General features: G+C 46.7%; 1 protein-coding gene across 1 annotated transcript; it reads right to left on the bottom strand.

The window, feature by feature from the left end:
- Positions 1–23506: 23506 nt before the first annotated feature.
- MUC6 (mucin 6, oligomeric mucus/gel-forming) lies at positions 23507–111940 on the bottom strand. Its single transcript, XM_060262402.1, has 31 exons — positions 111928–111940; positions 111560–111610; positions 109161–109401; positions 107207–107333; positions 104356–104443; positions 103418–103527; positions 95351–95558; positions 91544–91666; positions 91289–91409; positions 88455–88593; positions 86851–86955; positions 85594–85666; positions 80177–80314; positions 78830–78991; positions 72304–72398; positions 69475–69607; positions 65817–66066; positions 62244–62296; positions 61283–61392; positions 57940–58091; positions 54018–54159; positions 52185–52295; positions 46561–46746; positions 45759–45998; positions 40416–40572; positions 39293–39442; positions 38189–38251; positions 35908–35911; positions 34996–35040; positions 29730–29883; positions 23507–23659 (listed from the first exon to the last, which is right to left on the bottom strand). Exons 1-31 carry the CDS (start codon positions 111938–111940, stop codon positions 23507–23509), a joined length of 3897 nt encoding a protein of 1298 aa, XP_060118385.1.
- Between the last annotated feature and the right edge of the window lie 32239 nt (positions 111941–144179).

Below are 144179 nucleotides of genomic sequence, written 5' to 3'. Positions count from 1 at the left end.
CCGGGGTGGTGGGAGTCGTTCTTGGCGTGCTGGGTGGTGCGGACTCCGTTGACGCGGTGGTACTGGACGTCGTGGACGAAGATGTCGTTGGGCTGGTGTGCGTCGTGCTACTGGGAACTGTCCGTGGAGAAGTGCTGACTGGAAACGGCAAGAAAAGCAATTCGTTAAAGTGGAGCGGAAAGCGTATCAGCAACGATGCACAGGAAAGAGGGAGGCTCACCCGGGGAGGCTGGTGGGACGGTCTGCCGTCGGAGACCGACCCTTATGCTTAGCCGTGGGCAACGGAGTCCGGGTTCCCAACATGACCGCTCGACAAAGGGCAGGGAGAGGTCAGGTTGTTTCGCGACAGAGAGGCCAAGCAGCCGGAGCACAGTTCAGCTGCGAGGTAAGAATGCCCCCGTTCCTCCGCTGAGGACAAAGGTCCGAGCTCCCGTAAGGGCCACGGCGCAGACCAGGACCGCTTCGCTAGCACAACGCCGAGATGTAGTGGTTGCCCGGCGGCTGGCGAAGGAAAAGTGGAGTGGGGAAAGAAGCCCCAGTGGCTTCCGCCCTCCTGCTCCCGCTTACCAGTGCTGTGGACGACGGTGGTGGTGGGGCGGCTCGAAGTGGTGGGAGTCGTGGGTGTTTCCGTGGTGCTGGAGCTAGTCGAGACGGGAGTGGTGCTGGTGGGAGTGGTCACAGGAGAGCTGGTGGAAGTGGAGGTGGCAGTTGAGGGGGCGGTACTGGGTGGGACGGTGGTTCTTGTAGTGGGAAGCGGGGGTTTGTGGGAGGTGCTGGGTGGCAGCGTGACCGTGGGGGTGGGAGTGCTGACGGTGGTGGATGTGGTGGCAGGGGAAGATGCCGTGCTGGGGGTTGTTTGCGTTGTGGGCGGCGCGGTAGTGGAGGGCGTGGAGACAGGGCTCCTGGGCACCGGGGTGGTGGGAGTCGTTTTTGGCGTGCTGGGTGGTGCGGACTCCGTTGACACAGTGGTTCTGGACGTCGTGGCCGAAGATGTCGTTGGGCTGGTGTGCGTCGTGCTACTGGGTACTGTCCGTGGAGAAGTGCTGACTGGAAACGGAAAGAAAAGCCATTCGTCAAAGTGGAGAGGAAAGCGGATCAGGAACGATGCACAGGAGAGAGAGAGGCGCAGCCGGGGAGGGTGGTGGGACGGACTGCCGTCAGAGACAGGCCTTTATGCTTAGACGTGCGCAACGCCGTCCTTGTTCCCCACATGCCAACGCTACAAAGGGCAGGGAGAGCTCAGGCTGTTCTCTTCCAGAGAGGCCGTGGAGCTGGGCCAAAGTTCAGCTGCGGGGTGAAAAGGCTCCCGCTACTCCGCTGAGGAGAAAGTACCGAGCTCCCTTAACGGCCACCGCCCACACCGGGCCCGCATCGCTATCACAACGCCGGGACGTAGTGGTGGGGCGGCAAGACGCCTGCTGCCTCCGTTAGCCAAGTGGTGGCCCGGCGGCTGTTGGAAAAAAAGTGGGGTGGGGAAAGAAGCCCCAGTGGATTCCGCCCGCCCGCTCCCGCTTACCAGTGCTGTGTACGACGGTGGTGGGGCTCAAAGTGGTGGGAGTCGTGGGTGTTTCCGTGGTGCTGGAGCTTGTCGAGACGGGGGTGGTGCTGGTGGGAGTGGTCACGGGAGAGCTGGTGGAAGTGGAGGTGGCAGTTGAGGGGGCGGTACTGGTTGGGACGGTGGTTCTTGTAGTGGGAAGCGGGGGTTTGTGGGAGGTGCTGGGTGGCAGCGTGACCGTGGGGGTGGGAGTGCTGACGGTGGTGGATGTGGTGGCAGGGGAAGATGCTGTGGTGGGGGTTGTTTGCGTGGTGGGCGGAGCGGTGGTGGAGGGCGTGGAGATAGAGCTCCTGGGCACCGGGGTGGTGGGAGTCGTTCTTGGCGTGCTGGGTGGTGCGGACTCCGTTGACGCGGTGGTACTGGACGTCGTGGACGAAGATGTCGTTGGGCTGGTGTGCGTCGTGCTACTGGGAACTGTCCGTGGAGAAGTGTTGACTGGAAACGGCAATAAAAGCAATTCGTTAAAGTGGAGCGGAAAGCGTATCAGCAACGATGCACAGGAAAGAGGGAGGCTCACCCGGGGAGGCTGGTGGGACGGTCTGCCGTCGGAGACCGACCCTTATGCTTAGACGTGGGCAACGGAGTCCGGGTTCCCAACATGACCGCCCGACAAAGGGCAGGGAGAGGTCAGGTTGTTTCGCGACAGAGAGGCCAAGCAGCCGGAGCACAGTTCAGCTGCGAGGTAAGAAGGCCCCCGCTCCTCCGCTGAGGACAAAGGTCCGAGCTCCCGTAAGGGCCACGGCGCAGACCAGGACCGCTTCGCTAGCACAACGCCGAGATGTAGTGGTTGCCCGGCGGCTGGCGAAGGAAAAGTGGAGTGGGGAAAGAAGCCCCAGTGGCTTCCGCCCTCCTGCTCCCGCTTACCAGTGCTGTGGACGACGGTGGTGGTGGGGCGGCTCGAAGTGGTGGGAGTCGTGGGTGTTTCCGTGGTGCTGGAGCTAGTCGAGACGGGAGTGGTGCTGGTGGGAGTGGTCACAGGAGAGCTGGTGGAAGTGGAGGTGGCAGTTAAGGGGGCGGTACTGGGTGGGACGGTGGTTCTTGTAGTGGGAAGCGGGGGTTTGTGGGAGGTGCTGGGTGGCAGCGTGACCGTGGGGGTGGGAGTGCTGACGGTGGTGGATGTGGTGGCAGGGGAAGATGCCGTGCTGGGGGTTGTTTGCGTTGTGGGCGGCGTGGTAGTGGAGGGCGTGGAGACAGGGCTCCTGGGCACCGGGGTGGTGGGAGTCGTTTTTGGCGTGCTGGGTGGTGCGGACTCCGTTGACACAGTGGTTCTGGACGTCGTGGCCGAAGATGTCGTTGGGCTGGTGTGCGTCGTGCTACTGGGTACTGTCCGTGGAGAAGTGCTGACTGGAAACGGAAAGAAAAGCCATTCGTCAAAGTGGAGAGGAAAGCGGATCAGGAACGATGCACAGGAGAGAGAGAGGCGCAGCCGGGGAGGGTGGTGGGACGGACTGCCGTCAGAGACAGGCCTTTATGCTTAGACGTGCGCAACGCCGTCCTTGTTCCCCACATGCCAACGCTACAAAGGGCAGGGAGAGCTCAGGCTGTTCTCTTCCAGAGAGGCCGTGGAGCTGGGCCAAAGTTCAGCTGCGGGGTGAAAAGGCTCCCGCTACTCCGCTGAGGAGAAAGTACCGAGCTCCCTTAACGGCCACCGCCCACACCGGGCCCGCATCGCTATCACAACGCCGGGACGTAGTGGTGGGGCGGCAAGACGCCTGCTGCCTCCGTTAGCCAAGTGGTGGCCCGGCGGCTGTTGGAAAAAAAGTGGGGTGGGGAAAGAAGCCCCAGTGGATTCCGCCCGCCCGCTCCCGCTTACCAGTGCTGTGTACGACGGTGGTGGGGCTCAAAGTGGTGGGAGTCGTGGGTGTTTCCGTGGTGCTGGAGCTTGTCGAGACGGGGGTGGTGCTGGTGGGAGTGGTCACGGGAGAGCTGGTGGAAGTGGAGGTGGCAGTTGAGGGGGCGGTACTGGTTGGGACGGTGGTTCTTGTAGTGGGAAGCGGGGGTTTGTGGGAGGTGCTGGGTGGCAGCGTGACCGTGGGGGTGGGAGTGCTGACGGTGGTGGATGTGGTGGCAGGGGAAGATGCCGTGGTGGGGGTTGTTTGCGTGGTGGGCGGAGCGGTGGTGGAGGGCGTGGAGATAGAGCTCCTGGGCACCGGGGTGGTGGGAGTCGTTCTTGGCGTGCTGGGTGGTGCGGACTCCGTTGACGCGGTGGTACTGGACGTCGTGGACGAAGATGTCGTTGGGCTGGTGTGCGTCGTGCTACTGGGAACTGTCCGTGGAGAAGTGCTGACTGGAAACGGCAAGAAAAGCAATTCGTTAAAGTGGAGCGGAAAGCGTATCAGCAACGATGCACAGGAAAGAGGGAGGCTCACCCGGGGAGGCTGGTGGGACGGTCTGCCGTCGGAGACCGACCCTTATGCTTAGCCGTGGGCAACGGAGTCCGGGTTCCCAACATGACCGCTCGACAAAGGGCAGGGAGAGGTCAGGTTGTTTCGCGACAGAGAGGCCAAGCAGCCGGAGCACAGTTCAGCTGCGAGGTAAGAATGCCCCCGTTCCTCCGCTGAGGACAAAGGTCCGAGCTCCCGTAAGGGCCACGGCGCAGACCAGGACCGCTTCGCTAGCACAACGCCGAGATGTAGTGGTTGCCCGGCGGCTGGCGAAGGAAAAGTGGAGTGGGGAAAGAAGCCCCAGTGGCTTCCGCCCTCCTGCTCCCGCTTACCAGTGCTGTGGACGACGGTGGTGGTGGGGCGGCTCGAAGTGGTGGGAGTCGTGGGTGTTTCCGTGGTGCTGGAGCTAGTCGAGACGGGAGTGGTGCTGGTGGGAGTGGTCACAGGAGAGCTGGTGGAAGTGGAGGTGGCAGTTGAGGGGGCGGTACTGGGTGGGACGGTGGTTCTTGTAGTGGGAAGCGGGGGTTTGTGGGAGGTGCTGGGTGGCAGCGTGACCGTGGGGGTGGGAGTGCTGACGGTGGTGGATGTGGTGGCAGGGGAAGATGCCGTGCTGGGGGTTGTTTGCGTTGTGGGCGGCGCGGTAGTGGAGGGCGTGGAGACAGGGCTCCTGGGCACCGGGGTGGTGGGAGTCGTTTTTGGCGTGCTGGGTGGTGCGGACTCCGTTGACACAGTGGTTCTGGACGTCGTGGCCGAAGATGTCGTTGGGCTGGTGTGCGTCGTGCTACTGGGTACTGTCCGTGGAGAAGTGCTGACTGGAAACGGAAAGAAAAGCCATTCGTCAAAGTGGAGAGGAAAGCGGATCAGGAACGATGCACAGGAGAGAGAGAGGCGCAGCCGGGGAGGGTGGTGGGACGGACTGCCGTCAGAGACAGGCCTTTATGCTTAGACGTGCGCAACGCCGTCCTTGTTCCCCACATGCCAACGCTACAAAGGGCAGGGAGAGCTCAGGCTGTTCTCTTCCAGAGAGGCCGTGGAGCTGGGCCAAAGTTCAGCTGCGGGGTGAAAAGGCTCCCGCTACTCCGCTGAGGAGAAAGTACCGAGCTCCCTTAACGGCCACCGCCCACACCGGGCCCGCATCGCTATCACAACGCCGGGACGTAGTGGTGGGGCGGCAAGACGCCTGCTGCCTCCGTTAGCCAAGTGGTGGCCCGGCGGCTGTTGGAAAAAAAGTGGGGTGGGGAAAGAAGCCCCAGTGGATTCCGCCCGCCCGCTCCCGCTTACCAGTGCTGTGTACGACGGTGGTGGGGCTCAAAGTGGTGGGAGTCGTGGGTGTTTCCGTGGTGCTGGAGCTTGTCGAGACGGGGGTGGTGCTGGTGGGAGTGGTCACGGGAGAGCTGGTGGAAGTGGAGGTGGCAGTTGAGGGGGCGGTACTGGTTGGGACGGTGGTTCTTGTAGTGGGAAGCGGGGGTTTGTGGGAGGTGCTGGGTGGCAGCGTGACCGTGGGGGTGGGAGTGCTGACGGTGGTGGATGTGGTGGCAGGGGAAGATGCTGTGGTGGGGGTTGTTTGCGTGGTGGGCGGAGCGGTGGTGGAGGGCGTGGAGATAGAGCTCCTGGGCACCGGGGTGGTGGGAGTCGTTCTTGGCGTGCTGGGTGGTGCGGACTCCGTTGACGCGGTGGTACTGGACGTCGTGGACGAAGATGTCGTTGGGCTGGTGTGCGTCGTGCTACTGGGAACTGTCCGTGGAGAAGTGTTGACTGGAAACGGCAATAAAAGCAATTCGTTAAAGTGGAGCGGAAAGCGTATCAGCAACGATGCACAGGAAAGAGGGAGGCTCACCCGGGGAGGCTGGTGGGACGGTCTGCCGTCGGAGACCGACCCTTATGCTTAGACGTGGGCAACGGAGTCCGGGTTCCCAACATGACCGCCCGACAAAGGGCAGGGAGAGGTCAGGTTGTTTCGCGACAGAGAGGCCAAGCAGCCGGAGCACAGTTCAGCTGCGAGGTAAGAAGGCCCCCGCTCCTCCGCTGAGGACAAAGGTCCGAGCTCCCGTAAGGGCCACGGCGCAGACCAGGACCGCTTCGCTAGCACAACGCCGAGATGTAGTGGTTGCCCGGCGGCTGGCGAAGGAAAAGTGGAGTGGGGAAAGAAGCCCCAGTGGCTTCCGCCCTCCTGCTCCCGCTTACCAGTGCTGTGGACGACGGTGGTGGTGGGGCGGCTCGAAGTGGTGGGAGTCGTGGGTGTTTCCGTGGTGCTGGAGCTAGTCGAGACGGGAGTGGTGCTGGTGGGAGTGGTCACAGGAGAGCTGGTGGAAGTGGAGGTGGCAGTTAAGGGGGCGGTACTGGGTGGGACGGTGGTTCTTGTAGTGGGAAGCGGGGGTTTGTGGGAGGTGCTGGGTGGCAGCGTGACCGTGGGGGTGGGAGTGCTGACGGTGGTGGATGTGGTGGCAGGGGAAGATGCCGTGCTGGGGGTTGTTTGCGTTGTGGGCGGCGTGGTAGTGGAGGGCGTGGAGACAGGGCTCCTGGGCACCGGGGTGGTGGGAGTCGTTTTTGGCGTGCTGGGTGGTGCGGACTCCGTTGACACAGTGGTTCTGGACGTCGTGGCCGAAGATGTCGTTGGGCTGGTGTGCGTCGTGCTACTGGGTACTGTCCGTGGAGAAGTGCTGACTGGAAACAGAAAGAAAAGCCATTCGTCAAAGTGGAGAGGAAAGCGGATCAGGAACGATGCACAGGAGAGAGAGAGGCGCAGCCGGGGAGGGTGGTGGGACGGACTGCCGTCAGAGACAGGCCTTTATGCTTAGACGTGCGCAACGCCGTCCTTGTTCCCCACATGCCAACGCTACAAAGGGCAGGGAGAGCTCAGGCTGTTCTCTTCCAGAGAGGCCGTGGAGCTGGGCCAAAGTTCAGCTGCGGGGTGAAAAGGCTCCCGCTACTCCGCTGAGGAGAAAGTACCGAGCTCCCTTAACGGCCACCGCCCACACCGGGCCCGCATCGCTATCACAACGCCGGGACGTAGTGGTGGGGCGGCAAGACGCCTGCTGCCTCCGTTAGCCAAGTGGTGGCCCGGCGGCTGTTGGAAAAAAAGTGGGGTGGGGAAAGAAGCCCCAGTGGATTCCGCCCGCCCGCTCCCGCTTACCAGTGCTGTGTACGACGGTGGTGGGGCTCAAAGTGGTGGGAGTCGTGGGTGTTTCCGTGGTGCTGGAGCTTGTCGAGACGGGGGTGGTGCTGGTGGGAGTGGTCACGGGAGAGCTGGTGGAAGTGGAGGTGGCAGTTGAGGGGGCGGTACTGGTTGGGACGGTGGTTCTTGTAGTGGGAAGCGGGGGTTTGTGGGAGGTGCTGGGTGGCAGCGTGACCGTGGGGGTGGGAGTGCTGACGGTGGTGGATGTGGTGGCAGGGGAAGATGCCGTGGTGGGGGTTGTTTGCGTGGTGGGCGGAGCGGTGGTGGAGGGCGTGGAGATAGAGCTCCTGGGCACCGGGGAGGTGGGAGTCGTTCTTGGCGTGCTGGGTGGTGCGGACTCCGTTGACGCGGTGGTACTGGACGTCGTGGACGAAGATGTCGTTGGGCTGGTGTGCGTCGTGCTACTGGGAACTGTCCGTGGAGAAGTGCTGACTGGAAACGGCAAGAAAAGCAATTCGTTAAAGTGGAGCGGAAAGCGTATCAGCAACTTGCACAGGAAAGAGGGAGGCTCACCCGGGGAGGCTGGTGGGACGGTCTGCCGTCGGAGACCGACCCTTATGCTTAGACGTGGGCAACGGAGTCCGGGTTCCCAACATGACCGCCCGACAAAGGGCAGGGAGAGGTCAGGTTGTTTCGCGACAGAGAGGCCAAGCAGCCGGAGCACAGTTCAGCTGCGAGGTAAGAAGGCCCCCGCTCCTCCACTGAGGACAAAGGTCCGAGCTCCCGTAAGGGCCACGGCGCAGACCAGGACCGCTTCGCTAGCACAACGCCGAGATGTAGTGGTTGCCCGGCGGCTGGCGAAGGAAAAGTGGAGTGGGGAAAGAAGCCCCAGTGGCTTCCGCCCTCCTGCTCCCGCTTACCAGTGCTGTGGACGACGGTGGTGGTGGGGCGGCTCGAAGTGGTGGGAGTCGTGGGTGTTTCCGTGGTGCTGGAGCTAGTCGAGACGGGAGTGGTGCTGGTGGGAGTGGTCACAGGAGAGCTGGTGGAAGTGGAGGTGGCAGTTGAGGGGGCGGTACTGGGTGGGACGGTGGTTCTTGTAGTGGGAAGCGGGGGTTTGTGGGAGGTGCTGGGTGGCAGCGTGACCGTGGGAGTGCTGACGGTGGTGGATGTGGTGGCAGGGGAAGATGCCGTGCTGGGGGTTGTTTGCGTTGTGGGCGGCGCGGTAGTGGAGGGCGTGGAGACAGGGCTCCTGGGCACCGGGGTGGTGGGAGTCGTTTTTGGCGTGCTGGGTGGTGCGGACTCCGTTGACACAGTGGTTCTGGACGTCGTGGCCGAAGATGTCGTTGGGCTGGTGTGCGTCGTGCTACTGGGTACTGTCCGTGGAGAAGTGCTGACTGGAAACGGAAAGAAAAGCCATTCGTCAAAGTGGAGAGGAAAGCGGATCAGGAACGATGCACAGGAGAGAGAGAGGCGCAGCCGGGGAGGGTGGTGGGACGGACTGCCGTCAGAGACAGGCCTTTATGCTTAGACGTGCGCAACGCCGTCCTTGTTCCCCACATGCCAACGCTACAAAGGGCAGGGAGAGCTCAGGCTGTTCTCTTCCAGAGAGGCCGTGGAGCTGGGCCAAAGTTCAGCTGCGGGGTGAAAAGGCTCCCGCTACTCCGCTGAGGAGAAAGTACCGAGCTCCCTTAACGGCCACCGCCCACACCGGGCCCGCATCGCTATCACAACGCCGGGACGTAGTGGTGGGGCGGCAAGACGCCTGCTGCCTCCGTTAGCCAAGTGGTGGCCCGGCGGCTGTTGGAAAAAAAGTGGGGTGGGGAAAGAAGCCCCAGTGGATTCCGCCCGCCCGCTCCCGCTTACCAGTGCTGTGTACGACGGTGGTGGGGCTCAAAGTGGTGGGAGTCGTGGGTGTTTCCGTGGTGCTGGAGCTTGTCGAGACGGGGGTGGTGCTGGTGGGAGTGGTCACGGGAGAGCTGGTGGAAGTGGAGGTGGCAGTTGAGGGGGCGGTACTGGTTGGGACGGTGGTTCTTGTAGTGGGAAGCGGGGGTTTGTGGGAGGTGCTGGGTGGCAGCGTGACCGTGGGGGTGGGAGTGCTGACGGTGGTGGCAGGGGAAGATGCCGTGGTGGGGGTTGTTTGCGTGGTGGGCGGAGCGGTGGTGGAGGGCGTGGAGATAGAGCTCCTGGGCACCGGGGTGGTGGGAGTCGTTCTTGGCGTGCTGGGTGGTGCGGACTCCGTTGACGCGGTGGTACTGGACGTCGTGGACGAAGATGTCGTTGGGCTGGTGTGCGTCGTGCTACTGGGAACTGTCCGTGGAGAAGTGCTGACTGGAAACGGCAAGAAAAGCAATTCGTTAAAGTGGAGCGGAAAGCGTATCAGCAACGATGCACAGGAAAGAGGGAGGCTCACCCGGGGAGGCTGGTGGGACGGTCTGCCGTCGGAGACCGACCCTTATGCTTAGACGTGGGCAACGGAGTCCGGGTTCCCAACATGACCGCCCGACAAAGGGCAGGGAGAGGTCAGGTTGTTTCGCGACAGAGAGGCCAAGCAGCCGGAGCACAGTTCAGCTGCGAGGTAAGAAGGCCCCCGCTCCTCCGCTGAGGACAAAGGTCCGAGCTCCCGTAAGGGCCACGGCGCAGACCAGGACCGCTTCGCTAGCACAACGCCGAGATGTAGTGGTTGCCCGGCGGCTGGCGAAGGAAAAGTGGAGTGGGGAAAGAAGCCCCAGTGGCTTCCGCCCTCCTGCTCCCGCTTACCAGTGCTGTGGACGACGGTGGTGGTGGGGCGGCTCGAAGTGGTGGGAGTCGTGGGTGTTTCCGTGGTGCTGGAGCTAGTCGAGACGGGAGTGGTGCTGGTGGGAGTGGTCACAGGAGAGCTGGTGGAAGTGGAGGTGGCAGTTGAGGGGGCGGTACTGGGTGGGACGGTGGTTCTTGTAGTGGGAAGCGGGGGTTTGTGGGAGGTGCTGGGTGGCAGCGTGACCGTGGGGGTGGGAGTGCTGACGGTGGTGGATGTGGTGGCAGGGGAAGATGCCGTGCTGGGGGTTGTTTGCGTTGTGGGCGGCGCGGTAGTGGAGGGCGTGGAGACAGGGCTCCTGGGCACCGGGGTGGTGGGAGTCGTTTTTGGCGTGCTGGGTGGTGCGGACTCCGTTGACACAGTGGTTCTGGACGTCGTGGCCGAAGATGTCGTTGGGCTGGTGTGCGTCGTGCTACTGGGTACTGTCCGTGGAGAAGTGCTGACTGGAAACGGAAAGAAAAGCCATTCGTCAAAGTGGAGAGGAAAGCGGATCAGGAACGATGCACAGGAGAGAGAGAGGCGCAGCCGGGGAGGGTGGTGGGACGGACTGCCGTCAGAGACAGGCCTTTATGCTTAGACGTGCGCAACGCCGTCCTTGTTCCCCACATGCCAACGCTACAAAGGGCAGGGAGAGCTCAGGCTGTTCTCTTCCAGAGAGGCCGTGGAGCTGGGCCAAAGTTCAGCTGCGGGGTGAAAAGGCTCCCGCTACTCCGCTGAGGAGAAAGTACCGAGCTCCCTTAACGGCCACCGCCCACACCGGGCCCGCATCGCTATCACAACGCCGGGACGTAGTGGTGGGGCGGCAAGACGCCTGCTGCCTCCGTTAGCCAAGTGGTGGCCCGGCGGCTGTTGGAAAAAAAGTGGGGTGGGGAAAGAAGCCCCAGTGGATTCCGCCCGCCCCCTCCCACTTACCAGTGCTGTGTACGACGGTGGTGGGGCTCAAAGTGGTGGGAGTCGTGGGTGTTTCCGTGGTGCTGGAGCTTGTCGAGACGGGGGTGGTGCTGGTGGGAGTGGTCACGGGAGAGCTGGTGGAAGTGGAGGTGGCAGTTGAGGGGGCGGTACTGGTTGGGACGGTGGTTCTTGTAGTGGGAAGTGGGGGTTTGTGGGAGGTGCTGGGTGGCAGCGTGACCGTGGGGGTGGGAGTGCTGACGGTGGTGGCAGGGGAAGATGCCGTGGTGGGGGTTGTTTGCGTGGTGGGCGGAGCGGTGGTGGAGGGCGTGGAGATAGAGCTCCTGGGCACCGGGGTGGTGGGAGTCGTTCTTGGCGTGCTGGGTGGTGCGGACTCCGTTGACGCGGTGGTACTGGACGTCGTGGACGAAGATGTCGTTGGGCTGGTGTGCGTCGTGCTACTGGGAACTGTCCGTGGAGAAGTGCTGACTGGAAACGGCAAGAAAAGCAATTCGTTAAAGTGGAGCGGAAAGCGTATCAGCAACGATGCACAGGAAAGAGGGAGGCTCACCCGGGGAGGCTGGTGGGACGGTCTGCCGTCGGAGACCGACCCTTATGCTTAGCCGTGGGCAACGGAGTCCGGGTTCCCAACATGACCGCCCGACAAAGGGCAGGGAGAGGTCAGGTTGTTTCGCGACAGAGAGGCCAAGCAGCCGGAGCACAGTTCAGCTGCGAGGTAAGAAGGCCCCCGCTCCTCCGCTGAGGACAAAGGTCCGAGCTCCCGTAAGGGCCACGGCGCAGACCAGGACCGCTTCGCTAGCACAACGCCGAGATGTAGTGGTTGCCCGGCGGCTGGCGAAGGAAAAGTGGAGTGGGGAAAGAAGCCCCAGTGGCTTCCGCCCTCCTGCTCCCGCTTACCAGTGCTGTGGACGACGGTGGTGGTGGGGCGGCTCGAAGTGGTGGGAGTCGTGGGTGTTTCCGTGGTGCTGGAGCTAGTCGAGACGGGAGTGGTGCTGGTGGGAGTGGTCACAGGAGAGCTGGTGGAAGTGGAGGTGGCAGTTAAGGGGGCGGTACTGGGTGGGACGGTGGTTCTTGTAGTGGGAAGCGGGGGTTTGTGGGAGGTGCTGGGTGGCAGCGTGACCGTGGGGGTGGGAGTGCTGACGGTGGTGGATGTGGTGGCAGGGGAAGATGCCGTGCTGGGGGTTGTTTGCGTTGTGGGCGGCGCGGTAGTGGAGGGCGTGGAGACAGGGCTCCTGGGCACCGGGGTGGTGGGAGTCGTTTTTGGCGTGCTGGGTGGTGCGGACTCCGTTGACACAGTGGTTCTGGACGTCGTGGCCGAAGATGTCGTTGGGCTGGTGTGCGTCGTGCTACTGGGTACTGTCCGTGGAGAAGTGCTGACTGGAAACGGAAAGAAAAGCCATTCGTCAAAGTGGAGAGGAAAGCGGATCAGGAACGATGCACAAGAGAGAGAGAGGCGCAGCCGGGGAGGGTGGTGGGACGGACTGCCGTCAGAGACAGGCCTTTATGCTTAGACGTGCGCAACGCCGTCCTTGTTCCCCACATGCCAACGCTACAAAGGGCAGGGAGAGCTCAGGCTGTTCTCTTCCAGAGAGGCCGTGGAGCTGGGCCAAAGTTCAGCTGCGGGGTGAAAAGGCTCCCGCTACTCTGCTGAGGAGAAAGTACCGAGCTCCCTTAACGGCCACCGCCCACACCGGACCCGCATCGCTATCACAACACCGGGACGTAGTGGTGGGGCGGCAAGACGCCTGCTGCCTCCGTTAGCCAAGTGGTGGCCCGGCGGCTGTTGGAAAAAAAGTGGGGTGGGGAAAGAAGCCCCAGTGGATTCCGCCCGCCCGCTCCCGCTTACCAGTGCTGTGTACGACGGTGGTGGGGCTCAAAGTGGTGGGAGTCGTGGGTGTTTCCGTGGTGCTGGAGCTTGTCGAGACGGGGGTGGTGCTGGTGGGAGTGGTCACGGGAGAGCTGGTGGAAGTGGAGGTGGCAGTTGAGGGGGCGGTACTGGTTGGGACGGTGGTTCTTGTAGTGGGAAGCGGGGGTTTGTGGGAGGTGCTGGGTGGCAGCGTGACCGTGGGGGTGGGAGTGCTGACGGTGGTGGATGTGGTGGCAGGGGAAGATGCCGTGGTGGGGGTTGTTTGCGTGGTGGGCGGAGCGGTGGTGGAGGGCGTGGAGATAGAGCTCCTGGGCACCGGGGTGGTGGGAGTCGTTCTTGGCGTGCTGGGTGGTGCGGACTCCGTTGACGCGGTGGTACTGGACGTCGTGGACGAAGATGTCGTTGGGCTGGTGTGCGTCGTGCTACTGGGAACTGTCCGTGGAGAAGTGCTGACTGGAAACGGCAAGAAAAGCAATTCGTTAAAGTGGAGCGGAAAGCGTATCAGCAACGATGCACAGGAAAGAGGGAGGCTCACCCGGGGAGGCTGGTGGGACGGTCTGCCGTCGGAGACCGACCCTTATGCTTAGCCGTGGGCAACGGAGTCCGGGTTCCCAACATGACCGCCCGACAAAGGGCAGGGAGAGGTCAGGTTGTTTCGCGACAGAGAGGCCAAGCAGCCGGAGCACAGTTCAGCTGCGAGGTAAGAATGCCGCCGCTCCTCCGCTGAGGACAAAGGTCCGAGCTCCCGTAAGGGCCATGGCGCAGACCAGGACCGCTTCGCTAGCACAACGCCGAGATGTAGTGGTTGCCCGGCGGCTGGCGAAGGAAAAGTGGAGTGGGGAAAGAAGCCCCAGTGGCTTCCGCCCTCCTGCTCCCGCTTACCAGTGCTGTGGACGACGGTGGTGGTGGGGCGGCTCGAAGTGGTGAGAGTCGTGGGTGTTTCCGTGGTGCTGGAGCTAGTCGAGACGGGAGTGGTGCTGGTGGGAGTGGTCACAGGAGAGCTGGTGGAAGTGGAGGTGGCAGTTGAGGGGGCGGTACTGGTTGGGACGGTGGTTCTTGTAGAGGGAAGCGGGGGTTTGTGGGAGGTGCTGGGTGGCAGCGTGACCGTGGGGGTGGGAGTGCTGACGGTGGTGGATGTGGTGGCAGGGGAAGATGCTGTGGTGGGGGTTGTTTGCGTGGTGGGCGGAGCGGTGGTGGAGGGCGTGGAGATAGAGCTCCTGGGCACCGGGGTGGTGGGAGTCGTTCTTGGCGTGCTGGGTGGTGCGGACTCCGTTGACGCGGTGGTACTGGACGTCGTGGACGAAGATGTCGTTGGGCTGGTGTGCGTCGTGCTACTGGGAACTGTCCGTGGAGAAGTGCTGACTGGAAACGGCAAGAAAAGCAATTCGTTAAAGTGGAGCGGAAAGCGTATCAGCAACGATGCACAGGAAAGAGGGAGGCTCACCCGGGGAGGCTGGTGGGACGGTCTGCCGTCGGAGACCGACCCTTATGCTTAGACGTGGGCAACGGAGTCCGGGTTCCCAACATGACCGCCCGACAAAGGGCAGGGAGAGGTCAGGTTGTTTCGCGACAGAGAGGCCAAGCAGCCGGAGCACAGTTCAGCTGCGAGGTAAGAAGGCCCCCGCTCCTCCGCTGAGGACAAAGGTCCGAGCTCCCGTAAGGGCCACGGCGCAGACCAGGACCGCTTCGCTAGCACAACGCCGAGATGTAGTGGTTGCCCGGCGGCTGGCGAAGGAAAAGTGGAGTGGGGAAAGAAGCCCCAGTGGCTTCCGCCCTCCTGCTCCCGCTTACCAGTGCTGTGGACGACGGTGGTGGTGGGGCGGCTCGAAGTGGTGGGAGTCGTGGGTGTTTCCGTGGTGCTGGAGCTAGTCGAGACGGGAGTGGTGCTGGTGGGAGTGGTCACAGGAGAGCTGGTGGAAGTGGAGGTGGCAGTTGAGGGGGCGGTACTGGGTGGGACGGTGGTTCTTGTAGTGGGAAGCGGGGGTTTGTGGGAGGTGCTGGGTGGCAGCGTGACCGTGGGGGTGGGAGTGCTGACGGTGGTGGATGTGGTGGCAGGGGAAGATGCCGTGCTGGGGGTTGTTTGCGTTGTGGGCGGCGCGGTAGTGGAGGGCGTGGAGACAGGGCTCCTGGGCACCGGGGTGGTGGGAGTCGTTTTTGGCGTGCTGGGTGGTGCGGACTCCGTTGACACAGTGGTTCTGGACGTCGTGGCCGAAGATGTCGTTGGGCTGGTGTGCGTCGTGCTACTGGGTACTGTCCGTGGAGAAGTGCTGACTGGAAACGGAAAGAAAAGCCATTCGTCAAAGTGGAGAGGAAAGCGGATCAGGAACGATGCACAAGAGAGAGAGAGGCGCAGCCGGGGAGGGTGGTGGGACGGACTGCCGTCAGAGACAGGCCTTTATGCTTAGACGTGCGCAACGCCGTCCTTGTTCCCCACATGCCAACGCTACAAAGGGCAGGGAGAGCTCAGGCTGTTCTCTTCCAGAGAGGCCGTGGAGCTGGGCCAAAGTTCAGCTGCGGGGTGAAAAGGCTCCCGCTACTCTGCTGAGGAGAAAGTACCGAGCTCCCTTAACGGCCACCGCCCACACCGGACCCGCATCGCTATCACAACACCGGGACGTAGTGGTGGGGCGGCAAGACGCCTGCTGCCTCCGTTAGCCAAGTGGTGGCCCGGCGGCTGTTGGAAAAAAAGTGGGGTGGGGAAAGAAGCCCCAGTGGATTCCGCCCGCCCGCTCCCGCTTACCAGTGCTGTGTACGACGGTGGTGGGGCTCAAAGTGGTGGGAGTCGTGGGTGTTTCCGTGGTGCTGGAGCTTGTCGAGACGGGGGTGGTGCTGGTGGGAGTGGTCACGGGAGAGCTGGTGGAAGTGGAGGTGGCAGTTGAGGGGGCGGTACTGGTTGGGACGGTGGTTCTTGTAGTGGGAAGCGGGGGTTTGTGGGAGGTGCTGGGTGGCAGCGTGACCGTGGGGGTGGGAGTGCTGACGGTGGTGGATGTGGTGGCAGGGGAAGATGCCGTGGTGGGGGTTGTTTGCGTGGTGGGCGGAGCGGTGGTGGAGGGCGTGGAGATAGAGCTCCTGGGCACCGGGGTGGTGGGAGTCGTTCTTGGCGTGCTGGGTGGTGCGGACTCCGTTGACGCGGTGGTACTGGACGTCGTGGACGAAGATGTCGTTGGGCTGGTGTGCGTCGTGCTACTGGGAACTGTCCGTGGAGAAGTGCTGACTGGAAACGGCAAGAAAAGCAATTCGTTAAAGTGGAGCGGAAAGCGTATCAGCAACGATGCACAGGAAAGAGGGAGGCTCACCCAGGGAGGCTGGTGGGACGGTCTGCCGTCGGAGACCGACCCTTATGCTTAGCCGTGGGCAACGGAGTCCGGGTTCCCAACATGACCGCCCGACAAAGGGCAGGGAGAGGTCAGGTTGTTTCGCGACAGAGAGGCCAAGCAGCCGGAGCACAGTTCAGCTGCGAGGTAAGAATGCCGCCGCTCCTCCGCTGAGGACAAAGGTCCGAGCTCCCGTAAGGGCCATGGCGCAGACCAGGACCGCTTCGCTAGCACAACGCCGAGATGTAGTGGTTGCCCGGCGGCTGGCGAAGGAAAAGTGGAGTGGGGAAAGAAGCCCCAGTGGCTTCCGCCCTCCTGCTCCCGCTTACCAGTGCTGTGGACGACGGTGGTGGTGGGGCGGCTCGAAGTGGTGAGAGTCGTGGGTGTTTCCGTGGTGCTGGAGCTAGTCGAGACGGGAGTGGTGCTGGTGGGAGTGGTCACAGGAGAGCTGGTGGAAGTGGAGGTGGCAGTTGAGGGGGCGGTACTGGTTGGGACGGTGGTTCTTGTAGAGGGAAGCGGGGGTTTGTGGGAGGTGCTGGGTGGCAGCGTGACCGTGGGGGTGGGAGTGCTGACGGTGGTGGATGTGGTGGCAGGGGAAGATGCTGTGGTGGGGGTTGTTTGCGTGGTGGGCGGAGCGGTGGTGGAGGGCGTGGAGATAGAGCTCCTGGGCACCGGGGTGGTGGGAGTCGTTCTTGGCGTGCTGGGTGGTGCGGACTCCGTTGACGCGGTGGTACTGGACGTCGTGGACGAAGATGTCGTTGGGCTGGTGTGCGTCGTGCTACTGGGAACTGTCCGTGGAGAAGTGCTGACTGGAAACGGCAAGAAAAGCAATTCGTTAAAGTGGAGCGGAAAGCGTATCAGCAACGATGCACAGGAAAGAGGGAGGCTCACCCGGGGAGGCTGGTGGGACGGTCTGCCGTCGGAGACCGACCCTTATGCTTAGACGTGGGCAACGGAGTCCGGGTTCCCAACATGACCGCCCGACAAAGGGCAGGGAGAGGTCAGGTTGTTTCGCGACAGAGAGGCCAAGCAGCCGGAGCACAGTTCAGCTGCGAGGTAAGAAGGCCCCCGCTCCTCCGCTGAGGACAAAGGTCCGAGCTCCCGTAAGGGCCACGGCGCAGACCAGGACCGCTTCGCTAGCACAACGCCGAGATGTAGTGGTTGCCCGGCGGCTGGCGAAGGAAAAGTGGAGTGGGGAAAGAAGCCCCAGTGGCTTCCGCCCTCCTGCTCCCGCTTACCAGTGCTGTGGACGACGGTGGTGGTGGGGCGGCTCGAAGTGGTGGGAGTCGTGGGTGTTTCCGTGGTGCTGGAGCTAGTCGAGACGGGAGTGGTGCTGGTGGGAGTGGTCACAGGAGAGCTGGTGGAAGTGGAGGTGGCAGTTGAGGGGGCGGGTACTGGGTGGAACGGTGGTTCTTGTAGTGGGAAGCGGGGGTTTGTGGGAGGTGCTGGGTGGCTGCGTGACCGTGGGGGTGGGAGTGCTGACGGTGGTGGACGTGGTGGCAGGGGAAGATGCCGTGCTGGGGGTTGTTTGCGTTGTGGGCGGCGCGGTAGTGGAGGGCGTGGAGACAGGACTCCTGGGCACCGGGGTGGTGGGAGTCGTTTTTGGCATGCTGGGTGGTGCGGACTCCGTTGACACAGTGGTTCTGGACGTCGTGGCCGAAGATGTCGTTGGGCTGGTGTGCGTCGTGCTACTGGGTACTGTCCGTGGAGAAGTGCTGACTGGAAACGGAAAGAAAAGCCATTCGTCAAAGTGGAGAGGAAAGCGGATCAGGAACGATGCACAGGAGAGAGAGAGGCGCAGCCGGGGAGGGTGGTGGGACGGACTGCCGTCAGAGACAGGCCTTTATGCTTAGACGTGCGCAACGCCGTCCTTGTTCCCCACATGCCAACGCTACAAAGGGCAGGGAGAGCTCAGGCTGTTCTCTTCCAGAGAGGCCGTGGAGCTGGGCCAAAGTTCAGCTGCGGGGTGAAAAGGCTCCCGCTACTCCGCTGAGGAGAAAGTACCGAGCTCCCTTAACGGCCACGGCCCACACCGGGCCCGCATCGCTATCACAACGCCGGGATGTAGTGGTGGGGCGGCAAGACGCCTGCTGCCTCCGTTAGCCAAGTGGTGGCCCGGCGGCTGTTGGAAAAAAAGTGGGGTGGGGAAAGAAGCCCCAGTGGATTCCGCCCGCCCGCTCCCGCTTACCAGTGCTGTGTACGACGGTGGTGGGGCTCAAAGTGGTGGGAGTCGTGGGTGTTTCCGTGGTGCTGGAGCTTGTCGAGACGGGGGTGGTGCTGGTGGGAGTGGTCACGGGAGAGCTGGTGGAAGTGGAGGTGGCAGTTGAGGGGGCGGTACTGGTTGGGACGGTGGTTCTTGTAGTGGGAAGCGGGGGTTTGTGGGAGGTGCTGGGTGGCAGCGTGACCGTGGGGGTGGGAGTGCTGACGGTGGTGGATGTGGTGGCAGGGGAAGATGCCGTGGTGGGGGTTGTTTGCGTGGTGGGCGGAGCGGTGGTGGAGGGCGTGGAGATAGAGCTCCTGGGCACCGGGGTGGTGGGAGTCGTTCTTGGCGTGCTGGGTGGTGCGGACTCCGTTGACGCGGTGGTACTGGACGTCGTGGACGAAGATGTCGTTGGGCTGGTGTGCGTCGTGGTACTGGGAACTGTCCGTGGAGAAGTGCTGACTGGAAACCGCAAGAAAGGCAATTCGTTAAAGTGGAGCGGAAAGCGTATCAGCAACGATGCACAGGAAAGAGGGAGGCTCACCCGGGGAGGCTGGTGGGACGGTCTGCCGTCGGAGACCGACCCTTATGCTTAGACGTGGGCAACGGAGTCCGGGTTCCCAACATGACCGCCCGACAAAGGGCAGGGAGAGGTCAGGTTGTTTCGCGACAGAGAGGCCAAGCAGCCGGAGCACAGTTCAGCTGCGAGGTAAGAAGGCCCCCGCTCCTCCGCTGAGGACAAAGGTCCGAGCTCCCGTAAGGGCCACGGCGCAGACCAGGACCACTTCGCTAGCACAACGCCGAGATGTAGTGGTTGCCCGGCGGCTGGCGAAGGAAAAGTGGAGTGGGGAAGAAGCCCCAGTGGCTTCCGCCCTCCTGCTCCCGCTTACCAGTGCTGTGGACGACGGTGGTGGTGGGGCGGCTCGAAGTGGTGGGAGTCGTGGGTGTTTCCGTGGTGCTGGAGCTAGTCGAGACGGGAGTGGTGCTGGTGGGAGTGGTCACAGGAGAGCTGGTGGAAGTGGAGGTGGCAGTTGAGGGGGCGGTACTGGGTGGGACGGTGGTTCTTGTAGTGGGAAGCGGGGGTTTGTGGGAGGTGCTGGGTGGCAGCGTGACCGTGGGGGTGGGAGTGCTGACGGTGGTGGATGTGGTGGCAGGGGAAGATGCCGTGCTGGGGGTTGTTTGCGTTGTGGGCGGCGCGGTAGTGGAGGGCGTGGAGACAGGGCTCCTGGGCACCGGGGTGGTGGGAGTCGTTTTTGGCGTGCTGGGTGGTGCGGACTCCGTTGACACAGTGGTTCTGGACGTCGTGGCCGAAGATGTCGTTGGGCTGGTGTGCGTCGTGCTACTGGGTACTGTCCGTGGAGAAGTGCTGACTGGAAACGGAAAGAAAAGCCATTCGTCAAAGTGGAGAGGAAAGCGGATCAGGAACGATGCACAGGAGAGAGAGAGGCGCAGCCGGGGAGGGTGGTGGGACGGACTGCCGTCAGAGACAGGCCTTTATGCTTAGACGTGCGCAACGCCGTCCTTGTTCCCCACATGCCAACGCTACAAAGGGCAGGGAGAGCTCAGGCTGTTCTCTTCCAGAGAGGCCGTGGAGCTGGGCCAAAGATCAGCTGCGGGGTGAAAAGGCTCCCGCTACTCCGCTGAGGAGAAAGTACCGAGCTCCCTTAACGGCCACCGCCCACACCGGGCCCGCATCGCTATCACAATGCCGGGACGTAGTGGTGGGGCGGCAAGACGCCTGCTGCCTCCGTTAGCCAAGTGGTGGCCCGGCGGCTGTTGGAAAAAAAGTGGGGTGGGGAAAGAAGCCCCAGTGGATTCCGCCCGCCCGCTCCCGCTTACCAGTGCTGTGTACGACGGTGGTGGGGCTCAAGGTGGTGGGAGTCGTGGGTGTTTCCGTGGTGCTGGAGCTTGTCGAGACGGGGGTGGTGCTGGTGGGAGTGGTCACGGGAGAGCTTGTGGAAGTGGAGGTGGCAGTTGAGGGGGCGGTACTGGTTGGGACGGTGGTTCTTGTAGTGGGAAGCGGGGGTTTGTGGGAGGTGCTGGGTGGCAGCGTGACCGTGGGGGTGGGAGTGCTGACGGTGGTGGATGTGGTGGCAGGGGAAGATGCCGTGGTGGGGGTTGTTTGCGTGGTGGGCGGAGCGGTGGTGGAGGGCGTGGAGATAGAGCTCCTGGGCACCGGGGTGGTGGGAGTCGTTCTTGGCGTGCTGGGTGGTGCGGACTCCGTTGACGCGGTGGTACTGGACGTCGTGGACGAAGATGTCGTTGGGCTGGTGTGCGTCGTGCTACTGGGAACTGTCCGTGGAGAAGTGCTGACTGGAAACCGCAAGAAAAGCAATTCGTTAAAGTGGAGCGGAAAGCGTATCAGCAACGATGCACAGGAAAGAGGGAGGCTCACCCGGGGAGGCTGGTGGGACGGTCTGCCGTCGGAGACCGACCCTTATGCTTAGACGTGGGCAACGGAGTCCGGGTTCCCAACATGACCGCCCGACAAAGGGCAGGGAGAGGTCAGGTTGTTTCGCGAGAGAGGCCAAGCAGCCGGAGCACAGTTCAGCTGCGAGGTAAGAAGGCCCCCGCTCCTCCGCTGAGGACAAAGGTCCGAGCTCCCGTAAGGGCCACGGCGCAGACCAGGACCGCTTCGCTAGCACAACGCCGAGATGTAGTGGTTGCCCGGCGGCTGGCGAAGGAAAAGTGGAGTGGGGAAAGAAGCCCCAGTGGCTTCCGCCCTCCTGCTCCCGCTTACCAGTGCTGTGGACGACGGTGGTGGTGGGGCGGCTCGAAGTGGTGGGAGTCGTGGGTGTTTCCGTGGTGCTGGAGCTAGTTGAGACGGGAGTGGTGCTGGTGGGAGTGGTCACAGGAGAGCTGGTGGAAGTGGAGGTGGCAGTTGAGGGGGCGGTACTGGGTGGGACGGTGGTTCTTGTAGTGGGAAGCGGGGGTTTGTGGGAGGTGCTGGGTGGCAGCGTGACCGTGGGGGTGGGAGTGCTGACGGTGGTGGATGTGGTGGCAGGGGAAGATGCCGTGCTGGGGGTTGTTTGCGTTGTGGGCGGCGCGGTAGTGGAGGGCGTGGAGACAGGGCTCCTGGGCACCGGGGTGGTGGGAGTCGTTTTTGGCGTGCTGGGTGGTGCGGACTCCGTTGACACAGTGGTTCTGGACGTCGTGGCCGAAGATGTCGTTGGGCTGGTGTGCGTCGTGCTACTGGGTACTGTCCGTGGAGAAGTGCTGACTGGAAACGGAAAGAAAAGCCATTCGTCAAAGTGGAGAGGAAAGCGGATCAGGAACGATGCACAGGAGAGAGAGAGGCGCCGCCGGGGAGGGTGGTGGGACGGACTGCCGTCAGAGACAGGCCTTTATGCTTAGACGTGCGCAACGCCGTCCTTGTTCCCCACATGCCAACGCTACAAAGGGCAGGGAGAGCTCAGGCTGTTCTCTTCCAGAGAGGCCGTGGAGCTGGGCCAAAGTTCAGCTGCGGGGTGAAAAGGCTCCCGCTACTCCGCTGAGGAGAAAGTACCGAGCTCCCTTAACGGCCACGGCCCACACCGGGCCCGCATCGCTATCACAACGCCGGGACGTAGTGGTGGGGCGGCAAGACGCCTGCTGCCTCCGTTAGCCAAGTGGTGGCCCGGCGGCTGTTGGAAAAAAAGTGGGGTGGGGAAAGAAGCCCCAGTGGATTCCGCCCGCCCGCTCCCGCTTACCAGTGCTGTGTACGACGGTGGTGGGGCTCAAAGTGGTGGGAGTCGTGGGTGTTTCCGTGGTGCTGGAGCTTGTCAAGACGGGGGTGGTGCTGGTGGGAGTGGTCACGGGAGAGCTGGTGGAAGTGGAGGTGGCAGTTGAGGGGGCGGTACTGGTTGGGACGGTGGTTCTTGTAGTGGGAAGCGGGGGTTTGTGGGAGGTGCTGGGTGGCAGCGTGACCGTGGGGGTGGGAGTGCTGACGGTGGTGGATGTGGTGGCAGGGGAAGATGCCGTGGTGGGGGTTGTTTGCGTGGTGGGCGGAGCGGTGGTGGAGGGCGTGGAGATAGAGCTCCTGGGCACCGGCGTGGTGGGAGTCGTTCTTGGCGTGCTGGGTGGTGCGGACTCCGTTGACGCGGTGGTACTGGACGTCGTGGACGAAGATGTCGTTGGGCTGGTGTGCGTCGTGCTACTGGGTACTGTCCGTGGAGAAGTGCTGACTGGAAACGGCAAGAAAAGCAATTCGTTAAAGTGGAGCGGGGAGGGTGGTGGGACGGAATCCCGTTAGAGACAGGCCTTTATGCTTAGTTGTTTCCAACGCCATCCTTGTTTCCCACTTGCTAATGTTGCAATGGGCGAGGAGAGCTCAGGCTGTTCTCCGCAGAGACGCTATGGAGCTGGGCCAAAGTTGAGCTGCGGGATGAAAAGGCTCCTCTTCCTCCGCTGAGGAGAAAGTCCCAAGCTCCCTTAACGGCCACGGCCCAGACTGAGCCCGCTTCGGTATCACCACGCCGGGACGTAGTGGTGGGGAGGCAAGACTCAAGCTGTCGCTAGCCAGGTGGCAGCCTGGCGGTTGTCGAAGGAAAAATGGGTTTGGGAAAGAAGCCCCAGTGGTTTCCTGCTGCCTGCTCCCGCTTACCAATGCTGTGGGTGTTTCGGTGGTGCTTGTAGTGGGAAGCGTGGGTTTGTGGGAGGCTCTTATGCTTAGACGTGGGCAACACAATCTGGGTTCCCCACATGCCCGCCCTACAGATTGGTTTGGCTTTTAATAATTGTTGAATATTTCATATGGCATCTCATGTATTATTGTTTCTTTTCCTTTCATTTAACGATGGTGAAGTCACATCACATTTTATATTCTCTGGTATGTAGTTATGTTTATTTATGTTTCTGGACATCCAAGAAATTCATTATAGAGCTGGTGAATTATTTTTCTTATTCTGAGGTCACTATAGAAAGTCGCTCTATGGTGTCACTGTTTAAGATTTGTAATTTAAAACTTAAACGTAGAAATTAAAGCACCTACGTCTTCGTTTTGGAGAACTTGGGCTGCAAAATACCTGCATGGAACTTTATTTCCATTCTGATGCCTATTGTCAGATTTTGGTTAATTATTGTACTTGTATGACAATCCACATCATTATTTTATTGAATTGTACTCGATGCCATTTTGTTGTGTGTGCCGTCTTGGTCTCTTTTTATCTTTGGGCAGCTAGTATGTGGGGAGTTAGATGCTTATTACCCTTCACCCTGCAGTGGCGAGGTGGATGTCTATGTATCAATGATGTTGAAAAACCCCAAGGAGACTCATTCCACTGTGTTCTACTTACCTGTGCTGCTTACGATGAGTTTGGTGGTAGGAGTTAAAGTGGTGGAAGTCATGGGTGATTCTGTGGTGGTGTGGGTAGTTGTCATGGGTGTGTTGCTAGTTGGCTTGCTCAGTGTAGGACTGATGGCCTTGGAGGTGACAGTTGGGGATGCTGTACTTGGCAGAATAGTTGTTCTTGAGGTGGGAAGCCAGGGTATGTGGGATGTGTTCAGCTGTGTTGTGGTTGTCAGGGTCGCTGTGGTGATGTTGCTTGATGTGGTTGATAGAACAGTTGTTTGAATCAATGTTTTGGAAGTCGTGAGGTCTTTTGAAGCCGTTTTAGGTGCAGTATGTGTTTGTATGGCTGTTCTGATGGTGCCTTCGTATGTCGTTGTTTGTGGTGTTTTTGTAGATTTCATTGTTTTGGTAGAATGTGTTGATTCTGTGGTTTTCCAGCTTGTTGGTTGTAGGTGAGTTGTTTCTGTTGTGGATTTTGTTGGTTTTGATGATGAAATTCCTGTAGAGAAAATTCCAACCAATTAATTTTCCATGGTGCTGTGTTTTTTAGGGAAGGTTGTTTGTATTTTTCCATAGTGTGCTGAATATATCTTTTTTCATGGGTGGTTTTATTTGTCTTCTAATCCTTTTTTCTGATTTGATGACCCTGAGCATTGTACCATTTCTATATTGTCCAAGATGACATAATTATGTGTTTACTTTTATTTTATTTGCTTTTTAATGTTTTATCTAAAATTATTAATTTGTCTGTTTTATTTTATACTAAGAAATTCAAGGTATAATTCATAATTCTTCCTTCCCCATTTTATCATTAGAACATTGCTGTGAAATTGTTCCTCTGCGAAAGAATAACTGGGACCGATTCCACATTAGCCTTTGTCCCAGTCTTGTTCTTGGCTCTTGAGTTTGCATGGGGCATATAGGAAACAGGGAACACGCAGCCCTATTCCAGAGACACTAATGCATAATCTGGGAAAAAGAGCCTCCTTGAGGAGCCCTGCACAGAAGGGGGGCAAGACCTAAATGCGGAATCAGTCTGGTGGTTCTTTGTGGCCCACACAAAGTTGGAGTTGGAAATCCATGTTCAGGTATCTGAGTTCCAGTACCATAATTAATCACTGTGCCATGCTTTGTGAAATGCCTTCAGTTAACTGAATCTCATAAATGACAAAACAGCCTATTGTCCTGAGTGGTGTCATGGCTGTGTTTTTGTTCTACATTCTGGGATTTGGATGACTTTTCTGGGGGATCTCAGGGTAATCATTCTCTTTTGTTCTATGTTACTTCAAAGGATTGTTGTGAGGCTAAAACTGAGGAGTGGAGAAGTATTTAAGGTGCTTTGAGTCCTCAGTGGGAACACTAGCAAGAAATATTTAAGTGAATATATATTGTGTTCCAGTTGTGGTGTCAATTTCTTTTTTTTAAGAAAGAGAAGTAGTTTTAGGTTTGTTAGCAGAGCTACCATTCCAGTCTCCTTATGGTACCCCATATAGGATTGACTATTTGACAATTTCTGACAGGCAGTAATAGCTGATGTTAGTAAGGACAGGTTTCTTACCTGTAACTGGTGATCTTCGAGTGGTCATCTGTGCAATCACACATATGGGTAATCCGCAGGATTGGCCCCGACCTCGGAGAGTTCAAAGCAATCTTGATCGTAGATCTGGCGCGCCTCCCGCTTGTCCTGGGAGGAGTCAGCTACTGCGCATGCCTGGAGAAGGGGGAGGTGCTTAGCCACTCAGTTTCTTCCCGCCGCCGGGTAGGTGGAAATAACTGTGCTAACTAACTTCCAGCAGCGGGGAAGGCTGGGTGGGTCTGTGTGATTGCACAGATGACCACTCGAAGATCACCAGTTACAGGTAAGAAACCTGTCCATCTTCTTCGTGGTCTCTGTGCATTCACACATATGGGTGATTAGCGAGCCATTTCTTCGGAGGTGGGTGCTGGATCTGTAAGAAAAGGTAGGATTAGAGTGTAACATAATGATAGTGTTACTCACGGTGGTTAGTCGAAGATCGATCGTAGCACCGCTTGTCCGAAGGAGGCGTCTCGCCGGGCACGAACGTCGAGGGCGTAGTGCGAGGCGAAGGTAGATGTAGAGGACCAGACGGCTGCGGCGCAGATGTCCTCTATAGGTATGCCTTTCATGAAGGCGGACGAGGTGGCCACGGCTCTGGTTGAGTGGGCTCGTATATGTTGAGGGATTGGTTGTTTTGCCAGCTGGTAGCAGAGTTCGATGGCAGCAACAATCCATTTGGAGAGTCTCTGGGTGGATATTCTGCTGCCCTGATTATGGGTAGCGTAAGTGATAAAGAGTCTGGGGTCTTTACGGATTTGGCGGGTTCTATCTATGTAGAAGGCTAGGGCTCTCCGTGCATCCAAGTTGTGGAGTGCCCTTTGTCCCGCGTCCGCGGGGTGCTGGAAGAAGGCTGGTATAATGGACTGTCTTCCCAGATGGAAGGGAGAGACGACCTTGGGAAGAAAGGTCGGGTCAGGTCGGAGGACCACCGTACTGTTATGAAATGTCGTATACGGTGGGTCTGCTCTGAATGCGCAGATGTCACTGGCCCTCTTACCTGTGGTGAGGGCCGTAAGTAATGCCGTCTTCCATGACAGCAGGTGCAGTGGAATGGAAGCCATGGGTTCGAAGGGCGGTTTCATGAGTTGGCTCAGGACCAGAGATAGGCTCCAGGTGGGTAGAACTTGTTTGATTGGTGGGTGAAGGCGAATGATGCCCTTGAGGAAGGCTCTAGTCGCATGGTGAGAAAAAACCGTTGTGCCATCGATGCGGGGGTGGAAAGCAGAGATGGCTGCCAGATGTACCTTCAGGGAGGAATACGACAGACCCGCTCTAGAGAGCGTTAAGGTGTAAGTTAGTACCTGAGGTATGGTGGCATAGTTGGGGTCGAAGTTGTGTTGTGAGGCATAGTGTGAGAAGCGTTTCCACTTAAGTAGATAGGATTTCCTAGTAGATGGTTTTCTGGAATTCACTAGGACGTGACGGACCTCTGGGGGGAAATCTAGAAATTGATTCTCCAGGCTGTTAGCTTGAGTGACGCCGGGTTGTGGTGAAGGACCCTGCCGTCCTGTTGGGAGAGGAGATCCCGTGTTTGAGGGAGCTGGGCGAAGGTATTGTTGGACAGGAGCAGCACGGTTGTAAACCAGGGTTGGCGCGGCCACCATGGAGTTATGAGGATGCAGTTTGTGTGGTCTACCTGAATCTTCTGTAGAACTCTGGTGATAAGTGGGATGGGGGGAAAGAGGTAGTGCAGTGTTCCGTTCCAAGTTTGTAGGAAGGCATCCCCCCTGGAGAGGTGGGATGGGGGACCTCTCATGTAGAAGCGGGTGCATTGGGCATTTGATGGTGAAGCAAATACATCTATCTTCGGTTGTCCGAAGACGTTGAAGATCTGTCGGATGTATCGACTGTTGATGGACCACTCGTGGTTGTTGGTCGAGTGGCGACTCAGGGCGTCTGCCTGGGTGTTGTCGGTCCCTGGTAGGTGCACGGCCGTGAGGAAGATGCCCTGGCTTATGCTCCAATGCCACAGTGCGAGGGCTCTCCTGCAGAGTCTGACGGAGGCGGTGCCGCCCTGCCTGTTGATGTAAAAGACTGTGGCGATGTTGTCGGAGGTGACTTGGACGTGCCGGTTCTTTATCGACGGGAGGAAAGACCGCAGGGCCTTGTGCACTGCGATGAGCTCCAGGCAATTTATGTGGAGAGAGCGTTCGTAGTCTGTCCATTGGCCCTGCACCGTGAGGTCCTCTAAGTGGGCTCCCCATCCCCACTTGGATGCATCTGTGGTTACGATCACCGAGGGCGGTGTCTGTTTGAATGGCATGCCCTTGAAGAGGTGATGTTGCTTGGTCCACCATTTGAGGGATGGCACAATGTGTGGTGGGAGGGTGAGTAGTGTGGATTGATGTTGTGTGTGGGGGCGAAAAGTCCTTACGAACCACATTTGAAGGGGGCGCATGTGCAGCTTCGCAAACCGCAGAACTGCTGTGGTTGCTGCCATGAGGCCTAGCATTCTTTGGAAGGTGAGCGCTGTTTGGGAGCGCTGGGCGATGATAGTGTTGGCCATTGACAGTATGGCGAGTGCTCTGTCCTGAGGTAGGGAAGCCGTTTGCGAGAGCGTGGAGATGTCCGCCCCTATGAACTGAATCCTCTGGGTAGGGATTAGTTTGGATTTTGAGAGGTTGACTCGGAGGCCTAGGGTGGCCAGGGTGGAGAGGGTGGTCGAGACGTCCAGTTGTAGTTGCTCCCTGGAATGGGCGACGATCAGCCAGTCGTCTATGTACGGGAAGATTGATATCTGTTGCTGGCGTAATGTGGCTGCTACTACTGCCATGCACTTGGTGAAGACCCTTGGTGCTGTGGAGAGGCCGAAGGGGAGGGAGCAGAACTGGAAGTGCTGCCTCCCTACGGCGAACCTTAGGAATCTTCTGTGATGATGATTGATTGTTATGTGGAAGTAGGCATCCTGGAGGTCTATGGACGCCATCCATGCTCGTTCTGGGATGAGCGGAAGGATTGCCTGAAGCGTGACCATACGGAATTTCTTGTAGATTATGTGTAGGTTGAGTTTGCGGAGGTCGAGGATGGGTCGGAGTCCTCCGTCCCTTTTTGGTACCAGGAAGTACCGGGAGTAGAAGCCGGTGCGATGGTATTGGGGTGGGACTGGTTCTATCGCGCCCTTGTCCAGCAGAGACGCAATTTCTGTCTGCAGGGGTGCGGACGGGGGTGTGGTGAGGAATCGGTGGTGCCTTGGAGTGGATGTAAACTCTATCAGGTAGCCTCTTTGAATGATGGTGAGGACCCAGGCGTCTGATGTTATGGTCCTCCAGGCAGTGTAGAACGGTTGTAGTCGTGTTGATGGGTTTGGCTGATGAAGGGGGACTGGACGGCTCGGGGCAGGGAGGTCAGAGAGATGGTTTGGATGTGGTTGGAGGTTTCTTGGTTGTTTGGCGTCTGTGCTGAAAGGAAGGCTTGGACTGTGGTGGTTTGCGCTTCCATGAATCCTGTTGTCGTGGGGATCTGGCCCCTTTGTATTGGCTGGACCTCCAGTTCCTTTGTCGGTTGGATTGTGTCAGAGGTTGGGAAACTCCCAGACGTTTCGCCCTCTTCCTGCCATCGTCTACTGACGTGAGGATGTCATCTGTAGATGAGCTGAACAGGCCGAGGCCATCAAAGGGCAGGTCTTCCACCTTGTATTTGATGTCTGGTTGGAGGGAGGAGGATCTGAGCCACGCGTGTCTACGGAGTGCTATGGCTGAGGCCAAGGTTTTGGAAGAACACTGTGCAGCGTGCCGTGCAGTGTTGATTTGCTGTTTGCTCACTCTGGCGATCTCTTGCAGGGTAGTGGCGGCTGACTTCTGGGACGCCTCGGGTAGGGATGGTACCAGTGCGCCGAGGGAAGTGGTCAGGTTGTGGGTGTATGCGGAAAAGCATGCCATGTAGTTGAGGATTTTGGTTGTGGCTGTAGTGAGGGCGTAGATCTTTCTCCCGATCGTGTCGAGTTTCTTGCCCTCTCGTTCTGGTGGTACCGGGTGCCTAGTCTGCTTCGATTTCGAAGACGAATGCACGATGATCGAGTTCGGAGCCGGGTGAGTGAATAGGAACTTGGATTCAGGTGCATGTATCTTGTAGAGGGCTTCGACCTTCTTGGATGTCGGCGGTACTGATGCCGGTTTGTCCCATGCTTCTCTGAGTGTTTCTAGGAGGACGGGGAGCATGGGAAGAGATGAGCTGGATGGAAGATCCGCATGCACCAGATCGAATACGACGTCCGAGACTCTGGGGGCGTCCGTATTGAGCTTCAGGTTCAGCGAGCTTGCCATGTTTGCCACGAGGTCGAGGTAGGATTTCGGGCCCTCGGACGGCGATAGGTCTGCTGGCTTGGCTATGTCGGATTCTGGGGATTGTAGGTCCGAACCCGAAGAGTGGTCGGAGTCGGAGAGTTCCTCCTCGGATCCGTCGTCGGTTCCCTGGTGCAGGTCGGGCTGGGGCGTTGTCTTGGGAGCCGTGTGTAAGGACTCGAGTGGCGGCGGGAGTTTCGGTTCGGCGCCGAGATTCGTAAGGTCGTCATGGTGAAGCGGTTCGACCGATGCGGAATGGAGTCTGTGTGAGCGATCTCGGTCGCGAGGAGACTCTTGGTAGCTGTGGTAATGTCGATCGTAGGATGGTGATCGTCGGTGCCGTCTTCGGTTCCGTGGGGATGGAGACCTGGATCTCGATGGAGAGTAGTAGTAGTGTCTCCCCCTGCGGTGGCTGCGGGAGCGACGGCGGCTGCGGGACCTGGTGCGGCGGCGACTGCGGGACCTGGTGCGGCGGCGGCTGCGAGACCTGGTGTGACGGCGACTGCGCGACCTGGTGTGCCGGCGACTGCGGGATCTGGTGCGTCTGCGACTGCGAGACCGCGGTCTGGTCGGGAGGACTCTCGGGGTCGAGGGTTCTCTGGTGAGCGCGTGGGCGTCTACAGGGTGCGAGAGATCTATGAATTTAGATGGGTCGAGGATCCCAACGGATGCGGTAGAGTGCGTATCCAGCAGTTGGTCTGGTGGGGAATTCGGAATGGACGGTGACTTGGATGAAATGCGGATGATTTCCAATGGAGTGATTGATGGTGTTGCTGTCGACTTCGATGTCGGAGTCTTCGGCAGCGATCCGGAGGCAGTGGCGCTCGGGTTCGGGGTCTTCGGCTTGGTGGTCGGGTTCGAGACCGAGTCGAGAGGTCGGGTCTTGTGCTTCTTGGAGCTCACGCTACCCGTCGGGTCCGAGTGGGCGGAATCGGAACGGCGGCGCTTCTTGGGGTCGTCCGACTTCTTGGAGTGCTTGCCGGTCTTAGGCTTACTGGGACCCTGTGCCACGGAAGCTGCCGACTGCGTCTCTCCCACGAGGTGTGGGGAAGATGGCGCGGGTTGTTTTTGTCCGCCATGCGGCATGGCCGGTCGGAGTGTGGTTTCCATGAGGTGGCTCCTGAGTCTCGCGGCGCGGTTCTTGCGGGCCTGTTTGCCAAATTGGCTGCAGTGCACGCAGGAGTCTGGACGGTGGGCCTCTCCAAGGCAGAACAAGCACAGAGAGTGACCGTCGGATGAGGGGATTTTGGATGAGCAGCTGGTGCAGCGTTTAAAGATTATCTTGTCCCTTCCTTCCATCCGCCCGGGGAGGGGGGGGGGGGGGAGGGGAAAAGTCCCGAAGAGATAGTAAGAAAAGGCCCCTTTTTTTTTTTTTTTTTTTTTTTTTATACGATACCAGGTAGAAGTAGAAGATGAAGAGTTGAGGTTGAAGAGAAGGTAGTTGTAGAGATTGCAATGAAGAGGTTGGAGATCAACGAGGAAGGTGCGATCCGGTCGGCGGTAAGGAAGAAACTGAGTGGCTAAGCACCTCCCCCTTCTCCAGGCATGCGCAGTAGCTGACTCCTCCCAGGACAAGCGGGAGGCGCGCCAGATCTACGATCAAGATTGCTTTGAACTCTCCGAGGTCGGGGCCAATCCTGCGGATTACCCATATGTGTGAATGCACAGAGACCACGAAGAAGATCCAAGGGTTTTTCAAATATCCCAAAATAAACATTTCTCCATTACTATGTGTGTGCCAAGTGTGGTTTGGTAATGCCAGGCATGGCTAATTGCTTTAAAAGGATTTGGTCTGATAAAGGAAACCATATTTCATACAGACACTTGCTAACTGTTGACTGTTGTTAGCTCAGAACCTTTATAGCCTTCTAGTGTCTTAGAAGACACTAGAGTCAGCAGTCTGGTGTGGTACCTAAAAAGGCAAACATGAAGTATAGTATCCAGATCACAAAAAGTAATAGTATTGCTTTACTCAGCTCTAGTTAGACCTCTCCTGGAGTATTGTGTTCAGTTTTGGGCACCACAATTTAAGAAGGATATAGAGAAGGTGGAATGTGTACAGAGGAGGGCAATGAATATGGCGAGGGGTCTGGGGACCAACTCCTATGAGGAAAGTTGAAGGAGCTTGGTATGTCTAGCCTGAAGAGGACACAATTGAGAGATGATATGATAATCATCAGGGGTGGCCAAACTGTGATTCAGGAACCACATGTGGCTCTTTAACACATATTGTGCAGCTCCCGGAGGTAAAGGAGAAACTTAATTCAGGCTTAATCTCAAGTAAGCATGCTTAGCAACAGGACCTCAATCAGCCTCTGAGCACTGACGCATAGGTAGGTGGTTATTTCCACCATGTGTGAAGTGGGGAAGGAGATGTCAAGGTAAAGAGGGATGTATAATGATGCAAATGGTGGTCATTTATATAATACATGTGCATTTCCTTCTTCCACTGGTGAAAAACAATTCCCTAACCTTTCCCTATGCTAGTCTTATGTGGACTGTTATTCCCAGCTTTTGTTTTTAAAAAGTTTCCTCTTTGCATGGTCATGTTGTAAAGTGCATACATATGTATTTTATCTTTTTGTGCAAATAAAGTATTAACAGTTTTAATAAAGACATGTAATATTTGTTCATGTCTCGCGGCTCTCAAACACCTGATGTGGTTCTTACATTAAGCATGTTTGGCCACCCATGATAACCATCTTCAAATACTTGAAGGACTGTCATATAGAGGAGGGTGTGGAGTTGTTTTCTGTGGCCCCAAAAGGTTGGACCAGAACAAAGGGGTTGAAATTAAATCAAAAGAGTTTTTGGCTAAACATCAGGAAGAACTTCCTGACAGAGTGGTTCCTCAGTGGAGATCGTGGGCTTTCCTTCTTTGGAGATTTTTAAACAGAGGCTAAATAGCTGTCTGACAGCAATGCTGATTCTGTGAAATTAAGTAGATCATGAGAGGGATAGCAGGAAGGGTGAAACAGTGCTTAGTCCTTGTGGTCCTTTCTTACGTGCCCAGGGAAATGCTGATTGACACTGGGGTCAGGAAGCAATTTTTCTCCAGGTCAGTTTGGCCATGGATCCTGGAAGTTTTTTGCCATCTTCTGGGAATGGGTGTGTGGGGAGGGGAGGTATTTGTGAATTTCCTGCATTCTGCAGGGGGTTGGACTAGATGACCCTGGAGGCACCTTCCAACTCTATGATTCTAAGATCGGGAAAGGGCCATGTAAAGGGCCCTTCACTTTGAGATCCACATCAGAAGGCCATGGGGAGAAGCGGCCTTCTTCTCCCAGTGATCAAACTGTCTGACAAAGAGGAAAAAAGGTCAGAATGCAAAGAGACGATTTAATGTACACTTTGCAAGAATGGTTAATCCTAAAAACAAACATCCTGACCAGTTAAGATAATTTCAGATTGTGTCCACTTAAAGATTATCAAAGTTCATAACTTCAAAAGACAAATATTGCAGAACATTTAAAGAGATTTTTAATGCCTAATACAACAAAGGGAGCAAACTTGTCTTTTTCAATAACAGCAAAACCCATTTCCTAATTTCATTGGACTCCCAAAACTATCACAGGACTCATGAAAAACAGAAGAAATGTAGGTATACAAATGCTAGGATTGTAGCCATATAACAAAGTCTGAATCCAGACCTTTAAGACCAACACCTTCAAGACCAACAAAGCAGGGGTCATTTTGTATAAAAATAGATGGTGAGCCACTTTCCCTCCGTCAAAATTTCCGGAGATCTTACATTTCTGTTTTACAGGTCTTTTGCATCCCATCAGTTTTCCCTCACTCCCATCCTCTGTAATGTCCTTAAATATAGCCCCCTGGTTTCAGTCTCTGTTGTTTTCTAGCCCCATTAACTTCTATCTTCCTCCCTCTCATCTCTGCATGCCCTGTCTTTTGCTCCTTGCAAGGACATAGGCCACATTTATAGAACACTTGGCTGGGTCCTTTGAACAGAAAGCAGACAGTAGAGGAGAGTGAAACTGCTGTAAAATAATGGAACAATCACACTAAGTTTTGATGTTGCCATTATTGCATTTATGAACTGCCACTGATTAGCTCACAGCTTTTTCTTTGATCTATACACAAGCTTAACATAATCCATAAAACTATTGGAGTGTGTACTTGTGAAGGAATCTAGAAGTGTCAGGTTTTGGGTGACACTGAATATACAAAACTTATACCAAGATTTGTTTTTTTCAGTGTCAGTGACTGCTTGACAGGAACACAGAATTTGGTATCTGGGTCAGAATTTACTACCCACCCACCCTGAATTTCACCTTTCTTTCAAAAATTAGAAGATTACAACTGTATAATTTAAGAAGCACAAGAAGAAATGCAACTGTCATGTTGCCAATCACTGGACTATGTAAAACAGAATTGTTCAGGAGGGCACTTGTATAAAGGTAACAGGACTGTACTCAAATTGAATGATTCAGAAAGGGAAAGGGACTGTGGACTATACCACTATTTATAGCAGGGGTGTCAAACTCATTTGTTATAAGGGCTGTATCTGACATAAACAAGACCTTGTTGAGCCAGGTCATGTTGGGCCGGGTCACATGTGTACCTATTTAAGATTAAGTAGAAGAGATATAGACTGTATTAAGGACACAGACAAGCACAATTAAAGATTAAAACATGCTTAAAACATTAGAACTTGTTGGCCTTAAAAGGTGCTTTCTTTGTATCTCTCCCTTGTGATCCAGGGAACTGGGCAAAGTAAGCTCTGGCTGTTTCATTCCTTCCCTAGGGGACCAGGATGGGGGGGGGGGGGAGAGTCTCAAGCCAATAGAAGGAAGAAAGGCTTGGCTCAGTAGCTCTGCTGTGCAATTGAGATAGCCTGGCAAAGCAAGCTCTCCCTCCCCCCCTAAGGGAGGAGCCTCAGCCAAATAGAGGCTTTGCTCTGTAGCTCCTGTATGACTGAGCAAGCCTTGCAAAGCAAGCTATTACACAGAAGGAAGCAAGAGAGAGGGAGAAGGAAGCAGATGATAGCCAGTTGCTCAGGGCCCTGATAGGAACTGTCTGGGGGCCTGATTCGGCCCCTGGGCTGCATATTTGACACCCCTGGTTTATAGGATGTATTATGTTTGTTATATTATTTTCTTGCTTTTATTGAAGTAATACCATTTTTCTGCATTGTGACTGCATTCTGCATGTCTAATATTCTGTAATCCTTGTCCTAGTACACTGCTTATTAGATGCCTCATCTTGTTGACTACATTGTCTTGCACTGTGAAATTCACCTTGCATCTTAGCAAGAATATGGACTACAAATACAGTAAGTAGATAAATAAATGGAAAGTGTTAAACACAGGTGAAACCTTCACCTGCCACTTATTTTGCCCTTTTGATCCACCCCTTGATCTATCTCTGCACCCTGCCCCTGCTCCCCAGCCATGGCATGATACCAAAAATAAGACTGACTGTGAGAAAATAAGCAGGGGGCAAGAATAGCCAAGGAAAAGTGTGGGCAGGATGGACTGCAATGGAAGTGAGACGGGGGGAGACATTCACTCATCATGTTCGCTGATCTGCTGCTTAATCCAGCAACAGGATTAATTGGAGAAGCCAAATTCCCCCATGGCTCAAGCTAATTAGGTCAGGTGCCTGCATTTTATTTTCTGCCTTTTATTATTATTCAGTAATGGAGAATACATTTATTCTTTTCCTATACCATTCAGATTTAAACACAGTGCACGCATGTAAAATGTACTCACCTGTTGTTACTGGTAATGTAGCAGTTGTGGGAGCTGGTGTGGGAACTGGTGAAAAGACAAAAATCATGTATAATGTGTAAACATAACATGGGTCATGAAATGTTGTATACAGTCAAGGCTTTAGAGTTTTTGAAATCATGACTGCTTTCCCCATGTGTCGTTTGGTCCTGTGGCTGTACTAAAATTGAATGATTCAGAAAGGGAAAGGGACTGTAGACTATATCACTATTTATAGCAGGACTATATCACTATTTATATATGTCAAACTCATTTGTTATGAGGGCCGGATCGGACATAAACAAGACCTTGTTAGGCTGGGCCATATCATTTTGTGTTTTTAAGTAATCTGGCAGTGGACAAACTATTATCAGTACTTGATGAAATCTCAGAATCTACTGAAAAGGGTTTTTTTTGTTTTTAAACAAAAAGCCTAAGATTTACTTAGTGGCAGACAGTAACAAAGCACATCAGTTTATTTCATAAAGGACAAGGATTCAAGTGTGAACGCCCTGCATTGTGCTGGCGGTTGGACTAGATGACCCTGGAAGTCCTATCCAACTCTATGACAGAGATGGGGGGAGGCAAACTTGTCAACTACTTGGATTATGAAAATGGCAGAAAAGGAGAACACTTATCCTTTTCCCAAAATGTGGGAAGTATAATATATGCAAATTCATGCAGAAAGCTTTTCATTTAGGTATTGATTTGGCAAAAATGGGCATTTTCTTGGTGCATAGTCGTGCATAATTTTGGCCCCATACTTTGAAGATTTGTAGGTGATTTTGCCCCTTGGGATGTATGTATCATAGTACTATTCCTTCATCCAGTTCATAAGTCTAGTGGTGACTGAAGTTACAGGAAGTCAAAGGCTATTTTAATAGCACTGAAATGGATGGAATATGAGATATTTACCTGTCTGTGTAGATATACACAGTTGGCATAACTTTATGTAGAGTTATAATTGCCCAAGACATAAGATGTGGTAAATATGTTAGTTATAAAAGGTAACAGATGTAAATTTCAAAGGCAGCTAGCAGATCAGCCCAGAATAGAACTTCATGGTTGCCTGGCAAACATTTCCAGTTCTGGGCAGCTTTTAACTGGTAACTTCCTGCATATCCAGTGATACCTTGAAGACCACAGCAGCAATCAGAAACCTGAGTGGACAATTGCCCCCTAAAGTGTTCTCTGTTGCTAAGAGGAGGTATTCCTAAGTAACACTAGCTGTAGAAAAACAGTGGAAGAATTAGCCTAAAGTGGCACTTCCTGGATGCCAGGAAATAATTTCTTGTCTTAGGTAGCTCTGATCTGCTGACTCACTAAGTGATTGGTAAGTCCTTGGAGGTCCACTACCATTTATGGTTGATTTCATGAATTTTATGTGCTTCTTTTATCATATGAGCCATCTTGAGTACATTTTTCATGGAAAGTTGGTATAACAATGACTTAATTAAATACATAAAACCCGTGAGAGCCAACATACAATGTAAAGAAAACATAAGCAGCAATGATTCTTGTTATTTAAACTCACCTGTTGAGCTTGGTGATGGAGTGGGTTGTGGACCTGTACATGAACACAATATATAGTATAAGTAATGTTTTATATAATCAAAAAGCTTCAGAGTTTTGGGGACAAATGATTCAAAGAATTTGATTTCTTAATGAGCTAGATTTTATTCATTAGAAAAAAACCCCACAAGTTACATGGATAAGTACAACTGAAATAGTGACCATGTTTTGCATCAATTCTTGGAGTGATACTTTGTGTGTTAATATAACAGATAAGATTCCACAGAAAAATCTTCAGTGAATTCATACTAGTAATAACTCCCAGAATTGACAGCACTAATGCAGCAAAACACTAAAGGTGTAAGCCTGGTGGTTCCAAACTTTTATCAGCTATTGTATTATTTATTCCCTTTCCTTTTCTTATATTCACTTTCAAACATCATTCAAATTTAAATACTATAAACTGCTTACAAAACTGAAGTTTAAAAAGGCAATAGGATATTTCATGACTTTTGATGTCTTAAATAGTAGAATATAATATTCTCCTTAAAGGGGTTTCAATATTTGAAAGTTAGAAATTTTAGTGACCACAATAAAAGGGGGCATGGGTAAATGATACAGTGCATAATGTGCATTCTCAGTTTGAATTGTGCCTAATTGTGGCCCTGTATATGTTGACTCAATTATATTTGGTTTTCCTACATGTAAATGAAGTGTGTAACACTTGCAGCCCTCCTCCTGCTTTCTGAGGGTATTGTGATATTAACAACAAATCAATAAAGCTTAATGGTTGTATTAGCTCTGTACTTATTGGATCTTGCTGTACTTTAGGTGTCAGGGTAGAACATTTTTTTCATCTGGCTTTTAACTGAGATATTGTGTGTTTTAAAGATGCTTTTATGATATACATCTAGCCTGGAGACTGTTTTATGAATATCATTTTGTGCTGCTGAATGTTGTTTCATCCTGTTTTTATGCTCCTACTAGTTTTTATGGCTAATTATTGGTAATTTTTATGCTGTTGGTTTCGTGATTTTATTGTATTTTTTGTGATCTGCCTTAAGCTGCTCTCTAAAGAGGTGGCATATACATTTTATAATTTTTTTCTAATTAATAAGGCTTTGTTAAATCACATATATTCTTTATTTCTACAATGCAATTTAGCAATAGAATTTCAGGATTTAGATAATCTCAAAGTGCTGGTTTACGCAGTGTTAGCACAAATAACTTCTTATCACATGCTTAAGAACTGACTTCTATTTGACTGCTTTTGTGTCAAAAATTTTGAACAACAGTATGCCCATTTTAAAAAGCTACAATGCGTGTTGTGAAAAGTGCTGTCAAGGCACGGCTGACTTGTGGTAACCCTGTAGGGTTTTCAAGGCAAGAGAAGTTCAGAGGTGCCTTGGCATCATGTCCCTGGGATTACTTGGAAGTCTCCCATCCAAATACTGACCAAGGCCAATCCTGCTTAGCTTCCAAGATCTGATGAGACTGGGCTAACCTGCAGGCTATCCAGGTCTGGATTGCAATATGTATCTGGGTGCATAAAAGGTCACCTTTCAATTACTCTTTTAGGAGCTAAAAGAGTCCTCCAGATGTAACTTGAATATAAAGTAAAAAACCTCTCTTAATATAGACACTTTTACAATCAAGGGAAAGGAAAGTAGGTTTCTGGGCTTACCACAAGGCATGCAGGACTGTGTTTGATGATCATAGTATTCATCATGTGAACAGTTGTAACAACCTAGAAAAGGAAAGAGAAACATATTGTTCCTTGTATAACAAGAGTTCTAGATAATCACAGAAAAATAGAATTCTTGTCATTTGGTTCCAGGCCCGTAGCCACGGCGGGCCCAGGGGGGCATGGCCCCTCTATCACCCCCCCTTTGACCATGAGAATTCAATGACATTGTTTTATATAAAGATTTTTTCCCCTTTCTGACTTTTCTAATTTTCCTTAGCTTCTTGTCACTATTCATGTGGAACAGGCTCTTGATAATTTAACTCTTGTAAAAGGCTGCCAAAAGCAATTGTATAATTTGAGCACTTGTATTATTGTAAGAAATTGTATTGTTTAGCATAGGTTTTCACATATGCATGATCAATAAAGGTGACTGAGAGCCACACTTATAGGCTGGTACAAACCAGAACAAGAACAGAACAATAATAACACCAAAAAATATTAGTCTGTCATTTGTTATGTAACAATTTATATCCTGTACTCTACAGAAGGAAATATATAATATTGAATTGCTATTTATATTGCATATGTCCACTTTATACTCACTCTGAGAAAGCCTAGAAGGAGACCAAGTGCCCTTTCTTGAAGTAAAGTGAACATTTGTGTGGAGAAACAATCACAGTAGAGTCTCCCTCCCTGAAGCATCAGTAAAATATCTGAGAATACTGATCCATATGATTACCTTAGTTATTAGTGGCATACACTATCCCTGGGGAAACCAGTCCCTTTGCTTGCTTGGCTTTCCCAGGAAAATTGTAAAGCAAGACTAGACACTGTAGCATTTGAACAATTCACCTTGGCACTCAGTTTGGAAGTTTGATTTTTTTTGGGGGGGGGGAGGGAGAGGAGAAGATGCAGCCTATCCACAGTTGGAAGAAACTCTGAAGAATCATGGTTTTTTGAACTGTAGGTGAATGGTGCAGTGACTAAGAATGGTTACAGAGAATATCAACTGTTAGAAGAAGCAATAGCAGCTTTCAAGAAACTTGCCTTGCAGTCTTTTGTATTATATCATTTTTGTTTTAATGGAATAAAGATTGTTACCTTCAATGTTGACGTATTTGTAGCTTTGTAACTGGAATGGGCAGTTACAGGGACGGTAATGCCAGGTGCAATTCAGTTCATTAACATAATTATAATAGGTGCCTTGCATGCCAGTTTTCTTGTGGGAATTGAAATAATCACAGTAGACAGCTAAAATAGGTGAAAAGATTATTGTTACAAAGAGAAAATACAAATTTGTTCTTTTTTTCGTTATGAGAAAGAATATGCAAATAGTATTTGGCAATATATTTCACTTGTTCACACTCTGAACTGTGTAGTACTTCCTGATGCAGATGTTTATCTGTGTCCTACAAAGTTTAGGAAGACAAGGTGACCAGACTTATTTACATCATTTCTGTAAAGACTGAAGAAAGTTAAATCTTCTTCAGTGAACCAATACAGTTTACTTGCAATATGTAGAACTCTGTTTTTGACAATATTCCAATATTTTGAAAAATTGAAAATTGAAATATGTAAATTATGGTTTTACATGTTTTATTGGTTTAACTGTATTGACATGATGTTGTGAGCCGCCCTGAGTCCGCCTGCGGAAAAGGCGGGATATAAGTCGAACGTAATAAATAATAAATAAATAAATAAATAAATAAATAAATAAATATTTTCAGATTCCCTGCCCATGGAATCCCTTTTCGTATTATTGTACCAAGGAACATGGCAGAAGACCCTGGGACATGTTCCAGGGTGAAGGTTTGACAGGCCTCATTATCCTGCCCACTATCCCATGACTGGAATTGCCCACTGAATTGCATTTAATACTCTTCTGCGACTGCACATTGTAAGAGATCATTGGTATAGTGGATAAGCTGCCTTTGATGAAAACTACCTACTGTTACCGTTCTTCTCATTATGGAACCCTTGTTAAGTATATGAAAAATGCCAAAGTTCCTAGGACTACAATTTAAAAGCCAGTGCTCTAAGAATATAATTCTCCCTTTTATATATACTTGGCAATCACTACATTAGTATTGCTAATGTTGCAGAGCAAATGATGCATAATATTACATTAACATCGCTTTTAAAAATGTGATTGATTTTTTAATTTCTACTTATATATATCTAGTTAAGATCCATCACACTTTCAAAAAGCCGTACTAAAACTTACGGCAGAAATCTGGGGCTCTCCAATCAATGCAGACACCAACATCTAAGCAAGCTTTTGCATACACTGCAATGGCATCACACATGCAATCACAGTCTCCTCCAGTGTCACATCCACATGAATCCCGTACACAATTTTCATAATAAGGCATGCGGTATACCTGTAGAAGGAACAGAAGAATTAAGAATTTAATGGGAAGGCACATATAACTCTATATATTTTCTTTTAGTTTTACAATTTAATAAGAGATAACCACATATCATTTAAAACACAGTCAGACTGATTCCTCACCAGCAGTTGCTCCACCCCTGGACTTCTGCTTGAGCCGGTTCAAGCAATCGATTCCTCACCAGTTGCTGCATGAATGCCTTTTAATCCGCAGATACTTCCTTCCCATTTCCCTTGTTGTGACTGGATTTCTAAAAACCCAGATCCGGTCACCGCAAGGGGAATGAGAGGTAGCCATGGATCAAAAGGCCCAACAACTGGTGGGGAATCAGTCACTTGAGCAAAAGCCTGGGGGCAGAGCAACTGCTGGTGAGGAATCAGACTCAGGCTTTCACACATGAATTTCCATCTAGATCAGGATCAACATGCATAAAAGGGCACTATGTAGATTTGACCTGGGTAGTCCAGGTGAACCTGTTCTCAGGAGCTAAGCAGTAGTGGCCCTGGCTATGATTTGGATGGGAGACCTCCAAGGAATACCAGGGTAATGACAGAGAGGCAGGCAATGGCAAACCACCTCTGAACATCCTTTGCCTTGACAACCCTACAGGATCACACATCAGCTGTGACTTGATGGCACTTTCCACTGCATCTAGAGTGAACTTGTATATTTATATTTTCCCTGAGCCCTCATGATGTCTACAAAATCAAATATTTATTTAGTTTTATTTATATCCTGCCCTTCCCGCTGAAGAAGGCTCAGGGTGGCTTACATGCTCATGCGTATGCATGGGTATAAACATATAATAGGACATAAAAACCATAAAACAATTTAAAAACACAGGAAATTAACATTTTGATGCTATGATCTTACATTTAGATTTATGTTCTCTATAGGCGAGTCTTAGATGGTCCTTTCCGCTGCTGCTATAGAGCAGCTTGCAAGAGGTGGTCCAGAAGTTTCCTGAGAACTGTAGTGGCCAGCAATCTAGTTTGCAAATGCCTGGTGGAAGAGTGCCGTCTTACAAACCCTGCGGAACTGTATGAGCTCTCGCATGGCCCTAACTTCTTCCGGCAACTCATTCCACCAGCTTGGGGCCACTACAGAGCCCTGGTTCTAGTTGTCATGAGCCTGGCTTCCTTAGGACCGGGGATTGAGAGAAGATTTTGTGATCCAGACCGAAGTGCTCTCTGGGGAACATGTGGGGAAAGGCAGTCCCTAAGGTATGCAGGTCCCTGGCCATATAGGGCCTTAAAGGTAAGGACCAACACCCTGAAACGAATCTGGTATGCAATAGGCAACCAGTGCAGTGCCTTCAGCCCAGGTTGAATATGCTCCCATAAGGGAAGGCCTAGTAGCAACCTGGCTGCCACATTCTGCACTAGTTGAAGCTTCGGGTTTGAGACAAGGGCAGCCCCATGTAGAGGGCATTGCAGTAATCCAATCTTGAGGTGACCCTACCATGGATCACTGTCGCTAACTCGTTGCGTTTGAGGTAGGGGACCAACTGCCTTATCAGCTGAAGGTGATAAAAGGCTGATCTGGTGGTGGCTGCCACCTGGGCCTCCATATTAAGAGAGGGATCCAGGAGCACCCCTAGGTTTTTAACCTTGGGCGCTGGTGTAAATCGTGCCCCATCAAGGGTTGGTAATAAGACCTCATTTCCTAGACCGCCACAACTTAGGTACAGGACCTCCATCTTCGTCGGATTCAATTCAATGCAATAAATAATAATATTTATTTCATAGAACATTTATAGAACAACCTTTTGGTAATTTCCATGTGTACAAAATACCTTTAGATTAATGAAGATGTGGAAAAGGGTATATGTTAAAAACTGCACATCAGGACTTTTTTTGTAGCAGGAACTCCTTTGCATATTAGGCCGCACTCCACTGATGTAGTCAATCCTCCAAGAGCTTACAGGGCTCTTAGTACAGGGCCTACTGTAAGCTCCAGGAGAAATGGCTACATCATGTGTGTGTGGCCTAATATGCAGAGGAGTTCCTGCTACAAAAAAAAGCCCTGCGGCACATGAACATGTGAATAGTGAAACTGCTTTGTATTAGCCCTGTTCATATTACAGTGAATGCACATATTTCCTGCTTATACTCGTACATCTGTTTGTAAGAAAGAATAAACATGTGTTTACTTTTTAAATGAAACCAGGAAGGAGTATGCGTAGTTTCAACCACATGTCCAGCTGTGCATCAATTTAATGCAACATGAGAATTACCAATGCATGTATAAAGTGTATGCTGTACACAGATTATATGTGCATTCACTGTAAGTTGTAAACAGGGCCAGTAAGTCAGACCATTGGTTGATCAAGGTCCGTATGGTCTTGTCCAATGTTTTCCATTTGCAGGGTTGCAACCCGGGCCATGCAAGCCTCAATACTGGGTCACCAGGGGTGGCCCGACAGCCTCTGCCCCCTCCCCTCTCTATTTATCTTCGGTGCTGCATGCAGCGCCACACTCCAGCCCCTGCCCCCCATGCTACTGCCACCGATTGTAGCACTCTCTGAGTGTCCTCCAGGTGGAGAATGATCAGGGAGCGATAGTGAGACTGCATGCTGGCCAGAAGCCCTCCCCCTTCCCTCTCTGATGTTCTGAAACATCAGAGAGGGTGGGAAAAGCTTCTGGCCAGCGTCTCTGTATTACTCCCTGAGTGTCCTCAGGACGAAGGATGATCAGGGAGCGATACTGAGACTGTGTGCTGGCCAGAAGCCCTCCCCCGTCCCTCTCTGATGTTCAGAAACATCAGAGAGGGTGGGGAAAGCTCCTGGTCAGTTTCTGTAGTGCTCCCTGAGGATCCTCCACTTGGACCACAGGGAAAAAACTGGGCCACAGGGGGGGAAAGTTTGGGAAATCCTGGTCTAGTCTTACTGGTAGCCCTCTCAGGTAGAAGTTTTTCACATCACCTGATCCTTTAACTGGAGATACCAGAGACTGAACTTGAGACTTTCTCCAGCACTGTAGATGATGTAAGACTGAGTCATGGAATCTCCCCAGATTGGCCAATATAGTATTTCAAACATAACCGATATTGGTAGTCACTGAAAATCAGTGCTTGAATGCAATCCTTAAACTTCATTTATATGGAGAATATTAATAATATTGTGTAGGTTGGTGGAGTGAGAGGCTGACCCAATAGCACATTCATTTTCCCAAATCTATCAATGAAATTTTGCTCCTGATCTGACCCCCACACTTTTATACAGCCCTGTAGCCAGGATTTTTTCTGAGATGGGGTGCTGGGGGCACTAATTAAATTATTTTAATTAAACTTATTCGAATTTGATTATGTTTTTATAGCTTTTACAGCTCTGATTGTGAAGACTTTCCCCCTGTACCTTCTCAGCACTGGAGAATATATTTAGGCACAAAAGAGAGAACTGAATGCAACTCTGATTTCTAACATACTTTAGGAAAAACAGGTAATACTATCCTATGTAGCATTATACCATTCTAAACCATTGATTTCAGTAGGATTCTCTCTCTATATATAAAAAAGGCAAGCTGTGTTGCTGATGACTCACCTTGCCTTCCATTGGCTGAGCCACATGTTGCTCAATCTCAACAGAGAGGAAACTCAACCTCCACCCCCAGGACAGATAAAGATTGAGCCACTGGAGAAGCTGCCTTTGCTGACAACTCACTTTTTCCTCAGTAGATGTTGCCAGGCAGCCATAGTATTCCAAGCTTGGTTCTGTAGTAAAAAGTGGAGAGGGAGGCCCTTTCCAGGCCTATTTTGGCCTTTGAGGGAGAACTCATTCGGGCCAGTCCTGACTATTGTTGCAAGTTTCAGGTTGGGAAATTCCTGGAGATTTTGTGGTGAAAGCCAGAGTTTGGAGAGGGGAGAGGTCTCAGCTGAATATAATGCTATGTAATCCACCCTCCAAATCAGTTATTTTCTCCAGGGGGGGAGAGATATGTTGTCTGGAGTTTACTGTGATACCAGGAGATCTTCAGGCTCCACCTGGAGGTTGGCTACCCTAGGCCTGGCAGCACCCTCTGGGTAACTTGATGCCACCTGGCATGACTTAACTAGGCCTGTTTGCTTGCTACTGTTCAGCACCAGCCCCCCCTATGACAGCCAATGTAGTGTAGCAGAGCAGGGTCTGCCAGACCCATGTTCTTGCTCTGGAAGTTGACTGGGTAATTTTGGATCAGTCAGAGACTTTCATCCTAACCTACCTCACAGGATTGTTTTGCAGATCAAAGGGGGAGAGGAGAATGATGTAAGCTGCTTTGGTCCCCCCTGTGGAGAAAGACTGTCCTTTTCCTAGGTAAAGGCTGCAAGGAGGGGGGAGGAGATGGAAATCGGAAGTCAGATCAATTTCCCTGCAGAAAACAGCCACGGTGCATACTCTATGATAAACCATAATGCAACCATGCCAGTCCAAAACCCCCCAAATAACCCCACAAGCACACACTGATGCTAAACACCACAAGGTCAAACACAACGGGCAAAGGCAGCAACAATGAACTGCAGATGAAAGGTATGCTGAGCTTCAGCATCTGCATGATCATCGTCCGGCTATGACATCACAGCAAACTGATATTGAGTGCCCAAGGCCGGGGCACTCGCCCAGAGCTTCTTTCTAGAGCCTATTGCATTTATTTTCACAACAGGCCTTATTCCTAGTTACTGGAATAACTCAGTGAAGTACATTCCCATTTCAGAATCTACTCCCATCTTCAAAATATACAGTGGAATCCTAAGAACTGAAGAGACCTGAGTAGAACTGTCTAGGATGTTCTCATAGCCTTCTGTATTTGAGAAAACATTTGGCCACTTTTATCATTTCAGAATTGAGACCTTTTAGTCAGAGTTTGCCACTGAAATATGCAAGTGGGAACTAAGGGAATATACTTTTGTTTGTAAGCTGTTTATGCAAACATTTTGATATAGATAATACAATGATAATCGTATCAGTATTGCATAGTACTAAAAATAAAGAGGAAATTAGCTAACAGAATACATTTTATTGACTATATTTAAAAAGCTTGCTTTTTTAAAGTCCATGTTTAAATAGTTTGTTAAAATTCAGTAGAATCAATAAGGAAAATGTAAAGTTGAAAGCATATATTGAAAAATATTAATATCTTGCACTAATTCACACCATTGGTACATAAAGGATATAATAAAATGGCTCTTTTTCATGTTTTTACCTTGCTATGGCAAGCAGCAAATACTTTACTGTTGATGATAGAGCACTTCTTCTCTGCCCATGCTTTGCGATAGGGATTTTTGCTACATGGATCAACCACAAAGAACACATCCCCGCAGACAGGATTCTCTTTCCAGGAATTCACAAACTCCAGTTCATTTGAGGCCACATATTTACTTCGGGTTTCAAAGTCATCTCTTATATTCCCATTGTAATTGCCACATAAACCACAGAGGAGATCCTTGATTTTAATAAAGAAAGAAACATTGTTCTTAAAATCATATCACTGCATTATTTTTAAACGCTGACGTTTATATTCCTGGTGTCAATTTTTTAAAAATCTCACACTATGTTATCATGCTGAACTAAATTTTCTTTTCCAAGAAAAAGAGCTATTGCCTAGGAAAAATAACTCACTGGGCTCTTCAAAAAGCCACCAACCTTCGTGAGAGCTAACCCATCCCATAAAAAACAGCAATTTCTGTTCATCATGATCACCTTACTTCTCTGTGGAAAGACCAGCTTGAGATAAGCCTCCTCAGGAGACCTTTGCTTACAGTATAATCATGGCTTTTTTTATAAAAGCAGGAATGCACAGGAACGCAGTTCTGACTGGCTTGGCATCAGAGAGGGTGGCCTAATATGCAAATGTGTTCCTGCTGGGCTTTTTCTAAAAAGAAAAAAAAAGCCCTGAGTATAATATGCTGGTGCCGTGATTACCTAATCAGCTTGATCCATGTCTTTTGAGATATATTTTCCTGGAAAGCCAAAGAAAAACCATTTAGGAATGTGCTTCATATTACCTGTGCTTCCCTGAAGATTTTGATGAATATGTTCATATGCCTGTTCCAGATAAGGACCATATTGTATTTGCCAGGGATTATGATGTCGATAATGAAGTGGAGACTGTTCTCTCTTATGAAGTACTTTATCAATGGATTCACACCAGAGACAGTGTAAGTTCTGTCTGCCAAAATCATTGTCATGTCCTGCAAGAAAAATGGCATTTAAGTAGAAAATCTAACATAATCTTTGACTAATGATTTTTCTTATATTATAGGATGGCAGGACTTTCTATTTTGAGTCCAGTGGCACCTTTAAGACCAACACGAGTTTATTCAAAGTAAGAGCTTTCTTTTGCAGCCACACTTCCTCAAATACATTGAAATGGGCGTTAACAGTTTGATATGAACTCTTAACTTCCATTTCAATGCATCTGAGGAAGTGTGCCTGCACATGAAAGCTTATACCTTGAGTAAATGTTTGTTGGTCTTAAAGGTGCCCCTGGACTCTAAATTTGTTCTACTGCTTCCGATCAACACCAGCTTTGCAAGTTATTTTGTCTCAATTTGTTTTGTCAGGTTTGTGCACGTAATCAATTTTATTTTATAGAAAATGCTTATAAACTGTTTAAGGCAGCAAAATATATAAAAATATCAGGTATCAATTTTCTTATAAAGACAGAAAGAAGAAAATGTATTCTTTAAAGCATCATGAGTTATTTTAGGGAGCATTACATTTTTGTAGGAAATTTAACTTGTCGTTTTTGCTTTCTTTAATTTCGTATTGAGAGTTGCTGCACTGAAAAACAAACAGTTAGACCAGGGGTGTCAAACATGCAGCCCAGGGGCAGATCAGGCCCTAGAGGGTTCCTATCAGCTCAGCAAGCAAGTCTGCTTTCTTCTCCCTCTCTCTTGCTTCCTTCTGTGTCGCAGCTTGCTTCGCTAGGCTTACTCAATCATGCAGGAACTACAGAGCAAAACCTCTATTTTCTCCACTAGCTAAAGCTCCTCCATTGGGAAGGAAGGGGAGGAGGGAGAGCGTGCTTTGCCAGGCTCTCTCAATAGCACAGCAGAAAAACAGAGCCAAGCCTCTTTTCCTTCTATTGGCTCTGGCTCTGCCCCCTCCTCATCCCCTGAGGAGGGAGGGAAAGAGCCAGAGCTTCCTTTGTCCAGTTCCCTCAATCACATGGGAGTGATACAAAATCTTTAATTGTGCCTTTATAACGTTTTATCTCTGCTACTTGGCATTACATTTTAAGACAAACATGGCCAGGCCCAACAAGGTCTCATTTATGTCAGATCTGGCCCTCATAACAAATGAGTTCAACATCCCTAAATTAGACACTCTGAAACTTCATTTATTTTCATTTTCAATAACCAAAATAAAGACCCAAATTTTTTAAAAAATCTTTCTGTTATGCCTATGAGAGGGGGCTGTCATATAATTCAGTGAAATTTCCTTCCTTCACCTTCCTGATCAGCCTTTGAACAGTTTCAACTCATAAGTACTCTGGGCTGGTTGTTATTCTCCTCTGTATGGTGATCCATTCTCCCTCCTCTTCCCAGAGCCTGGCATGCAATTTATGTCCCTCCCAGGCCAGCAGGCTGAATCATGCCTTAACTGAAATATTATCTTGAAGAAATCAAAATCTATATATCTAAGTCTGAAAATGGCCCATTTGTGTGGATACTTACTCTCATAGATCAGGGCCACATGGAAGGTAAACAGATCTTTCTGCACACTTGGGGAACTCCCCAGGTTTGCAGAAAAATCTGAAACTTTACCAAAAATATATCGGGAGGGTTTAAATCCCCCCCAAACTAAAAATTCCCCCCAAATTAAAAGTGCATGTTCAGCCAACACACTGAGGCCAAGCTGCTGCTGCCATTAAAATAACCATCCCTGCAACCTCTCGAAGAACTACCTAGCTATTGCCATTGTTGGGGAGAGAGGGAGGAGGCTTCAGCAGGCCTGGGCATCTGGGAGCCATGCTCCCTCCTGTGTCTCCTGGAGCCACATCAGGAGATGATGCCACCTCTGGGTCTCTCCTAAGCATCTAGCCTTCCCACAGCAATCAAGATGGCCTGGGAGTTGAATCAAGGCCCACCACCGCTATTGCTGCTCTTGGGGTGGGGAGGAGATGCTGCTGGGTCCTGCCTAGAGAAGGGGGGAGACAGAAGCACAGGGATTCCCCTTCCCCACAAGTTTCTTGCAGGTCTTACACTTGTACAGTCTAATAGTGAAGTGTGGACCCATTTGAATACACTTAAATCTAGAGATTGGAGCAATTAATGGAAAAGACAGATCTTTTAACAAACCTGAAAAAATGTCTCAGGTTTACAGAAAAATCTGAAATCTCAAAAGAAAACCACATCACATGTTTTTTTTAAAAAAAAACAACAACCCAAAGCAATAATAGTTGTGCCTGTAGCCTTAATAAATAGATGCTCTCAGTGGCTGTTGCTAGACAACATTCCAGACTTGGTTTCAGTCAGTAAAAAGTAGGGGAAGGGGTAGGGCCCTTTACAGGTCTGTTTTGGCCTTTGAGGGGAAGGTTAATTGGAGCCAGGCTTGGCGACCACCACTGAACAACTTGATATCGCCCTAACTGTATGACTCACCCAGACCTGGTTGCTTGCTATTGTTCATCATCAGCCACCTCATGAAAGCAAATGTGATATAGTGGCTAGAGTTTTAGACTGGGACCTTGAATCCTCATCCTGCTGTAGAAATTCACTGGGTGACCTTGGGACAGTTACATATTGTTAGCCTAACCTATCGTATATAGGTGTTGTGAGGATAAAACAGAGAGGAGAATTATATAAGTTGCATTGGATCCCCATTTTGGAGAAAGACAGAATATAAATTATGTATAAATAAATAAGATTTTTTTGGGGAGGGGGGAGATAAAAGGTAGACTGGTGCATGCGTGTGAAGGAGAAAAGAAAGAGAACAGTAAGGATATGGGAATAGCTAGGAAGAGGGAAAGAGGAAATAGTGTGGTGAGGGGGTGCAAGAGATAGTGAAGTCCCTCCTACAAGTCCTTCAAGGTTCCCTTGTGATGTAAATGGGCTCAGCTCAGTTGGCACCATGCAACTGGGCCATAACCTTCCTGAGGAAAGGCTGCTAGTGAGAGCAGAGGAAGGAAAGCTGAATATAGGGAACAGATAAAGGTAGGTAGAAATGAGAGAAGAAGAAGATGAAGAAGATATTGGATTTATATCCCGCCCTCCACTCCGAAGAGTCTCAGAGCGGCTCACAATCTCCTTTACCTTCCTCCCCCACAACAGACACCCTGTGAGGTGGGTGGGGCTGAGAGGGCTCTCCCAGCAGCTGCCCTTTCAAGGACAACCTCTGCCAGAGCTATGGCTGACCCAAGGCCATTCCAGCAGGTGCAAGTGGAGGAGTGGGAAATCAAACCCGGTTCTCCCAGATAAGAGTCCGCACACTTAACCACTACACCAAACTGGTGGAGAAGGAGAAGAGAAAGGGTTATGAAGGCTTTCAGGTGAGGGAAATAGTAAGGGAGGGGGAAATAAGATGCCCCCCCACAAGTTCATGCAGCTCTACCACTTGTATATTATAAATCTGAAATCTTAAAAAAAAAAACATGGTGGGAGATTAAAAACCCCCAAATGATAATAGGAGCACACATACCTTCAATAAATGAATGCTCTCATTGGTTGTTGCTAGGCAACTACAACAATTTTGCCAGCATTTCAGACTTGGTTTCTGTCAGTGAAAGTAAGGAGAGCAGGCAGGGCCCTTTCAAGGGCTGTTCCGGCCTTTGATGGAGGACTCACTGGTGGTCCAGTGGAAACACCAGGTGACTTGCTACCACCTGACTGGCATGACTCAGCTGGGCCTTGTTGCTTGCTACTCTTCAACAGCAGCCACTCTAAGAAAGCCAGTGTGGTGTAGCAATTAGAGCTCAGACTAGGATCTGGGAGACCCAAGTTCAAATCATCAGTCTGCCATGGAAGCTCACTATGCAACCTTGGGCCAGTCACATGCTTTCAGCCTTCCTACCTCATAGCATTGCTTTGAGGATAAAATGGAAAAGAGGAGAATGATGTAAGCTGCTCTGGTCCACACTGTAGAGAAAGACTGGTAATAAATGAAGTAAATAAATAATAATTATAATGAAGATAAGGGGCAGATAAAGAACAGGCTGGTGAACGGCTGCAAAGGAGAGAATGAGGCATAGAAAGGGGAGAGGAAATGGTATTGCCACAAGAAGGGAAAGAGGAAAAAGTGCAGGAAGGGGAAACAGGGGAAAATGAGGTACCCCCCCACAAGTCCTCAAAGGCCTCTTTACTATGCAAGTGGGTTTGGCTCAGCTATGGTATTACTGTGAGGTTTTGTTAAGTAACACTCAAATAGACTTCTATTTATGAAAGCATAGAAGAAGCTTTACTGACATGCTACTAGTTCAAACCTTTCCATACAGAGGCTTTGTCAGAAGTGAAACTGAAAGTTACATACAACATTAAATGCATTCCCAAAGCTGTGGGCTCTTCCTCCTCTCCCAGGCCTTCAAAGACATAACTATTTCCTGTTAACAGTGAGTTCATCCCTTGTCTTATTCCCAAGCTCTGGATGGTACAGAGCAAGGGAGGCGAGGCCCGGCCACTAATGCTCTCTGAGAGAGACATAATAATCTAACACAACCCATTCCAACAACAATATATGGCATAGAAGGGACAGGAAAAGGCAGGCAAAACATGACAGGAGACACTGCATGGACCCTGACAACCACACAAGTGGGGTGGGGGGCAGATAAAGGTAATTTGTATGTTGGGTGAGAAGGAAGCAGAAAAAATGAGAGAATATGGGGGCTTTCATAGAAGGGAAAGAGAAAATTTTGCAGGAGAGGATGGCTTCCGCAAGTCCTTGTAGGTGCCGTTGTATTTACTAATTTTGACAACATCCACTTTTTGCCTATTTTGAAAAGTTTTTTATGAGGAACTCTGGACACTTTCTATTCTGGTCATACTTTGAATTTGTTATAACTGCTTTTACTTAAAAGTTGGCCTTTGTAGAGTTTTTAATGACCATTATAATCTATTGCAGTTTATTTTGCTGTAACTTTACCCCAAACTGATTTACTCCAAATTCTCAATTAACATTAGTTAATTGTACACATAGTTATAATGCGCACAAATCCAATCTGCAAGGTAATATATTCTCTGACAACTTTTATTCCTATCTAAGAGTGCACTTCTATGCAGGATTTCTCTGATCTAAACCTGTTGATTTCATTGTGCTTAAACTGGACTGGAGTAACAGCAGAACCTATAGAATACTTTCCTAGGAATAAGCCCCATTGAATAGACCTGAGTAGGATTCTGAGTAGACCTGATTTGGATTGCTGCCTAGTCACTCATTCATTAGTTCCCATAGCTTTTAGATCTATCATGCTTCATCAGATGGAAAGATTTCAAACTTGTAGGTTAGTTATATTTTATAATGACAATATCGGAGTATCTTAGGCCGATTACTAACATAGTAGAAATGTAGGAAGAATCATATACTTTTTTTAAAAAAAATGCTGTTAATGTTTGAATGAGGAAATCATTTCTTGAATGCCTCTGTGACTAAGAAACTGAGCTTGAGCATAATAATAATTATATATTATTCTTACCCCTATGTGGACCTTGATAGATCTGGAACACGTGACCCCTGTATTCCCACAGATTACATTCTCAGTCACCATTTTAAAAGTGTGGCTAGATCTGTTCATGCCACAACCATCCTAAGGAAAAGAAGAACCATTGGATAATCATTAATACATTCAGAATCGGCAGGTAACAAATTCTATATGAGGATTTAATGTATGAAAAAATTAATGCAGACCATATAGGATCTTCTACATGTTTCCAAAGCAAAACAAATGGATGGTCTCTGTCCCAAACATAATGCAAATAGAGGCTTGGAACTGGAAGCTTCATGGGCACTAACATGAGGTGAAACACGCATGTTAAAAATATTAGGTATTCAAATGCAATGTGAGAAGACAATTGGATAGCTGAATTTAAAAACTGTACTTGACCATGTGTTTACTGGAGCATTAGAACAAATTAGGTCTCCGTATCATTTCCTGATTTGTAAACAGAAAATGATCAGACCAAATCCAGCAGGGCAATTGTGCATATAAATGAGGTAAGGACTGGCAGCAAGCAAAGCAGCAAGGACGGGGTGGGTGGGCAGAATGGCAAGAGGGGTTGGCAGAATGATGAGGAGAGGTGTGGGTCCTCAGTGTTGCCTCCTCTTTGTTGCTGCAGGGAGAACAATAGCAGTAGGTGGTTCCTGCCCTCCCTTGCCCTGCTTGTCTGCACCTATCTGGCACAAGCAAGAGCTCCTCTACTGTCATATAAACATGGAAATGAGGATGGATGCTACCAGGGCAGCAGAAGCAAGTTGTGGTACAAGTGCAGGCAATGATTCTTTGTTGAGGGGTGATTTAAATTCCCCTTCCATTTCTAAAGGTTTTCAGATTTTTCTCCAAGAATCCAGTTTCCCCCAACTGTGCAGGAAATGTTTCCTTCTGTCTAATTGGCCCCAATCTTCACATTTAAGTATCTGCAGATGGGGCTAACCTTGGCTATTAGAATATATAACAGGTAAAATCAACACAAAGGAATGTCCATGCTAGAAAACTCCAGGCTATCCTTTTCTTTGACAGTTTGCTTTTGTAATCCTATTATTTTAGAATGCAAATACAAAGAAAGACTTTCAGAGCGAAGACATGAGGCACGTCGATGCTTCACATCTCTCAGCCCTGAGTTCTAGCAGAGTCACTGCCACCCAGGGAGCAGGCTGATTGAGACTCCCATATATCTCCCACCCAGGACCTGGTAACCAAAGAAAGACAACATGTATTTCAGATCAGAATATATAATCTGTAACCTTTATATTGAAGAGGAAAGGGAAAAAAGAACAATAGTACTTGCTTTTCTGTGACAACTTAAATTTTTATTCATTATGTCATTTATCATAGTTTGCTAGAAGGATTGGACTGATAACACCCTAATTTTAGATCCAATCATGAAAGAATTAAGGGTCATACTACAGTCCATATTAACATTGTTATTGAATGACTTTTGGTCAATAGAAAATGTAATATTTTTGGTGAAGCACTGGTTATACAAAGATACTTGATTTATGAAGATATTGCTTCTACAATCTATTTGTACTTCCCTTCATGCGAATAAATTGGAAGTTATATTTAAATTTTGCAGGAAAAAGGTAGTTGCATTAAATGTGGAAGAAGAATTCAGGCAATATTACTTTTGATAATATAGTCACAAATATTTGAAATCAATGTTTTTAAGGTATAGCATGGACTACAAAGTAAATCTTGATTCAAATTGCTAACATTTATTCTAGACTACTTATTTAATGTTCCAAGATTTTATTTTTAAAATAATTGCAGATAGTTGGAATAATAGTATGTAAGCAATAAAAGTAATGTTACCATAGCTAGTATGTATTCACAGTTGCCATCAAACACAAAGCGCTGTCCATCAAAAGTGGTGATATGACCTTCCCCATAGAGGCTGCATGTTGAGGAGCACCTGGATTTCTTGAAGCATTTCCATTTTCCTCTTGTGCAAGTGCTAGTGAGGAACAGAGAATTGATCAGGAAAGCTTCAAATGCATATCAAGTTAATACAACAGTCAAGAGTTAACATCCTGAATTTCTTCACATGGCATTAATTTCATGTCCTGGAATCTCATATTCAGTTTAGCTGTATTTCAGTAGTTATGCAGCAAGTAGCAATTAAGTGGATTTTCAGAGCCAGCATTTCTTAGGCTTTGTAATAACTGTTATTTTGTCATGAGCCCTGACGAGGAGGAGCTGGAAGGGTTAACAGACCTGGAAGAGTTGCCAGCCAGTTCCTCAGCTGAACAAACAGCAGCTGGCCCATCAATCACTCTCCAGGCACCAGTGACAGTTGTTGATGATCAATCTCCTCCACGCTCTCCTCCTTCCATCTCAAGAGTTCGAAGCAGGCTCCGGAAAGAACTTTCAGAGTGAAGACATGAGGCACGTCAATGCTTCACATCTCTCAGCCCTGAGTTCTAGCAGAGTCACTGCCACCCAGGGAGCAGGCTGATTGAGACTCCCATATATCTCCCACCCAGGACCTGGTAACCTTGTGGAAGGAACAAGTCTATTCTCTGGCTTGCATCCATGCTCCTTCCTGATCCTGACCTGCTTGATTTCCTTGGCACCCTGACCTTGTGGCTTTTGGACATTGACTTCTGATTCCGGTTTGTGATTCTGCATTGGTAATTTGGCTCCTGCTTGACTTCCTGGACTTTGACCTTGGGCTGGCTTTGGACTCCTGCCTGCCTGCACCCTGAGAACGTGACAGATTGCTTCCACCCATACACTCACTCCACAAGATGGATGAGGAGGCAAGCTCTGGGCAGCTAGCAGCCTTGCTCACTCAGGTACAGCACCTCACTCAAATGGTGGCTCACCTGCAACAGCAGCAGCAAGCCACTGTTGCTGCCCCACCCAAGTGCCCAGTGCTTTCCCTAGAGAAGTTCACTGGGAAGGTAGAGGAGTTTCCTGCATTCCTGGCACAGTGCAAACTGTATATTGAATTACGTGCCAGAGACTTCCCCAATGACAAGACCAAGGTATGCTTCATTGTCAGCTTCTTAAAGGGGCAGGCAGCTAAATGGGCTACCCCCTTGCTTCTAGCCCCATCACCCCTGCTGACTGACTACCAGGGCTTTCTGGATCATATGGTGGTAGCCTTTGCTAACCCCCAGCAAGCAGCCACCACCAATCATAAGATCTCTCATGGACCAGTATATGGAGGGGCTGGCTGACGAAGTCCTTGATGAGTTGGCACAAGTAGACTTACCGGCCACACTGCAAGGCCTAATCATGCTGTGTCTCCGCATCAATGGCTGCCTGGAAAGCTGACACCAAGAGCGAAGCAGCACCCATCCCTCTCAGCTGCCCTGACACCTAGCGATGGTGACAACCTCGATGCACACCAGTCCCAAGACTGACGACCCCGAGCCCATGCAACTCAGGGCTGCGCAGCCGCGGCTCACCCCCGAGGAAAAAGCATGGCACTGCTCACAGAATCTCTGCCTGTACTGTGGAGGGGCGGGGCACTTCTCCTCTGGCTGCCCCGCCAAGTGCACCCAGCCCAGTATCATACCACCGCCGCCAGTAAAAGACCAGCCCCAAGTCTGAGTGGACCCCTCGTCTTGGGGCACCTAGCTGGGTCCCCTGAACCCTATGTTACCAACCAGGGCCTGTTCCTCGTACCGGTTACACTTGGCTTGCCGGACAAGCGCTGGCTGTTCGTCTACACCATGGTCAACTCCAGGGCCACCCGCTGCTTTGTCGACATGGCCTTTGTGAAGCAACACCAGATCCTGGTGCAGGACAAAGTCACTCCGACCCTGGTCAAAGCCGTCGACAGGTGCCTCCTCCGCTCCGGTCCGGTGACCCAGGAGACCCACCCAATCACACTCCAGATCCAACACCATCACGAGCAAGTACAATTCAATGTTGCTCGCATGCCCTGCTTTCCCCTCATTCTGGGACTCTCCTGGCTCGTAAAGCACAACCCCCTTGTGGACTGGGCACAGGGTAAGCTGAGCTTCAAGGACCCTTGTCCTCACCAGGCCCAGTTGGCCACCCTGGCCGCTACCACCCCCGCCCCAGCTGGTGGTCCTCTACTTCCCCCGGCCTATGTTGCTGATGTCTTTGAGGAAAAGGGAGCCGACCAGCTCCCCCCACAACGGCCTTATGACTGCGCCATCAATTTGGCACCAGGGGCACCCCTGCCTATGGGGCGGTTCTACCCCATATTCAAACCGGAGCTAGCAGCCCTGCGGGACTTTCTCACCATAAACCTGGAATGGGGTTTCATCCGGCCATCCACGTCCCCGCTGTCCGCCCCTGTTCTCTTTGTCAAGAAGAAAGGTGATGAACTCCAGCCCTGCAATGACTACCGGGCCCTGAACAAAATCACTGTTTGGGACCGCTACCCTTTGCCACTGATCCCAGAACTACTGGATCACCTTAAGGGGGCCCAGGTCTATACCAAACTGGACCTCCAGGGCTCATACAACTTGGTGCAGATCCGCGCAGGAGACGAATGGAAGACGGCTTTCAGGACCTGTAATGGCCAGTACAATTATCTCATGATGCTCTTTGGCCTGACCAACACCCTCACTGTCTTCCAAAGGCTGATGAACGACATCTTCCGCGACATGCTCAGACTGCTTTGTGATCATTTATTTAGATGACATTTTAATTTATTCCCAAAGCCCCGCCCAGCACGCAGGGCACGTCTGCCAGGACCTGCAACGCTTGCGCAAGCATGGTCTGTATGCCAAGCTAGAGAAGTGTGCCTTCGACTTAACAGCAGTCCAGTTCCTTGGCCACATCATCTCACCCCAGGGGACTCGGATAGACCTGAACAAAGTCAAGGCAGTCCTGACCTGGCAGATGCCGCGGAACCGCAAGGATGTACAGCGGTTCCTTGGCTTTTCCAATTATTACCGCCAGTTCATCCTTGCCTATGCCGACATAACCACGCCTCTGACCCAGCTCCTCCAGCCCAAAGAACCATTTCACTGAACTCCAGAGACAGACCATGCCTTCACCACCCTGAAAACCTGCTTCACCACCGAGCCGCTCCTGCGTTACCCAGACCCACAGCTGCCGTTAACAGTAGAGACCGACTTCTCCAGCGTGGCCCTTGGTGCAGTGCTATCTCAACAGGAGGACCCCTCCCAGCCACTACAACCCTGCGCATACTACTCATGGCAGCTGACGCCCACAGAGCGCAACTACACCATCTGGGAGCGGGAACTGCTGGCCATCACGGCTGGTGCATGGGTGTGAAGGAGAAAAGAAAGGGAACAGTAAGGATGTGGGAACAGCTAGGAAGAGGGAAAGAGGAAATAGTGTGGTGAGGGGGTGCAAGAGATAGTGAAGTCCCTCCTACAAGTCCTTCCAGGTTCCCTTGTGATGTAAATGGGCTCAGCTCAGTTGGCACCATGCAACTGGGCCACCCAGGGAGCAGGCTGATTGAGACTCCCATATATCTCCCACCCAGGACCTGGTAACCTTGTGGAAGCAACAAGTCTATTCTCTGACTTGCATCCACGCTCCTTCCTGATCCTGACCTGCTTGATTTCCTTGGCACCCTGACCTTTTGGCTTTTGGTCATTGACTTCTGATTCCGGTTTGTGATTCTGCATTGGTAACCTGGCTCCTGTTTGATTTCCTGGGCTTTGACCTTGGACTGGCTTTGGACTCCTGCCTGCCTGCACCCTGAGAACATGACACATTTGAATTGTATCATTGTACACTTTGTTCATGAAAACAAGTTGATATAAGTATAAAGTCTTACCAGGTTTTACATTCGGTGTGAATTTCCTCCCCTTTTGCATAAGAAATGCCACCATATTCACAAGGGCATTCATCAGCTGGCACACATGTACCATCTAGCTTTTCATATAAACCATCAGCACAAACACAGCCTGATTCACATCTGCTGGGAATCTGGAAAAATTTGTCAATTCCAAACTCAGTCATAGGATCAGAGAATCATAGAGTTGGAAGGGATCTCCAGGGTCATCCAATCCAACCCCCCACACAGTGCAGAAAACTAAGAAATACCTCCCCCCCATACCTCTGGTGACCCCTGTTCCATGTCCAGAAGATGGGGAAAAAAACCCTCTAAGATCCTTGGCCAAACTGGCCTGGAGAAAAATTGCTAACTGACTCCAAAGTGGCAATCAGCATTTTCCTGGGTGTGCAAGAAAGGGCCATGAGAACTAAGCACTGATGCAACCCTTCCTGCCCTCCCTCTCATGATCTGCCTAATTCACAGAATAAGCATTGCTGCCAGATGGCCATCTAGTCTCTGTTGAAGAACTTTGAAAGGAGAGCCCACCATCTTCTGAGGAAGCCTGTTCCACTGAGGAACTTCTCTAACTGCGAGGAAGTTCTTCCTAACATTTAGTCAAAAACTCTTTTTATTTAATTTCAACCCATTGGTTCTGGTCCAACCTTCTGGGGCAACAGAAAACAACTCTGCACTATCCTCTATATGACAACCCTTCAAGCCCGTTTAGGCGGCGAGCATATTTTAGCTCACCTGCGGAGCCAGATGGACCCGGAGTGGTTCCAGATGGCTCTATGGGATCCCTGGCCTCCTGCCGATTCCCTGGATGACCTGACAGTCTTGGTATGACAGACTCTCCAGAGCCATTGATGAGATCGCACCTCGGCATCCTCTGCGCCCCCGCTCGAAGCTGGCACCATGGTATAGCATGGAGTTATGACAGATGAAGCGAGGACTCAGATGACTAGAGAGGCAGTGGCAGCGTACTCGAGATGAAGTGACTAGAACATCTTATAGTTTATGAGGTACTATGAGATGGCAGTCAAAGCCGCAAAGAAAATGTACTTTGCGACCAAGATTGCATCTGCAATTTTGTGCCCAGCACTATTGTTCAATACAATTCAGACCCTTACAACGCTGCCACAAGGCAGGTCAAATTCTAAGTAATTGGAGATCGGCTGTGAGGCCTTTGCGAATTTCTTTGCAGATAAGATCTTGTCGCTCCGCCACGACCTTCCCACCACATTGGAGACAGTATGTGAACTCGAGGCCCCGTGCCTGTCTTCTGGTTTTGTCCTGGATTGCTTCAGTACTCTCAGGCTAGAAGAAGTTGACAGGATCCTCTCTACTGCACACCCTACAACTTGTGATCTGGACCCTTCTCCCTCCTGGCTTATTAAAGCTTGCCAGAGGGAGCTCAGATATCCTATACGGGATGTCGTGAATAGATCCCTTATGGAAGGGCATTTTCCAACACCTCTTAAAGAGGCTGTGGTCCACCCTCTCTTGAAAAAATCAACACTAGACCCGGCCGAATTGGCACACTACCGGCCAGTCTCGAATTTACTCTTCTTGGGTTAAATTATTGAGAGGGCAGTGGTGCTGCAGTTACAGAGCTTTCTGGAGGACACTTCCATTTTAGATCCCCACCAGTCCGGCTTTTGCCCAGGCCATGGGGTGGAGACAGTGCTGGTCGCCCTGGTAGATGACCTCCAGCGGCACCTGGATCAAGGCGGCTTGGCAGTACTGATGTTGTTAGACCTATCGGCAGTGTTTGATACGGTCGACCATCGGTTGCTGACCTGCTGTCTCATCGACACGGGGAATCAGGGGTTGGCCTTACAATGGCTTTCCTCTTTCCTTGATGGTCGGGGACAAAGGGTGGTGATTGGGGGTGAACTGTCATGGAGATACACACTTGACTGCGGGGTGCCTCAGGGGGCAGTGCTCTCCCTGATGTTGTTTAACATCTACATGCGCCCCATTGCCCAGATTGCCCGGAGGTATGGGCTGGGTTGTCACCAGTACGCTGACGACACTCAGCTCTATCTGCTGATAGATGGACGGCCTGGCTCTGTCCCAGAAAATCTGGACCTGGTGCTGCAAGCCATGGCTGGATGGCTTAGGCTGAGTAGACTGAAGCTAAATCCAGTGAAGACAGAGGTCCTTTGCCTGGGTCGCGGGGGTCCAGGAAGGGAAATTCCCCTACCGGCCTTTGACGGTGTGCCACTAACAATGGTGTGCAAGGTCAGGAGCTTGGGGGTTTCTACTGGAGCCTGCCTTGAAAATGGAGGCCCAGATAGCAGCCACTGCTAAGTCAGCATTTTTTCATCTTAGGCGGGCAAGGCAGTTGGTTCCCTTCCTGGAGCATGGCGACTTGGCAACAGTGATCCATGCAACAGTCACCTTGAGGTTGGACTACTGTAATGCCCTCTACATGGGGCTGCCCCTGTGCCAAACCCGGAAGTTGCAGCTAGAGCAGAACGCTGCGGCCCGGCTGTTATTAGGGCTTCCCAGGCGAGAGCGCATTCAGCCGGGGCTACGGGAACTGCACTGGCTGCCAATAGTATACCGGGTTCGTTACAAGGTGCTGGTTATTACCTTTAAAGCCCTATATGGCCTAGGACCTATCTACCTTAGGGACCGTCTCTCCCCATACGTTCCTCAAAGAGTACTTAGAACTGGATCACAAAATCAGCTAGTAATCCCCAGGCCGAAGGAGGCCCGACTGAAATTGACCAGAGATAGGGCTTTTTCAATCACAGCCCCCTGCTGGTAGAACCAGTTACCCGATGAAGTGAGGGCCTTGTGGAACCTTGGACAGTTCCGCAAGGCCTGCAAGACTGTCCTCTTCCAGTTAGCATACAACTGACTGGCATTTAAGAACTTTGGAGGAAGCCCGTCACCATCAGATTAACACCAAATTAATAGACTGTTTTTGTTCCTTTTAACTGTCTTAATTGTTTTAACTACTGTAAATTATTGAATATGTATTTTAATATTTGTTAATGTTATTTTTCTATGCTTTTATGTTGTAAGCAGGCCTGAACCCGCCTTGGTGGGAAGGGCGAGATATAAATCGAAATAAATAAATAAATAAATAAATAAGTACTTGAAGATAATTATCATATCACCTCTCAGTCATCTTCTCTCCAAGCTAAACACACAATGGGAGTACTATCTAGAAAGCTGGGATGTGGAATACTTTTAGATGTTCTAATCAACTGTCAGTTCACATTAAAAATTGCAAGAATTTACACATTTCCTTTCATAATGACAAATGGCATTGCTTGTAGATAATATTTTTGTGACATCACAGTAATTGCCTAAAAGATAATGAACTTACACATTCTGCTCCAGTAGCCAGCATTTGGCAGGTTGGTGCGCAGGCAGCTCCATATTTGTTTCCTGAAGTTGCTGAGCATGATATATATTTTTTGGGAGGCTTGCAGTTTTCTATGAAGAAGTAAATAGATACAAAATTTTACTTCAGCTCAGGCCCATAGCCAGGATTTTTAAAGTTGGGGGCATTCAAATTTGGCACTTAGCAGCTCCCACCCAATTCTTTCTGGGTGTGCCTGCCTGCTGGTCTCTGCATTCCACTCAGTGCGTGGCCCCAAAGCGCTTATTATGAAAAACGAAATCAATGAGCCCACCCCTCTTGCCTGTTCTTCCTCTCACACCCTGCCCTCCATTGTTGCCAATGCACAGCATGTCTCGCTCCTTCTCTAGAGGCTGTGGTAAAGTGGCTTTCTCTTTTCCACCTTCCCTTGTTCATCCCCCTCCCCCACATAACATTTTTTTTTTAAAAAAAGGAGGGCTAGGTACTGTTCCTGCTGGCATATGCCTCATAAGTCAGCCAGGTGGCAAAAACAGCCTAGGCCAGGGATAACTGGCCATCACCACCATCCATCCATTGTTCACCCTGTGGAAGGAACATGCACTGTGTGCTGCTTTGCCTTCCCAGCCCCAGAGGGCGAGTCCCACCTCCTTCCATGAGGCGGCTTTTGGCAGGAAAGGGCTGTCTGCCCATGATGGCTCCTCCGCTCTTTTGCAACACTTGCTTCCAGTGGTCCCTTCCATGGGACCATTCCTGGCTTCTGCCTAACCAGCTGCAGCCAACTCTTCTGCCCATGCTGCTGCCTGCCCACAGGTACTAGTAGCCCCTCAAGCAGTGGTGGTGGGGAGGGAGGGAAGGTCACAGGTCAGAGGCCCTGACTCAGGGACCAGTGTTAGGATGTCCCCCCATAGCTATGGTCCTGTTTCAGATATATATGTTCTTCAAAGAGGAGTGCTGACATTCATACCTGCAGGGTCTATAGCTTTTCGAGTACAACTCAGATTTCCATTAATGCAGTAGCTAGAACAGAAAATGTTGTTAGTATATTCTAGGAAGTGGTTAATAACTCTTACTTTTTAAAATTCTTATTAATATTTTTGAGGAAATGGTGGTTTTGTTTTAATATTACGAGTGTTTCCCATTCAAGCCCATCTATGAATTATTGCTGTTGTTTTTTGCAATCCATTAATTATCAAAGGTAAAAGTAGTCTCCTGTGCAAGCACCAGTAGTTTCCAACTCTGGAGTGACATTGCCACACAGCATTTTCATGGCAGACTTTTTACGGGGTGGTTTGACATTGCCTTCCCCAGTCATCTACATTTCCCCCCCAGCAAGCTGGGTATTCATTTTACTGACCTCGGAAGGATGGAAGGCTGAGTCAACCTTGAGCCAGCTACCTGAACCCAGCTACCTGAACCCAGCTACCACCGGGATTGAACTCAGGTTGTGAGCAGAGATCTTTGACTGCAGTACTGCAGCTTTACTACTCTGCGCCACGGGGAACCTGTCCATTAATTATTAACCTCTAGCAAATAACATTTTGTAGTGTTAATTTTAACTAATGTCATTCCTCTTTTTACATTAGACAGGACAAAGCACAAACGTCTGTGTAGATGCTCAATGTCAGTAAAAACATTTCTGCATTTATGGCTATGGATTATAGACAGTTCTGGCCCTGTGGATTCAGTATGACTACTATTCTTATTTGGGACAAAACAGACATACGGTACCTTTAATATACGTTTTCATATCCGGACAATAATGGTACAAAATGAAGTGGTTTTGAATTAAATTAAGGTGGGTAGCCATGTTGGTCTGAAGCAATAGAACAAAGTTTGAGTCCAGTGGCAACTTTAGGACCAACTGAGTTTAATTCTGGGTAAGCTTTGGTGTGCATGCAGACTTCATCAGATACATTGAAACAGTTTACCTCAAGCCTTACATATAGGAAGAGGGGGGAGCAGTTGCCAGGAAGGGCTAGTTAGAGTCAAGATGCATAAGAAACTGGGCAATAAGTATTGTTAAGATTGGATTAAAGCAGTTGTGGCACTGGGCTCAAATCTAGTTCTCACATCTTTTATTAACTCTTTTGTTATTTGTATACTGATTTGCTGCTACTCACAGGCCTTACCCACATACAGGGCTTTTTTGTAACAGGAACTCCTCTGCATATTAGGCCACACACCCCTGTTGTAGCCAATCCTCCTGGAGCTTACAATAGGCCCTGTACTAAGAGCCCTGTGAACTCTTGGAGGATTGGCTACATCAGGGGTGTGTGGCCTAATATGCAAAGGAGTTCCTGCTACAAATAAAGCTCTGCCCACACATTATTAGCTTTTCTTATGAATCTTGACACTGATTAGACCTTTTTGGCAACTAATCCCCCCCTCCCCCCATATGTAACACTTGAGGAAATCTGTTTCAATGTGTCTGGAGAAGCATTCATCTACACATGATAAATCCGTTTCTCACTTATACCCAGAATTGAACTTTGTTGGTCTTGAAAGTGCCCTGGACTCAAACTTAGTTCTCACATCTGTTTGTTAACTCTTATATTTGTATGCTAATTTGCTGCCATTCACAGGTCTTAATGACTGCTTTAATCCAATCTCAGCTATACTTATCACCCTGTTACTTATGCATCTTGACTCTAACTAGCCCTTCCTGGCAACTAAATCTCACCCCACCCACTTCATGTAAGGCTTGAGGAAAACTGCTTCAATGCATCTTCAGCGGAACAGGCTTCCTCACAGGGCCATAGCCAGGGTTTAAAGTTTGGAGGGCACAGGAACACAATTTTTGTTTGGAGGGCCTAGGGGGCCACCAATAACCCTCTCCCAGCAGCTCTGCAATGTCCCACACCTGACAGTTGGAGTCCTCTAGTCAGGTCCATGGGGCGGAAGAGGGCATGAAGAGGGACACACAAGCCAGCCAGTGTAAGCCAGTCTCCTCAGGAGGAGAGGAAATCTCAGGTGTCTCCTGCATGACCCCTCCCCCTGCATGGCCACACCGGGATCTTCTTAGCACCAGTCCTGTGCTCCTCCTCCCTTGCCATGGTCACCGGGGAGGGTTGCTCCGATCCTCATCTTCCATCCCCAGCAAAAGCTCTCCCCTGAAGGCAGCCCCTGCCAGATTCTTTTCCCTGCAGTTTGCAAGGAGGGCAAGCCTGACCCAGGACAGAGGCTCTGCTGCTCAGCCATAGCTCCTCCTGCCCCTTGCCCTGGCATTCCTTTTGGAGCAGAGACTGAAGGCAGCCAGCAGCATATTCAGAGTGACAAAAGCCAGTGGTGGTGAGTGATGGGAAACTCAAAGGAGGGGTCACAAAGGTGGAACAGAGTTTTGATTAGAGGGGTCTGGACCCCCCAGACCCTCCTGTAGCTATGGGCCTGCTTCCTCAGCAGGTGGTGGGTTCTCCTTCTTTGGAGCTTTTTAAGCAGAGGCTATATCTGACAGCAACCCTGATTCTGTGAATTAGGCAGATCAATTAGAAGGACAGGAAGGGTTGCATCAGTGCTCGGTTCTTGTGGCCCTTTCTTACATGCCCAGAGAAATGCTGATTGACACTTCTGGGATAGTCAGCAATTTTTCTTTAGGTCAGTTTGCCCAGGGATCCTGGAGGTTTTTGCCATCTTCTGGGCATGAAGTGGGGGGTCACCAGGGATGTATGTGTGTGTGTAAATTTCCTGCATTGTGCATGGGGTTGGACTAGATGACCCTGGAGGTCCCTTCCAACGCTATGATTCTATGATCTGATGAAGTCTGCATGCATACGAAAATTTATACCCAGAATTAAACCTTGTTAGTCTTAAAGGTGACACTGGACTCAAACTTGCTTTTGCATTATTTATTTGCACATTTTTCTTGAAGTTTAGAAATAACTTTAATCAAATTTGTTTGTTTTTTAAATAAAGTACTGTTTTCAGCTTCATAATGCTAGCCAAGATAGTAGCTGTCTGCATACTCTTTGTTACCTAATTTTCTATGGTAAGGATAATGGCACTGGGCTGGGCACCAAAAATATATTAGTACCAATGTTCCCTCTAAGATGTGGAGTCTTGTGAGCAGAAATTCTACTTTATGAGCTACTAGTATTAAAGTTGTGAGCTACTAGCATTAAAGTTGTGAACTACTGCATAAATTAGTTTGCTCTGGGGACATTTTTCTTGAGCTAAGACAAAAATGTGTGAGCCAGAGGCTAAAAAACTGTGAGCTAGCTCACACTAACTCAGTTAGAGGGAACACTGATTAGTACCCATTCCTACCACACCAACCTTTCCCACTGCTTCATAGCGTTACACAAACACTTCTCAAAGGATGTGTGCCATACAAAAACCCTGAAGACATATATCCACAATAAACAGATCCACCATGTTTTTCTTTTCCCTGCAACAGCTAGAAAGAGTATTCCTTTTTTCTTTCACATTTTTTTGAAATACAATGTTTAAAAGTCAAAGAATTTAAATTCTGTTCTAAACAAAGGAAACTTCAGTATGAAGATACAATCCATACTACAATTAGTTTAGTATAACAGATGCTTACCAGGTAATTCCACCAATTATGACTGACTGATCAGCCTCAATGATCTGTCTGTCTTCCAAGTAGCAAGGGCACTGGGATTTACGAACACATTCATTTTTGTAGTTCAGGTAAGTCCCTTTTGGACAATTGCAGCCATCTATAGGGATGTCAGTGGAGTGGCATTCTAAATCTCGGTTGGAAAGAGACAAGCATGTCCTGTCACAGGACTGAGTGTTATAGCTGAATGTTTGATTTCCAGTACAAGAGATAGCTGTAAATGGGAGACAAAAATAAGTAGATTTTGCTGGTCAGAAACTATCTGCTGCTTATTGGCACATTCTACACATTTTTCATGCAGGAGATTAATAGAAGATTTCAGGCAGTTCAGTGAAGCTTATATGGGAACGCAGCTCTTACTGCTCTACTTCCAGGTGGACTATTGATGGTACACTAGTTAGAAGAGCTCCAGAAAGTCTTCTGACAATTAAACTTACTCAACTCTGCAATGGTTCTGACAGTCACTCATTTCCACACAATTCATAGTTGAGCAATCACCTCAGAAGAGTAAAGGAATTTGGGAGCAGTGAACAAGCTACCATCTGTACAAACACATCCCTGCTTCATACACCCTCCCCCCCAATTTGTGTGACCAAACAAGAACCGCACTAGAACTTTAATCCTGGTTCAGCCCTGTCCCCAACCTGACATTCTATGCTCGAATCATGGAATCATAGAAACCAACTCTATGAATTTATAATTCTATGATTCTAGTGTAGACAATCAGTTTGGGGACAGGGTTGAACCAGGATTAAAGGTCTAGTGCAGAACTGGCCAAAGGAAGGGCCTTTTTGTGGTGGCACCTATATGACAGAACTTTCATTTTGCTCCTATATTGCTACCCTTCAAGAAACAGATGAGCACTGTTTGTTTTTGCAGGCTTATGGAATTTGTTTAAAATAGTGGGCTTCTGTTCTTTTTGGCTGGCTTCTAATTTTTTACTTTATTATTCTGATGTTTTAGAGTTTTGAAAGTGAGATGTTGTATTTTATAGCTTAAATCATTTGCCTGCTAGGCTGAAAAAGCAAACTACAAAACAATCTAAATTATAAATGTGAGATTACACCTTTCCTTCTAGTATATGAAAAATCACAAGTTGTACTACTTTTAAACTAAGTCACTTAACATAAGAGAAGCCATGTTGGATCAGGCCAATGGCCCATTAAGTCCAACACTCTGTGTCACACAGTGGCCAAATTTTTTTTTTATATATATATATATATATATATATATATATATATATATATATATATATATATATATATATATATATATATATATATATACACACACACACACACACACACACACACACACTGTGGCTAATAGCCACTGATGGACCTCTGCTCCATATTTATATCTAACCCCCTCTTGAAGCTGGCTATGCTTGTAGCTGCCACCACCTCCTGTGGCAGTGAATTCCACATGTTAATCACCCTTTGGGTGAAGAAGTACCTCCTTTTATCCGTTCTAACCCAACTGCTCAGCAATTTCATTGAATGCCCATGAGTTCTTGTGAGAAAGGGAGAAAAGTACTTCTTTCTCTACCTTTTCCATCCCATGCATAATCTTGTAAACCTCTATCATGTCACCCTGCAGTCGACGTTTCTCCAAGCTAAAGAGCCCCAAGCGTTTTGAACCTTTCTTCATAGGGAAAGTGTTCCAAACCTGTAATCATTCTAGTTGCCCTTTTCTGCACTTTTTCCAATTCTATAATATCCTTTTTGAGGTGCGGTGACCAGAATTGCACACAGTATTCCAAATGAGACCACACCATTGATTTATACAGGGGCATTATGATACTGGCTGATTTGTTTTCAATTCCCTTCCTAATAATTCCCAGCATGGCATTGGCCTTTTTTATTGCAATTGCACACTGTCTTGACATTTTCAGAGAGTTATCTACCACTACCCCAAGATCTCTCTCTTGGTCAGTCTCTGCCAGTTCACACCCCATCAATTTGTAGCTGGGATTCTTGGCCCCAACGTGCATTACTTTGCACTTGGCCACATTGAACCTCATCTGCCACGTTGACGCCCACTCACCCAGCCTCAACAGATCCCTTTGGAGTTCCTCACAATCCTCTCTGGTTCTCACCACCCTGAACAATTTAGTGTCATCTACAAACTTGGCCACTTCACTGCTCACTCCCAACTCCAAATCATTTATGAACAAGTTAAAGAGCATGGGACCCAGTACCGAGCCCTGTGGCACTCCACTGTTTACTGTCCTCCACTGCGAAGACTGCCCATTTATACTCACTCTCTGCTTCCTATTAATTAGCCAGTTTTTGATCCACAAGAGGACCTGTCCTTTTACTCCATGACTCTTGAGTTTACTAAGGAGCCTTTGATGAGGAACTTTATCAAAAGCTTTCTGGAAGTCAAGGTAAACAATATCTATTGGGTTTCCTTTGTCCACATATTTGTTCACCCCCTCAAAGAAATGTAACAGGTTAGTGAGGCAAGATCTTCCCTTACAGAACCCATGCTGAGTCTTCCTCAATAACTCGTGTTCATCAATGTGCCTACTCATTCTGTCCTTGATAATGGTTTCTACCAACTTTCCTGATATTGAAGTCAGACTGACTGGCCTGTAGTTTCCCGGATCTCCTCTGGAACCCTTTTTAAAGATGGGGGTGACATTTGCTACCTTCCAGTCCTCAGGAACGTTGGCAGATTTCAATGAAATATTACGTATTTTTGTCAGAAGATCCACAAGTTCAACTTTGAGTTCTTTCAGAACTCTTGGATGTATGCCATCCGGACCTGGTGACTTATTAGTTTTTAATTCATCTATCAGTTGTAGGACCTCCTCTCTTGTCACCTCAATCTGACTCAGGTCTTTCAACACCCCTTCCAATATAAGTGGTTCTGGAGCAGGCAAAGACTTCTCATCTTCCACAGTGAAGACGGAGGCAAAAAATGCATTCAGCTTCTCAGCCATTTCCCTATCCTCCTTCAGTAATCCTTTGACCCCTTGGTCATCCAAGGGCCCCACTGCTTCCCTGGCTGGTTTCCTGCTTCTAATATATTTGAAGAAATTTTTATTGTTGGTCTTTATGTTTTTTGCAATATGCTCTTCATAGTCCCTTTTTGCTTGCCTGATCACAGTCTTGCACTTGATTTGCCACTGCCTGTGTTCCCTTTTATTAAACTCACTTGGACTAGCTTTCCACCGCTTAAAGGAGTCCTTCTTACCTTTTATAGCTTCCATTACTTTGTTTGTTAACCATGCAGGCCTTCTCTTATACCTGTTTGTACCTTTCCTAACTAGTCCTACTTCTAGGATTGTAGTTTTAAATAGCCTCCAAGCTTCCCCAAGGGTTTTGACTGTATTTACCTTTCCTTTCAGTTTCCTCTTCACATGCCTCCTCATCTCAGAGAATTTACCCCTTTTAAAGTTAAACGTGGTTGTGCTGGTCTTTTGGAGCAACTCTCTATTATACAAATGGTGAAATCAATAACATTATGGTCACTGCTCCCAAGCAGTGCGATAACTTTTACATCTCTCACCAAGTCTTGGGCATTACTTGTGTACGTGTGTGAATGTAAGTTTTACTGAGCAATGGAAATTGACTTTTGTTTCTGTATATTTAATGGTAATTTGAGGACTACTTACTGCAGTTGTCAATGCTGCTCCGCCAGTTCCCAAGAATCAGTCCCATGGAAGCACACACACGTGCATATGATCCCAGGGCAGAGCAAATATAAGGAAAGGTCTCCTCATAGTTACAGGCTTGGTATACACATCTCTGAAAACAAGCAAATATTCTCTTAGGAACTTTGATTACTAGTTTGATTGAACTAGTTCTCACATGAATATCACTCGATCAAACAACTCTGGACAACATAGATGAATATAATGTGTTAAGCTGACTCCGTTTAAAAGTGTATTTAATATTATACAGAGGTTCCGTCTAGGGGTGTGCATTCGGTTCGGCCGAACTGAATCAGCCGCCGAATCACCCCTGATTCGGCTGTATACGGAATCGCATACAGCCGATTCCAATTGGGGCCCATGATGCGGGAGCCGAGTATAGCTCCCCGTATATTTCCGTATAAATATTCGTAAGTATATGGCTGTCAATACAAAAGGCGGGAAAGTAGCTTCTGCAGCCTCAGGGGAGCTGTTTGTCTCCTTTCCCGCCTCTCCCATAGCCTCCCTGGGATCAGGGAGGGGGGGAGGGGGAAGAGGAGCCCCAGCAGCCAATCCAAAGCATGCATTTGCAAAATGCATTGTAAATGCATGCTTTGAAGGGCTTTTGCGTAGCTTATCCTCCAGCCATCAGCAACAATGTTGTTCTTTTGTCTGTGTGTGAGAGAGATTGTTCTGTTCTGGCCCTTTGGCCTCAGGCAGCTGCTGCTGCTGCTCAGTGCTCACTCAGGCTTACCAGACTTGCTTGGAGTAAGAGAACATGTCTAAAAGGTAAGACAGTCTTGGATTTCTTGTTTTTATTTTAGTTGTAAAAGGACTTTTTAAGACTCAGAGTCCCTTTACTTGTCCAGATTTGGGTGGTGGGTACTAGCTTATTTGGGGTTAGGGGGTTCTGCTGGGGTGGGTTTTTTTTTGCCAATTTCCCCATATCTTAATTTAGTGAGAGGACTTTTAAAAGTACAATGTCCTTTTACGTCTTCTGATTTGGGTGGCTTGGATTTCTTGGGGTTAGGGTGAAGGGTTTTTTTTGGGGGGGAGGGGTTGGCAAAGTTCCTGTATTGTTAAAAGTTAAGTTTTTACTGTTTTAAAAGGATTCTGTGTTTGATTTGTTGCTGCTTGTTGTGCTTGGCCAGCTCTCCTCATGTTTTTTGGGGCAGGGCTGGAGAGCTGGCATCTGTAGATTGTGTGTTCTGTGGCAGGGAAGCTGGCACCTGGGTGAGAGACCCAGAACCAGCTGGCTTGTTGTGTTCGGCCAGCTCTCCCCGTGTTGTTTGGGGCAGGGCTGGAGAGCTGGCATCTGGGTTTGCTGCAGCCAGGTCTGCAGAGCAGACCTTGAGCAGATTGTGTTTTGTGTGGTGGTGATGTTGGCAACTGGGTTTATATTGGTTCCAGGCCTGCACTGCAGGGTTCATAGAGTAGATAGAGGGATGTAGTGCATTTGGGTCCTATAGAGATTATCTGGTGTGTGAAGTTAGGTTTGACTTTGGGTGCCCCAGGAATTGGACCCCCTGGTCCAATTTTTTTGGGACTTGGGGGTTTTGTAAGGGAGAGTCCCCTGCAGGTTCCCTGCAGTTTTTGGGGCTCTCCCTCAAACCCCCTGCCCCCCAGTAGCCTCTAATTATGCCCTATGTTGCCATTGATTTCAATGGCCCATAGGGTATAACGGTGGAATAGGGGCACCCTCTTTGGGTGCCCCTGCAATGGGATCCCCCGGCCCAATCTTTTTGGGACTTGGGGGGTTTGTAGGGGAGAGTCCCCTGCAGGTCCCCTGCAAATTTGGGGGCTCTCCCTCAAACCCCCTCCCCTCCAGGTGGCTTCAAATACACCCTATTTGCCATTGATTTCAATGGCCCATAGGGAATAATGGGGCCATATATTCGGAAATAGCCGCGCATCTACCGTATATGCAGCTATTCCGACTACGGAATTCAGAAATATACGGGATTCCGAATTTTTTCCCCCCGTATACTTCCGGGTCCGTGTAATTCCGAATTTTTTTTTTTTGCACATCCCTAGTTCCGTCTTCAGCGTTTGAACTATGATGGCTTATTCAAAACTTAATACTTACTGGTGTTATGTATGAAGTGAACTGGTTTGCTACTGCATAAAGACAGCTGTTCTGAGTAAATTCCCAAACTGTGTCTTTCAGCCAGCATACCATTCAATGTTTTACAAGGAAATAATGAGCTATTTATAAGTATTCTTGATTACAGTTATGAAATTCAAGTTGAGGCCTGGAGGTCTCCTTGAACTACAGCTGATCTTCAGACAACAGGGATCAGTTCTGTCAGAGGGAATGGCAGCTTCAGAGGGTGGACTTTATGGCATCACATCTCTATTGAGCTTCCATCCCCAAACCTTTCTTCCCAAGAACCACCCCAAATCTTCAGGAATTCCCCAAGCTGTAGTTGGCAACTCTGTCCCACTGACAAATCAAGATGGGTAGCCGTGTCAGTCTGTCTGCAGCAATAGAAAAGAGCAAGAGTCCTCTAGTACCTTAAAGACTAACAAAATTTATGGCAGGATATGAGCTTTTGTGAATTATTGATCACTTCTTCAGATATTTGGAGAAGTGAGCAGTGACTCATGAAAACCTATATCCTTCCTATACACAGACAAATATTTGGGGCTCTGAATGTATTCAGGAGCCCCACAAAAACGGCTTATGTAATCATAGCAGCAAAATAATGAGGTAGGCTTATGCTGGCTATAGCCAATAGCATTTTACCAGAAATTTCAATAAAATGCTTATAATCAAATATTTAGCTGCTTTTGTGCTGTGGTAATCTCTACCTTATAAAATGGAGCAGGATTCACCACCAGATGACATTTCTCAAATAATGATCCTTTCTTTATAAGAATGGAGCAGTGGGTCTCTGCGCACATTTCTAGACAAAAGACACAAACAAAGATTTAACCCGACTTCCTTTATTTCTGAGCCAACCCTAAAACAGTTGAGATGAAGGCAAATTGGCAACAGTGGGTATAATACATTGTAGTTACTTTTGTTGCCTATTTCCTGGTCTGCTTCACTTATTCTCTTCACATTTGCGGCTAGGTTTGTTATTTGGCACACTTCTTATATCTATCTATGAAAGTCCCAATTTATTTTACATATGAAGTATTTCTTTTTCAGATCGAGAATCTGAGCTTCCTTATTATTTATTTATGCATTTAAAATATTTCTATGCTGCTTTCCCACACAATTCAGTGTCCCCAAGGTGGTGAACTTTAAAACAAAACATTCAAACATTTCAGACATTAAAAAATTATAACATATTTAAAGCAAATATAAACTCCGTCCAAAAAAATACTTCACTTCATGGTGGAAGAGAACAATGGAAAGAGATTAATTTTCCTGGGAGGGAGATCAAAAGTTTGGGTGGGATGATAAAAAGGTTATTTTTTGGGTTGCCCTCCCATCTAGCCTTCGATAGTGGTGAGCACCCAAAGCAGGGCTTCCAAAGATGGCTTATAGGAGAGTAGGAGGTCCTTCAGGTATGCTGGCCTCAAGTCATATTGGGCTTTAAAGGTCAATACAAGCACTTTGAATTGGGCCCAGAAGTAAACTGGGAACCAAAGTAGATGGAAGAAGACTAGAATGATATTGTCCTTACAACACACTCCAGTGGCATATTATACTAAATGTAGCTTCTGAACTGTCTTCAAGGGCAGCCCCACATAGAGTACATTGCAATAGTCTAGATAACCAAAGCAAGAGCAAGTAAATCTTTCCTACCTAGAAATGGCAACAGCTGGCTCACCAGCTGATGCTAGTGAAAGGCACTCCTGGCCAACTCTGCCACTTTTTTATTCTGGTGCTAGGGGGGGGGAAAGACTATCTAGAATAAAATATGGGCTTGTAAGGACACCTGTTCATTTTATATGCCTAGTATATTTTGGTCACATTCTTTGATTTGGTGTAGGGTTTGTGTGTGTCAGAAAAGCTGAAAGCAATACCATAAGTGGTCTGAATTCCTAGCAGAGTCACTCAAGGCAGAATGTTCACTGCTAAGACACCAGACTAAGATGCATCCACCCACTTCAGGGATCAACAGCTGCATCAGCAGAAGATAATAGTTTCAGGAGTGATGGGGTGAAGGAATCCTTGGAAGGTAGTAGCTACTGGGCAACAGCAGTAATGGAAGGTGACACTGGTAGAGAACCTTTAATAGACAATGGCAGTGCCATTTCAGCTAACCCTGTTAATACTGCCCAGAAGGCAGCAATGGTAAACCAATTCTGACCAACTCCTAAGAGACAATCCAAAATGAAAAAAAAAGATACAGTGCTGGAAAATGGAACACCCAGGTTGGATGGTACTCAATCAGCTACTGGGGAAGAGTTGAGGACAAGTTTGAGTAGTACTATTCTTAATGACACAACTGGATTAAAGTCATAAGAATGTAAAAGAATCCATGTTGGATCAGGGCAATAGCCCATCCAGTCCAACACTCTGTGTCACACAATGGCAAAAAAACCCAAGTGCCATCAGGAGGTCTACCAGTGGGGCCAGAACACTAGAAGTCCTCCCACTGTGCCCCCCCAAGCACCAAGAATACGGAGCATCACTTGCCCCAGAGAGAGTTCCAATGATAAGCTGTGGCTAATAGCCACTGATGGACCCCTGCTCCACATGCTTATCCAATCCCCTCTTGAAACTGTTAATGCTTGTAGTCGCCACCGCCCCCTGTGGCAGTGAATTCCATGTGTTAATCACCTTTTGAGTGAAGAAGTACTTCATTTTATCAGTTCTAACCTGACTGCTCAGCAATTTCATTGAATGTCCACAATTTCTCATATTGTGAGAAAGGGGGAAAAGTACTTCTTTCTCTACCTTCTCTATCCCATGTAAACCTCTATCATGTCACCCCTCAGTCAACATTTCTCCAAGCTAAAGAGCCCCAAGCATTTTAACCTTTCTTCATAGGGAAAGTGTTCCAACCCTTTAATCATTCTAGTTGCCCTTTTCTTCACTTTTTCCAGTGCTATAATATATTTTTTGAGGTGCGGTGACCAGAATTGTACACGGTATTTCAAATGAAGCATCACCATCGATTTATAAAGGGACATTATGATACTGGCTGATTTGTTTTCAAAGTCAAAAGGATGTTCAGTTGTTGACATGAATGGATGCAAAAGGAAAGTCCAAAGCTGTTTAATGCATATGACAGGAACATGGCATGTGTGAAGTATGAATCAAAGTAAGCTTTAAATTGTAAAATGAGAAATTGAACATTTAAACATTGCAGTCCTGGGAGTGAGTAAACTAAAATGGACTGGATTAACACATTTTGGTCAGAAAATTACAAAGCATTTTACTTGGGGAAAGACAAACAGAAGAAGTGGAGTTGAACTAACTGTGAAGCAAGATGTAGCACAAGCAGAAGCAGTCAGGAGCTCTATTGCAAACGCTGAATAATATCAATTAGACTTCATGGAATGCCTAGCAGTATAACTGTTCAAATTTATGTCCCAACTACAGATGCTGATAAGGAAGAAATAGAAAGTTTTTATGCAAGTGTCCAGGGAAAAAATGATCACATCCTTAAACAAGATGCACTGATATTCACAGGTGACCAGAATGCAGATGTAGGAAACAAAGCAGAATCAAATATTATTGGAAGATTTGGGCTAGGGGCACAAAATGAGGCAGGAGATCAACTCAGAGAATACTGAGAAGACAATTTGTTCATTACAAACATGTGTTTTAGGCAACCAAACAAATAATTGTATATGTAGACATCTCCAGACAGTCAATATAGAAATCAAAGAAATTATGCAATCGGAAGGAGGAAAAGTTCTAAACAAAACCAGAAACCTATTATGGTACAGACCATGAATGGTTAATATCAAAAGTTACAATAAAGCTGAAGAAAAACACCAAATCATTCATAGCACCAAAACACAATCTAACATTCCTGAGGAGTTTAAAGAACATGAAAAGAACAGATTTGCATTGCTGAGTTCAAGTGAATGTGAACTAGAAGAGCTATGGGTTGAAACCAGAGTTATTATCAGTGAAGAATGTGCAAAGACTATTCCTGTGGCCAAAATAAAAGAAAAGCCTCAGTGGATGACTGATTAAGCTCTTAAAATTGCTAAAGACAAACAAGAAGCAATATTAAAAAGTGATAGAATTAAAAGTCTAAATGCAGAATTAAAAGTCTAAATTCAGTGTTCCAGCAACTTGCATGTAGAGACAAAGAGAATTATTATAATAACCAGTGAAAAGAAAGAGAATAAAAAAAAGCAAGAACAAGAGATCTGTTCCACAAGATTCACGAGATCAAAGGGAAATTTAAAGCAGTTATTAACACAAAAATACATTAACTGAACAAGACAAAATAAAGAAAAGATTGGGAAAATACACTGGAGAACTATAGAAAAGAGATGACAAGATGACAGATTCTTTCAAAGAAGAACCTCCAGTTTTAGAAAGTGAAGTGAAAGAACAGTTGGGAGAAACAAATCACCAAGATGGGATATCAATAAAGCTATTGCAAACTTTCAAAATCTTAACAAGATTGTGCCAACAAATATGGGAAGCAAAACAGTGGCCCACAGACTGGAAATGCTCAATTTATATTCTAATTCTCAAAAAAGGAGATGTCAAAAACTGCAGCAACTATCAGACCATTGCATTAATTTCTCGCACAGGTAATCTTACAATGAAGGCTGTTACTGTATGTGAAATGAGAAATGCCAGATGTTCAAGGTGGATTTAGAACAAAAAGGGCACTAGTGATTTTATTGCATTTTTTTTTTTACTGGAGCATATGAGAGCATTTCAGAAGAAAACTGCCTTGTGTTACATAGACTACACCAAAACTTTTGATTGTGTGGATTAGGGATGGGAACAAACTGGCTAACAAACCAAAGTTCATCACAAATTTTGGCTTATTCAGGGTTTGTGAACTGGAGTTTGTGAACTAAAGAACTGAGATGAACTGTCATGAATTTTGGTGCAATACTGTGATATCTGTGATGGTTTTTGAAGAGCAGAAAGCAAGGGTTTACCCTTGTTTTCTGATCTTCAGGAGAAACAGCTGAATGGCTGGGAGCTCCCCACTGCTCAGCTATTTGGTTTAAATGGCTCAGAACTATCTCAGAGGAGAAAGGTGAGAGGGAGTCAGTCTGGTGTAGTGGTTAAGTATAAGGACTCTTATCTGGGAGAAACGTGTTTGATTTTCCACTACTCCACATATACCTGCTGATGTGACCTTGGGTCAGCCACAAGTTCTCTCAGATCTGTTCTGCTCAAGAGCAGTTCTGGGAGAGCTCTCTCAGCCCCACCTACCTCATAGGGTGTCTGTTGTGGGGAGGGGAAGGGAAAGGAGATTGTAAGCTGCCCTGAGACTCCTTTGGGTAGTGAAGGCCAGGGTATAAATCCAATCTCCTTCTCCTCCACTGCTTCTGCTTCTTTCTGGGAGATACTCCTCACTTTCTCCTGGGCACTGCTCACTGTGGCCAAGAGAAAGGTGGAAAACAGTCTCTTTCTGGGGACACTTCATCCCCACTCCAGGCTGCCTGGCATAGCCTCTTTAAACAGGCTGTGTGAGGGAACCTGACTGACAGCTGAGCTGCTGGGGAGAGACTTTTCCATACCAGCCAGCTATCTTGAGCTCATTTGAACATTTGATTTAAAGGGGCTATACCAGGGACCCTGAGGCAGCTGTAAAAAGGGTGCATGAGTGGGCCTGAGATAGCTGGACTAGTGCAGAGAAGCTCAGCTCCCTCAGGGCTGCCTGGTGCAGCCCTGAGACAGTTGGGCCAGTGCAGAGAAGTCTTTCCCTGAGAGTTCAGCTGCCTTTGGGTTTCTGGCACAGCTTCTTTAAACTGGCTGCATGAGTGGGCCTGAGACAGCTTGGCTGGCAGGAAGTCTTTCCCTGCTGGCTCAGTTGCCTTGGGCTGCCTAGTGCAGCCCTTTTAAACAGACTTCATGAGTGGGCCCAAGACAGGTGGGTCAGCAGAAAGGAAGGAATTAAGTGCCTTCCCTAGGGCACTTCACCCCCACCTTTTTGCTGGCTGCAGCTCACTGTAGCCACCAGATAGGAAGGGGTTAAGTGGCTTCCAGGGGCACTTCACCTTTCCTTTTTGCTGTCTGGGGAAAGCCATAGCCAGCAGAAAGGAAAGGGTGAAATGTCCTTAGGAGGCACTTCATCCCATATTTAACCCTCTAGTTTTGTTCAAAGCAGTGGGGAGCATAACCCAGTAGTTTAACTAGCTCAGAGACATTTAAACTCTTTCATTCTGCCCCCCCCTTTGATGGGGAGCAGAAAGCATGGTTTTAAATTTAAATGGTCCTTGAGCCTATAAAAACAATTTGGTTCAGGACCAGCATATCTGTTTGGTTTGGGGCTCAGTCACAAACAATGGATCAAACTGAACAGCAAAAATGTGGTTTGTGCCCATTCCTAGAGTGGATCATGAAAAACTATGGTTGGTTTTGGAAGAAAAAGGTGTGCCACACATCTGATTGTTTTGATATGCAACCTCTACAGCCACCCAAGTCCTGCCCCAGAAAATCTGGGCAAGGCATTAGAAGCCATGGCTGGGTGATTACAACATAGTCAGCTGAAACTCAGTCCATTGAAGATGGAGGTCCTGTGTCTGAGCTTGGGCAGGATGGTTCAGGAATCAGGCTCCTGGCCCTCGACAGGATGCTGTTGCTAATGGCACTGAGGGTTAGGAGCCTAGGGGTGGTCCTGGATGCCTCGCTTTCTATGGAGGCCCAGGTCACCACTGTTGTCAGTCTGCCTCTTACCATCTTCAGCAGATCAGGCAACTGGTTCTTTATCTCTCTGCCTAGGACCTGGCCACAGTGACCCATGTAATGGTCACTTCCAGGTTAGATTACTGTAACTCACTTTATGTAGGTGTACCCTTGAACCTGATCCAGAAATTCCAGCGGGTGCAAAATGCAGTGGCTTTCTGCTGACTGTGATGTCTATATGGGCACATATTCAGCTGGTGCTCCACCGGTTGCATTAGCTACCAATTGAGTATTGGATCCGTTTCAAGGTGATGGTATTAACTTTTAAAGCCCCGAGCAGTCTGGGACCAACATATGGTTCACTGTCATAATCTCACTGCCCAGCATGCTCTTTTATATTCAGCATAAAACATCTCAAAAAGTCTAAGCTTATATATAATTTTAGCAGCTTCTCTATAATGTGGAATCTCTAGGATGAGAACAATGGTCCTAATTATTGCTTCAGTTTCCCCTTTATAGCTCAGCTCCTCTTTGCAATATACTTTTGGTTTATAGCAATAAGGAGACGATAACAAGACCATTTAAACAGATCATTTCACTTACTGTTCAATTGACTCATAGAACAAGGATCCGTATCTCTTTCTAAGGCAGGGTGGCAATTTCCTGCTCTCCAGGAATCCACAAAGAGAGGTGCTGTTCCTTCAACAATATCCATGCTGGTTAAGAAATCATCTGAAGTTTCTCCATTGTAGTTACCACACAATCCTGGAAATAAAGAAAGACATGGAAGGAAAGAAAAGTAAGTAAGAATGAAGTCAGTTCCTTGGTAAGCCAATGTACTGTTCTATATGACTATGACAGGAATGTTCTAGACCACCAAGTTTCACTCTATAAAGGATCCTAAACAAATTAGATCCTAAACAAATGAAAATTGATTTCACAGTCCATTCCAGTAGCCTCTGATCAAATTCAGAGGCATTCAATAAATATCTCCAGTCCTTATTAGACAGTTCCAGAAGCCCATAGTTCATAGTGGGTCGCCAATGTCTTTAAACTCTGTGCTGCAATAAAGGGTTACATGAAGAAGTCCAACCAAGTTTAGAGATGTTCCAATTTAGATCAATTTATATTATTCTACATATGTTTGGATGTCTCTTGTGGTTACGCTACTATGTCAATAACATCATCTGTCCTACAACTTGCCATCAAATCTTGCAAGGAGAGGTCTACCATGTCTCAGGTCATGCTGCTGCATCTTACATGCTATTTCTAAACTATACTTGAAAGGTATTCTAGGTGTCATCCAAAAATATCCTAATGAGAACCTAGCCTGGAACCTACTTCAAACATAGATTGCCAACATACATGACCACAGTAAGGTATGAAGTAACAATTATTGTTGTGTGATGTGGGTAGATCAGCTCCCACTTCAATCACATCGTCTTTGGATGAAATGTTTTTGATATTGAGACAGTTATGTGTAACAAGAGGTTCAGACTAGAAAAGGTGTGTGTGTGTGTGTGTGTGTGTATATATATATATATACATACACACACACACGCACACACATACATGCTATCTGATTCTAAGAAAGTGGATATAAATCCATGCAAAGCCATTAATATATTTAATGACTTGCTTTCAATGCAAATGTCAATGTACACTTGTCTCTGCTTTGTGTGGGCAATTCATGATCCATGCATGCATGGAAGCCTGTTTCCATATATGTATATTCCTTGCTGGATTGGAGCAAATTAGTTCATACAATTGCATCTGGTGTAAAGAGGAAAATCATTAGGAAAGTTTAAAGAAACACCATATTTGATTAGCCATATTTGAAGCGGAAGAGATGAACAGGGCTGGGTAGAATCTTTTTGAAAGTACTTGTGTATGAAGTCTCACAGCCTTCAGTCACTGAAACCAAGAATCAAATGATATGGGATTCTGTACCTTGGGTTTTGCCTTTGAACTGAAAGCCGACTTTAATATAAGCTTGTAACACCGGCAGAATTTGAATTATCAGCTCCAGCCCAAATTCTGTGTACACGTGAATATGGGTAGATGATTGTTTGAAGATAATGATGTCCCCTAAAAAGAAGTATAGGATTGAGAAATAGTGATTATGGATTATCTAATTATCTCTTTTGCATGATGATTATTTGGCATTTGAATGTTTATTTATATCAATCAAACCTTTAATGGCATAGAGAGTGAACTAAGACAAAGTACATCATTGTAGAATAAGAGGAAAAAGAAAGAGTTATACAGTTAAAATTTAAATATAATAATCACTATGCCTTGTCTTGACGGATCTTTATGACACACTGGAGAAATGAAGCTTCTCAGTTATGGCAAGAAAAACATCATTCAAAATGTATTGGACCTTAGTATGATCAGACTAATGTTCCCTCTAAGCTATGGAGTCTTGTGTGCAAAAATTCTACTTTGTGAGCTATTGGCATTAAAGTTGTGAGCTACTTTTGTTTGCTCTGGGGCCATTTTTCTTGAGCTGAGACAAAAATGTGTGAGCTAGACACTAAAAAAACTGTGAGTTAGCTCACACTAACTCAGCTTAGAGGGAACATTGGATCAGACAATCCCGTCTTATATTCAAGTATAGGGTCTAGATACCTACAATGAATGTTTACATAAAAAGGGCAATAAAAGAGGATATGTGGGATTGTTTCAATACATTTTAATTTACACAAGCAAAGTCTAGCCGAGTAGGCTTTCATTTTGATAGAACTGCCATATAGAACTGCTGATGGCATAGTGTTACATCTGGCCAAGGAAAAGGCTCTACACTGTTAAGGATTTTTCAGAGGATAAAAATAAGGGGCCATATGTCTACATCAAATGAAACCCCTAAACTCAGAGGAGAACAAGTTTTGTTAGCAGCACTGTGAAGATTTTGTAATTCAATTTATCATTCAGGATGCCTCCACTTGCAAAAGTATAAGGAGTCTAAGGATATACCAATAGTGCCAATTAGAAGATCTATATTCTGAAAGCATTTGGAAAATGAGGTTATAAGGATCAGAATTATGATGTATTCACAACCAATATTTAACAGTTAAAAGCCATGCCCTGGTTTCAACTAGGGCCTGTCCAGTTTCCAGGCATATGGCTCATAGTGGGGCATTCCTAGAATTTTGTGGAGAAATTTAGCTTGGATACATTCCAAGGAATAATCCAGAGTGCCTATCCATAATAAAAAAAAGGTAAAGGTAGTCCCCCTGTGCAAGCACCAGTCATTTCCAACTCTGGGGTGACATCGCATCACAACGTTTTCACGGCAGACTTTTTATGGGGTGGTTTGCCATTGCCTTCCTCAGTCATCTACACTTTAGAATGGAAGGCTGAGTCAACCTTGAGCTGGCTACCTGAACCCAGCTTCTGCTGGGATCGAACTCAGACCGTGAGCAGAGTTTGGACTGCAGTACTGCAGCTTACCACTCTGCACCAATCCATAATGGGCTACCATATAACACTTGCGCACCTACTTTAGCATTACAAATTTTCAGAGCAGCAGGAACAAATTGATCACCTTTGCTATTAAAAAAAGCACATAGTAGCTAGGGCACTGGACTTAGCCACATCGGTTGCAGACTTTTGATAAACAGTCCAAGATGTGTTATATTGGAAATATATACCTAGATACTTAAAATGTCTAACCTATTCTGTTTCCATTGAATCCCCATTTAAATGAGAAAACAAGGGTTTTTGATTTTTCATAGTTCAAATTGGAGCTTGTTAGATGCAAAATACTCAAGGCATCAATTTAGAAGATGCCTCAAACCCACTCATGAGCAAGACATTAATAGAGTGTCATCTGCATAGAGTAATGAGGGTACATGTTTAGAACTGTGTTTAGGGCTATGACCATCAACTCCAGACAGACTCGGTGCAAAATCATTGAGAAAAAGATTAAATAAAGAGGGGGCTAAAATGCACCCTGTTTAACTTCTTTATTGGTTGGAATTTTGAGGGTTAACTTTCAAGCTAGGAAGCATTTAACCTGATAGGTCGTGAGAGTATGCAGTTTCCTGATAAGCAGCAGCAGCAGAAGATGATATTGGATTTATATCCCGCCCTCCACTCCAAAGAGTCTCAGAGCGGCTCACAATTTCCTTTACCTTCCTCCCCCACAACAGACACCCTGTGAGGTGGGTGGGGCTAAGAGAGCTCTTACAGCAGCTGCCCTTTCAAGGACAACCTCTGCCAGGGCTATGGCTAACCCAAGGCCATTCCAGCAGGTGCAAGTGGAGGAGTGGGGAATCAAACCTGGTTCTCCCAGATAAGATTCCACACACTTAACCACTACACCAAACTGGCTCTCTTATCTATATTAATTTTGTTTAATTTGTCTCAAAGTAAATCTCCGTCTATAGAGTCAAAAGTTCCATTAAAATCTAGGAAAGCAGTATATAATTTAAGTTTAGCTTTCCTAGTGCATTTATTCACCAGATGGGATAAGATAGTACAGTGATCCAACATGGTTTTACCCTAGCAAAAGCCCGCTTGTTCCAGCCCCAACATTTGCTATTGTGTCATCCAGATAGTGAGTTTGAATAAGTGCTTGGCATACAGCTTCCCAATTATAGAAAAGAGACTTATGGGTGTATAATTTGAGGGGGACGTAAAGTTGCCCTTTTTATAGATGCTATAAGTACTATTACTGCATTTGTCCAAGACTCTGGCATTATGCTGGTCTTATAAACCATGGGATCTCCCATGGGATTCAGGGAACTGGGCAAAGGAAGCTCTGGCTATTTCTCTCCCCAGGGCACCAGGAGGGGAAGGAGCCTCAACCAATGGAGAAAATTGTTTTGCTCTGTAGCTCCTGTGTGATTGAACAAGCCTTGTAAAGCAAGCTGAGATGCAGAAGGAAGACAGAGAGAGGGATAAGGAAGCAGATGATAGCCAGTTGCTCAGGGGCTTGATAAACCCTCTGAGGGCCTGATTTGGCCCCCGGGTCACATGTTTGACACCCCTATAATATAAACCATCATTAAAGAGGCAGCAAGTAGGGGGCAGTGGCTTCAGTTGGATAAAGCTGTGATTTTACGGTTTTAATTAAAACTTTTAAAACTTGTATTTCATTTTATCTCATCTGGAGAACTTCTTAGTATACTTTTCAGCCATGCAGTCAAGCAATTTGCAAATTGTAATCATGGTAATTAGTCTCTGTGAGTTAACTCCCAGGGAACGAAGAAATTCAGGTAGTCTCCCAAATTAGTAAAAAATTTAGAGCTACCTAATTATCTAATGAAAAAAAGAGAAAAAGAAAAGGGGGGTTTTCTTGGAAGTTCAAAACCATTGAACAAAGTGACTTTTAAAGGGGATCTGCTAGACACTGGGATGGACTCAGTTACAATGGATGTGAGGGTGATCTGGTTTCAACATCTGTCACCCCACTGATCACCAGGGTTGACTTGGCTGATCTGGCTGGCTAGGTGGTTGTCCTCTACCTCCCTCACCACTCCATGTGCATCACTCCCAAAGCTGCACGCTTGGTGGAAGAGGACGGACATCCCAGATAGAAAGAGCGTGCTGTTCTTTGGCCAAGGGTATGCAATAGCTTTGACTCAGTTACAATTTTGGTTATTCCAGGAAAGCCTTGTACTTTTACCAGGAAAGCCTTGCACTTTTACATCTAGTGATCAAAGGCAATGAGATCCCATACATGTGTCAGATACTTAGTAGAGACTCCATCTCCTGCTTCTAAACAATCAAAGATTGGTGATTATTTCTTGACATATAACATCTTGCCTTGGTAAACTGCCCCAATCCCATTGGTTTTTTCCATTGGCAGATTCTTTTAAAAGTTATTCCAGGAGATATTTCTTTTAACAGCAAAAACTGAAGTTTATCTGTAGAGACCTCAAACTACTACGATCTAAAGAGGAGATTTCTAGAATGATATCTGACCTCCATAATAATAGTTATCTCTAGAACTGCCACCTTATCCAGACCAGTTTCATCAGCTGATTCCATCTCTCTAGCTAATTCTCTGCACAAAGGAGCAACCTTGAAGCCAAGAAGTACTTCTACACAGCGGCATAGATCAGAATCAAAAGATTCCTGCAAGCTGGTCATGCAGCCGTACAAGGTTTGCCTCACTATCTGTAAATTTAAAGGTGCCAGTCCCTCTTGGAAAACTTATCTACTTGTTAAGAAACACATAAAAGTACTCTTTGGGAACCAAACTGGATATATAGACTTAAAATCTGTTGAGCCTTCAAGATCAAAAGGTTTTACTGACCTTTGGAAGTCCCAAAATTCCAAAATTGTTGTTGTCCAAGTAATATTTTTTAAGAACTAAAGGTGTTTTTTCAGCCCATGTTTTTACAAATACAATCTTGGAACCATTACTATCTAATGTTACTCGTGTCAAGAATCCTAAATAGGTCAGGACTGAACCTGTTTCTATCTCTAAAAATGGGAGTGCAATTGAATGATCCCAGCCAAAGGATCAATGTCTCTTAACAAGGATCTTCATTCAGACAACAACCTTTAAGGAATAGAAGTGTTGGATTCCTTTATATATTTATCAACTGCTGAACAAATTATGACTGAAAGCTGTCAGAATCCTCTTGGCCAAAAACCACTTTGCTAGTGGAGGAACCAATTATCACAACCAACACCCTGTAAGAACCTAGAACATCAGTGGAGATGCTGACACAAGCTGTTGTTCACCAGCCCTTTTTGTTGATGGATGACTCTGCTCCAGATTTGGGCAGAAAACAAGAATGGTCAATACTGTTAAAAGGATCAAAGGACAAACCAAAGGGTGTTTACAATTGCTGTGTTCATTTGATGTTAACAACTCCTTAGAACATTTTACAGTACTGGATTGACTCTATTTATTTATTTAGGATTTCTTCAGAGTCCTGTTGAAGGTGGTTTATAATTAAAATGATTACAATACAGGGCTTTTTTGTAGAAAAAGCCCAGCAGGAACACATGTACTTATTAAGCAACATCCCCTGACATCACCATAGTTTTGCAGCTGGGACTCATTTGCATATTAGGCCACACTTCTTTATACCAAGCCAGCCGGAACTGCATTCCTGTGCGTTCCTGCTAAAAAAAAAAGCCCTGCCACAATATAAAAAAACAAGCCATTAGAAACGACCATTGGTCATAAGCACTAAAAAACCCTATGCGTAAAACAGGAGTACACCAGTAAAAAACTGATAAACTCCCTAATTAAAAGCCTGGCTAAGAAAATGTGTAATGGCCAGGTACCAGCTATATAGGGTGGGTAACAGCATCTTTTAAAACAGATAATAATAACTTAAGTGACATTGATTTACTTGTCTATTTAATAAGTGCACATTCTGCATTCTCTCTTCTTATTTTACCTGATTTATAAGGCAGCCACTTAAGTTCATCCTCATTAGTTAAGATCTGATTTTGGGAAATCACAATTTTGTCCTATGGAAAAGAAAATACATAATTCTGATTAGCAAGTCTGGTTCATGGGTAAATGGCAACCTGGGCTAAACGACAACTTTTCCATTTGACTAAGATGAATACAAAATTCATATAAGAGCATGTAAATAGGTAAAAGGTAAAGGTGCAAGCACTGAGTCGTTACCGACCCATGGGGTGATGTCACATCATGACGTTTTCTTGGCAGACTTTTTACAGGGTGGTTTGCCATTGCATTCCCCAGTCATCTATGCTTTACCCCCAGCAAGCTGGGTACTCATTTTACTGACCTCAGAAGAATGGAAGGCTGAGTCAGCCTTGAGCTGGCCACCTGAACCCAGCTTCTGCCAGGATTAAATTTAGGTCATGAGCAGAGCTTGGACTGCAGTACTGCAGCTTACCATTCTGCATCACGGGGCTCCTCCCAGGAAAATGTAGGCACACAAAAAGTAATGGCAAGAGATTCTATTAACATCACTTTTTAGCACAAATGATTTGTTCTCTTCTTGGGTATTCTATAAACCTAAAAGAAGAGTCTATCAGGCCCTGACTCTGAAATAAGACACTAATATTTATAATGTCAATTTTTGCAATTAAGATAAGTTAATAAATTTCTTTGCTGTACTGTTGCCCAACAAAGTGTGAGTATTCTACATTTAATGATATTGTGCAAGAGCATGCATTTCTTTGATGTCACTGTCCAGGTATGTGACAACACTGGATTTCAGGAAACACTTCCATGTCATTGTAGGTAATATGTTCAATTACCCCTCTTTGTCTGTGCTCCATCAGCAGGGGGACAAGAGCATGTAGGGCAGCTGTTGGGTAACTGTGATGTCAGTTCCAGGAAAATCCGACAAGTGACATAAATCCTCTCTAGGCATCGCTGGGAAATTTTACCATAAGAGTTTCCAGAGCTTTCTAGAGAGTCATGATATCTCTTCTAGGTTTCCATCAGAAGGGGTGTCACACCATATGTCTGACAAACATTTTTTTTAAATTTTCTCCTGCCACCACTTAGTGTAGTGGTGGAAATGGAGGCTGGGGATGCCCCATCCCACCAGGAGACTGGCAAATGCTAGCTCCATGCTCATAATCCCCTGCACAGCTGAAAAGTGGGGGTAAATGCAACTAACTGCTGAATTGTGTATGTTTTCTTCTCATTTCCATATGGAAGGAGCACTTACTTGTGACGAGACATAAATGATAGCACTCAGTGATGTCTCAGAACTGGAATATCCAGATTTTTTATATACAGCCATCAAGGTTCCATTGTGTGGCAACATTGGACTCTAGAAGGAAAAAAAGCAAAACAAATTTTATAGGAAGGAAAAGAAACATCTTTTACACCCCTTTTTCATCACTGTGCATCAAATGTTTGAATTTCATTAGGATTTTCATTTAGGTTTGCAGAGAAGTTTATCTTTGTGATGCATGTAACTTGTGTTAAGTTAAAAATATAATGTGTGAAGTGGTCCATACTACTATATTTTTGCCAGTTTAAATCCCAGTGTGAGGGAGCTGGTCAGAGCCTACTTGGGAGGGTGACGACTTTAAATTTCTCCCCAGTCACCTTCCCTCAGTCACACTCACAGAAATCCTGTCAGACTCCCAAAATAATAGGCAACAGATGGTTTTAAAATTCAAAACCACAAAAATATTTATTAGATAACAAAAGGCAAGGGAGAGGGATAAAAATAATATTGATTAAAACTATTCAATAACAAAGAATCAGTTGGCAGCAGAACGTTGGCAAACAATCAGTTATTGAAAGTTGAGATTTTATCAGGCTGAGGTAAAATATAACAAATAACATTGGTAGAAGATCTTTAAAACACTAACAAACAGGCAGGCTTCAAAATTCAACTGAATTCTACTTCAGGCAGGCTGTGCCTTCTGGGTGCTTAGAATGCTGTCAGTTCAGTTGTAATAGCCCTGTTCTCTGGATACTTAAATCATAAAAATAACAAACTACAATCACTCCTCACACACACATATAGAACTCTTCACTGGTGCCAGTATATTCTCCCTCACAGACACTCCACTAGCTACCTTCCAGGACTTGCACCTCTCAATACTGATGCGTCTCAGCCCCACAGCTAGTCTACTGGTCTGAGTCTCGGGTAACCCTGCTGACCACCAGATTCCAGTTCTCCTTTCAGTGTGTCTTTGTGTCATCTGTCCCTTTAAATGTGATGGCCAGAACTCCCTTGGAGTTCAATTATGCTTGTCACACCCTTGCTCGTGGCTCTGCCCCCAATGTCTCCTGGCTCCACCCCCAAAGTCTCCTGGCTCCATCCCCAAAGTCCCCAGATATTTCTTTAATTGGACTTGGCAACCCTACTCCTGAATTGCAGTTTGGCCATCCCTGTTCTAGTCAGACACTCTAACCACTACCCCACACTAGCTCTCAGGGAACTGATATGTGTCTTTTTGTTCAATATTCCAAATTCTGAAAGCCAGAAACCCAAATTATGTACATTTGTATAAACTAATTGAGAAAGGTAAGGCAGCCCTAAGGGAACAGTACACATAGGAAGAGGAAAACATTGTAACAGCATCAAAGAGAGAAAAAAATTCAGGATGTAGAACATCTGTCTCCCAGTTCCCCAGCAATCTTTTTCATTTCTAGTCATTTCTATATGCTACATGAGGAAAGGAGAGCTAGAAATTGTGATTTTGTGATTCCACAAGCAGTAGCTATTTGGATATTTATGTATAAGATAAATGTTGGTATTCAGAAACTCCTTTTATAAACCCATGAAAACTATTTGATTGTCAAGTACATTACCTTCATAAGAATGTAGGTGCAAACTCCATGGAAACGGTATGGCCTAGAGTCAAACGTGGTGACAAATGAACCTCCTTCCAAAGAACATGTGCCTGGACAAGGTAGTTCTTTGCAGTTCCACTGGCCCATTTTACATTTACTGGGAAAAGTAAAGAATATATCAGCTGTTAATCAATGCATTTGAGAGCCAGAGGGCAGTATACTTCACTCTTCCACTTTTGGCAATAATATCAAGAAGTCATAGAATCATAGAAGGGAGGAAGGGAGGAAGCTTTCCCGGAGTGGGGTGGGGTGATGTTGCCATATGTGATGTCCCCAATGTGATGACATTACACAGAAGAGACATCACCACGCCAGGGATGTTGCGCAGTGACGCTCCGACTCTTGGGCAAACTCCGTGGTAAAACTGGGCTCAAACAACAGAGTTTTCCCCCAAAAACCAAAGCGTCACCATGCTCAAAGAACTTTAAGTATTAAAAACCAAGATAGACCTCCAAAGACTATGGACTGGATCCAGAACTTCCATTCCATTAATGGTACAAACCTTCCTTTTGTGGAAAAAGTCTACCATTAGTGGAGCATGCCTTTTTTGCCTGGGCAAGGCTACTCACATTAGGGGCAGTGTCTTTGTGTTGGAGGACTATTAGCATAATTGATTCAACTCAATGAAAATAATAGCTGTGCATTGTTGTGAATGAGTGCAGCTTTTTCATTTGCCTCTCTAGCACCATCACATCATATTGCAATGTTGACCAAGAAGAACATTTAAAGAATTAGTTGGAAATGCTGACAGTAGGTTTTTATCAGTCATCTCAGTTTCACATATAGGAACCCATTTCCAGAAGTCTCACAGCCACACTTTGTTCTCCAGCATTCTGGATGGCCTTGTCAGCTCCCACTGGAATAAAATGGCCCCAACTTGAAAGAAAGCTATATTCTGAACTTTCAAGTTCAAAAGTCTTCTGATGTACAGCTTCAAGATGCAGATACACAATATGGCTATGTGATAAATAGGCCCATGATGGTTTAGGGGAATTTACCATTTTTCAGCTCATATTAACAGAGAAAAATAAAGTCCCAACTGGTAGACATCAACTGAAGAGTTTTCATGTTGACAGGCCATCAGCTTATAGTGGACCACATCACCTGGGGTATACTATCTACTATCTACTAGTAATAGAATGTTAATCTCACCCTATATAAAGGAAGGAGCTAAGAAATGTTATAGAGATTGTAATGATGACTTTCCAGAAATTAAGTGGATATTGCCGCCAGGTTTCCCAACTGTTTTGATTGTAGAATTATAGCGTTGGGACTTCCAGCATCATCTAGTCCAACCCCCTGCACAATGCAGGAAATTCACAAGTACCTCATCCCTACAAACACACCCAATGACCCCTGCTCCAAGCCCAGAAGATGGTAACCCCCTCCACCCCCCAAAAACCCTCCAGGATTCCTGACAAAACTGGCCTGGAGGAAAATTGCTGCTTGACCCCAAAGTGGCCAGTTGACTCAGTTACAATTTTGGTTATGCCAGGAAAGCCTTGTACTTTTACCAGGAAAGCCTTGCACTTTTACATCTAGTGATCAAAGGCAATGAGATCCCATAAATGTGTCAGATACTTAGTGGAGACTCCATCTCCTGCTTCTAAACAATCAAAGATTGGTGACTATTTCTTGACATATAACATCTTGCCTTGGTAAACTGCCCCAATCCCATTGGTTTTTTCCATTGGCAGACTCTTCTGAAGTTATTCCAGGAGATATTTCTTTTAATAGCAAAAACTGAAGTTTATCTGTAGAGACCTCAAACTACTACGATCTAAAGAGGAGATTTCTAGAATGATACCTGACCTCCATAATAATAGTTATCTCTAGAACTACCACCTTAGCCAGACCTGGGGATTGGCAACCCTACTCCTTCCATTTTCTACATGAGTTTTTATTTTATTTCTCAAGTCCTTAGAAAGTTGTTTATGGAGCCACCTTGGCTTCTTTAGGCTCCCCCCCAGTTTTCCTTCTCATAGGAATTATCTATGATTTTGTCTTCAATATTTCACTTTTTAAAAACTCCCACCCCTCTTGAACTCCCTTCTCCTTTAAGTATTTCTGACCATGGGATACTACCCAATTTGGTGGGAGAGAGCCAGTTTGGTGTTGTGGTTAAGTGCGTGGACTCTAATCTGGGAGGACCGGGTTTGATTCCTCACTCCTCCACATGCACAAGTACCTCATTCACAAGTACCTCATCCCTACTAAGTGCTCTTGGGTCAGTCACAGCCCTTGAAAGAGCTGTTTTCTTAAGAGCAGTTCTTGAAAGTGCTCTCTCAACCCCACCTCCCTCACAGGGTGTCTGTTATGGGGAGAGGAAGGGAAAAGAGATTGTAAACCACTCTGAGTGAAGGGTGGGGTATAAATCCAATCTCTCTTCTCTCTGTTGGGGAGAATCCTCTTGCAGATCCCCTTGTTTCCCTCTCCACTTTCTGGAAAATGAAGTTGTCAGCGAGACAAGTCAGGAATTTTTTTTTGACCTTTCATTGTTTGCAGAGTTGGACGTCCAACAGATATCTGGGTAACTGAAATCTCCCATGACCACCATGTTCCATCTCCTTGAGAACTTTATAATCTTTTCTAGGAGTGTCTCATCCAAGTCCTCTGCCAGACCCCCATCATAATATCACTATTATTTCTTACTCCTTTTATTTTTACCCAGAGATTCTCAACTGAGCTTCCATGCTCAGAGTCACATATTTCCTCACAAGTATATACTTCCTTCACAAATAATGATGACCATTTCCTTCAAATCCTCCTTTAATCTATCTCCCAGTACTCACCAGGTTCTACATGGTGCTTTCATGACATCACCAGGATCATATTTTTCACCATTCAATGTACATGGACACTGCTCGATAGGAACACATGTTCGGTTTCTTGAAATGTCATCTAAAACAGTACCTGTCATAAGATGAAAACAGGAAAAAGCAAATAAAGGACAAGTATTTTAATTGCTCCTGAATGCACAGAGTATAAAAGAAAGTAAGGCATTCTGTATCTAGCAAAGTTATTATGTTTTTGTTATGGTCACTTACCTTCTGGACAGAAACAGCCATATGTACAGTAGCTGGCACAGCTATGTTCTGGATTGGAACACGTTTTAAGACAGGGAGAACCACACTCTCTATAGATTTGGTTAGCTGGACATCTTTTTAGAGCTGCAATACAGAATGGGTTGGAGAGCTTGTTGAGTTTCATTTGGGAAAAATGGACACTAGACAACATTTAGATGAGTCTACCTCACATTTAAAATTTCATCCATATCAATCATGTAACATTACACAAATTTTCCATATTCCTTTTCTAGTCACTCAAGAACCAGCTTTCCCTATATCCAGCCAAAGATGGCTATAGATACAGGCAATGTTCCTTCTAAGCTGCAGAGTCTTATGAGCAAAAATTCTACTTTGTGAGCTACTAGCATTAAAGTTGTGAGTTACTGCATAAATCAGTGTGCTCTGGAGCCATCCTTCCTGAGTTAAGACAAAAATGTGTGAGCTGGAGGCAAAAAACTGTGAGCTAGCTCATGCTAATTCAGCTTAGAGGGAACACTGGATACAGGGCTTTTTGTAGAAAAAGCCCAGCAGAAACTCATTTGCATATTAGGCCATACCCCCTGATGCCAAGCCAGCTAGAACCGCATTCTTGTGCATTCCTGCTCAAAAAAAGCCCTGGATACTCTCAAAATTAACTATCACTTCTACATTTATGGCATCACTGCGAGTTAGAAAATAATAAGCACATTTCAACATCTAAACTGTTGCCCCACTTCAGTGATCATTTCCAACCATGGTTACTTGAAAGTATACGCCATTCAGTTGAATTTGCTTCATATTAAGGTTAGAACTTTAGCCTTAATAACTTTTAATGTCAGTCTTAATATCTTTTAACATAGATAATCATCATCATCATCTATATACTAATAGCGAAACTGGCCAGATCTGAGAATACTTAAATCCTGTGACTGGAGCTGTGAAGAGGCAAGACAGATCTTTCTACAAACCTGAAAATTGCCTCAGATTTGCAGAAAAAAGTGAAATCTAAAACAACAACATTTTTTTAAAACCCCAAATGATAAAAAAAGTTTCTGTAACTTTAACAAACATGTTTCCTCAGTGGCTAGTGTTAGACATCCTCAAGAGGAGCCCTCCATCCAAACGGGGCCTGATTTGGGCCGGCACTGAAGGTCCTCCCCCACTGGAGGGGGGTGGAGCTTTGCCTGGGGTGGCAAAAACCCCAGCAGCAGCCCTGGTTATGCCCTGATAAATATTTTTGAAAAAAAGCTAGACAAAACTGAAGTGAAATGAGGAATCACTTCGCGAGGAAGTACTGTCTTATCGCTTTGAGAATTTTCATGCTTGCTGCAAATCTTGGAGGATTTTGCTGATCTTAGTGGCTTACTGAAATTTGACTGACCAATACCTCTTATAGGAAATTGATTTGGTCTCTTGTGGACATTACTAGCATGAGTTTGCTATTTGAATGTATGTAAAATTTATGGGTCCAATTTGTGCCGTTTCTATCTCTTGTACTATGGTGTTATTTAATTATTTGTAACATATTTATATTTATAATTCTTACTTTGTGCTTTATCTATATTGAGGCTGGATATTCATGGACACCTTTGAATTTTTCTTCAATCTACTTATAGCTGTAATTCTCTGTTGGTTGCTCAGCCTCCAGATGGGGCCTGGGGATCTTCCTAAAATTACAACTTACCTCCAGACTGCAGAAATCAGCTCTCCTGGAAAAAATGGTTGCTTTGGAGGCTGGGTCAATGGAATTAGACCTTGCTGACATCTTGCCCCTCCCCTAACTGTGCAATGCGTGGGCTCTGCACCTCAAATCTCCTGCTATTTCCCAACCCAGAGTTGGCAAGTAAGGGTGCTTTCACACATGCTAAATAATACAGTTTCAGCCCACTTCAGTCCACTTCAGCTTCAGCTTGCAAGTAGATTTTGCCATTTCACAGAGTAAAATCCAGTTGCAAAGTGTATTGAAAGTGCATTATTAAGTGTGCGTGAAACTGCCTTGCAGAAATGGGAGCCTACAAAACTTGAAGTGGGGGGCGGGGACACTGCCTTTCCTAGCCTAACCACCCACACTGAAGCCTGGTGGTGGCAGTGCCTCAGCTTGTGCAGACTGCTTTTGTGGTGAAATGCTCTGAGCGCAGGGCCCAGGGAAAACATGAAATGGCTGGGCATTGCATAGGGTTGTCAAGTCCCCTGTGGGCTCTGACGGGGGATTTGCATCATGCACGCGGTGTGATGACGTCACCTGGACATAACATCATTGCGCCAGTGATGTTGCATGCTGGCCACTCTAGGCATTTGTACCATAGAGTTTTCCCTCCCAAATTGCTACAGTGTCCAGGAAAACCATAGAGTTTTCCTGGAAACGCCTAGAGTGGTCAGAGCACGACACTAATGTCAGGTTGGGAACCTCCAGGGCAGGAGAACCCCTACCCGGGCCAGGGGCTTGGCAGCCCTAGCATTGCATGCTTCTCTCTCTCTCCACACCCAAGTCTACTCAGAGTGGCAATGCCTCTCCAGGGCTCAGGTTGAAGTCTTTCTCGTAATAAGCCATAGCTTGTTCCTTTTAACTGCAGGTGCCAGGGATAGAACCTAGGACTCTCTGCATGCCAAACAGAGGCTCTCAACTGAACCACATTGCCTCTCCCCTCAACACTTTTGACAACATCCCCAGGAGTGGGTGGAGAGGATGGCATGGAGAATGCAAGGGGGAGTGGAGCCAGTTGTGCTTAGGACAGCTGTGGCAGAACAAGCCCCCCCATTACTTCTTCGTTCTATGTCTAAAAAGCTGGAGAGGGCTGGGGATGAGTAGACAGGAATGAAGTGCCAAGAGGGATGGGAGAAAAGAGAAAAATGCAAGAGGATGCCAGAACCAGCAAACAGGCTCAGCTTCTCTGCAAAGCTCTGGAGGCACAGGCTGGAGACAGCTGGGGAGGAGGAAGTGGGAGGGAAATGCTGAGAGCACCAAGGCACAAAGAGGAAAGTGCAGGAGCTATGTTGGGGCTAGTGAAAGGATCAGCTGCTCTGCAAATCTCTGGTGGCACAGACTGGAGATGGCTGTGGACACAGAAGGCATGGGGGAAGCAGAGCCAGTTGCACCTAGGACAACTGTGACAGAACAACCCAGCAACCGCCCCATGCTAGTTGTTCCTGCTTGCCCTCTCACTTCTGCTCTTGCTGACTTTTCAGGCTCATGCCGCTCCAAGAGAGTCCCAAAGAACATGCTCCCCATGGCAGCTGAAAGGGTGGTTTCTTCCACTCCTTTCCCTCTTGCCACTTGGTCACTGGTCAGATTAAAGCCTATGGGCCATATGTTTGACTCCCCTGCAATAGACAATACTGGCCTTGACAGATCAATGGTTTTGCTCAGTATAAGGCAGCTTCATGTGCATTCATAAAAAATTGATGGGGCAGACCTTGGATTCAGTGGGAGCTCACAGGAGCGCAGTTCCTGAACCTTTCTGAGAATTCCACCTCCTCCTCCTGAGAATTCCACCTCCTTGTCCATTGAATAGCCTGTGCAGCTGCATAACAATCCCTGGATGAGCTCCACCACCTTTTTTTCTACAAAATGACCCCTGGATATTGGACATACTTCACTCACATCCTCATTAGTTTCTTTGATAGATGACCTTTCCCCCTTTTAAAATGCAGTATATGACAACAGATCGGTATTTACAATCCAAACAATCTGTTGCAATTTTGCTATATTAAATTTTTATATATATATATATATATATATATAATTTGCTCCTTGTGTAGTAATTTAAGCTCAACAATGAAGGTATAGTCCAGAACACTGCAACTTACAGCAGAAATCACTGCTTCTCCAATCAAACACTTTCTGATGGGACATGGCACACTGTCTGGAGTATTCTGAAAGAGTAGCACAAGTACAGTTTCTCTGCCCTGAATTTCTGCAGTGTTGCATATCGAGTTGGCAACGGATGACAAACCCTTTCCTTGAAATATTGCATGATGAAGACACATTGTTTAAAAGGTGGGCACAGATTTTGGCCTAGAAAATAAAAGAAAGCAGTTTAAGTGGATCAGATAATGTTTAGGACAGATTGTATGCCAAAAACAAAACTTCATGGACAACTTCTCACTAGCATAGGGGTGTTTGTGGCTTGCCCCATGGAATACAAATAAAATCCTAAGTAGGCTGTCAAGCAATGTGCTCCCTTCACCAACATCACTTTGTGTATGGGGGTAGAGAAGACATCCACAGAAGTGGTGGCTTCACTTTCTAACTGATTTCACATTGAAAGGGGAAGGCACACGACATTTTTTTGTGCAGCTGCTCCAACCCTTGGAAAGAGCCCATATTCCCTCCATAGGAAACAATGGAGCCTACGATGGTTGGGAATAGGGGTGTACACACACACACACAAAATTTATTTTTTGGATTTGAGTATATTGGACTAAAAATTGTATTCCCAGTATTCCCAAATTCCAATACAGTATATGTTATTCATATTTGGGACTTTAAAATAAAATCCTGAACTTTCCCAGCTCCATGATACCCTATGAGGACCATTATAGTAAATAGGGAATCTCTCTTGGGGTATCTGGTGGTCGGGGGAGGGGTCTGTTTTTTGAGATAGAGTCACCAAATTTCCAGTATAACTGCTGGTGCCTCTTCCCAGAAGAATCCCCAAGTTTCAAAAAGTTTGGACCAGAGGGTTAAATTCTATGGGCCTTTTAAAAAAGGTGCCACATCTTCCATTGTTTCCAATGGAGAAAAAACCCCAACACCAAGGGCAATAGAAGCCCAACAAAATCAAAGCCCCAGAGGGCAATAGAAGCCCAACAAAATCAAAGCCCCACTGTGGCAATGCAAGCTTAAAAGGACTGATCTCAAAGAACAGAGTCACAAGACATCCAAGCCGGGGGGGGGGGGCGTGGTTGCAAGCCCAGCACAACCACTTACTATGTGCTGAATGCCCACCAGAACAAAGAGCATTGCAAGCTTTAAAGGGCCGATCTCAAAGCAGAGTCACAACAAATCCAAGCAAGGGAGAGGGGGGAATTTTGCAAACTCTGTGCAAGAAAATGGGAAGGGAATACAGTAGAACACTGACAAAGAAAAAAATCTCTTGAAACTGACAAGAGTGGTGGAGAAGCCCATAGAAACCTGGAGACACAGAAACAAAAAAGAAAAGAAAAACAGTCCCCAGGAGCCTGCAATGCTGGCACCCAATCTTCATGGAAAATCCTGAATATATCCTGAAATATGGAGCAGAGGTCCATCAGTGGCTATTAGCCACAGTGTGTGTGTGTGTGTGTGTGTGTGTGTATATATATATATATATATATATATATATATATATATATATATATATATATATATATATATTTGGCCGCTGTGTGACACAGAATGTTGGACTGGATGGGCCATTGGCCTGATCTAACATGGCTTCTCTTATGTTCTTATGTTCTTATACCTGGGAAATACTGATAAGGTATTTTTCAGGTATAATTTTGGTTTGATTGTATATGGATGTATACCCCTAGTTGGGAACACCTTGTTGGAGGGGCATAAAATCAGATCCCTTTGTCCAATTATCTTATAACTTGATTACTCTTTAGGGATGTGAGTGGAATGGTTCCCTGATAATTTAGTGCTATTTGCTGCTCCAGAATGATCCCCTCTTTTACTCAAATTTGTTTGCTTTTTCTTTGTGATGCTGCAAATCCCTTAATTCCTTTGTTCAATCTAGAAATACATGGAATGACCCTAAGGTATATGTTTATCTTGGGAATTTTGATATGCATATTGCTATTATCAATCATTCTCATTGTTCAAATGTAATGACAGTTGATGCAGCTGCTAGGCTGGACATTTCCAACCCTGGAAGTGAAGATTCATGTATCTCTTGGGCAGAACTCCAGAGACACCATCTACACAGCACATCTAAGATTGATATTGCAGTAGATTGCTATAAATTATTTTATTAGATTCAGAGTCTACAAGATACAAGAATGGCACAGTGGAAGAGAGAGAGAGATGATCTGTAGACCACAAGGTGATCTGATCTCTCCTTCCCTGCCATGAATCTACCCCTGCAGTGAGCAGCAAGTAGTGATCCTGCAGCCAGCAGATCATGAGGTTGCACAATTTACTGAGTGTAACGGCCTGTCCTGGTGCCTCACTGTGCCTGTGCCAGCCCAGTCACCACAGGTCATGTGACCCAACTGCTAGCATCAGTTGAAGATGGTATAGTATAGCCAAAATTATATAATGCCTACTATGAGTGGACTGTAATTATAAACTATATTCAGTGCCAATAATTATGAGCATATTGTAGATAAAATAAAAACCTTACGGGTGGCTCGATCCTCAATTTTTATTGGGCGTTGTGGCTACCACAGGAGTGGCCTTGCACTCTGTCTGTCATGACTCCCCCCTGTCATTGGGTAGCCTCACTGTGACCCGCCTACTGCCGGCCCTGTCAGCCCAGAACCCCATCAGTCAGCCTCTGACCTCTGATGAAGACAGTTGTCTGCTGAGAGATTCTCCTGGAGTCTTACTGATTACTACTGTCTTTCCTCAGTCCATCTCCCTGCCCCCCAAAAATGTTGCCACTGTTTTGCCACCTCCAACTACCACTGCCAGCCAAAGCTGCACTTGCCCAGTACGCTCCCCCCGCCCTTACTGTTTGGGAGGTGAGGTATTTATATTTATAAATATGCCAGAAAATCCTCCTTATGTGGCAGTATTCCACCTCTTCGCTTACAGCATAGTCTGTGGTTGAATTCAGTGTGAACAAATATCATGTGGCACACATACTTGCTTAAGTATTGAACATCATTTAATAACTATATACATGGAAGTAAACTCTGACAGAAAACAGTTAAATCTCTTCAACAGAAAAGGAATGTTCCATCACAATGGGGGGAGGGGCAGTTCAGTCAAACAGATAAAAGCCTCTCTATACTCTGTATTCTCTATACTCAAGCCCCCTGTGGGCTGCTTGCTTTAAGAGGCAGGAAGACATTTGAATGCTCCCTTTCATTCCCCCCCCCCCCGCCACCTGCAAGTGGAAAGGGGTGAAAGGCAGGCTTCTAATGGCCTGCCTGTCACTTCTCTGTCTCCCTGTCTTCCTTCCTTCTTTCCCTTTATTTTATTCCTTTCTCTCAAACTTTAACATAACTTCATTAATTCCTCTCATTCTTTCTCAGTCTTTGTCTTTTTCTTTCATTCTATCTTCCTTCTCCTTTTTACTTCTCTCACAGGCCTCATTTTGGGCAAGAGCTCACAGAAGTGGAGTTCCAAAACCTCTAAATTTTATTGTGCTCTTTTTCTTAAACACTCCCCCCCAAATACTTGCTTCTGGACTCCATTGTTCAAACCCCCTGAGAAAATTTTGCTGAACTCCAAGATTTGACAAATTTTCTAATATTTTCCCCCACAAAAAATGGGGAAATAACTAAAACATATAAAGCAGACAAATGGAAATCTTCATCATGCCACTGTGGCCACATTGGAGAAGGTAATTTTAAAAGTATGATGGGAGTAAAATGACAATTATAATTCATGAAACATGTTAAAGTAGATGCTGAGCTGATATAATTTAGTACACCTTCCAGAGATTTCAGGGGTGTGTGGCATATGCAAAGAGTTATGCAAATGAGTTGTGCTAATGAGCTCTGGCACCTCTTTGACAAAATGACCCCTGCTCTCACTCCTCCCCCCCTCATTTTCTACCTCCCTTCTGTTCTTTCTCTCATTCTTCCTCTGTATCTTTGTATTTCTGTCTTTTTATTTCATTCTGGCTGTGATCACAAACACTAAATAATGCACTTTCAATTAGGGTTGCCACGTCCAATTCAAGAAATATCTGGGGACTTTGGGAATGGGGTCAGAAGACTTTGGAAGTGGAGCCAGGAGGCATCAGGGTGGGGCCAGGAGCAAAGGTGTGACAAGAAGCATAATTGAACTGCATAGGGAGTTCTGGCCATCACATTTAAAGGGACCACACACCTTTTAAATACCTTCCCTCCATTGGAAATAATGAAAGATAGGGCACCTTTTGGGGGCTCAGAGAACTGGGCCCCCAGGTCGAATCTTTTTGAAACTTGGACAGTTTTTTGAGGAGATGCACCAGATGCTATATTGCAAATTTGGTGCCTCTACCTCAAAAAACAACTCCCCTAGAGCCCCAGATACCCACAGATCAATTCTTAATTATACCCTATGAGAATTGGTCTCCACAGGGAATAATGGAGTACCCAGCAGACATTTCCCTCCCCCCTCCATTTTCTGATGACCCTGAAGCGGGGAGAGGGCCTCCAAACTGGGGGAACTCCTGTTCCCACCTGGGGATTCGCAACCCTAATTTCAATCCACTTCCAGTGAACTTTCTAACTGGATTTTACTGTGTGAACTGGCAAAATCCAGATAGAAAGTGCTTTGAAACTGGATTGAAACTGCATTATTTATGTGTGTGATTGCAGCTTCTCTGTCTGTCTACCTTCCTTCCTTCCATTTCTCTTTTGCTGTTTCTACACTTGGCAGAAAATTCTGTCTGTGTGTATTTAAAAGTAATTGTTTACATTGCATATCACTGTCATTTCTGTCTTGCTTTGCAATTCTTAAGACTTCTACATTTAAAAAAAAAAGCAATGAAAACAACTTCATCCACTAGTTAGTCTGTCTGTCTATCAAATGTATATCCTGCTCTCCCCTAATGGGCTCAGGGTGGCTAACAACATTTAAAAACCACATAGAATATTAAAAACAATATACAGTAAAAAGAGTATCAGGGCCGTAGCCAGGATCTGGAAGATTGGGGGGCATTTACATTTTTCGGGGAACACTGATGCCTCTCAGTGCCCCACACAACCTTCCCTCTTGTTGTTCTCCCTCTCTGACACCCTCCCCTCCCCCCAAGGAAGGGAGGGTGGCAATGAGAATCACAGGCAGGAAAATGGGCAGATCGGGGTTGGAAGAGAGGGGAAGGGGGCAAGAAGGTGGCGATCAGAGCTGGGAGGGAGGGGAAGAGGCCAGGAGAAGTTGGATCAGGACAGAGACTGAGAGGGAGGGGGAGGAGGCGGGGAGAAGGTGGCTATTGGGGCTTGGAAGGGAGGGAGGGAGGGGAAGAGGCCAGGAGAAGCCAGCGATCGGGGTTGGGACTGGGAGGGAGGGGAAGGGGGCAGTGAGAAGGTGGCAATCGGGGCTTGGAAGGGAGGGAGGGGAAGAGGACAGGAGAAGTCGGTGATCGGGGTTAGAACTGGGAGGGAGGGGAAGTAGGAAGGGAGAAGGTGGCGATCTGGGCTTGGAAGGGAGAGAGGGAAAGAGGCCAGGAGAAGCCAGCGATCGGGGCTTGGAAGAGAGGGGGGAAAGTGGCCTGGAGAAGCCGGCGATTGGGGCTGGGGCTGGGAGGGAGGGGAAGGAGGTGGGGAGCAGGCCACATTTGGGGCTTGGAAGGGAGGGAGGGGAAGAAGTCAGGAGAAGCCAGCGATCGGGGCTGGGACTGGGAGGGAGGGAAAGAGGCCAGGAGAAGGCAGCAATCAGGGCTTGGCAGGGAGGGAGGGAAAGAGGCCAGGAGAAGGCGGCGATTGGGGCTGGGACTGGGAGGGAGGGGAAAGAGGTGGGGAGAAGGTGGCAATCAGGGCTTGGAAGGGAGGGAGGGAAACTGGGAAAGAGGCCAGGAGAAGCCGGCAATCCGGGCAGAAGCAGCCCCCCAGCTCCCCGCCAGTTAAAAGGCCCGATGATTAGCTGTTTTGCGGGCCTTTTAACTAACATGGAGGCTGGGACTGCTTCTGCCTCCAGCCCCGCAGTGCTATTTTAATGGTGGGAAAGGGAGGGTGGTGGCGAGGGGCAGGCAAAGAAGAGCTTCCCTTCCTTCCTCTCCTCTCCCTGCTGCTTTCCCCGCCAACACCCTCCCTTCCTTCCCCACCATTAAAATAGTGTGCAGGGCTGGAGGCAGAAGCAGCCCCAGCCCCTGTTAAAGGGCCCACGAAACACTGATCGGGGGCCCTTTAACTCCAGCGGGAGGCTGGAACTGTTTCTGCCCTCTCCTGCCAAATGCTCACAGGGCCAGTGGCAGCCCCCAGAACCATGGCAGAGGCCCCGGGGGCCGGTTGGGGCCTCCAGTCATGGGGCCTCACTCAGAAGTTGGGGGGGCTGTGCTCCCACAGGCCCCCTCATAGCTACGGCCCTGAAAACAATATACAGCTGCTCTGCAGTTCTCAAGAGTACTTTTGAACAGGAGTTTTCCTGAATGTGAGGATCTCAGTTTGTAATTGTAGAACTTCCCCTCTGAGTTTTAAAACTCCTCCCCAAACAACATTCTCCATTGTTCAGAGGAGAATGCACCATGCCTGGCTGCTGTCACCTTCAAGGCGAAGGCAGCCGGGCAGGGCGTCAATGCAGCACCTCTGAGAGTGCACTGTGCAGACCTGGCTCAGCCAGAGCCTGCCCACCCCTCCTTCCACACTGCTGTGCCTGCTCTCCCTGTGGGCAGGGGTTTGGCAGCAGGGCAGGCGCAGTTGGGGTGCACAAGGCTCTAGCACTGGGCCTGCCAGGGTTCCAGGCAGGTGAAAGAGGTGGTGGCAAAGGAAGGCAGACTCCAAGCGGCGGAGAGGTGCCCCACCATCCCCTTCAGCTTCCCGAGTCCCAGGCAGGTGAAAGAGGTGGTGCATGGCAAGAATTCTTGCCTGGACTTTCCTTCTTTTCAAATATAGAAGTAAAACTCCATAAAAGGTGAGGAGCATAGTTTTAAATGTAGAAGCATTTTGAATGATGCGAGTTTGTAGCAGGTGAATTCAGTGCTCAGTAGATCTGGAGCAAAGCCGAATGGTTTCACTCTTCCCCCCCATCTTTTCCCTATCATTCTCTCTCTCTCTCTTTCATTCTGTTTATCTTCCTTCCTTCCTGCCACCTACACATTTATCACCCACTCACGAATATTTTTTCTAGGGCTCATTGTATTTCTTCTTTCAACGGGCTTTACTGCTAGTATAAATATAAACAAATTCAATAAAAAGCAAACATATGTTGTCAATGTCATAAATCAGTTGCAACCTTTCTTTGTTACGTCTCCTGCATGTCAATTTCACTTTAATGGGGAGCTGTCCACTAGAAGGAAGGTTTTTAACGGAAGATGTTGCTCCTTTCTTCTAATGGATGGCGCCCCATGAAATTGACATGCAGGAGATCTAACAAAGAACTCTTTTAAAGAAGATATTGATGTCCAAAATGGGAATTGAGTTAGGGACCCATAAAGACTAGAAATTGTAAATCAACTACTAAACACAGAGACCAGACTTTGAAGAATGCCATCTTTATTTAACAGCTAAGACATTCTGGATACATTCCTAGGTGAGGGATCAATCCAGGTTCCAGCTTTCACCACTCTCTACAGACTATAGATTACAGACGCAAGGCTGATGTCAGCGTCTGTGAACTCTTTGTGAATGAATGAAAGGTTTTAAGGTTGCAACTGATTTATGACACCGACAATGTTTGTTTTTGTTGGATGTATATGCTCATAATTATTGATACTGACTACAGTTTATAATTGTAGTCCACTCATAGTGTGCATTGTATAATTCTTGGTATCATGTGACCTGGCATAATGTAACTCATTCCACCCAGCAAAGTACGTACTGCTGGCTGTGGGAGAAGACTGGCAGCAGGGGAGGAGGGGAGTGCAGGAGCTTCTGTCACTGCCTGTCGCTCCAGGCTCCCAGGGGCAAGAAGGGACTGGAAGGGGAGGTGGCCAGGATGGGGCAGGGAAAATTTGGGAGGAGGCATCACCCCCAGGCCCCCGTGGCTGCGGGCCTGTGTAAGCTGTGGTCACCTCATGGGACAAAGACAATGTAACTCAAATAATAAATTCTATATACAATTTTTAAAATAGTACATACGTATTTCTTGTGAGGAACATTAGAAACTGTCATCTGCTCAAATGGGCAGATCTCAGTAGGATCATCCATTTTTTGCAAGGCTGCATATTTGTATGGATCCAGTAGTTTACCTATTAATTGAGGTATAAATTAAATTCAGCTTGTTAATAGTGAGTACAACTAAAAAGGCCAGTGAATTAAAAGCCTTTACAATCTGACTGTTGGGCCACAGCGTCGACCAAAAATCCAGCCAGGTGACAAACTCATTTTTCATAGAAGAACAGAGAAGTGCCTTGTGGGAAATTGTCTTCAAGGGCTACCCAAAGTCCAGATTATTACAAGTCCAATGACAAGGTCACCAAAGTATGGATTAGTACAAAGAGGCTGGCTGAGTTTAAGTACTGTTGTAATGTTGACAGCTGCTACCACCAACAGTTAAATTCTCGCTATGGGGAGTGGTGGCTGATCCCACCCACAGTCACACTGTATGATGGATGAGACAAGGAGAGTTGCTGTAGTGCCAGGCAGGAGGACAAAGTCCAGAAGCAGCAGATAAGAAGACTTTCTGCCTTCTTCTCTCCCCATTGATGATAGATGGTGAAGGAAGAACCCAAGCCCTAGCCCCTGGACCAAGCGGCAGTACAGGTGGCTTGCCAGTGTCAGAGATGAGCTCTCCAAGGACAACTGACTAACTATGCTCTCTCCCAGGAACAGTCAGCACTTGATAATTGCTAAGGCAGCCCTGCTGATTGTAAATAAGGACATGTGATTTTACATCTATGTATGTGCATGCATTGTACGGGGATCAGCCAAATGCCACAGTGATATTTACTTTATCTTACTGACTTTAAGAACCAAACAAAATGTAGAGGGTAACATTTTCTTTGGTTTAAATACAGTGTTCCTCCAAACATCATGGAATTCATACCTTGACAGTAATTTTGGGTCCATAAACTTACCTTCACTCAGAAACTCATTTAGTTCTTGTCCATCATAGTTCCCACATAGTCCACATGTTTTACCCATGTATTTTTCCTCAACTGAAACCTAGACAAATAAAATCAAATTAATTAGAAAATGACTATGTTAGTGTAATGTCCCATTGTCTTTTGTTCAGTCATGTCTTTTGGTAACATTATGGTATAATACTGTCATTTTTAAATGGGAAATGTTCACTTGGATCAAAAGTCACTGATATTATCACAGCAATATATTTAGCAAAATGTTTGTGATATATGCAGACTGTATTTCTGATTTGATTGACCTATGTATGTTATTATTTGTGAAACTATCAGACAAGGATCTTAAATGTTCTCATCTAATCAGCTCATTTAGGTAACACTATCCTTGCAATAAAGGGGACATTGCTCAGGGATGGAAGGGGCAGCGGAGGTTTTGTAAAAAAAGCCCAGCAGCAACTATTTGCATGTTAGGCCACACCTCCTGACATCACCACTGTTCTGCACAGGACTTTTTGTAGAAAAAGTCCAACAGGAATTCATTTGCATATTAAAGCATAACTCCTTGATACCAAGCCTGCTGGAACTGTGTTCCTGTGCGTTCCTGTTCAAAAAAAGCCCTGGGAAGGGCATTCCAGGATCTTCCAGGTTCATAACTGAAAGGATGGCTGTGATCACTAACTATACCTGAGCCAACCCTGGGCTAGTGGGGATGGGTGGAAAGAAGTTAGGGCAGATGAGGGTATACAGTTCTAATTGCCACCCAAGGGGTCCTCAACCACCACCTTTACTTCAACCAGATTCCACTACATTTTGTCTTCAGATTGCAATAACAAGGGACAATAATTTTTCCTCATGCTCGTGTATTTATTTTATTTCTAGCTTGTTGTCACCCCAAATAGGCTCAATAACTAACAAAAGCCATAAAGTAACAGTAATGGTCTACAGCTGTTATCTCTTAATTATTCTGATTTACCAGACTTAACATATAAAATCTAAAAAGCTATCAACTTATAAAATTTAATAAGGGAGAAGAAGGTGCCACGGGGGGTGGGGGTGGGGAGGAGGAGATGCCATGAGGTGGCATGGGGGAGACTGAATTCAGTGCCCCCACCCTGCCGGCCATGGGGCCGTGGTGGGTGGGTTGGCCCTGGGGCCAAAAAGGTCGGGGACCACAAACAGCAATGCTTAAGATTACTAAATTAAATAAACTGTCATATCTAATTACAAGGTTTGGGCACAAACCAGTTCACAAGCCAAAATTTTGCACAAACTTGGTCTGGTTCGCCCCTCCCCCCCAACTGATGTTCAGGGACTCAAAATCCCAGATCTGCCCATCAGCTGTTAGGTTTAAATGGCTGTGAGCCATTTCACTGGTTGGTTTCAGTTGTTCTGGCTTCCAAATGGGATAAACAAAACAGACTGCTAAAATGGGTGCCAGTATTCTCAGCCTAACAGCAGATGGGTGCACCTGCCCTACTGTTAGGCTGAAATGTCTCACAGCCATTAAACCCTTCCCGAGCTATCTCTCCTTTCTTCTGGCTTTGGCAAGCCTGGCAAACTATAGCTGGGAGAAAGGGGGATCCAAAGCGGCCAGTTTGGTTCAATTGGTTCAGGAAATTTTTTGCTCAGTTCAGGGTGGTTCGGGAACGGCCATGTACAGGTGATTTTGGGTTCATGCCCATCCCTACTAATTATCAGTTCATGTTTTCTAGTAAATGATATCAGACAAAATATGTATATAAAATATCAATGTTATTACATATTATCAGATATTAAATACTATAGCACACTGACCAGCAAATATTAATTTTTATTTATTTCATTTACAGTCTGACTTTTTTACTAAGACTCAGGCTGGCCTACACAGTTAAAACCAATGGACAGTTATAATACAATTAAAGCAATGCAAAAAGGACAAAATAATACAAATAGCAACCAATCTAATTTAACCAAAGGGCTAAATTAAGAACAATGCACTCTAAACATTTTAAAGATACAATGAACAATGCAATTAAGATTCACAGACAGTGCTGCATCCTTATTCCATTTATTGCAAAATATGATAAATTTTACATTTAAGTCTTTCTTTTAAGAAACTTTCAATTCAATAGAAGACCATGGGGAAATTACACAGAACATGTGAACACCAGTTATTAATTCTTAAAGGAAAAAGAAGCTTCTGGAAAGAGTGATGTGAAGTGGAGGAAAGAAGGGGCAGCTGCTTAACTATTCCACCACCCTTGACTGTTCCCTTGCTACTCCTGCTCCTATCCCTAACCTACATAAACATTCATTAGAAGGCTTGTGTGTCTATGGGATGGAGCCAGCTCCAGAGAGGTGAGTTTCAGAGGAAAAATGGAAGGCAAACTACCCCTCTCTAGAAGACATTTTTCCTTAGATGAACAACATTAACATTGCTCATGGCCATTTTATTATGAATTTTGGGATGTAAATTTTAGTGCAATCTCTACCATTCTTGTAGTTCCATATTTAAGCATCTGGGAAGGGACTCAGATCATCTCCATAAAAAGTATAATTAACTTTCATTTGAACAGCTGATCTCCCTGCCATATCACAAACTGGTTTTGAATTCAGTACCCATAGGGTTTCTCATGTTGAGCTGCAGCCTATGTCAGTATTGGTCCAGTTTGTCTATGCAAAGTGCATTAACTCATTCAGTCACAAGTTCAAGTTGACCAGCAAAATCATTATTGCTTTGTTATCTCTCCATGATATCACCATTCAGCCAAAACAGTGAACACATGCAAAACACATTTTTGAAAGAGTAGAGGTGGAATTTTTAGATTCCAAAAATATGATCGCTCAGTAGAACCAAAATGTCACTTGCCATGAGATAGTCATCATTGTTCCAAGAAACTTCTAGTTCAATCTCTTGCAGCTTGGCTGTCAGACGGATGTTGTAGCCAAAAGGCGCAATCTGAATTCCATTTCTGGTATATGGTAGCCTGATTATACTATTGCAACAGTGACAAGGAGAAACACATACTGTTAGATATACCAAGGACTTTCACAAGTGGCGTTTTTTTCCGTTAAACTCAGTACTTTCACTGAATGGGAACTGACTCATCAGTTGGAGAAGGTTTAGCTACTATGCCATGTCACATATTCTCACCCTCTCTCACTCTCATCCTCTGAGTACACCTATATGCAATCAATGGAACTAACTGTAGAGATCTGAGATATCTGTTTTGCAGTTAAAGTTTTTACTATCAAAATAGAAACAAAAAAAAAAAAAGAAAGCCCACATCATCCCCTTTCCCCACCCAAACCCCCAGGAGATGAAAAGAGTAAAATAAAAAAGCAATACATTATAAAATACATCAATGTATCTAATTCTTAATTTGACCAGATCCGTGAATGCTTGAATCCAAAAACTGAAGCCATGAACAGACAAAACAGGTGTTTCTACAAACTTAAAAATGACTCTGGTTTGCAGAAAAATCTCAAATCTAAAACAAACAAAAAAACACACACTGGGGATTAACACCCCAAATGATAAAAGGAGGGTTTGATTTCTCAGTGGCTGTTGCAATGGCAACAGTATAGCCAGCCTTCAATATATGGTTTCTGTTGGTGTAAGGCAGGGGGAAGGACTCTTTCCAGGGCTGTTTTGACCTTTGAGAGAAGCCAGACCCACCAGCAGCTATTGTGCTACTTGTTACCACCTAACTTGCATGACTCTCCCAGGCCCAGTTGCTTTCTACTGCTCAGGAGCAACCACCCCACAAAAGCCAGTACAGGTTAGGGATAAGCGTTGCAGACTAAGATCTGGGGACCTGGGTTTCAATCCGCAGCCTACCATGGAAGCTCTAATTAGTTTTAGAACATCAGAAGAGCCATGCAGGATCAGGCCACTAGTCCATTTAGTCCAGCATCCTGTTTCACCATAGCCTGGTATGGATGATATAAATCCCACAATGACTCACCACATTGGGAGGAAGAGCAGGCATGAACACACTGGCCCCATTCCTTGTCTCCACTCAACTACTTGGCTATATACAGAGTGTGACCATGTGGGGAATGTGGGTGATGCTGCTTACAGAATATTGCTGATTATGGAGCACTGTGTCTGTGTGGCTACTTCCTCCACAGAGTCACACTCTGCAGACAAGCAGGCAATCTCACAGAGGCTGGAGAAGGGGCCAGTGTGCTCATGCACACTCTCCCTTCCTGCATAGTGAATGAATGTGTGTATGGGTCATCTATAATGAGCTTCTGTGATGGACAGTGCCATAGAAGCCAAGGCCTTCTCCTGGTGTGGAAGTTCCTGTTAGTCATCATGCCTAGTAGCACTGAAGCATCTATCTACCATGATTCTGTCCATATCTGTTTTAAAGCCATCTGTGTTAGTTGCTATCAGTACATCCTCTAGCAATCCTAAGGACTCTATAACCAGCATCTTGAATTGCACTCAGAATAGTCAGCATGCAGATGTTTTAGAAGTGTACAAATATGAATGTTTATTTATTTATTTAAAGCATTTCTGACCCACCGTTCTGCCAAAAGACTCAAATTGGGTTACAATATAAAAGCATAAAACACCGACACAACAATATTAAATACCAACAGAAAGACTAAAACACAATCTTTTAAAAATCTAAAAAGAGAGCCAACAAAAAAAGAAGAGATGGCCTACTGAATTCACCACCAGGTGCTGCTATTGAATACTCTCAAAGGGATTTCCTCTGTTGAGATTGCCAGATGCCCTCCTTCACATACAAAAAAAATCCTTTGTAGCTGGAATGTAATTACTATATATAACGTTTCCCTGGGACACTTACCCCACATCTTTCACTGACACAACACCATTTTCAACTATGACAACAGTGGATCCCATCTCAATGATTATTCTTGCAATTTTGTTCTTCTGGCTACGGCGGAACTGGATGTTGAAGTCCGGGGAGACAGTATCACATTCACTGGCAAATATGTAATTACAAGTTCCAGAGAATTCATACAGATGTTTGTCAAAGGTTGAGATATGTCCTTTGCCCCAGGTGGAACAAAATCCCTTATTTGCTGCTTAAAGAAAGAATGAAAGCAAAAAAACATACTAAGAGACTGCTGGGCTTTTATGATTGTATCAACCACTTTAAATGCTATTGTATATATACTTCAGTTCACAACTGCTGTTTTAAGTCAAGCAACAGTTTCCTCTTCTTAATTTTTTGCTGTGTGAAACAAATTGTACTCCAAGGTCATGAACAAGAGGCAAACACACCTAATTTGTTTGTGCCTATTGGGATTCTTAAGAGTTTCCATTTACAACAACCGTACAAACATCTTTTTAGAATCTTTTTCACAAAAGAAAACTCAGTGAAAGAAAAAATACTTCCAGGTTGGTCTGGAGCAACAGAATAAAGTCTGAGTTGAGTGGCATCTTTAAGACCAATGAAGTTTTATTCAAGGTACACACTTTTGTGTGCAAGCACACTTCTTCAGATAAAATGAAATGGAAGAAAATCATTCAAACTTATAGACAGGAGTGAAAAGCAAATAAGCATATAAGATGAAGGTATTTTGAAACAAAACAGGAACAACAAGCAAAGTGTACAGGGTCAATAACTGTTGGATCCAGTTAAGGAGGAACATGTCTTCATCAGGTTATATGTTAATTCACTTTTCAGCCCTGGTTGTAAGTTTGACTAGGAACAGAAGTCTAGGAATAGAACGGAAAACATATGTTAGTAATTCTTATCGAAGGCTGGAAGTGTCCCATTAGCAAGGTTTGTGCCCCTGTGGACATTAGATTTCAGGCATGGGGGAAGATGCTCTAATTAGAATAACAGCTGAGGACCAAGGACATCCAAAACCAGAACACATCAATTATCGGTCAGCTATGGACATTTATTTCAAGATCTGGGAGTGGTGATATGAAAAGACTGTTGTATTAAGTCACATTCTGGACTTATCAGGAATTTTTCTGAAGAGCAGTACTCTGTTTGCGTCATATCTCTTTGATTGTTAATGGGTACTTATATTTGGAACTTTTGAGATGTATTGTGTATACTGTACTGTATAATTTTGATATTAATATACATACTGCATATAAGTGTGCACAATGTTTAGGAGTTGCTATTGAAACTGGGGATTTCTTTATTATTTCTGTCTATAAGTTTGACTGGTTTTCTTCAATTTTATTTTATCTGTTTTTTAGCATGTTGCAGATTTGTTGTGGAGGCTTTGTGTCCTGATTAAGATTTAATACGAGAGTTTGTACAAGATTGGTTCTGTTTAATTAATGTGGTAAGTTTGTTATAATGTGTGATGATGATGAATGTCTTATAATTATTAATATTAATATTGTAGTGAATTTAATCCCTTGCCTGAATAAAACTGATTTTAAACAGGCACTTAGTTGACTGCCTGTTGTTCCAATTAAGATTTAATACGAGAGTTGTTACAAGATTGGTTCTGTTTGTTTGAATATAATTCTTTAACTGAAGAAAACTGAGTTAAAACAGGTACTTAGTTGACTGCCTGTTATACTCATATTTGGGGTTTTATGTCAGAAACAACACTGAAAAGATTTGAAGAGATTGATTCTTGTATGTGAAATTGCATTGGACAACAGAGCATTATGAAGGAGCTGTTGCTTTAAATTCATTGACTGTTTTTCCATTGTCTTGGAGCACAGTATTTGCTTCTTCTGGAAAGGAAGACTATCCCTTTGCATCAGCAATTGTTTGTTGGTCATTTTGGGACTGGAATTTTGTATATTGCTTTGGTCATGACAATGAATATGGAATGACTGAATGTAATACTAATATTGCCTCATTAAAAATTCTTAGTAATTTTGTCACAAACATTTGTTATTTGTTTGATTTTCTCTGTGACTGCTCTCAGCGATTGAATCTCGGAACCAGCAGAGTGGTTGGATGAGATTTCTAGGGGTATGCTTATCAGAGGGGAAGGCTTCAGTATTTCATAGCTAATCCTCATGACTACTAAAGCCAGAATAAATTATTCTGTATAATATTCTCAGTATACACAATTTATAGAGGCCTAAGAATTCAGCTCTTCTTGGTGAAGAATTTGGATTGCAAATTTAATTTTCATTTGTTTCTTTTAATAGGAACGTACCCAGTGCTACCCACAGTCCTCCATATAGCTCCCATCAGAAGTATTAGGAAACAGTTCTCAACTTTGTTTGTTTTTGTTTAAACTAGAATTGAAATACCTGATCGATGATTGACATTCTCCAGACTTTTTGGCTCTTCTGAATAGAAATCTAGAAAACAGCCAAAAATTTTCATTTTAGACATTTCTGAAAATGATGTTAATATCCTTCTGTAATCATTTTCCATAGTAAAAAGGTAAAGGTAGTCCCCTGTGCAAGCACCAGTTGTTTCCAAATCTGGGGTGACGTTTTCACAGCAGACTTTTTACGGGGTGGTTTGCCATTGCCTTACCTAGTCATCTACACTTTCCCCCCAGAAAGCTGGGTACTCATTTTACCGACCTCGGAAGGATGGAAAGCTGAGTCAACTTGGAGCCAGCTACCTGAACCCAGCTTCTGCTGGGGTCCAACTCAGCTCATGAGTTTACCACTCTGCGCCATGGGGCTCTGGGAGTAGTCTATCTGGGCCTAAAGACCTTAATGGAAAATCTACTCCAGATTTTCCATACAACTTTGTCTGAGCTGCAATGTATTTCAATGGAGTAGAACTCAAGTAGTTTCAACTTCCAGTGTTTGTACGGTCAATTGAAGCTGTTGCTTGCTGGAGTTGTCTCCTTGCAAATAAAGGGTTCATGCTTTGAACCAGCTTGTTTCTGATGAATGGACCTGAGAACTGGTGCCTAGTGAGTACTCTTACCCGGGGGTTGTTTTGTAGAAAAATATGTGGTGGAGCTCATCCAGGGATTGTTAAACAGCTGCAATACTATTCAATGGACAAGGAGGTGGAACTCTCAGAAGGAGGAGGAGGAACTCTCAGAAAGGTTCAGGAGCTTGCTCCTGTGAGCTCCCACTGAATCTGAGGCCTGCTTTTACCTGTGAATCTACAGCCAGAGGGGGCTATTACACTGAAGAGACATTGCCAATCTGAGTAGACCCTGGGGGTGTGTGTGAAAAGTTTGCAACCCCAGCCATTTCATGTTTTCCTAGGCTCAGATCATTTTATATTTTTGGTTATATTTTTAATTTCTGTTGTGATCCTTGTGCTTTTTCTTGATGTTTTATTTTTAAAACCGCATTGCCAAATTCCACTATTTCACCACCTTCCAATTTTAAACAAAATATTGCAAGAGTTTTAAGCATGCTTGTATTTTAAGTTAAAAAGTAATATCTTCAATTGTGTTTAGCTGTATCCTTTATAAAGTTTATATCTCTGCTGCCTGGCATTACATTTTATGACATGCATGGCCTGGCCCCACAAACTCCAATATATGTCACATCCAGCCCTCATAACAAATGAGTTTGACACTCCTGTTCTTCAGTGCTTTGGGGAACAGAAAAGAAGTGTTATGCAATAAATTGATACAAACACAAAGGGTAACAGATGTGTTATCTTGAGACCACCATGGAAAGTGAGGAATAAATATTTAAAGCAAACAATCAAATGTCATTAGTCTGTATCCATCCATCCACACATTCATAAGGGCACTCTTAAGAGCAATTTCTGCTAATTACTTTCCGAAGTACAAAACCCAATTTTGCCTCTTTGCTGTTCCTAAGGGTCCTATGATTTGTCAGACTAGGATCTGGGAGACCCAGGCCTGAATCTGCACTCTTTCATGGAAGTTTACTGGATGACCTTTGGTCAGTCACACACACTCTCAGCCTAACCTACCTCAGAGGGTTGTTATAGGGATAGAAGAGAGAAGAGGAAAACAATGTAAGCCACTTGGGTCCCCCACTGGTGAGAAAGATGAGGTATAAATTAAGTAAATCAAGAATAAATAAAATGGATGAGGTGGTTGGATGCAGGCAAATAACTATATATTTGTAATGGAAAGGTAATCACAACCTTTTGTATATCTTGGTGTTCTGTGTACCTTGGAATGGCAAGAAATTTCTAATTTCCCAGTTAACAAAATACTGCAGTTTGAGAACTAGGAAAACATTATTTATTTGCAACAGAATAGTGAACTTGAGGAAAAACTGGACTTCCTGCAAGGAGTGAATAATAATTGTACTTCCTTGAAAAAGGACTAAAATAATTCAGTGATGGCTGGGTTATTTTTATACTAAAACAATTGTCTCAAAAAGCTGTAGAGTTTTTTTTCTCACAATTATTGTGATACGAGTTCCATGGAATTCACTACTTATGTCACAGTAATTCCTTGAGCATAGGTTGTCATATAGATTTATTTGTGGGTCTAGGGAGGATAGAAGGGCAATGCAGTGGAAGAAACCTTCCAGAAACCATGTTTGGATAAAATATATGGCCACAGCTTTATCGACTACAGTCAAAAGGAGCATTGGCTCAGCATGGGGACAGATTCAAACATCGGACAACCTGCCTACCATCTAATAACACCCCCACAGTCCACCTGCTGGGGAATAAAACCATGGAGTGATAAGATCCAAGATCCATGTGAGCACCAGTTTCTGCATGGTCCCTTTGCCATTTGGTGGTGGAAGGCAGCCAGCAGCTCTCAAGCTGGGCATGACTCCACCTCCAAGTCCCACTTAAGGAGTCCCCAAAACAGGGAAGATGAGCACACCAGCACATCCTCTCCCCACAAAGGATTAATCCCAATGCCAAAAACTAACCAAGCTGTGACAATGAAATAGCATAAAACAGCAGAACATGATAAACACGATGAAGAAACCAGAACAACCTATTGCATAAAAACTGCAACAGGGAGGGAAGGATGGGAAAAGCTGAGGACCTGAAAAGTGAGCGAGCCAGCTGGAGAATGAATTTTTAAAGGCAGTGGGCAACACCCCCACTTCCACTTCAGCTGGTCTCACTCACACAGTCTGCAGGCAGCACTAGGTCGCATGCCATGCTTCCATTGCTTCACCCACCTTCCAGGCAGCAGTGAGCATCTCCTGGTAAGTTGAGGCCATATTTCAGGCTTTTAAAAAACTTAAATTTATTAATCCAATTTTTAAATGGCCAGTTAAAGTTTCAAATCAGAGATCTGAAATAAGCAAGATGCTAACAAGCCCTTACCACACCTGTTGCTTTCCTCTCATGTTACATGAAATAAAAAATAGGGCCAGCTTATTTTGGAACAGCAAAGAGAGGAATGCCAAGGAATATATTTCTCTGTTCACTAATGCTGTTTGGTAAGGGTAGCTGTTGTAGCAAGTTCTACATATATGAGAAGAAAAGCTCACCTAAATCAGGCCATTCATGACTCCTTCTTCCTGAAGGAAAAGATATATTTCAGAGATTTTTGTAACAATATCTGGCATATCAAAACACCTTTTTAAAAACTGCTGAACCCTGTCACTGAATTGTAAACTATATCATCTGAACACATCTAAAAAGCAGCAACATTTTCTAAAAAATCAGGGGAAAGAGGGAAAATACTCATGGATGTTACGATTTCAAATGCGACATATCCTTTGCATATCATCTGGATGTCTTTTTTGTAGCTCAGTCCTAGCCCCAACATATGTCCGTTCTATGCCTATTACACTCATGTCCACACACATGTTATGTCTAGGGATGGGCATAAACCGTTTGTAAACTGAAGTTTGTGGCAGGTCAATCGGCAAGACTTTCAAGCAGTTCTTGGAGGTTTGTGCTGGGCTGTGAATGGCTACATTTCCAGAGAGACTGTTTCTGCTCAAATAAAATGTTTACCAAACTTCAAAGCATTTGGGGGAGGGGGCAGAAGTCTCCACCCTGAAGGCATTGTTGTCAGTTTCAAACTAGTCATCTCAGTTTCAAGAGGGCTCCCCCCACCCTTTGCAGCATTCTTTTGCATTCACTTCCCATTTTCTTGCACAGAGCTTGCAAAATTCCATGTCCTCTTGCTTGAATTTGTGACTCTCTGCTTTAAGATCAATTCTTTTAAGCTTGCCATGCCAGTTCTGCTGGATTCTGCTGAGCATTCTGTACATTGTACTGGTTCTGCTGGGCTTGCAAAACTGCCCCCCTCCCAAGATTGTGATTGAGCTGGCATTGCCACATTAGCACTGGATTCTGCTGGGCACTAGTACATTGCACTGATTCTTCTGAGCTTCCAATCCTCTTTTCTTAGAGTTCCATTCTGTGCTAGGTATCAGCTCCATTGAGTTTCTACTGCAGAAATTCTCTGGTTTGACCTTATTCCTGTTGGGTTTTTTGCCACAAGGGCACTGGTTCTGCTGGGCTTGCGGAAAAGCCCCCCCTTCAGTTTCTACTGCAGAGATTCTCAGGGACTTTGAGTCTGTTCTGTTGGGCTTCTATTACTCTTGCTTTTCTTGTCCTCCATTGGAAACAATGGAGGATGGGGGTATCTTCTTTGGTGGGCATAACTTGGACCCCATAAATCCAATCCTCACCAAACTTTGAGGGCAGGTAGAGGAAAGTCAGCTGGAGATCCTCTGCAAGTTTGGTGTTTCTAGCACATCAAGGGACTGTTCACAAACCCCACAAACTAGACTGGTTCATTTAGCTCTTAAAAGTGGCTCACTAAATGGGCATGCCATAAACCACAAACCAAAATGAACCTCATTTTCCTGATTTGTGCCCATCTGTAGTTTTCTCTTTGAAGGAGAGATCAATATGACTTGAAGGCTTGAAACAAGCATTTTATAATTTATATATTATCTCACAATCATTAGATTCTGAAAATGGTATCTAGCAATGATTCCAAAGGAAAAACATTATTTTTGTCTATGGGCCAGTTTCAAATGTAATGACTCATCAGTGATTACCACTGTAAAGTCCTCACTGCTGCTTATGTGTGGGAAATAGCATATCAAGTCCTATCTCTCCTGCATACTGATCCAATTTCATGCAGCATTAGCTTGCGAGAATATGCTTCCTCCTAAGGCCATACAATATGGACGTGCTTATTCTGAAGGACCTATTTGGAAAACTACTCCCATAATGGTGCACCAAAAGCCAACATGAGTTCACTCTTTTATGCACCATCTGCCTTCCCATGATGACCATCCCAGCAGAAGCTGCTGAAAGTTATAGTAAGTTGACTGAAGAATGCAGATGTTATATGCAGTGAGGACTGTGAAGAGAGGACTTTACTGTTGCTAAATTTGTGTACTGCCTAATGGTTGAGTCTTTTAGTATGGGAATAGGATGATTGCTGCTCTCCTGTGGCTTCATCCCATGTTGCTATGGTAATATTACAGCAGGAGCAATGAGGTGGGAAGTGCTGGCCCCATGGTTACTTCCCTCAAAATGACAATGGTCACTCCTACTTGATCTCTCTCATTCCACCATTTTCACAGCTTAGGGTTGCCAGCCCCCCTTCCCCCATGGAAGCAGGACTTCCCTTCCACCAGGCCCTGCCCCCTGCTGCTGATCAGCTGGCTGGTGGAGGGACTTACCAGGAAAAAGAGGAAAGCACAGGCAATGTTGCTGGTGATGTGAGGATGTCACTTCCAGTACACACATACGTGACATCCAGTGTTCCCTCTAAGCTGAGTTAGTGTGAACTAGCTCACAGTTTTTTAGCCTCTGGCTCACAAATTTTTGTCTTAGCTCAGAAAAAAATGGCCCCAGAGCAAACTAATTTATGCAGCAGCTCACAACTTTAATGCCAGTAGCTCATAAAGTAGTATTTTTGCTCACAAGACTCCACAGCTTTAGAGGAAGTACTGGTGACATCCTCATGTCTGTCACGCCTAGGGTGACACTCTGGTATTTGGGCAAAAACTTTATTGTAGAAGTCATTTTTCCCATAGAATTTTTGCTCAAATACCAGAGTATCACCATGCTTACACATGATGATGTCATTTCTGTTGCACATCAGAAGTGACATAGACATGTTGCTGATAATGTCACATGAGCCTCGCTCCTGCTCCTGGTAAGTCCTCCCCCATCCTCTGCTGGTTGCCATATGTAAAAGTCCAGGTAAAGGCAACTGTACTACTCCTGTCCTCTAAGAACCAATTGTTATTAAATATGCATAGGTTACCTCTTTGTAGCACCATCTGTGTTTGAACAATCTGTTTTGATAATGATGCCTCTCTGTGAAAATCTGCAAAATAAATGAGGAAAACAAATAGAGAAAACTAGTATTAAAAAATCTGAAAATGGTTATCATTTGCCAAATGTGTTAGAAATTATTAGGATTTTTTAAAGTGAAATAATTGCTTAGAGTTTGTTTACATAGTGTGCCTAGATGATATTAATGAAATATGATGGTTGTTCTTGAATTATCCTAAGAGTTGTTGCCAATAAATAAATCTTGGCTACAATCCTATAGATGTAAAAGCCAAGTGGTACTGGTGATGACTCACTTACCGTCCCTTTGACTAAGCTGTTATCATTCAATCCCTCCAGCTCCAGGACAGATGTGGATTGGGCCTCTGGGGATTTCCATCTTGCCAGGACCTCAGTGGCTATTGCTAGGCAACAATAGTATTCCAAACTTGAGTCTGTCAGTAAAAGGCAGGGGGAGGCCCTTTCCAGACCTATTTTGGCCTTTGATGGAGAATTCATTGGAGCCAGTCTTGACTAGGCTTGACAGCTCCAGGTTGGGAAATTCCTGGAGATTTGAGGGGTGGAGCCTGGAGGAGGGGTGGGACCTCAGACAGGTACAATGCCATAGACTCCACCCTCAAAACCAGCCATTTTCTCCTGGGGAACTATTTTTGCCAATCTTCAGATGGGGGCTGGAGATCACTCAGCATTCCAGCTGCTCTCCAGATGGCAGAGATCACTTCCCTTTGAGAAAAGGGTTGTTTTGCAGGGTGGACTCTGTGTCATTATACCCTGCCGAGGTCTCTTCCCTCCTGCTTTGGTTCATGCTATGGAGAAAGACTGCACTTTTCCTAGGTAGAGGTTGCAGAGAGTGGGGAAGAGATGGAATGCTGAAGTCAGTTCAGTTCCTCTACAAAAAATAGCTGCCTTGAGGCACATACTCTATGGTATACAATAACACAACCATGCCAGGCCAAAAAAAACAGATCACACCACAAGCACATACTGATGCTAAACACCACAAGGCCAAATACAACAGGAAAGGTGGCAACAATGTACTGCAGACAAAAGGAATGCTGAGCTTCAGTGTCTGTGTGATCGTTGTCATGCTATGATGCCATAGCAAGTTGATGCTGAGTGCCCAAGGTCAAGGCATTTGCCCAGAGCCTCTTTCTAGAGCTCATATTTATTCCCACAACAGGCCTTATTCTTAGTAAAACATAAGTAAAAATGTAATTACAAGCAAAAATAACTCTGGCTACTTATAGTTTGTTACTATTTTGTGACGAAATGTAGTCCTTTATAACAATGTCTCAATATAAGATAGCTCAGTGCTCTGGAACCCTTAAAGTGACCATGCAAAACATATGTGGAGAGATGGAGAGGTTTGAGCTGAAGCAGTAATGGAGCAGGAAACAGCAGTGGATCTCCAGATGTGAATGCAAGGCAACAGTAGCTGTTTATCAGCTGAACAGAAGAGAGGTAATAATAATGCTGCAATAATAGAAGAAGCTGAATTTGCAAAAGTATTCCGTTCCATGCAGGGAGTACCTCTAATTCATTGATGTAATAAATATGAGAATCCCATCCTGTATTAAATCTGACTCTCCTGCATTTCAGAAAGGCTATTCAGGTTCAATCTGTATGCTTATTTCTTATGGCTTTGCATATGATAGTAGTTTCTATCACTGATAAAATCTGTCAGCTATTCACCCACTGGTAGGAAATTTTTATCAGTTAAATGCAGAGTATTTCTATAAGAAGGCTCTGAAAACTGCACCCAACAAATCAATATTTCACCCAGCAAATACTTCCTGGTAGCTAAGCCAAATGACTGTAACAATAAATGTATTGTGAAATACTTCATCAATTACAGTATGTCTATTGTTTCAGCTTTCTTCTGACAATAAATAATGTGCATTTTATGTTTGATTCTTGCAACAGCACCCATAAAAAACTGCCTGATGTAGACATGTTGGCTGATATCAGAGATTCCCTCCAGTTCCCATTTTGTGTTGACTCATGTCAACATTCTTGTGAAACTAGACAGTATCATGACACAAGATTATGTAGTGGGCTCGTAGGCTTGCAGTACTTCAAAGACGAAAAGTTTTGTAGATTAGCCATGTTCACATGTTACAGTGAACACATTTCTCTCCTGCTGTACATGTGTGCATCTGCTTGTAATAAAGAGCCAATGTGTGCTCAGTTTACAAATGAAGCTGGGAGCAATACCTGGATAAATGTGGGGTTTGTATCACATGTTCATCAGCACATTGATTGTAATATGAGAATTACTCAGTGCGTAAAGTGTACACAGTATAAGGGTTGCATGTGTGTTTACCATAACTTGTGAATAAGGCTCATGTCTAAGCATGATGGCATGGCGGCTACAACATATTGGAACCTTTTGGACAACCCAGTACCACATACTGCCTTAGACTGTGCCAAAAATATCCACTGTCACTTAATTAGTAAGTCATAGAAATACTTTTTAAATGGCCAGGGAACCTCTTTCCTCTGATTTCAGAATGTTAATGTGAGGGATTGAGAAACAGTTTGTAGCATCTGAATTGAGAAAGACAAAGGACGCTTTCACACAGTGACTGTTTGCAAGTGGATTATGCTATCCTTACACAGTAAAAATCCAGCTGCAAAGCGTGTTATTTAGTGTGTGTGAATGCACCCACAGTGATGCATAGTGTTGTGAGTGTAGTTGAACTGAATGCTGGGGGAGGGGGGGGGTGCTGGAAAGCTGAGGTGGGATCATTGTTCCCATATAGGAATCTATTGCTTCTAATATGCTCTGCTGCTGTAGTTTAAAACAAATATATAAAAGCTAGGGCTTATGGGAAATCACAGTGGGGGTGGCACAGTTGAGAAATAGCATCCACTCCTCAAAAATCTCTCCTTCTGGTATTCTCTAACCTTTCACTCCTGTATTTTTCCTTTAAGTGCCTCAACTGCTGCCACTGTTCTATGTTCTCCAGAGCATATTTAGCCCTCCTTAGCAAGTCTGACAACCTCTCTTTCTTTTGGTTATTTCTCAAAATTATATTTTTCTGAAGATTCCAGAAGAGCCAGTTTGGTGTAGTGGTTAAGTATATGGACTCTTATCTGGGAGAGCCAGGTTTGATCCCCCACTCCTCCACTTGCAGCTGCTAGAATGGCCTTGGGTCAGCCATAGCTCTGGCAGAGGTTGTCCTTGAAAGGGCAGCTTCTGTCAGAACTCTTTCAGCCCCACCCACCTCACAGAGTGTCTGTTGTGGGGGGGGGGAAGATATAGGAGACTGTAAACCGCTCTGAGTCTCTGATTCAGAGAGAAGGGCAGGGTATAAATCTGCAGTCTTCGTCTTTTTCTTCTTCCTTCTGTGTGTGTTCGCGTGATCTGATTTTACTGTTTCTGTTGTTTACACAGCTAGCCAGTTTAATATTAAATGTAATATTAATTGTGGCTCCCGGGTGGGGACTGCGTCTCGTGGCATTGCTGTCCTCATGGTCAGCAGTGCTGGAGTGCTGGACCAGTTGGGACCCTGATATTGTCCCTTATCGTCCTGCTTGGGTTGGGCTTGACTTGTGTGAACAGGATATGGACCTGGCATGCGTGACTGCGACCTGGGTATGTGATGGAGAGAAGGTAGCCCTCTCCCAAGTAGCCCCCCCAGGATACTCAGTCTTTCACCAGTCACAGACTAGCGAGCGGGGGGGGGAGGAGTGGCACTATTCATACGGGAGGCTTACTCCTTCCGGGCACTGCCGACGCCAGAGATTGACGGCATTGAATGTTCGGGTTTGAAGTGGGATGTAGGAGAGGGTTTGGCTGCTGTAGTGGGATGTAGGAGAGGATCTGGCTGCTGTACCAATCGCCTAACGCACCAGCCAGCGCCTTACCATCCCTGATGGAGACCACAACAGGATGGGCGTTGGAACATCCAAGGCTTTTAATCCTAGGCGATTTCAACGTCCATGCCGATGACACGAACTCCAATCGGGTGACAGACCTAGTGTTATCCATGGCTACGTTAGGTCTCTCTCAATTTGTAGCTACACCCACACATCAGGCTGGGCACATGCTGGATTAGATCTTTGCGTCGGGGGTTACAGTGACCCGAATTACTGCTGACGCAGCGCCATGGTCGGACCACTATGTCCTGAAGGCCTGTATGGATGTACCACCCCAAACCCGTTTAGGCGTTTTAGCTCGCCCAAGGAATCTAATATGGTTCCAGGGGGAACTGTGAGATTCCTGGCCCCCTGGCGACTCGCTCGATGACATGGTTGAGCTATGGCAAAATCGGCTCACCATGGTCATTGATGAGATTGCTCCTTGGCGCACTCTGCGCCCCTGCTCAAAGATGGCACCATGGTACAACACAGATTTGCGATTAATGAAACGGAGGCTCAGACGACTGGAGAGGCAATGGCGGCGGACTCACGACGAAGCAACCAGAACATCTTATAGAGAGTATATGAGATCCTTTGAGATGGCAGTTAAAGCCACAAAGTTTACTTTGCGTCCAAGATTGCATCCGCGAATTCACGCCCGGCACAATTATTTAGTATTATTCGGACTCTTACAACTCTGCCACAAGGCAGACCAAATCATAGGGAATTGGAGATTGGCTGTGAGGCCTTTGCAACATTTTTCATGGATAAAGTCTCATTGCTCCGCTGCGACCTCCCTGCCACAATTGAAACAGTAAGTGAGCTCGAGGCTCTGTGCCTGTTTTCTGGATCAGCTCTAGACAGTTTTACAACACTCAGCTTGGAGGAAGTTGACTGTATGCCCAACATGTGATTTGGACCCTTGCCCATCCTGGCTGATTAAAGCATGCCGGATGGAGCTTCAATATCCTGTGCGGGATATTATAAATAGGTCCCTTTCAGATGGGCTTTTTCCAGAGCCTCTCAAAGAGGCAACAGTCCAGCCCCTCTAGAAAAAACCAACACTAGATCCAGCCAAATTGGCACACTACCAGCCGGTCTTGAATTTACCCTTTTTGGTTAAAATTATCGAGAGGGCAGTAGTGCTGCAGTTGCAGAGTTTTCTGGAGGACGCTTCCATTCTAGACCCACACCAGTCTGTCTTTCGCCCGGGCCATGGGATGGAAATGGTGCTGGTCGCCTTAGTGGATGATCTCCACCGACAACTGGATTGAGGCGGATCAAGAGTACTGTTGTTGTTGGACCTGTCGGCGGCGTTCAACATGGTTGACCACCGGTTGCTGGTTCACCGCCTCGCCGACGCGGGAATCCAGGGGTTGGCCTTGCAATGACTTTCCTCTTTCCTCTGTGGTCGGGGACAAAGGGTGGCGATCGGGGGAGAATCGTCCCAGAGCCATCCTCTTAATTGTGGGGTGCCTCAGGGGGCGGTGCTCTCCCTGATGCTATTTAATATCTATATGTGCCCCCTCGCCCAGATTGTCCAGAGAATTGGACTGGGTTGCCATCAGTACGCTGGTGACACCCAGCTCTATCTGCTGATGGCCGACCTGCCTCTGCCTCAGAAAATCTGGTCCTGGCGCTACAAGCCATGGCGGGGTGGCTCAGGTTGAGTCATCTGAAGCTGAGTCTGACTAAGACAGAAATCCTTTGTCTGAGCCGCGGTGGCCTGGGAAGGGAAATCCCTCTACCAGCTTTTGATGGGGTACCACTGATATCGGCGCCCAAAGTCAAGAGCTTGGGGATGCTACTGGAGCCCACAATTGGCTATGAAGGCCCAGATAGCAGCCACTGCGAGATCTGCCTTTTTCCACCTTAGGCGGGCACGACAGTTAGTCCCCTTCCTAGAGCACAGCGACTTAGCAACAGTGATTCATGCAACGATCACCTTGAGACTAGACTACTGTAATGACCTCTACATGGGGCTGCCCATGTCCCGAATCTGGAAGCTGCAAATGGTGCAGAATGCAGCAGCCACGCTGCTATTGGGTCTCCCTATTCAGGACCATATACAGCGGGGGCTGTGGAGACTGCACTGGCTGCCAATAGTATTCCGGATTTGCTACAAGGTGCTGGTCATCACCTTTAAAGCCCTATATGGCCGAGGACCTGCCTACCTTAAGGACTGTCTCTCCACGTATATTCCCCAGAGGGTACTCAGATCTGGATCACAAAATCTATTAGCAATCCCCAGGCCAAGGGAGGTGAGATTGAAGGTTACTAGAGAAAAAGCCTTCTCTATTGCGGCCCCCCCACTGGTGGAACCAACTCCCAGACGATGTTAGAGCCTTGCGGGACCTTGCCCAGTTCCACAAGGCCTGCAAAACAACATTATTTCGAATGGCCTTCAACCAAAGTACATAGATGCCCAACACCACTGAATGTATGGCATGAATTTTAGCACCAAAACTGTTGTTTTTAAAATTGTATTAATAATTTCAAATTGTAAACTGTTTTAACTTTATAATTGATTTATTATTGTAATTGTTTTTCTTGTTTTCTTGTTGATATTACAATGTTGTTAGCCGCCCTGAGCCTGCTTTGGCGGGGAGGGTGGGATATACATATGAAAAATAAATAAATAAATAAATGATCATACAAATGTCTTTTTTCTTCCCCAAAGTCAGTAACAATATGAGGAAGCACATTTGGTGTAGTGGTTAAGTGTGTGGACTCTTATCTGGGAGAACCGGGTTTGATTCCCCACTCCTCCACTTGCACCTGCTGGAATGGCCTTGGGTTAGCCATAGCCCTGGCAGAGGTTGTCCTTGAAAGGGAGGCTGCTGTGAGAGCCCTCTCCAGCCCCACCCACCTCACAGGGTGTCTGTTGTGGGGGAGGAAGGTAAAGGAGATTGTGAGCCTCTCTGAGACTCTTCGGAGTGGAGGGCGGGATATAAATCCAATATCTTCTTCATCTTCAATTCAACTGGCAAAACTGCTTGGTATTAAATCGCCTTTCTCCCTCCATTTAGGCCCTAATTTGGAAGTATTTTCTTTTTATAAAAATGCTGGGAAGATTCATTCACAGATCTCCCAGAGCGATGATTTATTTGCTGAATTGTAAGCAGCGTGATAAAGGATTTTGGTTTTTGCAGAACTCTGGTCAAGAGGCCTGAGTAACAAAAAATCTTGACTAGGCCTCTCTTGGCTGCATAAGCACTTTCTCACAGAGATTATTGGTAAGTAACCTTCAAAGCAAACTGCTTGCACCTGGGTGAAGCCTGGTACCATCCTTAACAGGCCTTCTTAATTGGCAAATGCCATACAGCTGAGAAAACAGTCTCAGACACTAGGAAGCAAGGTCACCATCAGCAGCACGTGATCTCGTTTCCTAGTAATGAGGGGAAAAGTTATATCACCTCCTGGATTGTGACTAGCTCCCTGGCCCAGAGGTAATGAGAATCCTTTTCTATAAGTTACCTAACCTTTTGTCTAGGCGCTAGCTGGGAGACCACTTGGCAAGCCAATATGTCAGTGGAAGATCAGCTCAGTTGCTATTCCTATGGCTAAGCCACTAAGGCCTTACCTTGTCTCTGAGAAGCAGAGTTGAATGCTGAATCTAACACCTGCTTGGAATGTTGTGGTAACTATCAGCTATTAAGTTCAGTTATGCTGGACAAGTCAGTTTACTGTTTTCTTCCTTCACATGCCATGTCTTCTAAAGTATCTTTGCATGTTTAATAAAACACTGTTTAAAAGATTTTAAAATCTGGTGTGGATCCTTGTCTCTTATTGCCTGGAAAGCTAAATCCAGAAGTCTCAGACTGCTCGGTCATGGTTAGTGTTTAGTTTGGAAACTCAGAATTGCAAGCCAACCTTGCAGGACTTTTTGGAATAATTCCAGAAATAAAACCTCAGAGGTTTTTCCCTTTACTCTGAGCTGTTGGGAATGACCTCAAAGGATCTTGTGGCAGCTACTGTTTTAGCCTGGAAGAGGACTTAGCTTCTCTTTATGACCTTTGTAACTTGTTCTGTCTTGACCCTGAAACTGGATTTCTGCTCTTCCTGGGCTTGGGAGAATAGAAATCCATGGCAACTGTGAATGTGATTTTTTGATGTTTGTTAAACATAAATTGGGAAGGTGGCATGGCATTGCCTGATCTTGTGCAATCTTGGAACCTAAGTACCTGGAAGGGAGAACATCAAGGAAGGTCTGCTGAGGAAGGCAATGGCAAACAGAGAATCCTCTGCTTCTCACTTGCCTTGAAAATCCCTTGCTGGGTCACCATAATTTGGCTATGACTTGATGGCACTTGTGTACATAAACATAAATTAGCATTTTTCCTACAAAGGCACATGCAACATTTCATGCATCCGATGAAATGGGCTCTAATCAACAAATTCTTATGGCACAATAAATATAGTGCTACATCAGCTCTATCAGTTCTTACTTTTCAGCATTTCTACCTTGCATGCTGGAAGAGCATGTTACTTATGATCTTCTCAATTTACACAACTATTAGTCTATATGAACAGGACAAAAGGTATATTTTCCAGCTTCAGCAGGCACAATTAAAGATGGAGGTTTGTTGCAGGTATGCATTTGTATATAGCAACACCTGAAAATTAATTTGTTGGCCTATTCACACAAAATTGTGCCTTCAGGTTTTATTAGGTGCGCCTATAGATTGGTGTTACCTTCCAAAGAATCAACAGAAAGAATATGGCATGGAGTAACCCCGTAGGGACATTGCTTCATAAGCTATTGGGCATGCAGAAATAGTAATGTGGTCCTTAGGATCCTGGCCCATTTTTTTCACAATGTGACAAACACCATAAGCACACTTAGTCATTCTACAAAGTCCATGTAGTTAATATGGAAAAAATGGCCAGGTGGTTGTGGGGGGGGGGGGAGGAAACCAAGGACTTAATTTTTATCAATGGGAGTCATTAATAGAGGTAAAGAGGTGAAACATATATTTCAGCTGCAGTTGCCTATTTATTTCTCTTATTATTTCTTATTTTATTAGGCCCACCAGGCCTAACTACTTGTGTCTGTATTTGAGCTACTGAAATACTACAGGTGCGGTGCTAGTGTAATAACATGATTTGTTGATTTTGGCATTGCCCTATCTTTAGTACTTATCTTCTGTTGTGGTAAGCCTTAGGTTAACATAGAAAAGGTCTATTTTAATTTGTATTTCAATTGTGCAGAAGTATATCCCCTTTGCAAGTGATCAGCACTGCTAAAGATGGGAGCACTGAACCACATGGATGTGACTGAAAAGCATCACATCCTGATTTAGGTGGAGGTTAAACCAATTTACAGCAGTCTTTTATATGTGTGTCCTCAACTGGATGAAGAATTTTCACTGCCAACAGGAATTTTCACTGCCAATTAGGATTCTCCATCCTAATCCAACAGCTGTGGCTGAGAATGTGTAGCTCTTTTTACAATCCTAAAATCCATCTAGCCAGGGCTTTTTTTATAGCAGTAACTCCTTTGCATATTAGGCCACACACTCCTGATGTAGCAAGTCCTCCAAGAGCTTACAGTAAGCCCTATAACAAGAGCCCCGTAAACTCTTGGCTACATCAGGGGTGTGTGGCCTAATATGCAAAAGAGATCCTGCTACAAACTTGGAGAGCATTTTGAGGAGAGTGGTCAGATGCTATGCTGAAAATTTGGTGATTCTACCTCAAAAAACAGCCCCTCCAGAGCCCCAGATACCTCCAGATCAATTCTCCATTATACCCTATGGGAATCGATCTCCATAGGGAATAATGAAGTGCCCAGCAGACATTTCCCTCCCCCCACCATTTCTCTGAAGCGGGGGAGGGCCTGCTCCCACCTGGGGATTGGCATCTCAGCTCATGAGCTGCTGAACTTCCAACTTCTTCAAAGTAACACAGTGCAACCAAAGGTTCAAGTTTACCTTTCCTATGCAAATGACCTCTGAAAAGTTTGTGAAACCAACAGAGGGTCTGGGCTGCTTTCCCAGTCACTGGGAGCAGCCATGTTGTTCTCCCTGCTCCCCCACCCCCATTCAGCCTTAAAGACACAGACACACCATCCCAAGAGGAAGCCTTTCCAAGTGAGTCTGAAGCCTCCGGAGGTGGAAAGGCACATGGTGGCTGTGGGGGTGGGGTTTCCTGCCATCGGCCAGCGGGAAGTAGCTTGGGAAAGTGGGAGAACCCCCGCTGGGACCTGGGGATTGGCAAGCCTAGTTTTCAGTCTTTTCCCATGCATTATGTTGGATAGGAGCCATAGGGTTAGATTCAACAATCTGTCATGGAAAGCACTCTTGGCTGTAGATCTTCCCTGCTTTCCCATCCTTAATAACCTTGATAACTGCTGCTCTGAGTTCTAGTCATCTCTTTCAGACATCAACCATCTGCTGCCTTCCATCTTACTTCTTGTTAGTGGGAGGCTGGAGTGTGTGTGTGTGGGGGGAGTGAATTAGATGTTATAGTTTTTAGTAGGTTGCTGTTTGGGTGTGATAAATTGTATAGTTGGTTTCTGTTATCAACAGCAGTTGTTAAGGGCTCCTACAATCAACTTTGCTTGGGATGGGAAGTCCAAAACTTCAGTTGTGTTGTAAGGAGTTAAGGAATTAAGGCAACGTGCAGGCAGGAAGCTGGATTTATTTTTTCTTGGAGGCCAACATGGGCAATCCTCCAACAGGGCAATCCCCATCCCAGAGATCTCTGGCATTGATTGTGTAAGCCTAGTGTGGTATACTGAGAAAAGTGTTACTATCTTGCTGGTGTATTGATTGCCTAGTGCACCAGCTGATACCTTGCTGAACCTGATGGAGACAGTGGCTGAGTAGGCCTTGAAGCATCCCAGAACAATAGGTCTGGGGGATTTCCAGGGCTCTTTTTCTAGCAGGAGCTCCTCTGCATATTAGGCCACACACCCCTGATGTAGCCAGTCCTCCAAGAGCTTAGAAGGCTCTCAGTACAGGGTCTACTGTAAACTCCAGGATGATTGGCTGCATCAGGAGGGAGAAGAGCTCCTGCTAGAAAGAGAGCCCTGGGGATTTCAATGTCCATGCAGACACTTCTTCTTCTCCTTCACAGGCATAGGACCTAGCAGCATCCATGACAACACTATGTCTCTCCCAAGTTGTATTGTTTCCCTTAGATCAAGCAGGCCACACACTAGATTAGCTCCTTGGTATACCTTGGAGCTAAGAGAGATGAAATGGGAGCTTAGACAACTAGATTGAGCTTGGTAATGTACTGAGACAAGGCTATAAGTACATGCTATAATGTTTATGAGATCCTATAAGATTGCAATGAAGTTCCTGGGGAGGGACGGTGGCTCAGTGGTAGAGCATCTGCTTGGGAAGCAGAAGGTCCCAGGTTCAATCCCTGGCATCTCCAAAAAAGGGTCCAGGTAAATAGGTAGGGTGGCCATAATGTCTGAAGGCCAGCCAGGGACACCTGGGGGGGGGGGAAGGTAGGGGTGTGCGCGCGCGAAGCGCGTGCTCTGCCAGAAACAGGAAGTGATGTCACTTCCGGTGATGTCACTTCCGGCGATGTCATGCCACCGCCGGAAACAGGAAGTGACATCACTTCCTGTGACATCATTTCCCCCGCGCCACCTGCCGGAAACAGGAAGTGACGTCACTTCCGGTGATGTCATGCCACCGCCAGAAACAGGAAGTGACATCACTTCCTGTGACATCATTTCCCCCAAATGCCACTGCCGGAAACAGGAAGTGACTTCACAGCACTTCCTGTGACGTCCCCAAAAATCCCCCAAATATCACCGCCGGAAACACCAAGATTATTTATAGAGAGGGAAAGGGGGAAATAAAGTTAAATAAAACTCTTTTTTTACTTTTTTCAACGTGAGAAGACTAGAGAGAACGGGTTCCATGCTGAGAAGCCAGACAGATTCCAGTGAGATTCCAGGGGAAGTTCTCCAAGAGAGTTATGCCTACACTATTAGTACAGTGTAGTGAAGCAGAATTACAGAAATCCTGACTGTCATTTGGAATAAAAAGAGAGCCATCTCTTAGAACGGGATGGTGGTGCAAATGTAAAAAGGAGCTCCTTTGATGTATCACTACTGCATTTTTACATGCAAAACTGGTATGAACCTCTCTCTGGGTGCACACTACTTACATACAACTCTCTATCACAGATCTGTAGGAAAAACAGTATGCTAAGACACTAGGGTCAGGTTCCCTGCATAAGAACATAAGAGAAGCCACGTTGGATCAGGCCAGTGGCCCCTCCAGTCCAACACTCTGTGTCACATAAGAACATAAGAGAAGCCATGTTGGATCAGGCCAGTGGAGGGAGGGAGCTCCCTCCAAGTGGGAGAAAAAATCAAGAAGGTAGGCTGGAAATGGGGCCTGCAAACCAGAGCAGGCACGTTCTACCACACTCTCCATTCTCTGCATGGTTCTGCCTAGAGTCACATGTCTTTACAGGTCTCTCATGTAAAAACAATTCCGTCATGCTTCCAAGCACATAGTGCCAGATTTAGCTTGTGATAGGTGCTCTTGAGATTAGTGCCCTTTAGATTGTTTTAGAAATGCTCTTTAGTTTAGGCTTCTTTCTTTCCTTTCAACTGCAACCTGAATGTGAACTGAATCTACTTTAATAAATGTAATCTTTATTTTGTAATATTCTTCTTGGGAGATTTATTTTCTTCACTCAATATCACACTTCTGTGACTGGACGAACTCTGCTGTATTAACCAAATATCACAATAATAACACCCAATGAGGCTGATGGGCAGTAGATTCAAGACAGACAAAGGAAGCAGTTTTTTTTAACTCAACAGGTGATTTAAATGTAGAATTCATGACCAGAGGATGTAGCAATGCCCACAAGCATAGATAGCTTTAAAAGGGGAGCAGTTAAATTATAAAGGCTAGGTCTATCAGTGGCTACTAGCCATCATGGCTGAAGAGCACCTCCATGTTCAGAGGCAGTAAACCTCTGCATCCCAGAGCCAGGAGGCAACTATCAGGGGAAGGCCTCAGCCTCTGTGCTCTGTCATTGGACCTCCAGAGGAACTGGTGGGCCACTGTGTGAGGCAGGATGCTGGACTAGATGGACCACTGAGCTATGGCCTCTTTCCAAATTCAATTAATTTGAGTATATTAAAAATTGTACTTGTACAAAAAAACCTGTACAAATTGTAAGAATATCAGAACTGATGACAGTAAATAAAAGAAGCCACTTCAGTCGACCATCATCCCCTCCAGCCATTAAAGAATTATGGAAATTTTAATTTCAAAACACAAACACCATTGCTTGCCTCTGCATAGCAACCCTTTCTAAATAGTCTCCTGATCCCCATCCAAGTAAAAACTGGGATAACCCTGCTTAGCTTCATGAAATCTAATAAGACCAGGCTAGCCTATCTACACAGGTCAGAAATATGAGGACTTTAAGAAACTGGTCAACATCAGCCCAAAAGCTGTTAAGACTGGTACTGCACAAATGACAACATTCTAACAGTCACATTCACTCAAAACCACTGCTTATAAATGAAATCTCAACCCTTTTATACAAAAGAGAGACCTGGGAATATAAGATTTCATTAAAAGGCACTTTTTTGCGACAAGTTAAGATATTTTACCATGCAAGTATTGATTCAGTTGAGGATTGTGTGGCAAAAATATGAGCTAGCTCTACAAAATGCAAAATACACACACTGGGGTCAGTTCCATTATAGGGCATCTGACCTCTCTAAGGACCTGCTCCATTTTTTGGAGAGTGCTGCATGACATAAAGCACAGGTCATTTGTCTGTCTTCCTCTCCTCTTCAAAGTCCATCCATTTGCAGTTTCCCTCACTTGCTAAAATTTAAAAGGAATGTCCATCTGGGAAACCCAAGAAGCCTCCCAGTCTCCAGAATCTACCTTACATCAGATGGCAAAGTTATAAATATCAAAACATTCCGTATCTAGCAGAACTCAAAACAGACAAGCTGCATGCTGTCTGTTCTGCTTAAAATACCACAATGCATTTGATAAGCAGCATTTATTTCAATTCCAGGAGATGCATGATCAAAATGCAAGCTTCAAGCCCCCACAGTGCATGCACATTGAGAATTACCAATCCCAACACACTATTTATTTGCTGTTTTCAGCCTACTATCACATCTGAGCCTGGCTTAATGGAAATAACTTGTTTCATCTACATCCAAGCTCATGAGGAGACAACTAATGGGACAAATGAAGTCTATTTGCACTCAGTTCAGAACAGATAAATGAAAGCAGATACAGTGGAAGAAAGCTGTTGCCTTCAACAGGGCTTTTTTGTAGGGGGGGAAGCAGGAACTCATTTGCATATTATGCCACACACCCTGACAACACCATTGTTTCGTTCAGGGCTTTTTTTTTTTTTTTAGAGAAAGCCCAGCAGGAACTCATTTGCACATTAGGCCACACTAGGGTTGCCAAGTCCAATTAAAGAAAAATCTGGGTACTTTGGGGGCGGAGCCAGGAGACTTTGGGGGTGGAGCCAGGAGACATTGGGGGTGGAGCCAGGAACAAGGATGTGACAAGCATAATTGAACTCCAAAGGAGTTCTGGCCATCACATTTAAAGGGACGGCACACCTTTTCAATGCTTTCCTTCCATAGGAAATAATGAAGGATAGGGGCACCATCTTTTGGGGCTCATAGAATTGGACCCCCTGGTCCAATCTTCTTGAAACTTGGGGGGTATTTTGGGGAGAGGCACTAGATATTATACTAAAAATTTGATGCCTCTACCTCAAAAAATAGCCTCCCCAGAGCCCCCAAAACCCACGGATCAATTCCCTACTATTCCCTATGGGAATCGTTCTCCATAGGGAATAATAGAGTGCCCAGTAGACATTTCCCTCCCCCCCCCACGCTTTCTAAACCAGGGAATCCCCTCCCCCCTCCCTCTCACACACAGAAATACTTACCAGATTGGGGAACTCTACTTGCTGTGAAAACGAAAGGGAAAAAAAAGGGAGGGGCTGTTCTCCGAAGCTCTTCCTGCCCAGCCTTAAAGGAGCCACACATTTTACAAACGGCTCAGGATCTCAACAATATGAAGCCTACAGGTATGTTCTCCCCCCCCCACCCCCCCTTCCCGATTTCTGGGGGGGCGGGAGATTAGGCTGCGAACCCAGAAGTCCCAGAGGGGGTTGGGAAGCCTAGGCCACACCGCTTTCAGCCCCCTCCCTGCCTGCCGGGGGGGGGGGGGGGGAAGAAAACAAAAACAAACAGAACTCCCCAGAAAACAAAAAGCTTACCTTCTTGCAGGCAGGGATATAGATATAGCCAGCAGGCGGGCGAAGCGGGAAGGGAAGGGAAGGGAAAGGAAAGGCAGGCCGGAGACTGCTGGGCTGCCGCCCGGCCCAGGCAGCCACCCAGCAGGCGGGAGGGAAGGGAAGGGAAGGAAAAGGCAGGCCCGAGACAGCTGGGCCCACGCATGCCGCCTTTGCCCCTGCAGAGAGTGGAGGGGCGGGGCGCAAGTCCGGCCTGCTCCTGCTCCTCCAGCGTTGCTGCTCAGGGTCCTAGAAGGACCCAGATTCGGGACTTTCCACGCTTCTCCGCAGCTGCTCCTCCGAGATGGGCTCAGGAGGAGCAGCTACGGAGAAGAGGCAGCAGCAGCAGCGCAGCCTCCGCCCGCTTCCGCCAGCTCCTCTCGCTGGCTGGCTAAACCGGGACTTATAATGGTCCCGGTATAGCAAGCCCTGGAGGCGGGAATTGGGGCCCAAAAGAGGGACATTCCCGGCTGACCGGGACGATCTGGCCACCCTATAAATAGGTGTGAAAAACCTCAGCTTGAGACCCTGGAGAGCCGCTGCCAGTCTGAGAAGACAATACTGACTTTGATGGACCGAGGGTCTGATTCAGTATAAGGCAGCTTCATATGTTCATATGTTCATGTTCACAAGGAAATCTTACTATGCTGCCTTCATTGAATCCGCAAGCTCTCAACCAGCAAATTGTTTAGGGTGTGCTGGGGAACCTCACAAATATAAACAGCAGGCAGCAAGAAGCTGACACAGTGGGAAGGAAGCCACTCTCGGCTCCTCCCTGCTGCTGCTCCTTCCTGGACACCTTGACTGCATCAGCTGCAAAGAGGGAGCCTCTTTTTGCTGTCACTGAGGCAGGCTGGTGGCAAGAGAGGAGCCTCTTGGCTCTTTCTGATGGGGTGGCAAGTGCAGTGTGGTGGCAGGTGGGAGGAAGGAAGGACGCATGTGTGGCAGGTGGATGGATGGGTGCAGGCACCTTGCCTGGGGTGGTGGCCTAGCACTGGCACCCTAGTGCTGGTGCTGCTCATTTGGCTAACTACCACCCAGTTCTGAACATGCCTGAGCAAGGTGGTAGATTTGGAGGCAGCAGCAGAAGCCTTCCTGGAGGACAGATTGGCCTTGGACCCATTCCAGTATGGCTTCTGACTTGGCCATGGGACAGAGCCAGTGCTGGTCACCCTTACAGATGATCTATGTAGGCAACTGGATTAAGGTCGGTTTGGCTGCTGTTATTACTAGATCTGCAGCAGCTTTGACACAGTTGGCCATGACCTGTTGATCCACCACATTCCTGTCACTGGATTATGTGGGACAGTCCTTCAGTGGCATTGTTTATTTCTCCTAGGGCAGGGACAGTGGGTGGTGCTAGGTTAGAGGGTCTCATTCCAACATTTGTTAGTGTGTGAGGTCCCTCAGTGATCTATCCTCTCCCCAATTTTGTTTAACATTTACATGCACCCTCTCACCTAGTTAGAAGTTTTTGGCTATGGTATCATCAATACGCAGATGACACCCACCTGTTAATGTTAACGGATGTTAATGGATGGCTGACTTGATGCCATCACAGGAGATCTGGCCGGTTGTCTGGAGGTTATGGTGGAATAGTTAAAACAGAGCCGTCTGAAAATGAACCAAATGAAGACAGAGGTCCTATTGCTGAGTTGGATGCCCCAGGTCAGGGAATTCAACTCCCCAGTCTTGACAGAGTACAGCTAGTACCAGCTCCCTCTGTCAGGAGTTTGGACATGATCCTTGATGCATTTGACTAGTTTAGTTTTGATTTATTGGCAGCCATAACTGTGATTTTAAATTCTGATATGTTATATGGTTTTTAAATAATTGTTGTTCTATTTACATTTCAAGTCATCTAGAGTCCCATGGGTAGAAAGGTGGCTAATAAATGTTTTAAATGAATAAATAATGCATAACCCAGGTTTTAATTTGAGATTATGGTATCAGAATTTGTGCCACCCTTTATTCCTCCACATCATTTTCATCATGATCTCAAAATATCTGCATCTTTTAGGAAAATGCCACTTTATTCATGCACATACTTGACAGACTGGAACTGTTTGAGAATTAGCATTTATAGATAAAAAATTTCCTGTAGCTTTTTAAAAACCGAATTTTAATATTCCACTAGATACCATAGTGATGGGAATTTTAGCAGTATTATCATAGAATTGTCATAGCAGAATTCACAATCACCATTAGTTTTATGATTCTAGAGCCAAATTCTGATCTTGGAGCCACCTGCACTGCCTCTTTGCTATATTGAAACATTATTACAATTTGGCCTGTGATATTTAAATGAAAATTTTGATTGCATGTATTTCTCTTATTCTAGACTTGTGCTACAAGTCCATCTTTCAGGGATAAATTCTCGTATGTGGTTATTGTCAAATAGGTCATGAGGTGCAGTAAACGATATATAAATAAATTGTGCCAGTCAGTAGTATTTTCCTAGAAACTTGTACTATGTGCTTGAATTATTTTTTGGCAGACCAAAGAAATAAATAACAAGAAACCACAAGCCAGTAAAATACCAACATAAATCAAGAGGCAAGAGAGAGTTTGTTAAATAATTAATGGTAAACATGTGATAAGTAGGAAAAAATTAGTATGCTGTAGACTTACCTGATAATGTGTGTGAAAGATCCAGATGGTTCTGATCTGAGAAATAAGGGGGGAAATCCTTTATGAAACAGATGCTGAAGCCAGAGTAATAGTTTCCAGTAGCTCAGAATGTAGCTGTATCAATGGTTATTAGCTATGACATGCAAACAGAGCCTCAAGCATAGTAACTGTGAGTACTCGTCTGGGGCAACTACATGGGCCTTAGGTCTGATTCAGCAAGGTAGTTCCTGTTCTCAGGTCAGAGATGAAGAATTTTTGCTCTAACCTAAAGGCATCTTCAAAGGGAAATATGTGGTGACAAAATAATACTTTATTGCATGGTATAATTGTCAGCTACCATGCTTGAAGAGAGCTGGAAGGGGCCCATACATCTAGTCCAATCTCCTGCTCAGTGCAGGATCAGCCTAAAGCATCCCTGACAAGTGTTTGTCCAGCCACCTGCCAGTAAGGGAGAGCTCACCACTTCCATAGGCAGGTGATTCCACTGCTGAATTACTCTTAACTGTAATCTCTCTCTCCCTCCCCCACAATATCCAGTCAGTTCATTCATGATTACATAGATACTCATTTCTAGGATCATTGCAGGGTGTTATTTTATAGCCCATAGTTCTGAAAAGATATTCCTGGGAAGGTTCTGTATGTCTTGGTGAAGAGCAGCATGAAAAGTATGAGCCACTAAATATCCAAGAAGAATTGCCATGCATGAAAGAAAAAGCCAACAGCATCAAATCAATCTGTTTTGCCTCAATATGTTGTATTTCAAACCATACACTCCCATTTAACGGCCACATTGTGATTCTTGGGTTTTTTTTTAATCTTCTTGTTCAGAAATTAATATTTATTAGTCATTTTAGCCAGAAGTGATGAAGAGAATGAGACTTGGTACCATCAGCTAATTTATCAATAGAACCTTCTAAAGTAATAATTTTGTCTCCTCTTTCTGTATATCCTTGCTCTGGCACCAGGTACAATGACAGACTGAAAAAAATGTCTTTGGCATGCTACCTAGACTTGCTTTGAGACTTACCTGAGCTATGCAGGATGGTGCTGAGGAGAACTAGTAGTGGCCAAAGCATGATGTCCACCTTGAATGGAGAGTATTTTTTTCAGGGCTCTCCTCCTCCCCTAGCAGCTTAAACTGGGCAGTGCTGCTGCTGCCACTTGCTAGCCTCACCTTTTCAAGCTTGGATGCTTTATATAGAGCACTACAAGGCACTCCCTTATTCCCATGCACTTTCTGTAATGGCCACACAGCTGGGCAACATGAAGTAGCCGCCAAACAGGATCTTCACTTTATCAGACTCAACACACCTCAATGCCATTTAGCAAAGAAAGAAGGAAAGAAAAACACATACCTCCATTTCATTATCATTTTTACACAGCAAGTTGAGTGGCTGTGGTTTACAACAATTCAAACACATTTAAAAGTATTTACTGTAGATGTCCAAAGGAAATGCCGAGCAGTAGTGGGCAAAATCTGATAGCATCCGATAAGGTGGAATGTAAAATGGAGCTCATTGGCCAAAGATGGAAGACCCAAGTTGGGCAGGCCTGCAAATGCTGCCAGTACGAACAAGCAACGGGCAAGGAAGTGAGTGAATGACAATATAAAGCAACTGCTGGTCTCAAAGCCTTTGCATTGATTGTTCCTTATCTCGGTTATAAATCTTTCTTTTCTTTAGCATTGATCCTTTCACACGGAGTGGGAAGGAATACTTTTCTGCTCTAAATAATTGCATTTGCCTCCAGGAGGAGGGCTGGACTGGCATAATTATGGGGAATGTACTGCAGTTTATAAAATACTTTTGAATGCAATTCCATTATTCCAGAGCACAAGATATACCCGTAACTTGTTCACATATCAATGAATGGAAGCTGTGTAGTTGTGAGTGGGGTGTGTGGCGCAAGAGAATGATTTAGTGGGCTGTGTCCCCCAAACTTCTAGAATCAGTAATCTCTTCAGATGGTTGTAATGTCCTGGCTTTGAGCAGAGTGAGATGGGAATGAGGTAGTATGGTCAAAAGGCTGTCGAATGTACACTTCAGGCTGCAAAAAGAGGTTAGAAATGCGTTCACATTTAAATAGTGGTGGTGGGGGGAAACTCTACAAAAAGAAAATCAGCATAGCAGAATAACAAGGCTGGAATTCTCCTGTGATTGATATTTTTAGCTGCAAGGAGTTTCTTTGTAAGGGGCACTCAAATTGATATCCTCCCTCTGCACCATGTCAGGATTCTACTGTAACGGAAAATGCTGTGGTTCTCCTCTTTATATAGGGGAATTTAGCAGAGGCAGACCCTGGTACAGCTCTTTTGGAGCAGGAGCTCCACAAAATGTATACCAGTAATAACTCCAGGGAGAGAGAGGGAGATTTTGAAATGCCCAAACCAATCGTAATTAAGAAAGGAATTTTATTATAAAAATAAGATAACAATACACACACACTGAATTAAACTAACACACACACACACAAAAACATCAGAAAATAGGTTGTTGCTGCACAGATAGGGGATAAAAATTAGGGGAAGAGATTGTACAGCTACTTGTCCAGGGAGTTGAGGTCCATTGAGAAGTACAATAGAATGGCCAGAGCTGTACTGCGGAGGTACCCAAAACAGAATTTGAGGGTACAAGTCTGAAAGCACCAAGACAGGACACACTGAGCATGTCCAGAGTGCCTCCTTTAAATAGGCAAAAACATATCCTGAGGTTTGGTGGTCAGGATGTTCCTTGGAATAATGACTGACCAGATTATGGGGTAGTAAGGCAATGTAAGCAAAGATAAGCAGGTGGGTGTGGCGGAGACAGACAAAGGGTCTCAGGAAGCCAGAGTGATGTGTTTGGGTGTGACTATTAGGTGCTGATAGCCCATTTTCATAAAGATGATGGGAGAAAAATGGAGGATGGGTAGTGTGATTAGATTAGTTGGGTGGAGGCAAGGAGTTTTGGGGATGGCGGCAGGGGGAATCTGAAATTTTAGATATTGTCAGGAAATATTGGTAGGTTATTGGCACAACTGGAGTGATATCGACAGAGACACAAGGGTAGATGAGAGGATGGGAATTCAAGTGGAGAGACCGTTCTTGGTCTATGCATTTTCCAGTGGCTGAGAAGATGATGAGATTAGCTAGATGCCTGCTTTCTGCTGAGCCCAGGGACCACAATTAGCCAGAGACAAAGAGGTGGAAGAATACTTATTTGCCTTGCTCAAGGCTTACATGTTCTGAACCTTGGGGCCATAGTGTGTTTGGAGCTGGGGCAGCTTGTCTAAAGTGCTACCAGACTCCATTATGTGCCAAGCCTGGCACAGGGTGTCCAGAATACAACAGTGTCACAGGTGCCAAGTGTTATTGAGGGGTTCTCGTGCCACAGTCAGCCTGGCTTGCCCTCCACAAAGCACGTGAACAGGGCATATAGGTGGGATAACTCTACTACCAGCTTTTGACGGGGCGCCACTGGTATCAGTGCACGAGGTCAGGAGCTTGGGAGTGGTATTGGAGTCTTCCCTGTCAATGGAGGCCCAGATAGCTGCCACTGCCAAATCCGCCTTTTTTCATCTTAGATGGGCGAGGCAGTTGGCCCCCTTCTTGGAACGAGCCGACCTGGCAACAGTGATTCATGCGACAGTCACCTCGAGATTGGACTACTGTAATGCCCTCTACATGGGGCTGCCCCTGTACCGAACTCAGAAACTGCAGCTAGTGCAGAACACAGCAGCCAGGCTGCTAGTGGGACTACCTTGGTGGGAACATGTGTGGCCTAGGTTGCGGGAACTGCACTGGCTGCCAATTGTATACCGGGTTCATTTCAAGGTGCTGGTTATTACCTTTAAAGCCCTATATGGCCGAGGACTTGCCTACCTTAGGGACCGCCTCTCTCCATATGTTCCCCAGAGAGCACTGCGCTCCAGCTCAGAAAATCTTTTGGAAATCCCTGGGCCTAAAGAGGCCAAACTAAAAACAACCAGGGAGCAGGCCTTCTCCATAAAAGTGCCCCAATGGTGGAATCAGCTGCCGGAAGAGGTGCGGGCCCTACGAGATCTTAATCAGTTCCGTAGGGCCTGCAAAACCGCCCTCTTCCAATTAGCTTTTTAAGATGGAGCCAGAACTAATATTACGCTATCTTGAACAAACAGAGATTGTAGCACCATTGTATTGTTTTTAGCTTAATTTTAATATTAATTTATATATTGTATTTATGTCGTTGTTTACTGATTTTATTACCTGTTTATTGTTATACCATGATATTATATCATGCTTTGTAAGCCGCCCTGAGCCTGCCTTGGCGGGGAGGGCGGGGTATAAATAAAAACTTATTATTATTATTTTGCTGCATATGGAGGCAAGGATTAGAGTACGTAAACTGGGTCAAATTGTTTGTTTATAGCCCAAGTTTAAGGCAATTTACATCTTCATGGAACTGGCTCAAAGGAGAGGAATATAACAAAACAATAAATGGCAATGATGCCATCTGTATTGTTGGTTTATGTAGCCCTTTCTGAACATGTGTTACATTCACATTCAGCAGGTTCACATATAGGCACCTGTTTCCACACATGGATTGTATTCTTTGGATTGTATTTTTGAATGGACCCATATGCAGTCAATGTGGCAGAATCACAATCATATGGAGGTTCTGTTTATATAAACTTTCATCTCCAAATAAGTACTGTACAGATGTCCATTGTGATTTATTCAGGGAATGACATCTTTTGGAATCCCAGCCATTTTGGAAATCACAGTGAGACGATGAATCTGCCTTATATTGGATCAAACCATTGCTTCATCAAGGTCAGCATTGTCTTCTCAGACTTGCAGCAGCTCTTCAGGTTCTCAGGTAGAGATCTGTGAGCAACCTCTTGTGAGAATTCATCCCCTGCCCTATCCACCATTGTGTTCTCCTCACTTAGCATCCTATTAGTTCCTCTTAGGCCTCAGAATTGTGTGGGTCAGTAATATGCCAGTTGCATGCCAAAAGTCCTTTCTTTCCTCCCCTGGAGCAGCATTCAGCCTCACCTCCTTCCTCCCCAGTCTGCCTGCGGAGCACTCCTTTTATTTCTCCCTTCTGGCTTTGCTCCACTTTCAAAGAGCCAATAAGTAACCCAATTACCCCTCCTCACCTGGGCATAGCCTCCCCGTGTTTGTTTCCTTGGGCCAGGGGGTCCTCTTTAATCAGCCACTGGCTGGCTCCAGGTGATTTTGTAGGCTGCCTTAAGCAAGTGGTGTGTTCCTCAATATTGGCAACAATGACATCATCAGCTGGGGCCAGGAGGCTCTCTTTAGCTGCTGGATTGACAGATCTTTATTTCTTCCCTCCTGAGACCCCAAGTAAGAGAGGTATTTCAGCTCCATAGCCTCAGGAGCTTTAAAGGCAGGTGAAAAGAAGAGATAGTTTTCCGTTGTCATCCTCAGTCTTGCTTTCAAGTACCAACCCTGCTTAGCTTCCAAGATCTGATGAGATTGGGCTACACCAGGCTGCCTTCCTTCCTGCACAATTAAATGGACAAGTGCAATATAGTGATACAATACTTTAATTTTGTGGGCCCAATCCTTCTTGATGCCATATGGCACCAAACCTGTATCCACCTGGATGTACCCTTTACAGATCCACAGGTAAGGTTGACAGCTCCACAGAGGGGATGGGGATTCCTCTTTCCCATTGCCACTCAGGAGGGAAAAAATGCCCATCAGGCTGATGGTATGATGTCACTTCCAGGGAAAATGATATCATACCTCTCTAGGAATTGCTGAAAAAACCATAGAACAAAGTTTGTATTCTGTTGCTTCAGACCAGCACTACGAACTTGGTAAAACCATAGAAAATCTGGTGATTCCTAGAACTATCCTATGTCATTTCTGGGTTTTCCATGGAAGTGACATATGGATACATCCAATATCTCTCTCTCCCACCCCTATTCCAGCTCCCAACTCTTCCTGGCAACACTGCATATTTTATAAAAGAGTCCATTCAGCGTAATTTTACTAACGAGTCCATCCCATGAGTAGCCGGTTTAGACTTATTTAGTTAACTTCAACTAAATGAGTCTAAACCAGGTACTCATAGGAGGGACTTTTAAAAGTAAAATTACACTGAATGGACTCTTATAATATTGTACTTCCTTCTTTTGTGATAAATAGATTTTTGATAAAAGTTTATAATATGTTAGCCAGCCAGTTGATGGGGTGTGAACTGGCAGAGACTGACCAAGAGAAAGATCTTGGGGTCGTGGTAGATAACTCACTGAAAATGTCAAGACAGTGTGCGTTTGCAATAAAAAAGGCCAACGCTATGCTGGGAATTATTAGGAAGGGAATTGAAAACAAATCAACCAGTGTCATAATGCCCCTGTATAAATCGATGGTGCGGTCTCATTTGGAGTACTGTGTGCAGTTCTGGTTGCCGCACCTCAAAAAGGATATTATAGCATTGGAGAAAGTCCAGAAAAGGGCAACTAGAATGATTAAAGGGCTGGAACACTTTCCCTATGAAGAAAGGTTGAAACGCTTGGGACTCTTTAGCTTGGAGAAACGTCGACTGCGGGGTGACATGATAGAGGTTTACAAGATAATGCATGGAATGGAGAAAGTAGAGAAAGAAGTACTTTTCTCCTTTTCTCACAATACAAGAACTCATGGGCATTCGATGAAATTGCTGAGCAGACAGGTTAAAACGGATAAAAAGAAGTACTTCTTCACCCAAAGGGTGATTAACATGTGGAATTCATTGCCACAGGAGGTGGTGGCGGCCACAAGCATAGCCACTTTCAAGAGGGGTTTAGATAAAAATATGGAGCAGAGGTCCATCATTGGCTATTAGCCACAGTGTGTGTGTGTGTGTGTGTGTGAGTGTATATATATATATATATATATATACACACACACACACACACATTTTTGCCACTGTGTGACACAGAGTGTTGGACTGGATGGGCCATTGGCCTGATCTAACATGGCATCTATTATGTTCTTATATCACAGAGTTTGGTTGTTTGTTATTTCTTTATTATGAACTGTGATCTCATATTGTTGTTGTTGATTTCTTAACCCTGCGTATTTACCATAATAATTCAGTAAATCCAGAAAGGACTTCAGTTCTGACACTGATTTTGGTGATGGTGTCTCAGTAACTGAACACATTTTCTCCTCTACTGGATGTAAATGGGCTGCATCAATCTTATTTCCAGGTAGGCTTCCCAATCCCCAGGTTCCAGCGGGGGATCCCCAGTTTTACAGGCTTCCCTGCACAGCCACCATGCAGCTCTAGATCTCCAGCAGGTTTAGAAACCTATGAATGATTCCCATAGGGAATAATGGGGAATTGATCTGCGGGTATTGGGGGCTCTGGGGGGGGGCTGTTTTTTGAGGTAGAGGCACTGAATTTTCAGTATAGCATTTAGTGCCTCTTCCCAAAATACCCCCCAAGTTTCAAAACGATTGGACAGGGGGTCCAGTTCTATGTAGGGTGGCCATAATGTCTGAAGGCCAGCCAGGGACACCTTGGGGGGGGGAAGGCAGGAGCGCGCGCGCGCGAAGCGCGCGCGCCGCTGGAAACAGGAAGTGACGTCACTTCCGGCGACGTCACTTCCGGCGACGTCATACCACCGCCGGAAACAGGAAGTGACATCACTTCCTGTGACATCATTTCCCCCGCGCCACCTGCCGGAAACGGGAAGTGACATCACTTCCTGTGACATCATTTCCCCCACGCCACCTGCCGGAAGCAGGAAGTGACATCACTTCCTGTGACATCATTTCCCCCAAATGGCATCATTTCCCCCAAATGCCACTGCCGGAAACAGGAAGTGACTTCACAGCACTTCCTGTGACGTCCCCAAAAATCCCCCAAATATCACCGCCGGAAACAATTTTGTTCTCAAATCCTGTATATACTTCATCAGTATATGGGATAAGGCACTTTCTCAACTGTGCTGCATAATGCAGCCTATTTATTTTGTCCTGTTGGCTCTGTTGGCTCTATCTGCGCCACCTTCATCACTTTCGGGGTGCGGATCCCCCAGTGGGGTGGGCTCCTGACTCCCTCCGCCGGCTGTTTCTGATAGCCCTGCGCCCCCTCTTTCATTTGATATGTGTCCCGTGCGGGTGCCACCCTCCTGCCGGGAGATGCCGCAAAATGAGCCCCCTTGAGGCTTATGGCGGCAGGGCTCGGGGGAAGCAAGCTAGACTGCTGTTCTTTTGAGGGGTTATAGAGTGTTTCGAGCCCCTCCCTGTGGCATTGGTCCCATCGTCGTGGGACCCAGGGGGCCGGCGCAGCAGCCTGCCGAAGCAGCCTGTCACTAATAACACAGGTCGAGATGCGGAAGTGACTGACAGGCTGCTTCAGCGGGCCGCTGCGCTGGCCCCCTGGGTCCCACAACGATGGGACCGATGCCACAGGGAGGGGCTCGAAACACTCTATAGCCCCTCAAAAGAACAGCAGTCTAGCTTGCTTCCCCCGAGCCCTGCCGCCATAAGCCTCAAGGGGGCTCATTTTGCGGCATCTCCCGGCAGGAGGGTGGCACCCGCACGGGACACATATCAAATGAAAGAGGGGGCGCAGGGCTATCAGAAACAGCCGGCAGAGGGAGTCGGGAGCCCACCCCACTGGGGGATCCACACCCCGAAAGTGATGAAGGTGGCGCAGATAGAGCCAACAGAGCCAACAGGACAAAATAAATAGGCTGCATTATGCAGCACAGTTGAGAAAGTGCCTTATCCCATATACTGATGAAGTAAATACAGGATCTGAGAACAAAATTGCACCAGAAGACACAAACACAAAGCTCCCTTACACTGAATCAGTGCTTGGGTCCACCAAAGTCAGTATTGTCCACTCCAGTCACAAACACAAAGCTCCCTTACACTGAATCAGTGCTTGGGTCCACCAAAGTCAGTATTGTCACATAAGAACATAAGAGAAGCCCTGTTGGATCAGGCCAGTGGCCCATCCAGTCCAACACTCTGCG

The sequence above is a fragment of the Heteronotia binoei genome, chromosome 21 (assembly GCF_032191835.1).
Source record: "Heteronotia binoei isolate CCM8104 ecotype False Entrance Well chromosome 21, APGP_CSIRO_Hbin_v1, whole genome shotgun sequence".
Lineage (NCBI taxonomy): Eukaryota > Metazoa > Chordata > Lepidosauria > Squamata > Gekkonidae > Heteronotia > Heteronotia binoei.
This window is presented reverse-complemented; position numbering and strand designations above follow the sequence as displayed.

Excerpts from the sequence above, each read along its gene's own strand:
- MUC6 (XM_060262402.1), bottom strand. Across the intron at positions 58,092-61,282 it reads TGGCTACTGGAGCAGAATGT|ATTCCCAGCAGATGTGAATC; the intron begins GTAAGTTCATTA and ends AAATTTTTCCAG. Across the intron at positions 46,747-52,184 it reads CTATCAAGGTCCACATAGGG|GACATGACAATGATTTTGGC; the intron begins GTAAGAATAATA and ends TTTTTCTTGCAG.